General features: G+C 43.3%; 4 protein-coding genes and 1 pseudogene across 14 annotated transcripts in view; 1 reads left to right on the top strand and 4 right to left on the bottom strand.

Moving 5' to 3' along the window:
* The window catches only part of LOC108415093 (C-type mannose receptor 2-like), a 13,677-nt gene extending 12,687 nt beyond the window's left edge, over positions 1-990 (bottom strand). The window contains exons 1-2 of the mRNA XM_037531949.1: positions 926-990; positions 624-698 (exon numbers count right to left, since the gene is read on the bottom strand). Coding sequence (XP_037387846.1) covers positions 624-687 — 64 coding nt within the window. The 5' untranslated portion in view covers positions 688-698; positions 926-990. The remainder of the gene's footprint in view (positions 1-623; positions 699-925) is intronic.
* An 18,610-nt stretch (positions 991-19,600) lies between these two features.
* LOC108415506 lies at positions 19,601-20,316 on the top strand (annotated as a pseudogene).
* Positions 20,317-55,127: 34,811 nt separating this feature from the next.
* On the bottom strand, positions 55,128-74,392 carry LOC119261889. Of its 5 annotated transcripts, none has more exons than XM_037531931.1 (4): positions 74,141-74,392; positions 67,523-67,674; positions 56,882-57,072; positions 55,128-56,362 (listed from the first exon to the last, which is right to left on the bottom strand). In XM_037531931.1, the coding sequence occupies exon 4, from the start codon at positions 56,328-56,330 to the stop codon at positions 55,449-55,451; it is 882 nt and encodes a 293-aa protein (XP_037387828.1). In that variant the 5' UTR covers positions 56,331-56,362; positions 56,882-57,072; positions 67,523-67,674; positions 74,141-74,392; the 3' UTR covers positions 55,128-55,448. The 5 variants fall into 5 exon arrangements, 4 of the variants coding, with proteins under 4 accessions (XP_037387828.1, XP_037387825.1, XP_037387826.1 ...); XM_037531928.1 differs by having other exon boundaries at positions 55,128-56,359; XM_037531929.1 differs by having other exon boundaries at positions 55,128-56,359; positions 56,882-57,069.
* Positions 74,393-87,662: 13,270 nt separating this feature from the next.
* LOC119261888 lies at positions 87,663-116,435 on the bottom strand. Of its 6 annotated transcripts, XR_005129247.1 has the most exons (4): positions 116,258-116,344; positions 102,951-111,470; positions 101,017-101,133; positions 95,525-96,596 (listed from the first exon to the last, which is right to left on the bottom strand). XR_005129247.1 is itself a non-coding variant. In XM_037531927.1 (2 exons), the coding sequence occupies exon 2, from the start codon at positions 111,423-111,425 to the stop codon at positions 103,452-103,454; it is 7,974 nt and encodes a 2,657-aa protein (XP_037387824.1). In that variant the 5' UTR covers positions 111,426-111,470; positions 116,258-116,344; the 3' UTR covers positions 102,059-103,451. The 6 variants fall into 6 exon arrangements, 1 of the variants encoding a protein (XP_037387824.1); XR_005129248.1 differs by lacking the exons at positions 95,525-96,596; positions 101,017-101,133 and adding an exon at positions 87,663-89,064; XR_005129245.1 differs by lacking the exon at positions 95,525-96,596 and having other exon boundaries at positions 101,005-101,133; positions 116,313-116,435.
* Positions 116,436-139,466: 23,031 nt separating this feature from the next.
* Positions 139,467-141,366, bottom strand: LOC119261895. 2 transcript variants are annotated; one of them, XM_037531946.1, is made up of 2 exons: positions 141,212-141,366; positions 139,467-140,702 (listed from the first exon to the last, which is right to left on the bottom strand). In XM_037531946.1, the coding sequence occupies exon 2, from the start codon at positions 140,668-140,670 to the stop codon at positions 139,789-139,791; it is 882 nt and encodes a 293-aa protein (XP_037387843.1). In that variant the 5' UTR covers positions 140,671-140,702; positions 141,212-141,366; the 3' UTR covers positions 139,467-139,788. The 2 variants fall into 2 exon arrangements, with proteins under 2 accessions (XP_037387843.1, XP_037387842.1); XM_037531945.1 differs by having other exon boundaries at positions 139,467-140,699.
* Between the last annotated feature and the right edge of the window lie 2,813 nt (positions 141,367-144,179).

Genomic DNA, 144,179 nt, shown 5'->3' with positions numbered 1-144,179 from the left:
GTTTTTTGTTTCAATGTAAAATACGATGATTTTATATGTGTAAAACTGTTCAAAGCTGCATTTGTGAGCATTTTTGAATTTGGCTTAAAATGAGCTAAAATTGTCACTACTGAACCAGTGAATACTGAAACATCTGGTAAAGTCTGGGTCGAGTTACGCCTGTTGTTGTAGTGACAAAATGGAATGATCAATCATTTGTTTTAATGTAGTGAACATAATTAAGTTACAAGGTCAGTCAAAGGATTCTGGTCTAAACTCCAAAAACAAAAGTCCCAAATGTGTTTAGTTCAGACTTTGAAGCAGTTCAGTAGAATCACCCACTGACGGAAAAACACACAACACTCTTCCAGCTTTATTTGACTGATAAAAAACGCTGACTTCATCCAGTTTAGCCTGGCAGTGATCCCTTCATTTAAAATATACTTGTGATGAAGAACTAAAACAACTCTTTCACACCTGGGTATCAAGTTGTACGAGTCGGTGCGGATTAGTCGAACCTGAGCTGGAGCTGTTCCTGATTTCTCTCCGTCATATGAACTTTCAGAACCACACACTCTTTCACACACTGGCCTTAATCTGGAATGATGTGACTGCATATCAGTGGAATGGGTGTGTTTTCTCACCAGCCCGCTGGACACCGAAGAGACATACGATCCCCAGGAGCAAGACGGAGAACCGGATCGCCATGATGACAGAGACTGCAGAGAAGTTTCAGACACAGTAGATCAGTGATGGAGTTATAATGTTTCAGAGATTCTACCTTCACAATGTGCACAAACACAGTCAGACAGTTCAACTCATTCAGACGTTTGTCAGAGTAAATGTAGCTGTTAGATGTTTCATTTGAAATCATTTCAAAATGTCAAAAATATACAGAAGAACCTGATCAGAGAGGGAAGCTCTCTTGAGCTTTGAGAAGCTCTACCTTCAGATCTCCAGACAACCTCCGGTGAAGTTTTGAGCAGTCTTCTGAGATGAGCGCTTCTGATTGAAGGACGTGATGGAAATGGTGAAGGTTGGGTTCTTTTATAGTTTGAAGAAGGTGTGGCGTGATTAATATTTAGAAGAATTCCTAGAAAAGTTCATCAGCGTTTTTTCTCAAGAGTGGGTGGGGGGTGGGGGGGGGGTCATGGTGCTGGAATTCATTGCGTAACAGTACATGTTCACTTGCACTTTTAGTGGGTGTTTCCATGGTTTTATGGCATGAAGGAGTGATTTTGAACTTATACGGGGCAGTAAACTATCTGATGTGCTGTCTGCTCACAATGACACCAACGTATGCTTTAAAGCTTATTCATTTTCAAAATCAATCCGTCATCCACACAAACTGGAGCGCTCACTCTGTCAATCTCAATAGCTACCTGAGCAAGTGACCTTCAAGCTCTGTATGGTTTTAATTTCGCCTTAACGGTCAAACCAGCTGAATGTCTTTCCTCCAAACCCTCAGTGTCTACAGTTCTGTGTAAAAGCAGATGTTTTCATTATTATGTAAACTGTCATGGTTTGAGGGAAGACACTGAGAGCTGTAGTTTCCACTGTGACAGTCAGAGACAGTCATGTTTGCCATCTGTGATGAAGACCAGCCTGATTTGTTAAACTCATTGTGGTAGCCACATTGATTTGCATATAGCCCATAACTGCCTAAGGCTGAATAACACGTCAACAAGAGAACCAGAATTACAAAAGTATCACAATCCACTCCCATGTTTTTGTTGTGCAAGTATTCAAAAACAAAATAAAGCTTTTATTTCTGCTTTGCATGAATTTACATTCACCCATCCTGAGGCAATTTGGCTTCATTATAAGGTTTGATTTGATTTGTGGCTGCTCAGTTCTCAGCTATTGTATATTTGTGTATAATATTAGGCAAATAAAATATTATTATAGTGATTTCAGAAGCAAGATGATCCAACATGAACTTATTTTCACTTATAAAATCAATAAAGCATGTAATTTTTTGCGGGCCCAAACTGTACATTGGTCTAAAATATATGTTGTTGTGCACCTTAAATGCATGTAGGTCTACATCAATGAATCCTTAGTTTGACAAAAAGAGAATCTCACTTCATTCCATTTTCATTTCAGTTCAAGATTTATTCAGATGGTGTTTTCTCACATTGTCAGTTGTTGGCACAAAACAGCTTTACAGAAACCCAGATCTGGGTCCAAAAACTAAATGAGTGTCGCCAAGAGTGACAGTAGCAAGAAAAACTGTCTAAGAGTGGAACCACAACTCAAAAGGGTATTCGTCCTCTTCTGGTTGGCACCGGGCAGAAAAACTAAAGTGATGGCATAACACTGTTATGAGTAGGTTTCCCATAGCATGTAGAGTTCATAAGGCAGATGTAATATAAGGCTATATATAATATATAAGGCTATTTATGAACAATATCAGTTCTATGAATGATTTAAGGCCCTCAAACTAAAGTGGCAGAAAGTCATAACTCCTTCATCGAGCAGAATTCACTAGACGTGTGTGGGAAAATGTTCAAATGAAAATATAAACGCGACAAATGGAGTGCTACGACTTCATTTATAGCAAACCCACAAATGCTACGAATACAGCTCCAAATAACACCCTTAACCATATTACTGACTTCAAAAGGCATCTCAAAACACAAAGTGCCTTAGAAAACACAAATATAAACACCTTATACATTTTCTACCAGGTATATTTTTAGCCTTTGAAACAAAAAAAAGCAGAATCAGGCTCACAGCCCGTACCTTTTACTGGTTATAACACCTGATTTATTAAACATAAACACAACAGCAAGTGGAAAAGCTATAACCTTATTCATAAGTAGCACTCCAATGTAAAAACAACGTGTTGGTAGTTCAGTCAAGTCACATCCTGAACTGTATCAGAAGCTTTACGCTTTCACAGTCTAACAGTCTTCCGAAAGACATTATGCTTCAGAAAACACCAAATTATAGGATCCATTCTTCAAAAAAGCGGAATTACAAGCTTCACTGGGGGATAAAACCCTGCTTGTGAGAACTTGGGTAGCGTCCAGCATATTTGCATAATTCATACAGCAGTAAACAATCAATCAATCACTCAATCGTTCTTTATTTAGTCTCGAAGAACATGTCTGCACAGGTGCCGACAACCACTTGGCTTCTAGATAATGTGTATCAGTGAGTGCCTTGAGCTACTGGACCTCTTCCAGGACACGTTCGTACTCCTTCCCTCTAACACAAAAAAACTGCAAAATGCAGTTGACACTATATTTGTATCGATTGGCTTGAGTCAAGCTCAGGCCACTAGGCCCTTCCCAAACCTATTTTCTATTGCAGACCACTTTGTGGTCCAGTGCTTTGATCATGGCACTTTCCCTAACCATACACATTGATTCTCTTCCCAGTCTGACCCCCTGACCCGAGATATAGGCCTATGGATTGGCCTATATGACCTTGTTGACCTCTGGACTGCTGTGCTTTGGATTAATTGGTACCCTTTAAATGGAGTCTTGTGGGTTCTAGTGTGGCCTACTGCCAGGGTTCTCAACCCACTTTGGCACTCTCAGGCCACTTCGTTACTCTCAGGCCACTTCGTTACTCTCTGGCCACTTCATTACTCTCAGGACTCTTCGGTCCTCTCAGGCCACTTCGTTACTCTCAGGACTCTTCGGGCCTCTCAGGCCACTTCGTTACTCTAAGGCCACTTCGGTCCTCTCAGGCCACTTCTTTACGCTCAGGACTCTTTGTTACTCTCAGGCCACTTTGTTACTCTCAGGACTCTTCGTTACTCTCAGGCCACTTCGGTCCTCTCAGGTCACTTCGGCACTCTCAGGCCACTTTGGCAATCTCAGGCCACTTCGTTACTCTCAAAACTCTTCGTAACTCTCAGGCCACTTCGGTGCTCTACCCCAATCTTCCTGCTGTCCAATATATATATATGAATATACAGACTGCAGTGTCTAAAGGTGGGGGCATGAGGGAGTAGTAAGACAAGCCTGGACTTACGTACTAAACTAGCACAATACAAGTAATGATGGGCAAGTTTGTGTGTAATCAATAGTCAGAAGAAGTTGAGCGCTGATAGGTTGATCTGATGGAGTCCTGAATCCCAAGGTGCAGCGAGGGGGACAGCGTCAGCTGTAGTTCAAGCCATGCCAGAGGGAGATGTGATAATATTCTTAAACACGTTAAAGTGGATGATGGATGTGGTGTTTAAGAATGAAAATCATGGGATGTTTCATCTGAATCAGTAGGAGATTGCCTTCATTCCTAATATAATATATATTGATATCATATCATGTAATTAATAGAGTTCTATTAAAATGTTCAGCAGCCAAAATTAAATGACTATTATCTCTAATTCTAATTCATACTTTGACTGAATGGAATCACTATTTTCCTGGGAAAACTGAGCTTCAGTTTGTATTGCTGGTTTCATTTCAGGCTAAAACGGCCGACTAAACGCAGCAGGCGTGACTTACTTTAGTCTCTCCGTTTAGGCCTGTGTGATGTGGGTCGGACAAACCTGCCTCAGTCAGATTCTTCACTTTCAAACACGGGATGTGCAGCGCAGTCGTCTGCAGCTGTGCTTGGCCACATGGGTAAACCATGTCCTACGTTCATCGGCCAGCCTGACTGAATATCTGCTGTCCACTCAGCTCATTGAAGCAAAGCGTCTACGGTGGTCCACAGTGAAGTGTGTACAGGCTGCTCCTACCCATGAGCTCATAGCATGACTGATATTCTAGTAGTGAAGATGGTCACTTTAACTGGAGAAGCGCGTCAGACTTGAGCAAGTCAGGAGGAATCAGTGGTGAAAACGTACAGCCGACTCTCAGGATAGTGAGGCAGCTGAAACTGCTGGGTGGATTCCTGCTGCAAACGCCTGACTCGGCTTTCCTCTCACGTTTCCATGGTTTCCCCTGTTCAGACTGGCCTGATCTGAGGCCTGTGGACCTCAGCGTGGTGGTGTCTTCACTGCTTGACCTTTACCGAAATAAACGGCCTCTCACTGTTTGGTGATCGTGAGTCGTGATTGATCATCTCATTCAGCCTGTTCGGTTCTAGATTCCTGAGATGTTACAAGAACACAAACGTGTGTGAGAGAAGATTTCCATGCACCTGGGGCCGTATTACAAAATCCTTAATTCTCTGATTTCAACTGCTGACAAGCTGATATGACAAGTTGATGACAGCTTCAGTCAGAAATGAACACCTCCTCTTTAATCACGAGTTCTGGCCATTATTAGTGAATGTTTAATTAATATTTTACTATTATTACATAGTTGTAACAGTAGATCACTCTACTGTTCATTAACACTAGAGCAATACTTCATGTATGAATAGATACAGTAATTATATTGTAATATACACTCATTACACATTAGTAAATGTGCTTATTGCATGTTTTAGTATTGTTATATAGTTATAACAGTATATGACCTCAAAACAAACTCATGTGTGTAAATTGTGTTCATTGTGTTTGAGGGCATGTGCATTTGAATGTAGGTGTGGTCTGTCACCATCTCTGTCCACACTGGATTTGCACTGTCCCCTTCCTCTTCTCTGGACAGCAGTACAGGGTTGCAGATCCACCACCCTGCAGAGTTTAGATCCAGCCCTAGACTGATGCACCTGATCCAGGTAATGAAGGCCTTCAGGGGCGTTTGAATATCAGAACTGATAAGGGTGGTAGATCTACCAGGACCAGGACTGGACACCCCTGAGGTAGCACCGTCCCTGCTGTGGGTCTTTAAGGGTAGAGGTGTTGTTGAGTGGGGTCATCTCTACAGACCCACTAAAACTGACCTACCAGAATATCAACACTTCTCTTTTGAGGATCTGTGTCTGTGTGTTATTGTGTATGTATATAAATAAATTGTTACTAGTTCATCTAATGTTTGTATTTGCAGTGGACAGTCTCGTCACTGCCCTCAGCTGATTTGAAGTGAATTGTTATTGTCAGGACTCTGTGAATATTTCAATTCGTATTTCACTCGTTCAGAGCTAAATCTCTCTGGAGTGCAGTGTTGAAGCTCTGCATGGCTTCAGGAAAGCAGAAGAAGCTCTGATCTCATGATCTGTGGAAATGCAGGTGTGACCTCCTCAGTTCTGGGTGCGTGAGATGGTGTGGGAGTGTCCTTCATCCTCCATGTGGTAGAGGTTACACATGCGTGGGTGAGAGGGGATTTGCATAGAGCGTCTCTGTGGAGAACCAGAAATGCCAGTAAACCGTTAAAACAGCAGATACACCCTAAATACACCCAGATTCTGACTATTAAGCTGATTTATGGGATGCTGACCTGATTAGAGAGAAGAGAATAACCTTAGAAGAAGAAGTTTTATCTGTTCACTCGCAGTCACTCGTTAGTTTACACCCCCCTCCACTAAAGGAGGATCATCTCGGTGTGAAAGGACGGCTCTGAATCTGCAGCAGCTGTTCTCCTGCACTGGCACTGCTGTGGAGATGTGTATGAGAAGAACCGGCTGAGGTAATATCTGTCGTTATAAACTCGACTCTGCGGCCCAGATAAACACAGATAATCACGACTATTCGTTTATTAATCGTTTCAGTTCGTTCCGTCCTCGTCCACCTTAATGAACCTGCTTTATTCCCAACACACAGTAATGTTCCACTCAATTCTCTACTCAATGCAGCAGATAAAGGGGGAAAGGGACCCACGCAGTCGGCTCAGCAGATAATATGCATTTTATTTCATGTCTGATCTGGTTTATGAGCTCCTGGTCTGAAATGTATCACTCATCTGTGACTGTGTAAAAACTGATTCTGACTCAAAGCAAATTATACTTAAAATGTCATTAAAATTCACACAAAATAAACATGTTTACGCTGTTTCTAAATATTTTTATGCTTAATGAACCTATAGTTTGCAGTATAAACTAAACTCAACAAGCTCATCAAAATCTACTTAATTTTTCTAGACGCTTAGAGCAACATTGGTGAACTAGGTCGGGGCAACTTACTTTGGTTCAGTTTAAATCAAGGCAAGCTGCGAAACGGGCGCCATCGTAAACGTTTGATACACGGTAAGTTTCTTATCACCTCAAATATTAGCATATCATAACCTAATTTCTACATGTAAAATAACTCTGTAAGAGTGTATTTGCAGATTTCTGTGGGCATTAAAGCCGTAGCTGGCTTACTCTCGTTTGACTTTCTGTTGAAGCCCTTCTGCTCATATTGCAAGGTTGATACGCTCCTTAAATGCCGTGCTTTTTGGTGCTCGGATGCATAAACGTAATCAGAGGACTTAACCGATATCGATGTATATGAATATGCTTTTCTCTGGATAGAAGTATTTCGGTGAGTCCTGTTTCCAAGCTAGGTAGCTAAAGGCTAAACGCTAACTCGATAGGTGGGGCTGGATTTTCAGTCTGCTGAGGCCGTTTTGCTAGCGAGCTAAGTAGCTAAAGGCTAAACGCTAACTCGATAGGTGGGACTGGATTTTCAGTCTGCTGAGGCCGTTTTGCTAGCGAGCTAAGTAGCTAAATGCTAACCGCTAACTCGATAGGTGGGGCTGGATTTTCAGTCTGCTGAGGCCGTTTTGCTAGCGAGCTAAGTAGCTAAAGGCTAAACGCTAACTCGATAGGTGGGGCTGGATTTTCAGTCAGCTGAGGCCGTTTTCGTTAGCGAGCTAAATAGCTAAATGCTAGCGAGCTGACTTAACAGTATGTTTTGATTCATTGTCAATCTAGTTATTTTTGACTGTCACTTACAGCACAATGGATTTTTTTTCCTGTGCATTTACAGATCAAAGAGGAGTTCCAGCGCATAACACCTTTGCATCTAGAATCCAAATTCATGTTTCTCGTTGACCAGTAAACACCAAACGTGCTCTCTATCTTTACTGCCAAGGGAGGAGCAGCAGGAGGAAGGATGCCAGCCATAATGAATTGTTTGCACAAGGTATTCACTTTTTTCTTTTGTTGCAGAAGAACCACATTTGTTTCCCTTAAAACTTAAAATCTCATTTTGTAATTGATGTATGCGAAGAACCTATTTAAAGTTTGAAGAACCTCCACATTATGTTAAAAGTTCTTGGAAGAACATGGCAGTGGTCCTCAAACCTGTTCTCAGGGACACCCAGACAGTCCATGAGGACCAGTTTGAGAAAACTGGTTCTTGCATGGCTTTGCTCAAATAGGCCTTTGAAAGATTCTTTGACATTTCTTATCACCAGCTTTGCAAAATGGTTTTATGTTTTGCTTTGTTGTTTGAGTTATTCAGTTGAGACTTTTATCAAAGTAATTGCCTTGGCTTCACTATAATGGCTGTTAATGGAAATGATAACTTCTTTCCACAGAACTTTGCGAGTATTATGGTGAACACTTAATGTCAGACTCAAAATCTTTACATCGTTTTTTTTGTTGGATATTACTGCTCTGTTAATGCCATGTAACAACTGCTGAGAACTGTTCCTTCAGATGTATTGGGCGTAGTTCTGTTCTATTTAATAACTTTTTGGGGGAGGGAAAACATAGAAAACTTGTGCACTACACAGTGAATGGTAGTGACTTTCAGGACTGAGCACTATTTGATTATTATTTATTTTTCAGCAGTAGATTATGTCTGTTTTAAATTTAAAGATAAAGTATAGCTTAAATTTTAAAGATTGTATTTGCAAGCCTTTTGGTATTTGTTAATTGTTTTCAGGCATGTGGTGCTCTCCTGGGGTTCATATAATACCTTGAATTTGCTGTACCATAAACCACTGAGATACAATTTAAGTATTTTAGAAGCTCTTCCTGGAACTTCATGGTTTGAAACTTTCTCCAAAGGTGTTGTCTCTGAAAAACCGAGTTGTTAGCTTAACCTTTGCTGTCCTGTTCAGGGGAAACATGTAGCCTTGAGAGATTCTGTGGAATTTGTTACCACCAGCTTGGCAAAATGGTTTTGAGTTTTGCTTTGTTTGAGTTTGAGACTTTTATTGGTTAAGTACTCGGCTTGGCTTCATTACACCAGCTGCTAATTGAAGTGATAACCTGTATCCGAAAGGTATAACTTTTCAAGTATTATTGTGAAAACTTCATGCCAGACTCAAATCTTTGTTTACATTAACGTTTTGTTGGATATTACTGGTCTGTTCATGTCACATAACAAATGTAAATTCAGATATGTTGTATGTTGCTCTGCTGTTTTATTTAAGAACTGTTTTTAGAGGGAACAAAAACAAGAAAGCAGTTCTGCACAGCACAGTCAATGATGGTGACTTTCAGGTGACCAACATTTGTATATTATTATTTTTCAAAGCAACACATTTTATGTTTCATGTAAACAGAATTAAGGACTGGATATGCAAGTCCTTTTGCTGCATGTTTATTGTTTGCACTTTTAAAAAATGCAGATATATTTGATGTATGGAAATTGATTTATTTAAGTGGTTGTTAAGTGGGCTAATATTTTAAGAAACACAAAGGCAACAAAATTAAGGCAATAGTTTGCATGGATCTTTCTATGTTGGTAGAACTTTTAAAAAAATCAGGACAACTTGAATTTGTAGTGATTCATTTTGATTTGATTTAGTTGATTTTATTAGAAAACGTAAGTAGATTTAACTTAAATATTTTGTGTTGATTGGGGGGGGGGTTGAGTCAAAATAGTCATTTTAGTTATACTGTGATAATGTATTTATGTATATTTTAAGTGGCTTAGATAGGTTGCATTTACTTAATAGAACAGAAAGTTAATTCAACTCAGAAAGATCCATGCAAACGATTGCCTTAATTTTTTAAAGTAATTTTAAGGCCTCATTTTTTACAGTGTACAGCAACACAAAACAGAGCCGAGCAGCTGAAATAAGCGTCTGTGGTGTTTATTACAGAAATGTTGTATTTCTGAGCTTCTACACCAGTCAAAGCGTTTTCACCGCTCAGGGAGAACGTCAGTCTGGAGCGCCGGTCCTGCTGGGTTTCCCCCAAAATCCGCTCGGAAGGCCAGATGCTGTCGGTCATTCATCTCCTCTTCCTCGGCCCCTCAGAGAGCCGCTCCTCTTCCTCGGCACTTCGGACAGCAGCTCCTCTTCCTCAGCGCCTCAGACAGCCTCTCCGCTTCCTCAACGCCTTTAGACGGCCTCTCCTCTTCCTCAACGCCTCAGACGGCCTCTCCTCTTCCTCAACGCCTCAGACGGCCGCTCCTCTTCCTCGGCCCCTCAGACAGAGCCTCCTCTTCTTCAGCCTCCCCGCCACTGTAATGTTTGTTCTGAGGACAGAAGAAAATCCTTAAATACCGACGCTAAACGATAACGATAGATAAACACGACTAAACCGTGAACAGCCAGCATTTTAAACCGGACTCTCTCGTTTTGAAAACCCGGCGTGTTACACAGTTAATTGTCAGCAGGTGAAATCAGAGAATTAAGGATTTCGTAATACGGCCCCAGGTGCATGGAAATCTTCTCTCACACACGTTTGTGTTCTTGTAACTTCTCAGGAATCTAGAACCGAACAGGCTGAACGAGATGATCAATCACGACTCACGATCACCAAACAGTGAGAGGCCGTTTATTTCGGTAAAGGTCAAGCAGTGAAGACACCACCACACTGAGGTCCACAGGCCTCAGATCAGGCCAGTCTGAACAGGGGAAACCATGGAAACTTGAGAGGAAAGCCGAGTCAGGTGTTTGCAGCAGGAATCCACCCAGCAGTTAATTAGAATTAGAGATAATAGTCATTTAATTTTGGCTGCTGAACATTTTAATAGAACTCTATTAATTACATGATATGATATCAATATGTATTATATTAGGAATGAAGGCAATCTCCTACTGATTCAGATGAAACATCCCATGATTTTCATTCTTAAACACCACATCCATCATCCACTTTAACGTGTTTAGGAATGATTGGACACCTAGAACAAGTGTTTCGCATCACATTGGTATTTATTTATTATATCGTGTATCATATTCATCACACTGCTTTAACCCCTGATCATCTCTTGATGTGTCCATGTTTGTCAAATCAGAATATCTCTCTGAGAAAGATGAAAAGATTAAAAAAACAGCTGGACTTTAAGAAATAAATGGACAGAAAGTGAAAAAAACACATTTAAATGAGTTTCTCTAGAGCAGCGCTGACCTTCGCTGACCTTCGCTTAACGTCCTGCACTCCCGCAACATCCCGCCGGATTTCTCGGGTCATTTCTGTGTGTGAATAACGGTTCATCTCTACTTTCCCTTCACAGCGAACGGACAGCAGGATCTAAGGCCGAAGACTCTCAGCACGATGGCTTAGTTCAGTATTCCCAAATAGAAGCGGTTGATGCTGCGAGGTCTGAGTGACGTCTCCTTCATTTGCATGCATGTCCCGGGCTGCAGGCCGTGTCCTGAAATGGTTCTGGGTATAGACGTTTATTTCATTATTCCTTATTGTTATTATAAATGTACTCAGATCACCCTGAACAATATCTTTGTGCCCTGTTTCAGTGTTTCAGTGTTTAGCTTCACACAGCGCTGTGTGCTCAGTGTCTTCTCTCTGGAACAGCCGACACCCCTTCCAGATCGCTGTTCTTCAGGATTCGGGTCGCTGGGTTTGGTCCGAAGGCTTTTCACTTCGCTAAATGGTCCCCAGGCCAGCCAGATGGCTCTGGACGCTGAAGACCAACTACAGTGGATTATGGGTCTCCTTCCTCTAATTATGGGTTTCCTCACGCTCATCTCACTGAGAAATGGTCCCAGCGCAGTCCTTTTAACATCATATTTATGATATTTATCTACATTTATTATAGCATAATGCGTCCATTACCCTCTTTTCCACCTCTGTGCTTTGTAATCGTCGTTATAATTCAGTGGAATATTATTTTTATTATAATATTATTAATAATGTGGGCAGTCGTGGGCTGGAGTCAGGGAACCAGCCTCGTGACCGGAAGGTCGCCGGTTCGATCCCCAGAGCCGACAGTCCATGACTGAGGTGTCCTTGAGCAAGACACCTGACCCCCAACTGCTCCCTGGGCGCTGTGGATAGGGCTGCCCACCGCTCCGGGCAAGTGTGCTCACTGCCCCCTAGTGTGTGTGTGTGTGTGCTCACTAGTGTGTGTGTGTGTGTGTGCTCACTAGTGTGTGTGTAGTGTTTCACTTCACGGATGGGTTAAATGCGGAGGTGAAATTTCCCCGCTGTGGGATTAATAAGGGTCAATTAATCTTAATCTCAATCTTATCTTAATTTTATTATTATTAGTTCATATTTCATGGCACTGATCATGTAGGAGGCTGGGATGATCGGGCTTGCAGTGAGAAGTCCTTGGAAATGGTGCGTTTTCCCTATTTCTGCATTGCACAGCATGTCACAGAAATTTGTCACGGACGTTCTTTTATTACAACAGATTATATGCCTGTTATACGCAAATACTGATCCTGATCCTGATCCAGACCTTTAGCGATGATCAGGCGTCGCTGGACTGGGTGAGAAAGAATAGCAGTGCTATTAAAGTAATAAAATAATAATAATAATAATAATAGAAACACAATGTGTGTGTGAGTCTGTGTGTGTGTCTGAGTGTGTGTGTGTGTATGTGAGTGTGTGTGTTGTGAGTGTTTCAGTGGTGTGTGTGTGTGTGTGGTGTGTGCATGCGTGTGTGTGTGGGGTTTTGTGAGTGTGTGTGTGAGTATGTGTGTGTGTGTGTGTGTGAGTGCGTGTGTGTGTGTGTATGTGTGTGCGTTTTTTTTTCTTCTGGTTCTCTGTCTCTCTCGTGTTTTTTTTTTTTTTTAACCTTTATTTTACCAGGTAAAATGTTTCAGAACCAGTTCATGGCCGAAGGCCCCAATAAAAATAGGTCCACGGCACATAAAAAGAGATACATACAAAAGCAAGTATACATACCAAAAGTAAAACATAACAAAACAAACAAAAAAATACAGATTTACATAAAACAAACCAAAAAATATGAAAAAAGCAGAAGTAAGGATAGAGAAAAATGAGTATGTATATGTGCATTAATTTTATCCATGATTATTAACAAGAGCAACAGTCTACTACTGTATGTTTAATTGTAAGCTTGAAAGTGGTAAGAGGTGTTAAAATTGCAAGTCTAAGGGTGGTTTGTAAAGTATTCCAATCATTTGCTGCTGAAAAACGAAAGGAATTGCAGCCAAAGGTACTGCAGGTTTTGGGAATGGTGAGCTTGATGTATTCACTTGACCTTGTGCGATATTTATTATTGGCTACGTGAAGAAGAGACGACAGATATGGTGGTGTTATGGCCAAGATCGTCTTGTAGATGAAGTGAAACCAATGATGGAGCCGCCGAGTATGAAGTGAGGGCAAGCCCACCAGTTTATAGAGATCACAGTGATGAGTATTGAAAGGTGCATTAGTGGTAAAGCGGATGGCAGTCAAGCATCCATGACCAGCACGAAAACCAGACTGAACGTCAGATAGGATATCATTTGAATCAAGAAAATGGGTTAGCTGTTTATAAACCAACCTCTCCAAGATTTTCGCTAAGCATGGTAAAATAGAAATTTCTCTGGCTTTCTCCTGTTCTCGGTCTCTCTCTGGTTCTCTGTCTCTCTCTGGTTCTCTGTCTCGCTCGTGTTTTCTGGCTCTCTCGTGTTCTCGGTCTCTCTCTGGTTCTCCGGCTCTTTCTGGTTCCATGTCTGTCTCTCTGGCCGTCTCCCTGGTCTGAGGTGTTTGTTAGCGCCGTTCAGGAAGAATCCCGTCCTCCAGTCCGTGAGGTTGAACGGCACTACGTTACATGCCTCACGCATGAATTCCGACAGCCAGCTGTGATCAACAGCACGGCTCTTTATGGATTCCTGCCACCACTGGAGTCTTTCTGGTGCTGTTCTCTCCTGCTATAAACACATTTTTTTTAAAAATATGTGAATATCTGTTCATGAGGGAATTGTTTTGAGAACTTTTTTTTCTTCAGTTGAATTTTTCCTTTGAGTACAGAAAAACGAATGTGTCATAAAACAGTTATCTCTACGGCAAAATAATGATCTATATAACATTCAAAACAATTTCTGGCATATATAATCAACTAGATGTTTCCATAAATATCTGAATGGGTTATAGAAATCATTCAAACATCCTGAAAACAGATAATATAGTAAAACAAACTTGCTTTTGCAATGGTCATTGAAGAAGTTCCTTATTTTGTACTTCTGAGATGAGGAAAGCAGTTGTTTTTGTGTAATCAGGCCCCTGGATTGTAAGATGAAATTTTTATTTGCAGTAAATAAAATTGCAATCCTCATTATGAATATCCAGACCGGTGTCTAAATGAACATCAGGACAGTAGATCACTGTACTTTTCCTGGTACTTCTTTGCCAAACACCTCGTCAGGTGTGAATATTCCAGAAAAAATGTAACACAAATTGACACGAATTGAAAGTTTCCGCTTTGATCAACTGTTAATCGTATTGCAAGCAAGCAAGCAAAATTTATTTATAGCGCTTTTCACAACAGGTGTTGTCACAAAGCAGCTTTACAAAACAATCAGTATTACAGAGAGAAGAAAAAAGAAGAAAGAAAATCCGGGTCCGAGCCCCCATGAGCGTCACCAGTGGCGACGGCGGCAAGGAAAAACTCCCTAAAAGAGGAAGAAACCTTGAGAGGAACCAAGACACAGAAGGGGAACCCATCCTCCTCTGGTCGACACCGGATAGCAAACATTATTAGTATGAAGTTTTATAGTAAAGTGGGAAAGAGAAGATCTGAGGGTGAGGACTGCACAGCGCTGTACAGCAAGAAGCTCAGTGGTGGTCAAACCGGTCCAGAAGGCTGGTGAGCAGCGGCACCAATCAAGGCAGAAGAGGCAACAGCATCAGACGCACAGAATGGGCAGCTGATCAGCTCGGCAGAGAAAGGAAAGAAAAAACAGTTCTGTAAAGAGTGGCTGACCACAGAGTCAGTTCTGTAAAGAGTGGCTGACCACAGAGTCAGTTCTGTAAAGAGTGGCTGACTACAGAGTCAGTTCTGTAAAGAGTGGCTGACTACAGAGTCAGTTCTGTAAAGAGTGGCTGACCACAGAGTCAGTTCTGTAAAGAGTGGCTGACTACAGAGTCAGTTCTGTACAGAGTGGCTGACCACAGAGTCAGTTCTGTAAAGAGTGGCTGACCACAGAGTCAGTTCGGTAAAGAGTGGCTGACCACAGATTACAGTAAAACAGAGCAGCAGAGACTCCAGCAGGTCTAGACCTGACAGGGAGACTAATCACCAAAGGCTGCTTGACTATACAAGTAAGTTTTTAGCCTAGACTTAAAAACTGAGTCTGAGCATTAACAACATTAACAGGAAGATTATTCCAGGACTCCAAGAAAGAACACCAGGAGAGCTTCCCATGGGAAGCGAGGCTCCTCTTCAACAGAAAAGACATATCCAGGCCTCATCTGTACAGATTGTAGGCCTCCACTTGGAGATCTTCATCAGCACTTGACACCTGGGAGAACATGGGTGATTTCTTGGCTATTGCATCCCTCCCTCTTTCTTTGATCTCCAGTTTTTCGACAGCCTCGCTGATGTTTTGATGAAAGTAACCCAACATGCTGCACCTGGCTGTCAACTGTTTAAATTGTCTTTAAATTAAGTTGTCTAAATTATATACATTTATTTTATAGAGATTTAACTGGCTAATGTTATTGCTGATCACTGGATGCTCATTTGGGGTTCTAACAACCCAGATAGCAGCAAATATCGGTCTACTGTCTTGATTAGGTCGGCACCCCACCGACTGTTTGCTATTGCTGGTGCCCCTCGGACCACCCGGATTACTGTCCTCCATAGAAACTCTAACTAGTTTTTAATCTCCTAAAAGAGATTTTAAATGCACAGAGACTTTTATTTTAGAAAATAAACTAAGAAAAATATTACAAACAACTTACAGAGAAAAAGTTAATGACTTAATATAAAATGGTGACTTAATATAAAATGGTGAAAGTGTGATGCTGAGCTGGATCAAAATTATTTACTAAACTAGTTTACAAAGGCCCTGTGATGGACTGGTGACCTGTCCAGGGTGTATCCTGTCTTCCGCCCGATGACAGCTGGGATAGGCCCCAGCTCCTTTTCCTGGCTACGAAGTCAGACTGCTAAGGGCTCTATCACCAAAGAGAAAAGCAGGGGTGGTAGAGGGCATCCTTGGTGTGTCACATGGGAGAGAGGAAGAGGTGGTGACTGCATACTGTTGGTATAAATGGCACCGGTTGGGTCAGTGAACTGGAGACAAATCCAACAAATAAAATTGGAATAAAGACCAAATATGACTAGAATGATGAACAGAAAGCCCAGTTCCACCCTATCAAAGGCTTTTCAGCATCCAGGGACACTACAACTCCAGGAGAATTAGACGAAGGGGAGTAAAGAACATTGAGTCTCCCGGCGTTAAAGAATGAATGTCTGCCCTGTATGAAGCCTGTTTGGTCAGAAGCACTGAGGTCTGGCATCATCAGCTGGAGGTGATAACATAGAACTTTGGTCAGAATTTTGAAATCTACGTTTAAGAGCGATACAGATGTATAACTAATACAAAGGGTAGGGTCTTTGTCCTTTTTGAGCAACAGAGAAATAGTCACTGCAGAGAAGGTTGGTGGAAGTCTGCCTTTCCTAAAGGAGTTGTTGTATAAATTGTCAAAATCAGGAGAAGCTGTGCAGAAAAAAGCTTTATAGAATTCCACTGTGAAAACATGAGGCCCAGGGGATTTTCCTTTAGGCTTAGTTGGAGCCCCCAGATGAGCTACTTATTGTTGTCAATCTACAAGCCAAACCATAAAAAACTTTTGTCTTCAAGCTTTTTCACCTCAGTGTCCGTAGCAGCCCTCTAAGGGCATCCGGCGTAAAACTTGTGCCAAAACTATCGTGCGGATCACAAATATGTTTGTATCGTTTGGCTAAACAGAGAGATAGAGCTGGAAAGGATGTACAGCAGGTTAGGCTGATAAAGGATAGAGAGAGAAATGTACTAGTGAGTGAACAGAGAGTGATGAGTAGATGGAAGGAGGACTTTGAAGAACTAATGAATGAGGAAAAATGGAGAGAGAGAGGAGGACAACGGGGAGAGAGATAGTGGATCAGGAAGTGCTGTATCAACATACTCAACCCAACAGAAACACTCAAAAGATGTAAAAATTCATTTGAAAATGAAAATTTTTACTAGAAAACACGCTGAATGAGGCATTTTAAAGATTGTAAATGTAAAGCTTTAATGCCTTGCACTCACTGCTCCACTTCAAACTCTGCCTCCAAGCGCAGCCATTGGCTGACGAGCCACTGAGTGCTGTCGTGTTACTGGCTCCTTAAATTAGAATTAGGGTCATTATTTAATAACTGAAGAAACTCATAGATGGTCTTCATGTAAACATTCACTGACTGTCCACTTCATTATGTCCACCTCCTTGTTTCTCCACTTACTATATAGAACAAGGTGTAGACAGTGGGCAGGTAACAGGAGACTGTGGCCTGAGGTGAGCTCTATCAATACACATCTAATTTTTTGTTACAGAAACATCAGCGTAAACGTCTATGAGGTCTCAGCAGCGTGACATGCTGAGTTGTACTGACGTAAAAGTCGCATGATGTCCAGTTTGGCTGTTCACTCTGAGTCGCATTGCCGCAGATCGGATACGGATCAGATTTCAGTTCCACATCTGAAAGCATCTCAAATCGGAATTGAAAATGTCAGACTCAGCGTGTTAAACTGTTCACACGGACACACGGACACATATCTGTGTCACATATGAGGAAAAAGACTGGATTTTGGCCAATTTTACTTGCTGTGTAAACGTAGCCTTAATGACTGAAAACAGGTGTTGCGTTCAGGCCAATTGCCACAGGTGTATACAATCAAGCACCTAGCAGTGCAGTCGCCTTTACACACATTTGTGAAAAATCAGTGTTAAGATGGGACTCACGACAGTTCAGGTGGTTTATCTGCTTTAGTGCTGCCGTGTTACTGAACTGATGAAGGGAATCTGATGAGAACTACTGAACAATATTCAGCACCGTAGGTTATCCAATAATGCCATCACGATACAACACATTACAGATATTAATGTCTGCTATAGGGGCGGCACGGTGGCGTGGTGGGTAGCGCTATCGCCTCACAGTGAGGAGGGCCTGGGTTCGATTCCCCAGCCGGGTGACCGTGGTCCTCTCTGTGTGGAGTTTGCATGTTCTCCCCGTGTCTGCGTGGGTTTCCTCCAGGTTCTTCGGTTTCCTCCTACAGTCCAAAGACATGCAGTCAGGCCAATTGGACGTGCTAAACTGCCCCTGGGTGTGAGTGACTGTTTGTGTCTGTCTGTCTGCCCTGCGATGGACTGGCGACCTGTCCAGGGTGTATCCTGCCTTCCGCCCGAAGACTGCTGGGATAGGCTCCAGCACCCCCCCGCGACCCTGACGGAGAAGCGGATTAGAAAATGGATGGATGAATGTGCTCAGTCATATGAGAACTGTATTCATGTTGGTTTCATATGTTTTTGAATAACTTTGAGACCACTGTCATCACAGGATTCATAGGATTAAAGAAGATATTCAATATCAATTAACCAAGAACAAATTTCAAGAACAAATATTTCATATTTTTTAATGATTAGGAATAATTTGGGGGGGATTTTATAAACATTTGTTGCATGTTCCATTTTCTTCTCATTTTTTCCTTGAATAAAAAGAGTTATATTAATAAGACAAAGATAAGATGATGCTTTATTAGTCCCACAGCAGGGAAATTCTCAGTACCCCATCAGTGAAAGCAGAGCAAGGCACTCAAGAAAATTCTAACAAAAAGAGTATAAACAAATAACATTTACAGCATTTGGCTGACGCTCTTATCCAGAGCGACCTACAGTTTGATCATTTTACACAGGGAGGTGAAGGTGGTGTTAGGAGTCTTGCCCAAGGACCCTTATTGGTATAGTGTAGGGTGGTTACCCAGGCAGGGGCTTGAACCCCAGTCTACAGCGTAGAAGGCAGAGGTGTTACCCACTACACTAACCCACCACTAAATAACCTGATTGTTTACATAAAATGGTTTCATTCTTTAAGGATTAAAGCTGGAAAAGCTGGAATATTGAATAGTTCTCATAGCTCCTCTGCAAGCAGAGACAATCTGCTCAACTATCAATTGATGACAGCGCTGCTTTACATTTTATCTGATAAAGGTTATTACTGTGATAATACATTTATTTTGTAGAAAAAAGGGAAAACAAATGGAAAAACCTTCATAAGAGCAAAGCTGGCATCGTATAAAATGAATTTTAAATGGTATATGATGAGCTTTTCATGATTCATGATTTACCTGTGCCTTTAATGGGGGAGTTGGTCTAATAATAACTTTGTAGCTTTGTAGAAAATGGAAACTCACTATTAATTTACCAGCGTTCTAGTATTAGGGGTTAAATCAAAAGTAAATTTGGGTGATGGTAATGAGGTCATATTATAGCCTAAGAAAGATCTAACAGTTGTTGTCTTTCACTAGAACTGCTTTGATGTAACACACTTTACGCAATCGTTTGTCACACTTGTGCCATGCAGTTTTGGTGTGGTGTATGACCGCTGACCCTCCCACTGCAGACCAGCCCAAGGCAGCTATATATACAGAGGGAATCTGGCTCACAGCTCACAGACTCACAAGCTCATCTCCTCCTACACAGCCTTCAGGCACACAAGACTCCTCTGGACACCATGAACAAGATCATTGTCTACGAGCATGTTGACTTCAGGGGCTGAGTTCAGAGTTCACCTCCGATGTCTCCAACTTAATTGATCATAATTTCAACGACTGCATCTCTTCTCTGAAAGTGATTGGCAACCCCTGGGTGGCATACAGGGATGTCCATTTCTCTGGCCCACAATCAGTCTTTGAGGAAGGAGAATATGCCAGACTGGAAAACCACGAGAACGACACCTTTTCTTCTCTGCAGTTGGTGACTGAGGACTTGTCAAACCCTCAGATCACACTGTATGAGCATGTCAACTACCAGGGCAGAAGCCTTGTGATCAACTGTGAGACCAACCTCTGCAGTCACTCTTTTAATGACATAACATCTTCTCACAAAGTGCAGAGGGGGGCATGGGTCCTCTATGAGCATGCAAACAAAACTGGACGCATAATGGTGGCCAGAGCTCATCGTGATGTGCCCGTCTACGGGCCGTTCAATGACCTTCTGACTTATCTGCGTCCCCTGAAGCCAGGAAAACCCAAAGTTACAGCGGTTCTCCTCTGGGACAAGAAGCAAGAAGAGGCAAGGTCAGTCACCATTGATTCCATCTGTGGCCACAACGCCACTGACCAACGGCAAATCTTATGTGCAGATCTGTATCGAACGTATGAAGTCTTCACGACTGAGAGGTTCAACTTCTGCAGTTCACCTGAAAACATATTTACTCTTCTGAACTAAGCAACTGTATCGTTTCTGAGGAATACACACTCATTCCCAGTCTGTTCCAAAAGGCCTGCTGGGACCGGAGCTTGGGCGCCTTTACTTTCCGAAAGTGCTGCGTGAAAGAAGGAGCGGTATTGTTATTGTTATTCACAGTAACCGCTCCTTCTTGTTTCTCTTCTACACGTCTTTTCTCTTTCTTGGAGTTCTTCTCATCCTTACGTTCTGTCTGGTCAGCGTATTATTTGGGTGGTATATTGGACACAGCGATGCTGCTGGAGTCCACTCACTGTTCACTCTATCAGATGCTCTGACCTTGCTGGTCCTCAAGGATTCAAGGATTCAAGGAGATTTTATTGTCATTCGCATCACATGGTACATGAGGTGGAACGAAATTAAGATCTCATGGTCCAGTTTACACCCAAGAGCTGTTATTAAAATAGATAATATAAGGTAAATGACACAAGAGAGGGAGAGTAGGAGAGTAGGCAGTTAGCAGCAATATGAAGTCCAGAGTGCAAGTTTGCTATAGCAGCATGATATTGACTTAGAGCAGTGGATAAAGTGTCTAGATAAAGTGTCTCAGTGCGGTTTAAAGTGACAGTGTTTGTAACAGTAATTGTTCTTGTAAGTGTCAGTGCAGTGTGTTCAGTTGGAATTTAAGAGCCTTACAGCTTCTGGTATGAAGCTGTTTCTGAGTCTGGTTGTTTTGCACTTGATGCTCCGAAGCCTCCTTCCTGAGGGGAGCGGGACAAAAAGTGCGTGTGCTGGGTGGGTGGGATCCTTCCTGATGCAGGTAGCCCTTTTCCTGCATCTGGAGGTGTAAATGTCTGTGGTGCTGGGGAGGCTGACTCCAGCAATCCTCTGTGCAGCCTTCACCACCCTCTGCAGTGCTTTCCTATCTGCAGCAGAGCAGCTTCCATGCCACACGTTGATGCTGGAGCACACGACGCTCTCCACCACACATTTGTAGAAGGAGGTGAGGACTGCCCTCCCGAGTCCAGCTCGTCTCAGCCTCCTGAGGAAGTAGAGCCGCTGATGTGCCTTCCTGACCAGAGTGGAAGTGTTGTTGCTCCAGGTGAGGTTGCTGCTCAGGTGCACACCCAAGTACCTGTAGCTGTCGACCACTTCCACCTCAGAACCTCCAATGTGCAGAGGGAGGTGGTCATGATGGCCCCTTCTGAAGTCCACAAACATCTCCTTCGTCTTCTTTACGTTGATGCAGAGGTTGTTTTCTCTGCACCAACCCTCCAGGTGTTCCACCACCTGCCTGTAGTTGGACTCATCTCTGTTTGTGATGCATCCAACCACTGCTGTGTCGTCCGCAAACTTCACAATATGACCGCCTCGATGGATAGGTGAGCAGTCATATGTAAGCAGAGTAAACAGGAGGGGGCTCAACACACAGACCTGAGGGGAGCCAGTGCTGAGGATTATGGTGGAGGAGGAGATGTTGTGGATCCTCACAGACTGCGGCCTGTTTGTCAGGAAGTCTAGGACCCAGTTGCACATGGAAGAGCTCAGTCCAAGTGAGGAGAGTTTTGTTATCAGGGTCTGAGGAGTCATGGTGTTGAAAGCAGATGTGAAGTCCACAAAGAACATACGAACATAGGAATCCTTCTGCTCCAGGTGGGTGAGGGCAGCGTGGACCACAGAGGAGATGGCATCCTCTGTGGATCGATTCCTCCTGTATGCATACTGGTGTGGATCCACAGTGACGTTGATGGTGGCTTTGATGTGGGTCTGAACCAGTCTTTCAAAGCACTTTGTTACTATCGGCGTGAGGGCCACTGGCCGGTAGTCATTCAGACCCGTCACTGCAGAGCTCTTGGGGACCGGGATGATGGTGGCAGTCTTCATGCAAGAGGGGACTGCTGCCTGGATGAGGGAGGCGTTAAAGATGTCCGCCAGGACGTCCGAGAGCTGGTCGGCGCAGTCTCTTAGCACCCTTCCGGGGATGTTGTCCGGGCCAGCAGCTTTCCGGGGGTTGATCCTCCTCAGCGTCCTCCTTACTTCTGCTGGTGTCACGCTGAGGGGCTCCTCTCCTGGTGAGTGTGTGAGTCTGGTGCTGGGGGGGTGTCAGGATTCTCAAAGCGGGCGTAGAACTTGTTGAGAGCCTCAGGCAGGGATGGGTCTTTGGAGCTTTGTGCAACGTTGGATTTGTAGTCCGTGATGCACTTGATGCTCCTCCACATACTCTGTAGATCCTGGGAGGAAAAGTGTCCCTGGATTTTCAGAGCATATGCAGGTTTTGCCCTCTTGACTCCAACAGTCAGCTCTCTTCTAGCCCTCCTGAGTTCACCTGAGTCCCCAGACCTGAAGGCAGCATCCCTGGCTTTCAGCAGAGAACGCACCTCTGCGTTCAGCCAGGGCTTCTGGTTCGGGTAGCAAGTCACAGTCTTGGTGGTAGTGACACAGTAACGGTCACATCAACTACATTTTCTTTCTTTGTTCAACAAAAGAATAAAAATGAGTAGCCCTCCTATTTCTTTATTTGTTAAACAAAAAAACATGAAAGTCAAATCAAAGAGCTTTGCTCGAGAGTAGTTGTGCTTCTTTATACACCAAATATTCTCATCTCAGCTCAACTAAATGTTTCTTTAGCGTTAACGAAGAAATGTCAGTCAGTATCACAAAGAATTCAGAGAAGTTGAGTGGACAAGAAAAAAACTGGGGAAATTCGATACCACGTTTTTTTTGTTGTTGTTGTGCAAGCAAACTTTTTTTACAGTGCACTTATTTTAAGATGTTTAATGAAGTAAAATCATCTCACTGTGTTAGTAGATGATCGTGCTTGTGAAAAAGTATTTGCCCCTCAGCCAGTTCCTTCTGTTTTATATTATAAATGACGAATTCTGTAAATCTTTCAGATCATCCAAGTAACTTTATTATAAGATAAACACACCAAGAGTAAAATGCAGCTTTTAAATGCTCATTCCATTAATTGAAGATTTCTACAAAATCTCTATCACCAATGTGAAAAAATAATTGTTCCCTAACCCTAATAGCTGGTTGTGCCGCCCTCAGCAGCACCAACTTCAATCAAACGTTTGTAATAACTTGTGCTGAGTCTTTTACATCCCTGTGGAGGAATTCTGGCCCCACTCTTCTTTACTGAGTTCTTTAAATTCAGCTGCAATTCAACTGCCCGTTTATGTCGCCACAGCATCTCAAATTTATTCCTCCTAATAAACAGCCACCCGTTCAGCTCCGCCTTCTCATTATTCACCATTGTCACTGTAATACTCCATCATCTACATTAACACAGTAAGGTGATCAGAGGGGCGGTGGAGTTCGAGTCGGCAGCGTCTGAGATGTTTAAAACGAGTTAGAAAAGAAAAACATCTCCCAGCGACTGCCTGCAACCATCCTCCTCCTTCAGCTTCCACCATCTAATCTTTGGCTCTGTCTTCACTCTCTTCCTCTTCTTTGTTTCTAATCTCATTCTACAGACAACCACCCTATGCTGCCTTGCTACACTTTCCCCTGGCACCACTTTACAATCTCCGATCTCCTTTAGCTGGCATCTCCTGCTAAGGATATAATCCACCTGTGTGCACCTCCCTCCACTCTTGTATGTCACCCTGTGTTCTTCCCTCTTCTGAGGGACGTGTTCACCACAGCCATTTCCATTCTCTTTGCAAAATCTACAACCATCTGACCTTCCGCATTTCTGTCTTTCACACCATACATTCCCAGCACCTCTTCATCCCCTCTGTTCCCTTCACCAACATGTCCATTGAAGTCTGCACCAATCACCAATCTCTCCTCTCTAGGGACACCATCTACCACTTCATCCATCTTACTCCAAAATTCCTCTTTCTCCTCTAACTGACAACCAACCTGTGGTGCATATGAACTGACCACATTCAGAATTATACCATCAACCTCCAACTTCAGGCTCATGATCCTGTCTGACACTCTCTTTACATCCAGAACACTTTTCCCAAGCTGTTCCTTTAGGATTATCCCTACTCCATTTCTCTTCCTCTCTACACCATGATAGAACAGTTTGAATCCACCTCCAATGTTCCTGGCCTTGCTTCCTTTCCATCTGGTCTCCTGGACACACAGAATATCTACCTTCCTTCTCTCCATCATGTCTGCAAGCTCTCTGCCTTTACCAGTCATTGTCCCTATGTTCAGAGTCCCTACTCTAACCTTCACACTCCTGCCTTTCCTTCTCTCTCGCTGCCTTCCAACCTGCCTTCCTCCTCTCCTCTTTGATGGTCTTCGACCTACAGTTGTCCAATTTCCACCGGCACCCTGCTGGTCAACAGCACCGGAGGCGGTCGTTGTTAACCTTTAACCGTTAACCCTTGTTACTTTGTGTCCCTCCCAGATAATATTTATTGTTCATCCGTAGAACTCATGAATAAGACTTGACGAATTACTGATACACCAATTTCTCTCTACTTGTTTTAATGTGGCCTTGAGTAAAGTAGAAAATATACACACTATCAGTAAACGTTTAAATGGACCTCCACCATAAACTAATTTACATTGTTTTTATGACATTAAAACAAGTCCTTCATACCTGCACATCTTATCCAATGGCAGCTTGTTTAGGGATCCTGGTGAGGTTTCCATGCCATCACCCCAAAAAGACCCCTTTTGGCACCAAATTTCAGATATGAGGACAGCAGCATGACAGATATTGTGAGCATGTGCATATTTCATTCTGTTGCTTATCAGAGGAACTGCCTGCATGTGTCTCTGAATGAGTAGCCAGTGTTTTAGGCCTAACCAGTACGCCCACTCACGTTTCACAGTGGGTTGTGTACAGGCTGCTCTTAATCATGAATTTATAGTGTAATTAGTGTGTAAGAGGTGAAGACCGGCCCTTTACTTGTAGGGACACAAAGTGCTAATTAATGGTTCAGCAATATGTACTAAGGAGTAATTAATGGTGAAAATGTGAAGTGAAGCAGCTGAATATGGGGAGGAGGATGAAAGTGTCCAGTAAAGGCAAAGGACTGTGTTCCACACAACACTGCACAGTGGAGGAAAATGTGATCAGGAGATAAATTAACAGGACTGAGTTTATCATTTTATGGCATTTAGCAGACGCTCTCATCCAGGAGGGCCAAGGTAGTGTTAGGAGTCTTGCCCAAGGACTCTTATAATAGGTATAGTATAGGCTGCTTGTCTTGTAGAAGGCATTATTTATTTATATGATTGAACACATACCTCTTCATTTGCAGTGCAATAACCAGCAGTTAATTCATATAGAAATATCAAATATTTGGTTCTCTTTTGTGTATAATTATTATGAAATTTGTGACCTGTCATGTAAAGTGTAACCGAACTTTTCTAATTGAAAAAGTATCCAAATTCACATAATCACAGACTCAGAAAACGGCAACAGGCTTTTATGGTGCTTTAATCAGAGAAAGGACAGAAATCCAGAGATGGATCTGAACACAGCGTTGGATTATACAATCTTTAGATTATCCATTAAAACAGATACAATCTTTAAACATGGCGTTTGCTGATAATAAATCTCTGTATGATTGTGATTTTTATAAATCAGTACAAGATTCTCTCAATTTAGATCTTTAATAAAGGCTGGACAGTCAGCACAGACGCTGATCAGCCTTTCAGGATATCTCATTAACTGCTACAGTGAGAGCATCTAAAGCAAAGGATGAAGACTTGATTACTGAGGGTGATACAGAGCCTGAGGCTCAGGCTCTCACTTATAGGCCACATAAAGATGAACTCCATTATTGCCATTATTCAGGTTTTTCTCCACAACCTTGCAGGTTTTAGCACTTTTATAAGCCTGCAGCGCATCATCACCGACTAACACGGTGAGGAACTGGATGGCAGGATTTTCGCTGTGCTTGTACCATGGATACACAGAGTCTCCATTGGTGCCAGCATTGAGGTCTTTATTGACCTTCGAGTAGCCCTTCTTCGGCAGGCTGCTCTCTTGTTCTTCACTGATAGAAACATCGATGTCAGTGATGCAAACGTCTGGATAATTGCAACGGCGGTACCAGAGAAACACTGGCAAACTTGGGCTCGCTCCACGGTTGGTGTCTTCATCCACACAGATGTATCCATGGTCAAAGAGGTTTTTATCTTCAGAGAAACTCAGCGAGGCTGTAATGCTGTTGATGTAGGTCGTGGTAGCTCTCTTCACCCAGAGGTAAACTGGATTTCCACCAGTGTTGCGGTTCAGATCGAGACCCAGGCGCTCCCAGCCAGCGCTGAACTGTCTCGGCTCCTCTGCCAGTAGTGTGGTCACCTTCAGATCCATGATGGCGATGTCAGACGTGGTGTTGCCAGTCATGTACCACAGGAATATGGCATCACCTTCGGTGCCTATATTGACGTTCTCCTTTATCTTTTGGAAACCAGCAGCACCAAGACCATCATTCATCTCATTCCTGTAGGAGCACTGGATTCTGGTGACAGGTTTCACGTCCCCTTTTTTGTACCACAGGAACACCTCAGGCCCTGTAGTACCAGTGTTGAGGTTACCATCAACTTTGGTGAAACCTTGTTTTTTAAGATCTTCTTCTTTCTTCATGTTGGTAGAGACGTCAAGTTCAGTGATAGCTTGAGTCATTTTGAGCTTTAGTGGTTTGAGTGAAATATCTGCTGGTTAGAGAAAATTAAATATATTTACCCCTGATTTAAGCAGTAAGGTATTAAATTAGGTGATCACAACTGAGTTTCTTCTCAATAATAAATAAAGTGTTGTACACACACACACACACACACACACACACACACACACACACACACACACATATAGATAGGTAGGTAGGTAGATACAGTTGGCTCCAAAGGTGTGAAAAACTCTGAAAATGCTTCCAATTTAATAGAAAATGCTGATTTACAAATTCTATTATTAGCATAACAAAAATAGTTTCTTTAAAATGTGAATAGTTTCTTTAAATGTAAATAGATGTAATAATAATAATAATAATAATAAATAATAATAATAATTAAATGTACTATTTTCTTTAAACATAAATAGTTTCTTTTAAATTATATATATATATATATGTGTGTGTGTGTGTGTGTGTGTGTGTGTCAAAGAATTTGTACTTGTTTGAAAGGTGTTGAAAAGATGCTGGATTTGATTACCTGTAAAGAATATGTCGTTCTTGTCCTCTGGTGGATGATCTTGTGGAGGGGTTCTCCTGCTGAGGTGGTGAAGAACTCTGTGGAGATCTTCTCTGGCTGAAGGTAAGGCTGGACTGATGGATCACCTCCTTATATACAGCAGAAGAGAAGCTGGAGGAATGTTCAAAACACTCTGGTCCAATTAGCACTGCTGGAGGAGGGTGTGAACAAAGATATAATGTTCACTGAGACAAAGATTAACAAAGATTTCATTTACAATCGAGGATCAAAAGACAACATACTGCAAAATATTTAACCCTGGTTTGGTTTTGGTGTGTGTGTTACTGGGTGGTCTAGTAACCCACCACATTATTGTTTATTCAAATCAATACAGCCACAACAATTAATGTACAAATACCAGATGTGTAAATATCACCAGTGTCCAGCATAGGGATCTCCTTTAGCAGCTGTAGCCAGTCAGCAGCCTGTCCATGTTGTCCACACACACACACACACAACAGGGACAGCGGAAGAGACAAAGACAGTAGAAACATCAGCAGCAGAGATGGTAACGGGGACTACAGAAGAGACATAGACAGTAGAAACATCAGGAGCAGAGACGGTAACAGGGACTACAGAAGAGACAGAGACAGTAGAAACATCAGGAGCAGAGACAGTAACAGGGACAGCAGAAGAGACAGAGACAGTAGAAACATCAGGAGCAGAGACGGTAACAGGGACAGCAGAAGAGACAGAGACAGTAGAAACATCAGGAGCAGAAACGGTAACAGGGACAGCAGAAGAGACAGTAGGAACATCAGGAGCAGAGACGGTAACAGGGACAGCAGAAGAGACAGAGACAGTAGGAACATCAGGAGCAGAGACGGTAACAGGGACTACAGAAGAGACAGAGACAGTAGAAACATCAGGAGCAGAGATGGTAACAGGGACAGCGGAAGAGATAGAGACAGTAGAAACATCAGGAGCAGAGATGGTAACAGGGACAGCAGAAGAGACAGAGACAGTAGAAACATCAGGAGCAGAGACGGTAACAGGGACAGCAGAAGAGACAGAGACAGTAGAAACATCAGGAGCAGAGACGGTAACAGGGACTACAGAAGAGACAGAGACAGTAGGAACATCAGGAGCAGAGACGGTAACAGGGACTACAGAAGAGACAGAGACAGTAGAAACATCAGGAGCAGAGACGGTAACAGGGACAGCAGAAGAGACAGAGACAGTAGAAACATCAGGAGCAGAGACGGTAACAGGGACTACAGAAGAGACAGAGACAGTAGAAACATCAGGAGCAGAGACGGTAACAGGGACAGCAGAAGAGACAGAGACAGTAGAAACATCAGGAGCAGAGACGGTAATGGGGACAGCGGAAGTTTCCTTGTCTGGTCTGTTCACTCTGTTACATGTCATCCGTGTTTGCACTCAAAAACACAAATTCCTTGTATGTATAACAAAATAAAGCGACTCTGTTTGTGATTCTGAGTTTCCCTCTTTCAAGTCCAGTTTTTCTGCCCAGTTCAGCTGACCCCAGTAACAGCCCATGTCCAGACCCACTGAGAGCCCCACTCACTTTACACCACACTGTTGTGAAAGTTGAATTGCTTTTGCCTTTATCGTTACTGATTATTCCTTTCTTTATTCACCCAACAAAGTAAAGCAACAACCTCATTCAGCCTGACTGAGGAAAGGTAAGTTGATCATGTTGTGCAAATATTTGAGCCCTTCGCGTTCCTGATAGCTGAGATAATTCATTAGATTTCATCAAAGGAGCGTAACAAAGCTTTTCCCAGGAACTTGGACACGGTCCACGGTGAGTTCCAGAGAATGTTTCAAAGCACCACATTCAGCATGACTCACATTGATGATCTAAGCTGAAAGTTTTGCAAGTGAAAGTTAGAAATGATATAATCCTAAAATAAAATTGTTTTATGAAGCGGATGCTGCTTATAGTCGTAGTGAGAAACCTGCATTTAGATGTACTTGTGAAATTACTGAGTCTGATTCATCTGTATTTACAATGGACAGTAGTGGACATCAGAGTCGTGAAATGCACATACGGAGTTGTTTTTGTTTGTCTGTCTTCCAGTTTTACCAACACAAAGTCACTGGCAAAATTAAACAAAATGAAACATTTCACATCTTATTTATTTGTGAAGATAAGTTAACACATCCTCTACAGAGAACACCTGTACATGTAGCATGTTCTGGTCATTTTAGTGCAGGGTTTTTATTTGAGTTTAACATTTTAAATAAAAATCTAATCTTTAATGTACTATAAACTTCGCATGGGCATTTATGTTTTCATGTTCCCCAATATTGTACATTTATTAAAAAGTGCAGAATTCTATGTTATTTTCAATGTAAAAGGTTTTTATATAATTATAAAGTATCTATGGCATTAAAATGTGATTCAACTCTGTTGTAGCACAAAACACACTAACACACAATATAACACATCTGCAGTAAGCAATATACATCACAATATACAGCACATAACGGTAATGCTTTCTCTGAACGCCATGTTTGTAAGTATCTATAAACACATTTATAACATGTTATAAGATATACATCAGGGATTATAACCATGTTTATTAGACATTATGAATTGTTAATACAATGCATTGTAAGTGGTGTTAATAACACATTATACTGTCAGTGTCTAAGAGGTCAGTCCCAGCTTGGAGAGTTTAATGTAAAGACAAATGTAAAGTTTATAAAAAGGTAATTTAATTAAGAGTGGACTGTCCTTTAGGGTGGAACTTAGTTGGAATTTCTCTGTCTCCACATCCAGGTTCCACTGAAGTGTTATCTCTCTTTTTATGAGGTGCTTAAGATAAGAGCCCTGAATGAACTCAGCTCCCTTCGGCTATCTCATTAGCCGAGATAAGATGAAAGCGTATTTGCATTTTGTGCATTTTGTGTCCGTTTGATGTTTCGTTCTGTTTTTTAATGTAAAATCCTTGTTTTTTTTTTTTTTCTTGACCCATTTCTAAATAACTTAAGAAAATAACTGGTGGGGGGGGGGGGTCCACGGTTTCAAGCCAGATCAAGCCAGACCTTTATCTTCATTTAGATTTAGTATGTTCATAGATTTCATAATTTCCCATATTACTAATTATCTTCAGTGCTTTAGAAATGTGTTTACATCACTAGAAGGTAAAGATTCAGTCTGAAGTGATTTATAGTTTCTATCTTTCATGTTTTTAACCACTGGATAACACCAACAAGAAACACCTGGGAGTGATTACTGGACAGGATCACACACACGACAAGGGTGTGGCTAAAGGGCAGAGCAAAGGAGAAGCAGGAGAGCCAAAATACACGAGTGCACTTTTCCAACAACATGAGTGCTCAGAAAACGTAAAGCTGGTTGTTCTACATGTTAAGAAAACAAATAGGGTGAAAACAATGAAATCAAAAGGTCCAGTCCCATTTCTCCTTTTTACCCCGACCCCTTGTTTTCAAGTGTTGCCCCTTGTTCCTGAGCTACAGGGCAGTGGTTGAGATCTTCCTCTGAAATGAGACCCTCTAATAAAAGAGCATCACTTCATTAACAGCTACTAGCGCCGCTCTGTAGGCGACCCTGCCCGTCTGCAGGGACAGCAGAGGAGGGGAAAGTTCAGCTCCTCACTGCTGGGCTTTAGTTACATTTAGGGATCATACGCCTTCAAAGAGGGGGGCAATTATTTATTATCACCCCCCCTAATTCTTCAGTGATATGAAGCTGAAGTCAGAGATTCTCCAGGTTCTTGTTCGAATTTTCCCGTTCCACCTTAAATGGAGCAGCAGGTACATTCTGGCGCTTTAGGTGTCAGAATTGCTGGACTATTTAAGGTGGAACGGGAAAGTTAGCTAGCTAGCTAGTGAGACTTTAGCATGCTGTTAGCGACGTTTTGTACTTGTTATGAAGAAAAACGACCAAAATCCACTGAAACCACATTAAACTAAGATCATATGATGGTTATTGTAGTTTTTAAGGAAATACTTCCATTCGTGGGTTTCTTTGGTCTCTTGTTCTCCATATCGCCGTTTTTTCTTTATTTCTCGTATCTCTGTTTGGAGTCTCTGAAAATCCTTTGTTTGGAGGGTCATGTAGCCCCAACACTTTACCCCACCGCTCTATCTCAACAAGACCCGGGACCCCCACTCCTAGACATGAATGTGCAAAACAGAGGGCGGAGGGCTCAGTGGTAGGACGAGGGGTGAAATGGGACTGGGCCTAAGTTTCTGTCACATCTCCCTCTGGTCACTAACACTCAGGACTCTGATCCTCTCCTACTCCCAGAATCCTCTGGGAGAGAATGTGACTCTCATGCTACCAGCATCGGCCAGTCATCGGCCATTCTCCAGATCCCTGTCACCTGAATTCTAACCACCCCCGCCTGAATGTCATCGAATCTGCCCGATAAAGGCTGTTTGACCTTATTCACTCCTCCTGAAGGTCCCAGGTCATTCCAGTGCAGACCGATCATTCTTTCCTCTACTGCTACTCTCTTTCACCTGTTTTAGGAACTGGTGACCTTCCGGTCCTGAGGCTGGATCCCTAACCTCCAGCCCACGACTGCCCCTTTTTGCAGATACACTGTCAGACGAAAAGGTATAATCAGTGTAAATGTATCCTCTGCAAGTTTCCCTGGATGGTCCGCTGTAGATGCTCTACAGATACTTAAACCTTCTGGTGACGTTCAGTTGACTTTCAACAACATCATGGTTAGCGTTAGAGCAGTAGGCGTAGGTTTTGTCTTGACATTAGGGTTAGGCTTAGGATCAGGGATAGGTTTAATAAACTCTTTCATACTGAACTTGAAGTTCAGTTGCCTTTAATGGAAATTTAGGTGAATGTTAGGGAAAGACAGACTGAGCATTTACAAAACATCTACAGTGGACCGTCCAAATAAAGTGGTACTGTTTCAACTGTATACCTTAAATACATTTTCCCAGTATGCAGGAGAAACTGTCACACTGATGTGTTTAATAGAGCCACATGGGCTCATAAGTGCTTCAGAAAACCGCGGCCTGCTGCTGCATCAAGAAATGCAGCTTTAAACTCCGCCATGTAAGGAGAAATACATCATACATCAATTCTATGCAGAAACACCGCCGAGTTCTCTGGGCCTGAGCTCATCTCAGAAGGTCTGAAAGACAGTGGAACTGTGTGCTGAGGACCGATGAGTCCACATCTCAGCTTGTTTCTGGGACAAATGGACAAATGGAGTTCTCCCTGCATCCCTGTGTGAAGGTTAACACACTTGTAGTGCCTGTGGTTGACCTGTCTGCGGTCCAGATCTGTCTCCTGTTGAAAATGCGTGGCGCATCATGGAGAGGAGAATCGGGTGACGACGACCACGGAGAGCTGACCGAGACATTCCACTTGCAGAACTGCAACAATCAGTGTCCTCATTTCCCAAACACTCGGTGTCATTTAAACGTGATGTAACAGCAATAAACAGGCCTCTGTGGAGAAATGCACTGCTCTGTAAAGTGTTTAGTGCTGTGTTACGTCATTATATTCAGTATTGTGTTCTGCTCTGTGACTGTGTTTAGAACATTCTTCCGTCTGTTCCTGTTTACCCCTACATGGTCACGTCTGTCACGCCTGTCACTTGTCATGTGTAGGCTGAGCCTAATCTCGGCTTCAGCCCAGAGTCTTACGGGCTGGCTGGGCGTCTGGTACCTGCGCGCAAACACATAAACTTCACTGCTCCAGACATACGGCTGGTTAAGTCGGGGTTTGGATTCTTCATCTGTCACTTTTTGTGAATGTGTTCCCGGCGTCAAATTCTAATTTGTTTATATATGTACGAAACACAAAGTTGGTCAGTGAAATGTCCCACTTTTCCAAATATGGTGTAGTTTTGTTTAGTTAAGGTAAATTTTCCTTCAGTGTAGATAATCTCTCAATCTTTCTCTCTCTTTCTCTCAGTCTCAATCTTTAAGACTAGGCTGAAAACTCACTTGTTCAGTTTAGCTTTTGGTAGCTAATGTTCCCCCTTAGATAAAGGCAGCAGATCCAGGGGTCCATGGACACAGGGAATTATAGTAAACTGAGACGCTGGTGCCGTCGCCCCGCTGCTCGCACGCGGTCACTCAGGTTTGTGGACGGTGGAGCGGAGGGATGTCAGACTGTCTCAGAGTGCTGCCGTGTCTGTGTGTCCTTCTGGTTCTCTCCTGTTAGTTAAGCTGTCATAGTCAGATTTGCCGGAGTCGTTAGCCACACTCTGGAAATGTTCACATTCCCTGTTTATGTACAAACGGATAGAACAAAACTAATTCCATCTCCCTGCTTTCTTTCCGAGTATACAAATCACCCATATGACCGGCTGGACACTGAAGGACGACTGACTGCCGAGCCCCCCTGCTACCCACTTCAGACCAGCTGCCCATGTCCCAGCTACCACCAACTACCTTGGATGAGCTGCCCACCCTACACTGATGTTCTCATAGACTCCTAGATATTCCTAATACCAATATTACTGCTGTTAATATTAGTAGTATAATCACTTGTAGGTAGTTTGACCAGAGGAGGATGGGTCCCCCCTGGTGAGCCTGGTTCCTCCCAAGGTTTCTTCCTCAGTTCTGAGGGAAGTTCTCCTGGCCACTGTTGCCCCTGGCTTGCCCACCGGGGGGTTTCTGTACATTCTTACAGTCCTGTTGAAACTTTGTCTTTTCTGAAATTCTGTAAAGCTGCTTTGTGACAACATCCGTTGTAAAAAGCGCTATACAAATAAATTTGATTTGATATGATTTGATGATCTCTGTTCAAAAGCCATTATGAGTATATAAAGCAATACATTTACACTTGATTAGTGAAGGTCAGTCAGAGCCTGAGGCTATTACTCTTACGTGCACCATAAAGGGGAACTTCAAAACATCCATTATTCAGGTTTTCCTCCACAACTTCAAAGTTAACATTTCCATAGATGTGCTGAGCTTCATCACCAAAACAACCAGGACCTGGGATGGGCTATACATGAAGCACAGGTCCACAGCACCTTAGATTAAAAGACCCTTATCAGTCCCACAACGGGGAAATTTCACTTCTGCATTTAATCCATCACCACAGACAAACACCACACACACACTAGGGGGCAGTGAGCACTCCTGCCCAGAGCGGTGGGCGGCCCTATCCACAGCACCCAGGTTAGGTGTCTTGCTCAAAGGCCCTTCAGTCATGGAGCGTTGGCTCGGGATCAAACCAGCGACCTTCCGGTTCGGTTCCCTAACCTCCAGCCCACCACTGTCCCACTTGAAGTTGAGATCTTTCTCCTGATCTTCATTGAGAGAATCATCTATGTCAGTGATGCCGTGACCCTCAGCCTTGGAACGGTGGTACCAGAGAGACACTGCAGAATTTCAGAGACGTGGCTTAGTTCACTCCACTTCACCAGGCATACACTGCACCTCCTCCAGCACTGAGGTACAGACTGCAGCCCAGACGCTCCCAGCCAGAGCCAAACTCCTGGTTCCTCCATCTTGGTGGTCACTTCCAGGTCCAGAATGAGGAAGGTAAATTCAGTGGAGCCATTCAGACGATCTGATCTGGGTGAAGCCACACCGAACGTGTAGTGTTTGGTACGAAGAAATGAAGAAAAGAAAGCAGAGTCTGATTATTTCTCTCTTTATTGTCTGCTACTGTACAGACTACATGTTGTTAGTGTATCAGAGTATACAGAGCTCAGAAAGCATGAGGCTTCACTAGGTCTCTCTCTCTCCCTCTCTCTCTCTCACATACATCCATTCTGCTGCTCAGCTCTTAATCCGTGAAACATCCAGTTACTGTGTATCTGCACGATGACGCTCATGCACAGAAAGGCAACCATGTTAGTGTTCGATTATAAGATTGTACAAACCATAAAATACACGCTTCCTCTCCGAGATATACTCTCATCTGAGGAGCTCCATGCAGGAGTGAAGAAGCAAAGCTAACAGAATGGTGGTAAATATTTACTGCGGCTGCATATTTACACCGACGCTACAGTTCATGCTTTGTAGTGTGTCAGTTGAAGCCATGACTGTGACAATGTTACCGACAGAGCTTTTCAATCCGTTTGGTTAAAGCTGATCGCGTCTGGGCTGTTTACACAAGCGTGTGAGTAGGCGTGACGGTCTGATTGTGTAATACAGTTAGTACGAGCCCCCCTGCTGTATTCGCTAAGCTTGATTTTGTTCCTTAATGAACCTGCATTAGAGTCTGTTTCTGCTCCACAACCACCCCCGATTCACTATACAGTGCAGTGTGTAAACCAATACACTCTCGACGTAGTGCACTTTTTCATCCGTGATAGTACACTTTTCACTGTATAGTGCACTATTCTGTTAAAAACATTAAGCAAGGTCATACTCTATACTGTAGGCAGTAGTGATTACGAATCATTTCTTATCCCTAATAACTTTGCTCCTGTTCATTTTGCTCGTTTGCTCTTTATTGTGATTTGTACTGCAGCAATAGAAGAATTTCCCTCTGGGGTTAATAAAGTGATCCCTCCATCTCGCACTCAAATGTACTGAATAACGATTAGGGGTCATTCTGAACACAGCGTGTGACCCTGTATCTGAGGTGGTCATACAGAGCCCAGTCTGTGCTGACTGCGCTCCGCGACTCCAGCTTTTCCAAACTCCAGGCAGTGTTGATGTGGTTGATCTCCAAGCTTTAAAAGCCTCTTTCTATTCAGAGCGACTCACTCTCCGTCAATTCACAGTTAGATCTGAACCCGGCAGCGGGGCTGTGAAGCTGGGATCCCGAGTCAGCAAGACAAACGTTTGAAAAATGTCAGTTTGTCCATTCGTCCATTTGTTTCAGAGCGATTAGAAACATGACGCTAGCTTGCGACCCAAGCAGCCAGTTTCACAGCTTCCTGCTCAGGCTGCGCTAAAAATACAGACACATAAAAAAACACATAAAAAGTTCATACAAAAATAATACAGATTCATAGGCAAATGCAAAAAAAAAGGAAAAGTGCTAAAATATCAAAAAAGTAACCGTGTACTGTCTAAAAATAAAACTTCTCCCAGTAGTATCGTTAAAGCTCCAGCAACTAAGCTGAGTTTCCAGACCTTCCTTTTCTCGTCCTGCTGCTTCTGCTGTGGGCAATTTTCAGGCTTCATGACTCTTGTGTGATGCTCTATAACCCTCATAATCATCTCCGGTGTGGTGTGAGTCAACGTACACAATTAAATCTCTCTCTCGTGGCCAAACAGGGCTGTTTAGAGCATCGGTATGATACTAATACAGGCAGGAACAGCAGATCACAGCATAAAAGCCCTTCACAGTAGTGTCAATAGCTCCATGTCTGTGCATAATGCCCCTTCATTAGCATTAGTGTTAGTATATACAGGGCCAAACGTTATGAATGTTCGGAGAGCAGTTCTGAATATGTTCCTGATTAAACACTTTTTCTGTATTCATTTTTGGTCAAATTGTGCAGCAATGAATGAATGTGTACTCAGAATGGGCGTGGTTATTTGATTATTTTTCAAAATTCCTACTTAATTAACTGGTCCAGATGTAAACAGAGCGGTTCAGAGCAGTTCTCTGTTCTAGATAAACTGAGTCAGAGCTGCTCACAGTGGTGGTGATGGGAACCAGACGTCCCCCTCTAAAAGCTCCTCACAGTGGTGGTGATGGGAACCAGACGTCCCCCTCTAAAAGCTCCTCACAGAAAATTCCTACATGAGCTGGTCCTGAATTCACTGCCTGATGACTGAGACGCTGTTTTATGAGAGTTTAGAGAACTTCAACTCCATTCATGGTGGAGGGAGACATGCAGGGCGCTGTGCGGCAAAATAGTCCCCAAAATAAAACTCATTATTCCAGATTTTCCACTATTTTCCATCATCAACATTCCATATGAACTCAGAAGAAGAACTGTGGAGTTTATACACCTGAGTGCAGCCTATCAGAGTAAAGTGGGTGGAGTTTATATACCTGAGCGCAGTTCAGTGGAGTGATCATGAGGAACATGTTTGGTGTCCGAAGCCTTTTTTTAGTTTTAGCACTGGAGCTACAAAGCTAATGTAGCTAAAAAGTAATGGAAGCTGGTGTACACCAATTAGCACAGTGCCCAGTCTCCAACGGCCTTACGTGGTTTCTTCTATTAACATGGACTGAAGTACGTTAGCATGACTAAAGCCTGAAAAGCTCCAGACACCAGGCCAGATTCAGGGCTGGAACTACAGACACGAGCTCCAGACACCAGGCCAGATTCAGGGCTGAAACTACAGACACGACCTCCAGACACCAGGCCAGATTCAGGGCTGAAACTACAGACACAAGCTCCAGACACCAGGCCAGATTCAGGGCTGAAACTACAGACACGAGCTCCAGACACCAAGCCAGATTCAGGGCTGAAACTACAGACACAAGCTCCAGACACCAAGCCAGATTCAGGGCTGAAACTACAGACACGAGCTCCAGACACCAAGCCAGATTCAAGGCTGAAACTACAGACACGAGCTCCAGACACCAAGCCAGATTCAGGGCTGAAACTACCGACACGAACTCCAGACACCAGGACAGATTCAGGGCTGACACTACAGACACGAGCTCCAGACACCAGGCAGGATTCAGGGCTGAAACTACAGACACAACCTCCAGACACCAAGCCAGATTCAGCGCTGAAACTACAGACACGAGCTCCAGACACCAGGCCAGATTCAGGGCTGAAACTGCAGACACAAGCTCCAGACACCAAGCCAGATTCAGGGCTGAAACTACAGACACGAGCTCCAGACACCAGGCCAGATTCAGGGCTGAAACTACAGACACAAGCTCCAGACACCAAGCCAGATTCAGGGCTGAAACTACAGACACGAGCTCCAGACACCAGGCCAGATTCAGGGCTGAAACTACAGACACAAGCTCCAGACACCAAGCCAGATTCAGGGCTGAAACTACAGACACAAGCTCCAGACACCAAGCCAGATTCAGGGCTGAAACTACAGACACGAGCTCCAGACACCAGGCCAGATTCAGGGCTGAAACTACAGACACGAGCTCCAGACACCAGGCCAGATTCAGCGCTGAAACTACAGACACGAGCTCCAGACACCAGGCCAGATTCAGGGCTGAAACTACAGACATGAGCTCCAGACACCAGGCCAGATTCAGGGCTGAAACTACAGACACAAGCTCCAGACACCAGACCAGATTCAGGGCTGAAACTGCAGACACAAGCTCCAGACACCAAGCCAGATTCAGGGCTGAAACTACAGACACGAGCTCCAGACACCAGGCCAGATTCAGGGCTGAAACTACAGACACGAGCTCCAGACACCAAGCCAGATTCAGGGCTGAAACTACAGACACAAGCTCCAGACACCAAGCCAGATTCAGGGCTGAAACTACAGACACAAGCTCCAGACACCAGGCCAGATTCAGGGCTGAAACTACAGACACAAGCTCCAGACACCAAGCCATATTCAGGGCTGAAACTACAGACACGAGCTCCAGACACCAAGCCAGATTCAGGGCTGAAACTACAGACACGAGCTCCAGACACCAGGCCAGATTCAGGGCTGAAACTACAGACACGAGCTCCAGACACTAAGCCAGATTCAGGGCTGAAACTACAGACACAAGCTCCAGACACCAAGCCAGATTCAGGGCTGAAACTACAGACACGAGCTCCAGACACCAGGCCAGATTCAGGGCTGAAACTACAGACACAAGCTCCAGACACCAGACCAGATTCAGGGCTGAAACTACAGACACAAGCTCCAGACACCAAGCCAGATTCAGCGCTGAAACTACAGACACAAGCTCCAGACACCAAGCCAGATTCAGCGCTGAAACTACAGACGCGAGCTCCAGACACCAGGCCAGATTCAGCGCTGTCAGTAGAGAGACATGGTTGAACAATGTCTGCACTGACACTGTTAAAGCCAGGTAAAGAAGACCTTTAAATGGGAGTGGTGACCACTGCTGGGCAGGGAGTGACCAGAGACATCTGAAATGTAAAACAATGAAATTATGGAATGATGGACAGAAACAAAAGATGAAAACAATGTTGATCCTGTAGAATAACACTTCAAAGGCCTGTCAGCTCCAGCACTGGACTGTAAATGACCACATTACTCGGACATCAGTGGTAGGAACACAGTGCATTACTGATGGCCAAGGAACCCAAACATTGTAGGATACGGGTTCTCAGCTGCCTCACTATCCTGAGAGTCGGCTGTACGTTTTCACCACTGATTCCTCCTGACTTGCTCAAGTCTGACGCGCTTCTCCAGTTAAAGTGACCATCTTCACTACTAGAATATCAGTCATGCTATGAGCTCATGGGTAGGAGCAGCCTGTACACACTTCACTGTGGACCACCGTAGACGCTTTGCTTCAATGAGCTGAGTGGACAGCAGATATTCAGTCAGGCTGGCCGATGAACGCAGGACATGGTTTACCCATGTGCCCAAGCACAGCTGCAGACGACTGCGCTGCACATCCCGTGTTTGAAAGTGAAGAATCTGACCGAGGCAGGTTTGTCCGACCCCACATCACACAGGCCTAAACGGAGAGACTAAAGAAAGTCACGCCTCCTGCGATTGGTCGGCCGTTTTAGCCTGAAATGAAACCAGCAATACAAACTGTAGCTCAGTTTTCCCAGGAAATTAGTGATTCCATTCAGTCAAAGTATGAATTAGAATTAGAGATAACAGTCATTTAATTTTGGCTGCTGAACATTTTAATAGAACTCTATTAATTACATGATATGATATTAATATGTATTATATTAGGAATGAAGGCAATCTCCTACTGATTCAGATGAAACATCCCATGATTTTCATTCTTAAACACCACATCCATCGTCCACTTTAACGTGTTTAGGAATGATTGGACACCTAGAACAAGTGTTTCGCATCACATTGGCATTTATTTATTATATCGTGTATCATATTCATCACACTGCTTTAACCCCTGATCATCTCTTGATGTGTCCATGTTTGTCAAATCAGAATATCTCTCTGAGAAAGATGAAAAGATTAAAAAAACAGCTGGACTTTAAGAAATAAATGGATAGAAAGTGAAAAAAAAAACACATTTAAATGAGTTTCTCTAGAGCAGCACTGACCTTCGCTGACCTTTGATTTACGTCCTGCACTCCCGCAACGTCCCGCCGGATTTCTCGGGTCATTTCTGTGTGTGAATAACGGTTCATCTCTACTTTCCCTTCACAGCGAACGGACAGCAGGATCTAAGGCCGAAGACTCTCAGCGCGATGGGATAGTTCAATATTCCCAAATAGAAGCGGTTGACGCTGCGAGGTCTGAGTGACGTCTCCTTCATTTGCATGCATGTCCCGGGCTGCAGGCCGTGTCCTGAAATGGTTCTGGGTATAGACGTTTATTTCATTATTCCTTATTGTTATTATAAATGTACTCAGATCACCCTGAACAATATCTTTGTGCCCTGTCTCAGTGTTTCAGTGTTTAGCTTCACACAGCACTGTGTGCTCAGTGTCTTCTCTCTGGAACAGCCGACACCCGTTCCAGATCGCTGTTCTTCAGGATTCGGGTCGCTGGGTTTGGTCCGATGGCTTTTCACTTCGCTAAATGGCCCCCAGGCCAACTGGATGGCTCTGGACGCTGTCTGCAGACCAACTACAGTGGTTACGGGATTATGGGTCTCCTTCCTCTAATTATGGGTTTCCTCACGCTCATCTCACTGAGAAATGGTCCCAGCGCAGTCCTTTTAGCATCATATTTATGATATTTATCTACATTTATTATAGCATAATGCGTCCATTACCCTCTTTTCCACCTCTGTGCTTTGTAATCGTTGTTATAATTCAGTGGAATATTATTTTTATTATAATATTATTAATAATGTGGGCAGTCATGGGCTGGAGGTCAGGGAACCAGCCTCGTGACCGGAAGGTCGCCGGTTCGATCGCCAGAGCCGACAGTCCATGACTGAGGTGTCCTTGAGCAAGACACCTAACCCCCAACTGCTCCCCGGGTGCCGTGGATAGGGCTGCCCACTGCTCCGGGCAAGTGTGCTCACTGCCCCCTAGTGTGTGTGTGTGTGCTCACTGCCCCCTAGTGTGTGTGTGTGTGTTCACTAGTGTGTGTGTGGTGTTTCACTTCACGGATGGGTTAAATGCGGAGGTGAAATTTCCCCGTTGTGGGACTAATAAGGGTCAATTAATATTAATCTAATCTTAATTTTATTATTATTAGTTCATATTTCATGGCACTGATCGTGTAGGAGGCTGGGATGATCGGGCTTGCAGTGAGAAGTCCTTGGAAATGGTGCATTTTCCATATTTCTGCATTGCACAGCACGTCACAGAAATTTGTCACGGACATTCTTTTATTACAACAGGTTATATGCCTGTTATACGCAAATACTGATCCTGATCCTGATCCAGACCTTTAGCAGTAAACAGGCTGGGTTCTAGCAACCACATCCAGCCCCCTCCTTCCATCATTCCATGCGGCATGTGGGCTGTAAGTAAATGCCGGGCTTCAGTGACCTTCAGATCACTGTCATCTGTGTGTGTGTCAGTGCAGTTATCTAGAGCTTTGGGTTCTAGATAAACTCTTATAAGTAACTGGCTTAAATAGTGAAACTGCAACACTGTAAAGACCATGAGATCAGTGTGTAATTATGGGTGCTCCTGTCACTAGTTATTGTCTACTGCCACCTGGTGGACATTTACAAGCATGACACTTCTTATGCATTTGTAGGAACTTGCACACAGCAGCACTGAGACACTGAGACATTTGTGTGTCTTAAAGGTGAGGCCTGATTAAGTTACCTGTTGTTTGTCCTGATTTCACTGAGATATTTGTTTTGTTCACGAATATAATAAAAATACAGCGAAGGGCTCATGAAATGGTCACCACTTCTCTCAGTTTGGTTGCCCTTGAGCAACTGTTAATGTTGACCTCTCGATAGTGCCGCTCAGGATTTCGCCACATTTCTGTTTTAGACGTATTTCACAGGCACAACTTTCTACGAGTCTGGTGTTTGTTCCAGAGACTTTAGCTGCTTCACTCTCAGCCTGTTAGTCCAACCTGGTTCAGGGACTGAGTGGCCAAAGGCTGCTTAAGCACAGTTTGACCATTTGGCCCAGAGTAGAGGATGAAAGGCAAACTACCGCTCTATAATACAGCAAGACAGTTCTTCTATAGCTTGTCCAGCCCAACTGATCAGCCAGCTACCTGAACACTCACATTTATTTGCTTTTTGGTTGTGAAACTAATCCCAGTCATGTGTTGTGGTAACAGTCCTCTCTGTTTGGAAATGTTAATGAGCAGATTCACCATGAGTGCACTATAGATTTCATGCAAATAAAGCATATTTAAATTTTATCGTACTGATATTTGCTTTCCTACCTTGTGTGTATGTATTTGGGTTGGAGGGCTCGTCTGGTTTGAACAGAGGATTCTATTGAATTAACTATGAGGGCTCTTTTGATCTTTTGACCCTTTTTGAATATGATTGTGCTTTTATGTACGATGTAAAAAAAATGTTTACAATGACAACATTTGTTATTCAACATCACCTATAAGACCTGATGATGATGATGATGATAATAATAATAATTATTATTACTATTGCTATTTTTAAAATAACCTGCTGTATCAACATACTCAACCCAACAGAAACACTCAAAAGATGTAAAAAGTCATTTGAAAATGAAAATTTTTACTAGAAAATGCAAACACGCTGAATGAGGCATTTTAAAGATTGTAAAGGTAAAGCTTTAATGATAAAATTGAGTTATTATATTATATTGCATGTCGCTGTTGTTAGAAGGAAACCTTGTATCTCCAAAATGGTAACTTTACAGGAGAAGGAAAAAATATACTCTACTTTTAATGTAAGTCAATGGAACCAGACGTCTTTCTAAGTCATTTATAGGTAATTTCTTTCTGTCCAATCATCACGATATTTGCAAACAATGTAAAGAACAAAATGTGCTTTTAAATTATGTCAAAAACCAGAAAACAAAAATAATGTATGATTTTAAAATGTCTGTTACCCTTTACATAGTATCTCTCTCTCTCTCTCTCTCTCTCTCTTATATATATATATATACACACCCCCCAGACACACACACATATATATTAGAGTGAAAAGCAGGTTTGATCATAGGCACTTCTTGTCTTTTTATCTATGCAGCACTGACACAGGGGGGCTACATCACAGGACTGCATGGAGTGACGTTCCTTTTCTGTCATTTTTTCTGTAGCTGTGATGTCACAGATGTAGGTTCGTTCTCTCCTCTTCACCTAGACATAAACCAGATGTCCACTGTTGTTGTTGCGGTTCAGATCACAGCCCAGACGCTCCCAGTGTTCGCTGAACAGTGCCGGCTCCTCCTGCAGGCTGGTGGTGACCCTCAGGTCCACGATGGGGAAGTCAAACTCACTGGTGCCTGTGGGAATGTTATGGGGATTTCTTCCATTTTGGTAGTGTTGGCATGAGCATGGGCTTCACCTTACAAAAATCGGATCAGACTCCAAGAGCTAGGCGCACACTTGAGCACTTTTATTTTCAAGTAGAGATGATACAAATAAAAAAAGCAAAAACAAACACTGAGCAAAAAAGAAAATAAATAAACCAAATAAATTCAGAACTGATCGGCCTGCGCCAATCCGTGCAGTTCTGGCTGGTCTCCACCGGCATCCAGCAGCCAGCTCGTGTCGGTGGCCGCAAGGCCACATAGACATGACCATTGTCCTCCACCCAAAGGAAAGAAAAAAAAACTAAGAAAGAGAAACCCCCCTTATAAACCTCTAGCCCCACCCCAAACATTAGCATGATCCATTCCCAGGCTAGCAGGGGTTACAACGTACAAAACACACACAACATAACACGATGGCCATTTTACACAAATAACAATAACAACAACACTACACAATCATGATCTAGTGATGAATCTTAATTTCTACACCTTATAACCATTCTGTCCTCCCTCCCCCCTTTATGTTCCCGGATTACGCCTCCCCCCCTCTACACACGGCTGTGGGCTTTACCAGCCAGTATAAGGGAAGCCCCAGAAGGCGCCCGCGCTCCCCTAAGGAACAGGACAGAAGAGATCACAGGTAAGTATCACATACATCAATTGTTTAATTTAAAAACAGGTGCTTAAATGTCTTTTATAAAACTGGTGATGGGGTAGACCTACTGACCCCATCACACACCCCCCCCTCCTTAGACTAAGTCACTCACTAGAGGGACGTGAGAGGAAATCAGCAGTCACATCATGCGCCCGCTTCCGGTAACGCACCTGGAACTTAAAAGATTGCAATGAAAGATACCACCTCGTTATTCGAGCGTTGCTATCCTTCATCCTCTGCATCCATTGCAACACCCGATGGTCGGTCTCCAGGATGAAGTCAGCGCCAGTCAGGTAGTATCTAAGGGAATCAAGAGCCCACTTCACAGCAAGGGCCTCTTTCTCTATTGTAGAATAGTTCATCTCTCGTGGAAACATCTTCCTACTGATGTACAGGACTGGCTGCAGCGCATCTGCTTCTCCCTGAAGCAACACAGCCGCTAACCCGCACCCTGAAGCATCAATCTGGACCACAAACTGCTTCTCAAAGTCAGGGCTGCGCAGGACCGGTTCCGTACACAGAGTCTGTTTCAGATCTTTGAATGCCGCCTCACACTCCGGCGTCCACTTAACGCGCTGAGGCATGCCCTTTTTAGCCAAGTTAGTCAATGGTGCCGCTCGGTCCGAGAAGTTCGGAACAAACCTCCGGTACCAGCCGACCAGGCCCAGAAAGGATCTTACTCGCCTCTTTGTGGTTGGCACTGGCATGCGCCTGACCACCTCCACTTTATCCACTTGCGGGCGTATCAGACCCCTGCCTAGGATATAGCCCAGGTAGGACACGGAGCTTTTGGCTAGATGGCACTTGGCTGGGTTGGCAGACAAACCTGCCTGTGCAATCTTCTGCAGGACCACCTTCAAGTGTCGTACATGCTCATCCCAGCTCATACTATAGACCACCACGTCATCGATAAACGCAGCCGCAAAGCCCTCTGTCCCCTTCAACACTTCGTCCATAAGTCTCTGGAATGTTGCACCCGCTCCATGCAGGCCAAAGGGCATGACCGCAAAATGGTACAGCCCAGATGGAACACAAAAAGCAGTCAACTCACGAGCTGCTGGGCAGAGCGGCACCTGCCAATACCCCTTGCACAGATCCAGGGTGCTGAGGTACTTCACCTTCCCAAGTCGCTCGATCAACTCATCTGCTCTAGGCATGGGGTATGGGTCAAAAGCAGAGACCGAATTGAGTTTAGAAAAGTCAATGCAAAATCTTAGGCCACCGTCCTTCTTAGGCACTAAGACCACCGGACTACACCACTCGCTCTTTGATGGCTCGATCACTCCCAGCTCTAGCATAGTTTGCACCTCCTTTTTCAAGTCTGGAATCAGGCGTGCCGGCACTCTGCAGTTCGTCTGTCTGATTGGATCCGATTTCAGCAGACGGATGTTATGCTGCATGATGCTGGTCTTGCCAGGCTCATCCCTGAAAAGGTTTGGAGGAAACACGCTGACAAGGTCCTTCTGTTGCTGTGTGCTGAGATGTGACAGCTCGAGTGGGACATTATGTCCTATTGTACCTGGTAAGTATTGCTCTTTAGATTCTTCCTCTTCTTCAACTGCTCTTATCCACAGCTGTTCCGAAGTGCCCTGCTTGGGCTCTCTCCACAGTCTCAGCATGTCGATATGGAAAGTTCTGTGTTGTTTCCTCCTATCGGGAAGCAACAGTTCATATGTGGTCTTGTTAACTCTACGCAGCACTTCGTATGGGCCCTGCCACTTTGCCAGCAACCCAGTGTCTGAAGTGGGGAGAAGAATGAGAGCGCTATCTCCTGGCTGCAGCTCTCTGTCCTTTGCAAGCTTGTCATAGCCGCATTTTTGGCGATGCTGTGCATCCTCCATGTTGCTCCTGACCAACTCCACCAACTGAGCCATCTTGTCCCTCATCTTGAGCACGTATGACAGAACATTGCTCTTTTGCTCCTTACCTTGCCCCTCCCAGGTTTCCTTCAAAAGGACCTCTCACTTCTCTGCCATACAGGAGGTGGAAGGGTGAGAATCCTGTAGATGCTTGGGGCACTTCCCTGTAGGCGAAGAGCAGGTATGGCAGCCATGTGTCCCAATCAGCACCAGTCTCTGAAACAAACTTCTTAAGCATACATTTCAGAGTTTTGTTAAAGCGCTCTACGAGCCCGTCAGTCTGAGGATGGAATGGAGTGGAATTCAAGCCTTTTATGCCTAGCAGTGAGAAGACCTCTCTAAGCTGTTTAGACGTAAAATTGGTGCCCAGATCCGTTAATACCTCCCGCGGTATCCCCACCCTAGAAATTAGCTGAATCAAAGCGTTGGCTATTTGCCGCGTTTTCACTTTCCTAAGTGCGAACGCCTCTGGATATCTAGTGGCATAATCACTAATCACAAGAATGTAACGGTTACCAGTCCTACTTCTAGGAAGAGGACCAACTACATCCATAGCAATACGAGAAAATGGAACGTCAATTATGGGCATGTTAATCATGGGGACCCTGTCAGACTTCTTCTGAGGAGCTGTCAATTGACACTGAGGGCATGTTCTACAAAACTCTATTACGTCCAAATGTAAACGTGGCCAGAAAAATCTGGTGGCTATTCTATTCAGAGTTTTATCCTGTCCCAAATGACCTGCCCACGGCTCCGAATGACCCATTTTTAGCACGTTCTGTCGCATACAGGTAGGTACTACAAGCTGCTCAACATTTTTCACTCTGTATAAAATGTTGTTTCTCACAACGAACTGCATGTCACATTTACTCAAACTGTTGCCTTGGCTGCACTTTAAAAACAAGGGTTTTAGAGACTCATCTTGTTCCTGTAGCTCTCTGATGTTACCTGGGATGTCTCCCGTGCTACCTTCAGGCTCAATTAGCTGCTCTACCATAACCGTGCCTCTAACTCTATCCTCCTCTCTTTACAAGACTTTTTGGATTTGGGGGTTTCATTAAAGGGCAGTTCTTGCATTATCGAAGAATTTTCAATCTGACTCTGTTTAGCCTGTCCACGAGTGACCACATAAGCCTCTGCTGTATTACATGTAGCAGCTAACAAATCAATTAGAATGGGCAGATCTCTACCCAGAATAACTGCATATGGTGTTTTCTCCAAAACACCTACGTCCAGCAGGTAAGTTTGACCATCAATTTCAATGTTCACGTCAGCAGTTGGGTAAATTTGCTCATCCCCGTGAATACATTTGACTCTCAGCTGAGATTCATGTTTCAATTGGACATTTGGTACACATTTTGCTGCCACTAACGTCTGACTGGCTCCCGTGTCTATCAATGCTTTAACCATTTTGTTGTCTATTTTTACATTGATTACAGTCTCTTTATTGTCTACTGCAGGTGTAAAGCTATTCTCTTTCACTGGTGAATAACACAGACGAGCTGAGCTATTTTGTGACGCAGGGCATGCACTCATTTTGTGTCCAAATTGGTTACAATTAAAACATTTAAAAACTTTTTCAGAGCGATTTTTACCAAAAGCTGAATCCCTGCTTGTTTGTCTATTCGCGTTACGCCAGCTCCCCTGTGTGGCTGTATTGCTAAATTGCGGCTTAGTTCCACCCCAGACCACGCCCCCAGACCCACCTGATTCATGGTGATAACGTGGTTTGTTTACATTCTTCCCCAGCGTGAATGCTCCATCCGCTAGCCTCGCAGCTACAAACGCCTCTGCCATGTCTACTGCTTCCTCAGCCGTGGATGGATTTCGCTCGATGATCCAGCGCCTCAGCCCAGGGCTTACCATGCTCAGGTACTGCTCCATGATGATCGTGGCTCCGATCTCCTCCTTACTTTTTGCCTGCGGAGTCATCCACTTTTCATAGAGGGATTTGAGCCTAGTGAACAGCTCTCTTGGGGTCTCGCCCTCTTGTATTGCGCAGTCTCTGAATCTTTTGCGGTAAGTCTCTTTATTGATCTCATACTTGCGCAGGATAGCGCCCTTGATTTTGCTGTAATCTCCCGTCTCTTCTCCTTCCATGGCTACATAGGCGGCTCGTGCTTTGCCGTCTAGGGACAAGGTGTACTGCCCAGTTCTCAACTGGCCATACGCTCGAACATAGTCAAATACTGCTCAGTGTCATCTGACTCTTTGAGCATTGGCATTCTTGGCGACGGCCACGTCGCATTTGTTGCAAACTGCTGTTGGGGTGGACTTGCGGCGTTACTCCGCTGTATACCACTGGTTGTGTGAGTGCTTCGCAGGATCTGACTCTGAGCCGGTTCGTTCGGCTCCTCGCCCACCTCATTCTCTTGACTCACTTGATTCTTTTCCACGTCGCGTCTGTGCACTTCTCCTTGCAGCAAGCTGAACTGGTGCTGCATTGTCCGCCATCTTTGCTCATTTTTAGCTGCTTCTTTTCGCATGAGGTCCTCTTTCCCTCTCTGCTCCTTCATGAAGTCTTGCAGCATACCGCATACTTGCTCGAGATTACATACCGAACTGCTCGGTGTCGGCTCTGTGGGTTGATTACTTGACTTGTCTTCTTCCGCTCTCTGCTCACCTTGTTGTGAACTCTGTGTGGCCAGCTGTTTCTTTGGAGCCATTTTCCGTTAAGACTTGTCTTGAGTTCTAGCTGGCTTCACCTCGCGTCGCTTCCTTGTGTCTGCCTTCAAGACTGTTCCGCTGCCACCATTTGTGGGAATGTTATGGGGATTTCTTCCATTTTGGTAGTGTTGGCGTGAGCATGGGTTTCCTTCAAAAAAATCGGATCAGACTCCAAGAGCTAGGCGCACACGTGAGCACTTTTATTTTCAAGTAGAGATGATACAAGTAGAAAAAGCAAAATATATATAATATATTTAATATATAATATATATAATAAATAAACCAAATAAATTCAGAACTGCCTGAGTGCCTCTCATGTACCACAGATGAATGGGATAATCTGGGGCACCTTCATTTATCCTTTGAGGGATGTGAGTGAAACCAGAATTCTGAAGACCATGAATCATCTCTTCTCTCTTCTGAATGAACACTGGATTCTGGAACACTGGATTCTGATCGGGTTTTCACTTCCCCTTTTGTACCACAGGAACACAGGCTTTTCTTCAGTATTCAGGTCTTTGTCAAGTTGGGAGAACTGCTCTTGTCTTAGACAACCCACTTTCATAGTGAAGGAGAAAGTCAAACTGAACAACAGGAGTTTCCAAAACTGGAATTTAAAGCTGATTCAAAGCTCCAGAGAAAAGGTGTCTCCTACCAACCACCTGGAAGAGCTGTTTGACCCCAAAAATGCCCCATCAGAAATAACAGCACTGAAAGCTTTGATCTCTGAGAGAGAGGAGAAGATCAAGCTGCTTCAGATCTGAAAACATCCACAGGTGTTTCTGTCCATCCTTCCACTGTGAGAAGACCACTCAGCGCTGTGGGTCTGAAAGGACGTGTAGCTGATCAAGAAGAACCTCACTGAGAAAAGGAGACGGTCACATCAAACAAAGAAGCTGGACGATGGACTGACCGCCCCAGAGTCCAGACCTCAGCACCACTGAATGGGTTTGATCACTTCAGACATGACTTTTCTGTTAAATTGAACTTTTCTGCTTTTTCATAACAAAGATTAAAAAAAACTTCAGACTGGAAACTATAAAAGAAAAAGTGGTCCTCAGTACAAAAAGATGATGATGCTGATTTTTACAGACAGGTGATGAAGTTTAACAGTAACAGAATAAACTGAGAATTACTGTAAATTCATATCAGTCAATAACTGATGAGCTCAGATTAGAGAGATAAAGTCCATTTTTACATGCACTCTGATAAACAAACGCTGCATCTATTCTCTGTTTCATCTAAAGACACATTACACTGTGATTCTGTGTTATATGAATGACTCCGCCCACAAAATAAACAACACAACACAGCTCGAGTCCTGCACTGCAGTTTTACTGCCTTTACATATGATATTTTAATAAAATAATCACAGTCGCATCATTTTACCGTCTTAAAAAGGTTCAATTCAGTGGTTGGAATATAAAGACTATACAGTTTGGCCAGTAGAGGGAGCTCTGCACTCACTGCTCCACTTCAAACTCTGCCTCCAAGCGCAGCCATTGGCTGACGAGCCACTGAGTGCTGTCGTGTTATTGGCTCCTTAAATTAGAACTAAAAAAAGAAGAACTGAAGAAACTCATAGATGGTCTTCATGTAAACATTCACTGACTGTCCACTTCATTAAGTCCACCTCCTCATTTCTACGCTCACTGTCCACTTTATCAGCTCCACTTACTGTATAGGACAAGGTGTAGACAGTGGGCAGGTGACAGGAGACTGTGGCCTGAGGTCAGCTCTATCAATACAGTGAACTATTTTGACCTCTTCAAAGGTGTAGACAGTGAAGAGCTCCAGGAAAGCTCAGAGTCATCAAACTTCCTCTAATGAAGGTTTAGCACAGCAAACACAGAATTAAGGATTAGATTTGGTGATTGATTCAGAAATGAGAGCAGATTCAACAGGAGAATGAAGAGACAGGGGTTAGACAGCTGAGATAAGAGGGGTGTTACTACAGAGAGATGGTGAGGAGGTTGAGGGAACTGTTGGTAGATTTGACTATTTTTGTCTGTGAGAAATCTCTGAAAGACACTGAACTGGTAAACAGTGTGGGGAGAAGATTATTAGTAGTATAGAAAAGTATTTGGGGCTTAGTTCCAGTACTTTCAGTGACAGATGACCTACACAGTGTAAGAGCAGCATTTAAAGCAGCTCTATATCTAAGCATATGGTCTGACTAAGCCAGTTCCAGTAACCGAGGATCAGAATGCCATGGCTCACGCCTTCGGACACTGCCTGATCCACAAAGCATCAAACCCCTACTACTGACCCTCCCATCAGTGGTGGGTCAATGGACAGTTTGTCCTTCACAAACACTATGTTTGAACACAAGGATGTCCAACATGGCACCAGGACACCCTAGGCCGCAGTTCAATGATTGACTTTGTAGTCGTGTCATCAGACTTGCGGCCATGTGTTTTGGACACTCAGGTAAAGAGAGGAGCTGAACTGTCAGCTGATCACCACCTGGTGGTGAGTTGGATCAGGTGGTGGGGGAAGATGCTGGTCGGACCAGGCAAACCCAAACTTATAGTGAGGGTTTGCTGGGAACGTCTGGCAGAAGAACCTGTCAGATTGATCTTCAACTCACAGGTCCGTCAGAACTTTGTCCAGACATCGGGGGAGGTGAGTGACATTGACTCAGAATGGGCCGTGTTCCGTTCCTCCATTGTTGAGGCGGCTGACTGTAGCTGTGGCCACAGGGTGCTTGGTGCCTGTCGGGGCGGCAATCCTCGAGCCCGGTGGTGGACACCCCAGGTGAGAGATGCTGTCAAGCTGAAGAAGGAGTATTACCGGGCATGGTTGGCCTGTGGGACACTGGCAGCTGGCAGGTATTGACAGGCCAAGCATTCTGCGGCTTCAGTCGTCACCAAGGCAAAAACCCAGGTGTGGGAGGAGTTTGGTGAGGCCTTGGAAAATGACTTTAAGTCGGCTCTGAAAAGATTCTGCCAAACCGTCAGGCGACTCAGAAGGGGAAAGCAGTGTGCCACTAGCATTGTATATAGTGGAGATGGTGTGCTGCTGACTTCGACTGAAGACGTCATTGGGCTTAATGTCCAGCATTATCTTCTTAGAAGTGTGGCGGATTACTGACGGCTCAGCTGTGATCACCTGTGTTTTACTACCACTTCTATTTCTTTACACGTTCACAGTTTCACTGTAGAGCTCGACTCCAGCTGTGTTCTTTACGTTTAACAGCACAACTTAACATTCCTTAGTGCTGATTTCCAACTTCAGAGAGCTTTGTTTAGTGACGGTCAGTAACGGTCACATCAACTACATTTTCTTTCTTTGTTCAACAAAGGAATAAAAATGAGTACCCCTCCTATTTCTTTATTTGTTAAACAAAAAAACATGAAAGTCAACTCAAAGAGCTTTGCTCGAGAGTAGTTGTGCTTCTTTGTACAACAAATATTCTCATCTCAGCTCAACTAAATGTTTCTTTAGCGTTAACGAAGAAATGTCAGTCAGTATCGCAAAGAATTCAGAGAAGTTGAGTGAACAAGAAAAAAACTGGGGAAATTCGGTACCAGGTCTTTTTTGTTGTTGTTGTGCAAGCAAACTTTTTTTACAGTGCACTTATTTTAAGATGTTTAATGAAGTAAAATCATCTCACTGTATTAGTAGATGATTGTGCTTGTGAAAAAGTATTTGCCCCTCAGCCAGTTCCTTCTGTTTTATATTATAAATGACGAATTCTGCAAATCTTTCAGATCATCCAAGTAACTTTATTATAAGATAAACACAACAAGAGTAAAATGCAGCTTTTAAATGCTCATTCCATTAATTGAAGATTTCTACAAAATGTATTCCTCCTAATAAACAGCCACCCGTACATCTCCCAGCGACTGCCTGCAACCATCCTCTTCCTTCAGCTTCCACCATCTAATCTTTGGCTCTGTCTTCACTCTCTTCCTCTTCTTTGTTTCTAACCTCATTCTACAGACAACCACCCTATGCTGCCTTGCTACACTTTCCCCTGGCACCACTTTACAATCTCCAATCTCCTTTAGGTGGCGTCTCCTGCTAAGGATATAATCCACCTGTGTGCATCTCCCTCCACTCTTGTATGTCACCCTGTGTTCTTCCCTCTTCTGAAAATACGTGTTCACCACAGCCATTTCCATTCTCTTTGCAAAATCTACAACCATCTGACCTTCCGCATTTCTGTCTTTCACACCATACATACCCAGCACCTCTTCATCCCCTCTGTTCCCTTCACCAACATGTCCATTGAAGTCTGCACCAATCACCAATCTCTCCTCTCTAGGGACACCATCTACCACTTCATCCATCTTACTCCAAAATTCCTCTTCTCCTCTAACTGACAACCAACCTGTGGTGCATATGAACTGACCACATTCAAAATCACATCATCAACCTCCAACTTCAGGCTCATGATCCTGTCTGACACTCTCTTTACATCCAGAACACTTTTCCCAAGCTGTTCCTTTAGGATTATCCCTACTCCATTTCTCTTCCTCTCTACACCATGATAGAACAGTTTGAATCCACCTCCAATGTTCCTGGCCTTGCTTCCTTTCCATCTGGTCTCCTGAACACACAGAATATCTACCTTACTTCTCTCCATCATGTCTGCAAGCTCTCTGCCTTTACCAGTCATTGTCCCTACGTTCAGAGTCCCTACTCTAACCTCCACACTCCTGCCTTTCCTTCTCTCTCGCTGCCTTCTAACCCGCCTTCCTCCTCTCCTCTCTGATGGTCTTTGACCTACAGTAGTCCAATTTCCACCGGCACCCTGCTGGTCAACAGCACCAGAGGCAGTCGTTGTTAACCCGGGCCTCGACCGATCCGGTATGGATATCATATTTGTGATCCGCATGATAGTTTTGGCACAAGTTTTACGCCAGATGCCCTTCCTGACGCAACCCTCACCATTTATCCAGGCTTGGGACCGGCACCAGAAGTACACTAAGTACACCCCAAATGGCTGGTTTACACCCTTGTTTTCACTACTATTGTTTATTTCCAATGTTTCAAAAGCACTTGGCTCAATTGTGCAGTCACTGTCTTCGTTATTACCACGTTTAATTCCTGTGTTTACTGTGTGGAATTACTACTTTGTGTCCCTCCCAGTAAAGGGATAATATTTATTGTTCATCCTTAGAACTCATGAATAAGCCTTGACGAATTACTGATACCCTAATTTCTCTCTACTTGTTTTAATGTGGCCTTGAGTAAAGTAGAAAATATACACACACTATCACTAAACGTTTAAATGGACCTCCACCATAAACTGATTTACATTGTGTTTATTAAATTAAAACAAGTCCTTCATACCTGCACATCTCATCCAATGGCAGTTTGTTTAGGGATCCTGGTGAGGTTTCCATGCCATCACCCCAAAAAGACCCCTTTTGGCACCAAATTTCAGATATGAGGACAGCAGCATGACAGATATTGTGAGCATGTGCATATTTCATTCTGTTGCTTATCAGAGGAACTGCCCGCATGTGTCTCTGAATGAGTAGCCAGTGTTTTAGGCCTAACCAGTACGCCCACTCACGTTTCACAGTGGGTTGTGTACAGGCTGCTCTTAATCATGAAGTTATAGGGTAATTAGTGTGTAAGAGGTGAAGACCGGCACTTTACTTGTAGGGACACAAAGTGCTAATTAATGGTTCAGCAATATGAACTAAGGAGTAATTAATGGTGAAAATGTGAAGTGAAGCAGCTGAATATGGGGAGGAGGATGAAAGTGTCCAGTAAAGGCAAAGGACTGTGTTCCACACAACACTGCACAGTGGAGGAAAATGTGATCAGGAGATAAATTAACAGGACTGAGTTTATCATTTTATGGCATTTAGCAGACGCTCTCATCCAGGTGGGCCAAGGTAGTGTTAGGAGTCTTGCCCAAGGACTCTTATAATAGGTATAGTATAGGCTGCTTGTCTTGTAGAAGGCATTATTTATTTATATGATTGAACACTTACCTCTTCATTTGCAGTGCAATAACCAGCAGTTAATTCATATATAAATATCAAATATTTGGTTCTCTTTTGTGTATAATTATTATGAAATTTGTGACCTGTCATGTAAAGTGTAACCGAACTTTTCTAGTTGAAAAAATATCCAAATTCACATAATCACAGACTCAGAAAACGGCAACAGGCTTTTATGGTGCTTTAATCAGAGAAAGGACAGAAATCCAGAGATGGAGCCGAACACAGCGTTGGATTATACAATCTTTAGATTATCCATTAAAACAGATACAATCTTTAAACATGGCGTTTGCTGATAATAAATCTCTGTATGATTGTGATTTTATTAAATCAGTACAAGATTCTCTCAATTTAGATCTTTAATAAAGGCTGGACAGTCAGCACAGACGCTGATCAGCCTTTCAGGATATCTCATTAACTGCTACAGTGAGAGCATCTAAAGCAAAGGATAAAGACTTGATTACTGAGGGTGATACAGAGCCTGAGGCTCGGGCTCTCACTTATAGGCCACATAAAGAGGAACTCCATTATTGCCATTATTCAGGTTTTTCTCCACAACCTTGCAGGTTTTAGCACTTTTATAAGCCTGCAGAGCATCATTACCGACTAACACGGTGAGGAACTGGATGGCAGGATTTTCGCTGTGCTTGTACCACAGATACACAGAGTCTCCATTGGTGCCAGCATTGAGGTCTTTATTGACCTTCAAGTAGCCCTTCTTCAGCAGGCTGCCCTCCTGTTCTTCACTGATAGAAACATCGATGTCAGTGATGGAAACGTCTGGATACTTGCAACGGCGGTACCAGAGAAACACGGCCAAACTTGGGCTTGCTCCACGGTTGGTGTCTTCATCCACACGGATGTATCCATGGTCAAAGAGGGTTTTATCTTCAGAGAAACTCAGCGAGGCTGTAATGTTGCTGATGTAGGTCGTGGTATCTCTCTTCACCCAGAGGTAAACTGGATTTCCACCAGTGTTGTGGTTCAGATCGAGACCCAGGCGCTCCCAGCCAGCGCTGAACTGTCTCGGCTCCTCTGCCAGTAGTGTGGTCACCTTCAGATCCATGATGGCGATGTCAGACGTGGTGGTGCCAGTCATGTACCACAGGAATATGGCATCACCTTCGGTGCCTATATTGATGTTCTCCTTTATCTTTTGGAAACCAGCAGCACCAAGACCATCATTCATCTCATTCCTGTAGGAGCACTGGATTCTGGTGACAGATTTCACGCCCCCTTTTTTGTACCACAGGAACACCTCAGGCCCTGTAGTACCACTGTTGAGGTTACCATCAACTTTGGTGAAACCTTGTTTTTTAAGATCTTCTTCTTTCTTCATGTTGGTAGAGACTTGAAGTTCAGTGATAGCTTGAGTCATTTTGAGCTTTAGTGGTTTGAGTGAAATATCTGCTGGTTAGAGGAAATGAAATATATTTACCCCTGATTTAAGCAGTAAGGTATTAAATTAGGTGATCACAACTGAGTTTCTTCTCAATAATAAATAAAGTGTTGTACACACACACACACACACACACACACACATATAGATAGATAGGTAGGTAGGTAGATACAGTTGGCTCCAAAGGTCTGAAAACTGAAAATGCTTCCAATTTAATAGAAAATGCTGATTTACAAATTATATTGTCAGCATAACAATAAAATAGTGCAGAATTTTGAACTTACTCTTCATTTAACATCTTTAACTTGTTTTAAATGAAATGTTATGTTTATTGTGAAGTTTAAATTAAATAAATCCATATTTAGTAGTCTATGACTCCAAGAACCCACTGTATATATATATATATATATATATATATATATATATATATATATATATATATGTATATGTATATAAAATGTGTGTGTGTGTGTGTGTCAAAGAATTTGTACTTGTTTGAAAGGTGTTGAAAAGATGCTGGATTTGATTACCTGTAAAGAATATGTCGTTCTTGTCCTCTGGTGGATGATCTTGTGGAGGGGTTCTCCTGCTGAGGTGGTGAAGAACTCTGTGGAGATCTTCTCTGGCTGAAGGTAAGGCTGGACTGATGGATCACCTCCTTATATACAGCAGAAGAGAAGGTGGAGGAAATGTTCAAGACACTCTGGTCCAAATAGCACTGCTGGAGGAGGGTGTGAACAAAGATATAATGTTCACTGAGACAAAGATTAACAAAGATTTCATTTACAATCGAGGATCAAAAGACAACAGACTGCAAAATATTTAACCCTGGTGTGGTGTTGGTGTGTGTGTTACTGGGTGGTCTAGTAACCCACCACATTATTGTTTATTTAAATCAATACAGCCACAACAATTAATGTACAAATACTTATGTGATATGTTTAAATATCACCAGTGTCCAGCGTAGGGATCTCCTTTAGCAGCTGTAGCCAGTCAGCAGCCTGTCCATGTTGTCCACCCTCACACACACACACACTCACACACACACACATACTGACAGCAGGCCATGTAGGAGGAGAACAGAGTGAAGGACACAGCACCTCCACACTTTTACTCCCCGTGGGTTCAGCCCAGCACCACATGTGTAATATAAAATGTGTGGGGGGGTGAACAGAGTGAAGCTCTGAAAATGGGTTATTTTATATGTTCTACACAGAAAATGAGCAAAGGCCACGAATTCGAGGTTGAAATAATAATAAATTACAATATTATATATAATGTTTATTAGACATTATGAATTGTTAATACAATGCATTGTAAGTAGTGTTAATAACACATTATACTGTCAGTGTCTAAGAGGTCAGTCCCAGCTTGGAGAGTTTAATGTAAAGACAAATGTAAAGTTTATTTACTGAGATTTCCAGTCTCTCGGCGCTCAGAAAAGGTAGAGCTGGTTGTTCTAAATGTTAAGAAAACAAATAGGGTGAAAACTCTGAAAAGAAATCAAAAGGTCCAGTCCCATTTCTCCTTTTTACCCCTACCCCTTGTTTTGGAGTGTTGCCCCTTGTTCCTGAGCTACAGGGCAGTGGTTGAGATCTTCCCTCTGAAATGAGACCCGCTAATAAAAGAGCATCACTTCATTATCAGCTACTAGCGCCGCTCTGTAGGCGACCCTGCCCGTCTGCAGGGACAGCAGGAGGGGAAAGTTCAGCTCCTCACTGCTGGGCTTTAGTTACATTTAGGGATCAGACGCCTTCAAAGAGGGGGGCAATTATTTATTATCACCCCCCCTAATTCTTCAGTGATATGAAGCTGAAGTCAGAGATTCTCCAGATTCTTGTTTGAATTTTCCCGTTCCACCTTAAATGGAGCAGCAGGTACATTATATATAATGTTTATTAGACATTATGAATTGTTAATACAATGCATTGTAAGTAGTGTTAATAACACATTATACTGTCAGTGTCTAAGAGGTCAGTCCCAGCTTGGAGAGTTTAATGTAAAGACAAATGTAAAGTTTATTTACTGAGATTTCCAGTCTCTCGGCGCTGGAGCTGTTAGAGCTGCATCTTCAGGGCTTCAGTCCTGAATATTCAGACGCTCCAAACTGGCCGTCCAGCCTAGAATCACTGCTACAGTGAGCTTTTCTGACCCAGCGTCCCACTTTAAATGCTACACTACATTACATCACAGCAAACCGAGTACCCATCAGCCCCTCCCCTGAAGCCCCTCTGACATCACACTGAGCGTGAAGTCAGTAGAGATAGTAGAGTGCTGTCATTGTAATTTGTTCCCTAACTGGTTCTAACACCAAGCTCTAGAACCTTTCACTCTGTAACCCTACAGTACAGTACAGTACAGTAGTGCTGATTTCTGCTGGCGTTCTTTTGGATATGCAGTGTTAAATTAGAGCCAGGCTAACGGTGGTGAACATCCACAGAGAGTGCAGAGTATAAATAGAATCAACTGAAAGACGTGATATTCCAGTTGCGTCTGGCAGCTGTCTTTACAGACAATGTGCCCTACAATGTGTTAAATATCTATAAGTTTAAATATCTATATTTCCATATCAAAGTGTAACAGATGATGGGAGAACACTTGTGATAGTGCACAAATAAGATCCAACCAACAGATATTTTTTTTAAATGATCTCAAAAAGAACAGCCTTTGGTGAGATTTTTAAATGATATAATCAGAATATTCCACTTCATCCATTTTCCATCCATTTTCCAAACCGCTTCTCCGTCAGGGTCGCGGGGGGGGGGGGGGGGGGGGGTGCTGGAGCCTATCCCAGCAGTCTTCGGGCGAAAGGCAGGATACACCCTGGACAGGTCGCCAGTCCATCGCAGATATTCCACTTCAGAGAATCAGTAATGTGAATTCTGAAACATTTGAAAGATTTGACAGCCGGTCCCGAAACCTGCACTAGAGTTCTTACATTCTGTTTCTTCCTGTAATCCATAACAGTTTACAGTTTTTGATGTATTAAGCTGGAGGTCATTGATATGTTGGATGCCATATATGGTGCTATAGACTGCATATTTCACAATTTTGACTGATTCATTGTGAGATACCAGTGGGTGGAGCTCTTTTGTAGGCTCTTTTCAAATTGTCAAAACAGCTTCAATTTGTTGAGTCCGCATCATCGTCTGATATGGACAGAGGCCGTAGACAGAGCTTTGTAGTTGGTCATCAGATTTAGGTTTTCCCAGATTATTAATTCTCACCTTCTGCTCAATCACTTTGCGTCGTTTGTCTTTGCTTTCCTTTTTGCAAAACACAGTTGGCATTTTGCACCTCATGTTGATCTAAGTTATTTCAATATGCAAATGTTTTTGAATAAGTATTCTTAGCTTTTTAGTACTCCATGGTTTTGTATTGCTTATAATGTCACCCTTTGACGCAGAAGACACAGTTATTCACAAATGTTAATATTGGCAATTATTCAGCATCTCAACATTACATTCATCACAAGATTCATAAGCAGATCTGCTTATATGGGCTCTTAAGAATGCATGGTATGCACCATGAATAATGCGTTAACAATGGTTCAATATTTGACCATTTCTGGTTGAACATGTGACCCGATGATGGAAATAAGGAGAGACACAGGAAAGGTTTGTGTGGTTGAAGAGTCTGGATACATGCTTTCCGAAAAAGAGACTTGCCTCGCAAGTTCACTTCCCACCACATGCATTGGGAGAACATATGCACCTACTAGAACAAGTGATGTAATCTCTCTCGGAAGATAAATGGCCTGCAGTTGATACTAAAGTACCGTCATGATTGGCTCCTCCCACTCATTCATGTGCTTTTTGTTTACTTTTGATCGTCCATGTGCTTCTTTGTTTTGGTTTTCAGTCCTGCCCCCTTGTTTTGTGACTCGGCCCCTGATTGTTGCCACCTGTTTTCCACCTGTCCCTCGTTATCCCTGTGTTTGCCCTGGTCTGTGCTGGTCTTTGTTTGACTTGCTAGTCTTTGTGTGTTTTGACGTGCTGTTTGATGTCTGGATGTTTGATTTGTTTGGTGTGTTTCTCCGTTGTGTCTTTCAGTCTACGTTTCTTTCGTCAAATCTGAACCCTAATCTCTCTGTGTTGGCTACATGACCCTGGACCGTCTTGACCCAGATTTTGGATTTGCCCAAAATAAAACTCGCTTCATTCAGCACGTGCGTCCACCTTATCGGTCCCCACCGTTACAAGTACTTAATGGTGCGAGAACAAACCTGGCTTGCCACACTACCATTGGTCGAACATGAAACATAGAACAAATTAGATAATATCACAATTTTAATTTAACCTCAAGTGATCAAATAAACATTGCAGTGCTTCTTTTTGATTTAATTTCACCGGACTGCATCTAAAACGTCTGCTAAAATGAAATATTAACAGAGGCTTATAGTTTGCTAAAAGAAAAGTAATTTTATTAAGACTGGACTGTCCTTTAGGGTGGAACTTAGTTGGAATTTCTCTGTCTCCACATCCAGGTTCCACTGAAGTGTTATCTCTCTTTTGATGAGGTGCTTAAGATAAGAGCCCTGAATGAACTCGGCTCCCTTCGGTTTTCTATGTTAGTTTCATTAGCAGAGATAAGATGAAAGCGTATTTACAATGCATTTTATGTCCGTTTGATGTTTCATTCTGTTTTTTTTTTTCTTGACCCATTTCTAAATAACTTAAGAAAATAACTGGTGGGGTGGGGGGGGTCCACGGTTTCAAGCCAGATCAAGCCAGACCTATATCTTCATTTAGATTTTATATGTTCATAGATTTCATAATTTCCCATGTTACTAATTATCTTCAGTGCTTTAGAAATGTGTTTATGTCACTAGAAGATAAAGATTCAGTCTGAAGTGATTTATAGTTTCTATGTTTCATGTTTTTAACCACTGGATAACACCAACAAGAAACACCTGGGAGTGATTACTGGACAGGATCACACACACGACACAAGGATGTGGCTAAAGAGCAGAGCAAAGGAGAAGCAGGAGAGCCAAAATACACAAGTGCACTTTTCCAACAACATGAGTGCTCAGAAAACGTAGAGCTGGTTGTTCTACATGTTAAGAAAACAAATAGGGTGAAAACTCTGAAAAGAAATCAAAAGGTCCAGTCCCATTTCTCCTTTTTACCCCTACCCCTTGTTTTGGAGTGTTGCCCCTTGTTCCTGAGCTACAGGGCAGTGGTTGAGATCTTCCCTCTGAAATGAGACCCGCTAATAAAAGAGCATCACTTCATTATCAGCTACTAGCGCTCTGTAGGCGACCCTGCCCGTCTGCAGGGACAGCAGGAGGGGAAAGTTCAGCTCCTCACTGCTGGGCTTTAGTTACATTTAGGGATCAGACGCCTTCAAAGAGGGGGGCAATTATTTATTATCACCCCCCCTAATTCTTCAGTGATATGAAGCTGAAGTCAGAGATTCTCCAGATTCTTGTTTGAATTTTCCCGTTCCACCTTAAATGGAGCAGCAGGTACATTCTGGCGCTTTAGGTGTCAGAACTGCTGGACTATTTAAGGTGGAACGGGAAAGTTAGCTAGCTACTGAGACATTAGCATGCTGTTAGCAACTTTTTGTACTTGTTATGAAGAAAAACAACCAAAATCCACTGAAACCACATTAAACTAAGATCATATGATGGTTATTGTAGTTTTTAAGGAAATACTTCCATTCATGGGTTTCTTTGGTCTCTTGTTCTCCATATCACCAGTTTTTCTTTATTTCTCGTATCTCTCTGTTTGGAGTCTCCGTCATCGGCCAGTCTCCAGATCCCTGTCACCTGAATTCTAACCACCCTCGCCTGAATGTCATCGAATCTGCCCGATAAAGGCTGTTTGACCTTATTCACTCCTTCTGAAGGTCTCAGGTCATGCCAGTGCAGACCGATCATTCTTTCCTCTACTGCTACTCTCTTTCACCTGTCTTGGTTTTACCTGTTTTATTGGCTCCTTACCTCTTTGACTTTGTCTGTCCTGTGCATTTTGCCTCTCTGTTTTGATTAATATTATTATTAAGTATTAAGTGACACTTATTAATCCCACAACAGGGAAATTTCACCTCCGCATTTAACCGATCCGTGAAGTGAAACACCACATACACACTAGTGAACACACACACACTAGGGGGCAGTGAGCACACTTGCCCGGAGTGGTGGGCAGCCCTATCCACAGCACCCGGGGAGCAGTTGGGGGTTAGGTGTCTTGCTCAAGGACACCTCAAGTCATGTGCTGTCGGCTCTGGGGATCGAACCGGTGGTTTCCTAACCTCCAGCCCACGACTGCCCCTTTTTGCAGATACACTGTCAGACAAAAAGGTATAATCAGTGTAAATGTATCTGCAAGTTTCCCTGGATGGTCCGCTGTAAATGCTCTACAGATACTTAAACCTTCTGGTGACGTTCAGTTGACTTTCACCAACATCGTGGTTATCGTTAGAGCAGTATGCGTAGGTTTTGTCTTGACATTAGGGTTAGGCTTAGGCTTAGGGTCAGGGATAGGTTTAATAAACTCTTTCATACTGAACTTGAAGTTCAGTTGCCTTTAATGGAAATTTAGGTGAATGTTAGGGAAAGACAGACTGAGCATTTACAAAACATCTAGAGTGGACCGTCCAAATAAAGTGGTACTGTTTCAACTGTATACCTTAAATACATTTTCCCAGTATGCAGGAGAAACTGTCACGCTGATGTGTTTAATAGAGCCACATGGGCTCATAAGTGCTTCAGAAAACCGCGGCCTGCTGCTGCATCAAGAAATGCAGCTTTAAACTCCGCCATGTAAGGAGAAATACATCATACATCAATTCTATGCAGAAACACCTGAGCTCATCTCAGAAGGTCTGAAAGACAGTGGAACTGTGTGCTGAGGACAAATGAGTCCACATCTCAGCTTGTTTCTGGGACAAATGGACATTGAGTTCTCCCTGCATCCCTGTGTGAAGGTTCACACACTGTTGACCTGTCTGCAGTCCAGATCTGTCTCCTGTTGAAAATGCGTGGCGCATCATGAAGAGGAGAATCGGGTGACGACGACCACGGAGAGCTGACGGAGACATTCCACTTGCAGAACTGCAACAATCAGTGTCCTCATTTCCCAAACACTCGGTGTCATTTAAACGTGATGTAACAGCAATAAACAGGCCTCTGTGGAGAAATGCACTGCTCTGTAAAGTGTTTAGTGCTTTGTTACGTCATTATATTCAGTATTGTGTTCTGCTCTGTGACTGCGTTTAGAACATTCTTCCGTCTGTTCCTGTTTACCCCTACATGGTCACGTCCGTCACGCCTGTCACTTGTCATGTATAGGCTGAGCCTAATCTCGGCTTCAGCCCAGAGCCTTACGGGCTAGCTGGGCGTCTGGTACCTGCGCACAAACACAAACTTCACTGCTCCAGACATACGGCTGGTTAAGTCGGGGTTTGGATTCTTCATCTGTCACTTTTTGTGAATGTGTTCCCGGCGTCAAATTCTAATTTGTTTATATATGTACGAAACACAAAGTTGGTCAGTGAAATGTCCCACTTTTCCAAATATGGTGTAGCTCTGTTTAGTTAAGGTTCTCTCAATTTTCCTTCAGTGTAGATAATCCTGCTTAAAGAATATTTCATTAAGAGCCATTATGAGTATATAAAGCAATACATTTACACTTGATTAGTGAAGGTCAGTCAGAGCCTGAGGCTACTACTCTTACGTGCACCATAAAGGGGAACTTCAAAACATCCATTATTCAGGTTTTTTCTCCACAAATTCAAAGTTAACATTTCCATAGATGTGCTGAGCTTCATCATGAACACAACCAGGACCTGGGATGGGCTACACATGAAACACAGATCCACAGATCCCAAGAGATCCTTATCAGTCCCACAACGGGGAAATTTCACTTCTGCATTTAACCCATCAGTGCAGACAAACACCACACACACACTAGGGGCAGTGAGCACTCCTGCCCAGAGCGGTGGGCGGCCCTATCCACAGCACCCAGGTTTGGTGTCTTGCTCAAGGGCACTTCAGTCATGGAGCGTCGGCTCGGGATCAAACCAGCGACCTTCAGGTTAGGTTCCCTAACCTCCAGCCCACGACTGTCCCACTTGAAGTTGAGATCTTTCTCCTGATCTTCATTGAGAGAATCATCTACGTCAGTGATGCCGTGACCCTCAGCCTTGGAACGGTGGTACCAGAGAGACACTGCAGAATTTCAGAGACGTGGCTTAGTTCACTCCACTTCACCAGGCATACACTGCACCTCCTCCAGCACTGAGGTACAGACTGCAGCCCCAGCCAGAGCCAAACTCCTGGTTCCTCCATCTTGGTGGTCACTTCCAGGTCCAGAATGAGGAAGGTAAATTCAGTGGAGCCATTCAGACGATCTGATCTGGGTGAAGCCACACCGAACGTGTAGTGTTTGGTACGAAGAAATGAAGAAAAGAAAGCAGAGTCTGATTATTTCTCTCTTTATTGTCTGCTACTGTACAGACTACATGTTGTTAGTGTATCAGAGTATACAGAGCTCAGAAAGCATGAGGCTTCACTAGGCCTCTCTCTCTCTCTCTCTCTCCCCCTCTCTCTCTCTCTCTCTCTCTCCCTCTCACATACATCCATTCTGCTGCTCAGCTCTTAATCCGTGAAACATCCAGTTACTGTGTATCTGCACGATGACGCTCATGCACAGAAAGGCAACCATGTTAGTGTTCGATTATAAGATTGTACAAACCGTAAAATACACGCTTCCTCTCCGAGATATACTCTCATCTGAGGAGCTCCATGCAGGAGTGAAGAAGCAAAGCTAACAGAATGGTGGTAAATATTTACTGCGGCTGCATATTTACACCGACGCTACAGTTCATGCTTTGTAGTGTGTCAGTTGAAGCCATGACTGTGACAATGTTACCGACAGAGCTTTTCTATCCGTTTGGTTAAAGCTGATCGCGTCTGGGCTGTTTACACAAGCGTGTGAGTAGGCGTGACGGTCTGATTGTGTAATACAGTTAGTACGAGCCCCCCTGCTGTATTCGCTAAGCTTGATTTTGTTCGTTAATGAACCTGTGTTAGAGTCTGTTTCTGCGTCCACAACATTTACATTTACATTTACATTTATGGCATTTAGCAGACGCTCTTATCCAGAGCGACTTACAAAAGTGCTTGTCATTACTTCAGAATATCTCATGTTAATAAAGGTCGACATAATTTTAAAGAGCTTTGCTCTAAATTGCTACCTGAAGTTATCTGTGCATTGAGACCTAAAACAAATACAACAAGTAGAAAAATACCTACAACTCAACACAGAGTCTACACAACACTAAACCTGCTGAAAAAAAGTTTGTAATAAAATACAGTGAACAATAAAAGAGGTGAAGATCTTTAATAGACAGTGTTAGTGATTAGATGAGTGTAGTGTAAAGAGATGGTCTTCAGACCTCGTTTAAAGACAGCAAGTGATTCTGCTGTTTGGACACTTAGGGGAAGATCATTCCACCACCTTGGTGCCAGGACAGAGAACAGTCTGGAGGCATGTTTTCCTTGTGATCTGCAAGATGGAGGGTCAAGTCGAGCCGTACTTGAAGCACGAAGGTCTCTGGGTACGGATCTAGCTTTCACCATTGATCTCAAGTAGGAAGGAGCTGGACCATTTTTGGCTTTGTAGGCCAACATCAGGGTTTTATATCTGATGCGAGCTGCTACAGGAAGCCAATGAAGGGAACGCAGCAGTGGAGTGACATGGCTGAACTTAGGAAGGTTGAAGACAAGTCGAGCTGCAGCATTCTGGATCAGTTGCAGGGGCCTGATGGTACGCATTGGAAGACCAGCCAGAAGGGAGTTACAGTAATCTAGTCTAGAGATGACTAAAGACTGAACGAGTACCTGTGTGGCCTCTCTAGAGAGAAAAGGTCGAATTCTCCGGATGTTGTAAAGGAGAAATCTGCATGACCGAGTCAGGTTAGCAACATGAGCCGAGAAAGAGAGCTGGTCATCTACAACTACCCCAAGACTACGAGCTTCTGTAGATGGAGTAATCAGGGTGTTCTCAAAGGGAATAGAGAGATCACACCGAATACCAGAAGATCCCGGGATGTAAAGCATCTCCGTCTTGCTTGGGTTCAGCTTGAGGTGGTGGGTTGTCATCCACGATGCAACGTCTGCCAGACATGCTGTGATCCGAGTCGAGACCTGTGTGTCATTAGGGGGAAAAGAAAGGATGAGTTGTGTGTCATCAGCATAGCAGTGATATGAAAAGCCATGAGAAGAAATAACATGTCCGAGTGAGCGGGTATAGAGAGAAAATAGGAGAGGACCCAGAATTGAACCTTGAGGAACACCAGTGGAGAGGTTGCATGGAGTGGATGTTGAGCCCCTCCATGTTACCTGGTAGGAGCGCCCCTCTAGGTAGGACTCAAACCACTTCCATGCTGTTCCTGAAATGCCAAGGCCAGAAAGGATAGACAGAAGAATCTTGTGATTGACAGTGTCAAAGGCTGCAGAGAGGTCGAGAAGAATCAGAACTGATGACAGTCCAGCTGACCTTGCTGCATGGAGTTTCTCTGAAACTGCGTTGAGTGCAGTTTCAGTAGAGTGGGCTGGTTTGAACCCGGATTGGTTGGGGTCCTGTAGCTGGTTTTCAGAGAGAAAGACAGATAGTTGGTTGTAAACAGCACGTTCGAGAATTTTAGAAAGGAAGGAAAGGAGAGATACCGGTCGGTAATTGTTGATGTCGGTGCCATCGAGACTCGGCTTCTTTAGGATGGGGACCACCCTAGCTGCCTTGAAAGAAGATGGAACCATTCCAGATGACAGGGAGCTGTTGATGATGGAGGAGATGAAGGGAAGAAGTTCATGAGAGACACTGGAGCAGTGTAGATGGGATGGGATCCAGAGGACAGGTGGTAGGGTTACAAGATGTTAGTAGTTTATGTACTTCCTCATTTGAAAGAGAAGAAAAGCAGGTAAGAGTTTTAGGAGAGAGTGAGTAGTGGCATACAGTGGTTGGAGTCAGAGAAAAGGAGTCACAGATCTTATTTACCTTTTCTTTAAAGAAAGAAGCAAAGTCATTAGCAGTAAGAGAGATGGGAGAAGGAGGAGGGGGAGGGTTAAGGAGGGAAGAAAAGATGCTAAAAAGTTTACGTGGATTTGCTGCAGATGCCTCAAGCTTCTCTCTGTAGAAAGAAGATTTAGCAGCAGTCACCTCTTTAGAGAACTTGGACAGAAGAGTTTGATAGGAAAGAAGGTCGGCAGTGAGTCTTGACTTCTTCCATCGTTTCTCAGCCAGTCTGAGAGCCCGTCGGTTGCTACGTAGAGCCTCAGTCAGCCAGGGAGCAGGTGGAGATGATCAACGGTCTGGAAGAGACAGGACATAGATGATCACAAGAAGATGATATGGAAGACAGAAGTGTATCTGTGGCCGATTCCACTGAGAGGGAAGAGAAGGAGTCAGGGGATGGCAGAGTTGAGGTGATACAAGAGGCGAGGTTTGAGGGAGAGATGGAATGCAGGTTGCGACGTGTTGCGGTGTCCACAACCACCCCCGATTCACTATACAGTGCAGTGTTTAAACCAATACACTCTCGACGTAGTGCACTTTTTCATCCGTGATAGTACTCTTTTCACTGTATAGTGCACTATTTGATCAAACATTATGCACTATTTACTGTATAGTGCACTATTTGATCAAACATTATGCACTATTTACTGTATAGTGCACTATTTGATCAAACATTATGCACTATTTACTGTATAGTGCACTATTCTGTTAAAAACATTAAGCAAGGTCATACTCTATACTGTAGGCAGTAGTGATTACGGATCATTTCTTATCCCTGGTAACTTTGCTCCTGTTCATTTTGCTCGTTTGCTCTTTATTGTGATTTGTACTGCAGCAATAGAAGAATTTCCCTCTGGGGTTAATAAAGTGATCTCTCCATCTCGCACTCAAATGTACTGAATAACGATTAGGGGTCATTCTGAACACAGCGTGTGACCCTGTATCTGAGGTTGTCATACAGAGCCCAGTCTGTGCCGACTGCGCTCCGTGACTCCAGCTTTTCCAAACTCCAGGCAGTGTTGATGTGGTTGATCTCCAAGCTTTAAAAGCCTCTTTCTATTCAGAGCGACTCGCTCTCCGTCAATTCACAGTTAGATCTGAACCCGGCAGCGGGGCTGTGAAGCTGGGATCCCGAGTCAGCAAGACAAACGTTTGAAAAATGTCAGTTTGTCCATTCGTCCATTTGTTTCAGAGCGATGAGAAACATGACGCTAGCTTGCGACCCAAGGAGCCAGTTTCACAGCTTCCTGCTCAGGCTGCGCTAAAAATACAGACACACATAAAAAACACATAAAAAGTTCATACAAAAATAATACAGATTCATAGGCAAACGCAAAAAAAAAAAAAAAAAAAAAGGAAAAGTGCTAAAATATCGAAAAAAGTAACCGTGTACTGTCTAAAAATAAAACTTCTCCCAGTAGTATCGTTAAAGCTCCAGCAACTAAGCCGAGTTTCCAGACCTTCCTTTTCTCGTCCTGCTGCTTCTGCTGTGGGCAATTTTCAGGCTTCATGACTCTTGTGTGATGCTATAACCCTCATAATCATCTCCGGTGTGGTGTGAGTCAACGTACACAATTAAATCTCTCTCTCGTGGCCAAACAGGGCTGTTTAGAGCATCGGTATGATACTAATACAGGCAGGAACAGCAGATCACGGCATAAAAGCCCTTCACAGTAGTGTCAATAGCTCCGTGTCTGTGCATAATGCCCCTTCATTAGCATTAGTGTTAGTATAAACAGGGCCAAACGTTATGAATGTTCGGAGAGCAGTTCTGAATATGTTCCTGATAACTGAAAGAATGCACAGTTTCATAATTAAACACTTTTTCTGTGTTCATTTTTGGTCAAATTGTGCAGCAATGAAGACTGTGTACTCGGAATGGGCGTGGTTATACGATTATTTTTCAAAATTCCTACTTAATTAACTGGTCCAGATGTAAACAGAGCGGTTCAGAGCGGTTCTCTGTTCTAGATAAACTGAGTCAGAGCTGTTCACAGTGGTGGTGATGGGAACCAGACGTCCCCCTCTAAAAGCTCCTCACAGTGGTGGTGATGGGAACCAGACGTCCCCCTCTAAAAGCTCCTCAGAGAAAGTTCCTACATGAACTGGTTCTGAATTCACTGCCTGATGACTGAGACGCTGTTTTATGAGAGTTTAGAGAACTTCAACTCCATTCATGGTGGAGGGAGACATGCAGGGCGCTGTGCGGCAAAATAGTCCCCAAAGAAAACTCATTATTCCAGATATTCCAACATTCCATATGAACTGTGGAGTTTATACACCTGACTTCAGCCTGTCAGAGTAAAGTGGGTGGAGTTTATATACCTGAGTGCAGCCTATCAGAGTAAAGTGGGTGGGGTTTATACACCTGAGTGCAGCCTATCAGAGTAAAGTGGGTGGAGTTTATATACCTGAGCGCAGTTCAGTGGAGTGCTCATGAGGAACATGTTTGGTGTCCGAAGCCTTTTTTTAGTTTTAGCACTGGAGCTACAAAGCTAATGTAGCTAAAAAGTAATGGAAGCTGGTGTACACCAATTAGCACAGCGCCCAGTCTCCAACGGCCTTACGTGGTTTCTTCTATTAACATGGACTGAAGTACGTTAGCATGACTAAAGCCTGAATTCTGTCTGTTCTTCTGTCCTACACACATTAGCACCATGCTAACTGTCTGAAGACCGTTCATTAGCTACATCAGCCTCGCAGCTCCAGGGCTGAAACTACAGACACGAGCTCCAGACACCAGGCCAGATTCAGGGCTGAAACTACAGACACGAGTTCCAGACACCAAGCCAGATTCAAGGCTGAAACTACAGACACGAGCTCCAGACACCAGGCCAGATTCAGCGCTGAAACTACAGACACGAGCTCCAGACACCAGGCCAGATTCAGCGCTGAAACTACAGACACGAGCTCCAGACACCAGGCCAGATTCAGCGCTGAAACTACAGACACGAGCTCCAGACACCAGGCCAGATTCAGCGCTGAAACTACAGACACGAGCTCCAGACACCAGGCCAGATTCAGGGCTGAAACTACCGACACGAGCTCCAGACACCAGGCCAGAAACTACCGACACGAGCTCCAGACACCAGGCCAGATTCAGGGCTGAAACTACAGACACGAGCTCCAGACACCAGGCCAGATTCAGGGCTGAAACTACAGACACGAGCTCCAGACACCAAGCCAGATTCAGGGCTGAAACTACAGACACGAGCTCCAGACACCAGGCCAGATTCAGGGCTGAAACTACAGACACGAGCTCCAGACACCAGGCCAGATTCAGGGCTGAAACTACAGACACGAGCTCCAGACACCAGGCCAGATTCAGGGCTGAAACTACAGACACGAGCTCCAGACACCAGGCAGGATTCAGCGCTGAAACTACAGACACGAGCTCCAGACACCAGGCCGGATTCAGGGCTGAAACTACAGACACGAGCTCCAGACACCAGGCCAGATTCAGGGCTGAAACTACAGACACAAGCTCCAGACACCAGGCCAGATTCAGGGCTGAAACTACAGACACGAGCTCCAGACAGCAGGGACTATAAAATCCATAGATTAGGGACCAAGACCACTGTGGATTATACAGCACCTTCGATGCCATCTCAGCGACTTGGACTTGGATTTTCTGTAAAGCTGCTTTGTGACGACACCTGTTATAAGAACTGCTTTAGAAATAAAGTAAAGAGATACGTCAGTGTTAGAGAATGAAGTGGTCATGATTTTACTGGCAGAAATGCCAGCCTCCAGTCCCTGAGCTGGGTGGCACTGTGCGATGGTGTAAGTCCCACCCAGCAGGGAAGTTGTTGTAAGGGTCTGTTTTTTCTGCTAGTGGTGGTCGGTTGTGGCAGAGCTGGTTTAAAGGTGGCTGAGATGCGGCTCTCTAATGCAGTAAACAGGCTGGGTTCTAGCAACCACATCCAGCCCCCTCCTTCCATCATTCCATGCGGCATGTGGGCTGTAAGTAAATGCCGGGCTTCAGTGACCTTCAGATCACTGTCATCTTTGTGTGTGTCAGTGCAGGTATCTAGAGCTTTGGGTTCTAGATAAACTCTTCTAACTAACTGGCTTAAATAGTGAAACTGCAACACTGTAAAGACCACGAGATCAGTGTGTAATTATGGGTGCTCCTGTCACTAGTTATTCTCTACTGCCACCTGGTGGACATTTACAAGCATGACACTTCTTATGCATTTGTAGTAACTTGCACACAGCAGCACTGAGACATTATTTTGTGTGTCTTAAAGGTGAGGCCTGATTAAGTTACCTGTTGTTTGTCCTGATTTCACTGAGATATTTGTTTTGTTCACGAATATAATAAAAATACAGCGAAGGGCTCATGAAATGGTCACCACTTCTCTCAGTTTGGTTGCCCTTGAGCAACTGTTAATGTTGACCTCTCGATAGTGTTGCTCAGCATTTTGCCACATTTCTGTTTTAGACGTATTTCACAGGCACAAATTTCTACGAGTCTGGTGTTTGTTCCAGAGGCTTTAGCTGCTTCACTCTCAGCCTGTTAGTCCAACCTGGTTCAGGGACTGAGTGGCCAAAGGCTGCTTAAGCACAGTTTGACCATTTGGCCCAGAGTAGAGGATGAAAGGCAAACTACCGCTCTATAATACAGCAAGACAGTTCTTCTACAGCTTGTCCAGCCCAACTGATCAGCCAGCTACCTGAACACTCACATTTATTTGCTTTTTGGTTGTGAAACTAATCCCAGTCATGTGTTGTGGTAACAGCACTTACCTTATTCAGTGCAGCAGAGGCAGGAGTGGAGCAGGGCACCGCAGTTTATGTGTAATTTACTAAATCAGTTACACATTTAAACTCATTGAAAGTGAACAATCTAAAGTTTCATGTACAACAAGAGTAAAAAAGTAGAGGTTATGAACACACCTGACTGCTCAGGTGAGTCTCAGAATACTCTGCTTTTCCATCTCCCCCGTGCCCAGGTGAGTTGATGGTAATAGGCGGATTCTAATCAATGACCAAACAGAGTTTTGTGTGGGATCACAAGACGGGCGCTCTACGTTTTGGACAGAGTGGGCGAGTTTCTGAAATCTTTATTTATGCAGCACCTTTGAATCAATGCTTTACAAACAAGGACATACAAAGATCATTCAAATTCAGTTTTAAAAAGAAATGAATCATTAAACTGAATGTCAAATTAAAGATGAAATAAGATTTAATTAGGATAACAATAGCGTTAGAGAACTGCTAAACATACAGTAGAGCTAACAGGGTTCAATCTGAGCTGAAAGCAGGATCGTTTTCAGGCTGGTTTAAAGTGTCCAGAGTCGGCTCTTCTAACACTCTCTGTCCACTGGGTCCATTTAAGAGCAGCACATTATCTAAACGCTGCGTTTAGTCTCCACCTTCGGCAGGACTGGCTGACGGTTCCTAATGATCTGAGGGTTCTGCTCGGCTCATATCGCGGCAGCAGGTCAGATAAATGCGCTGCTTCTGACCATTAAGACGTTATAGAGCAGGAACAGATTCTTAAAGTCTGTTCTGAACAGGCTGTGATGTACAAAACCACACAATTGGTAGAATTACCAAAGCCAGCGGTGTCAGTCTGTTGAATCTACAGTTCAGTTTAGTCCTGACAAGTTCTAAAACGAGCATTCCTTCATAAACACATTTTTATTATTTTTTTTAATATGTGAATATCTGTTCATGAGGGAATTGTCTTGAGAATTTTTTTTTTGCTTCAGTTGAATTTTTCCTTTGAGTACAGAAAAAAACGAATGTGTCATAAAACAGTTATCTCTACGGCACAAAAATGATCTATATGTGACCCGAGGGCTACCTGATTCCAAATTGTGACCCGAGGGCTACCTGATTCGATTATTATTCGGTAACCAACCCAAAGAATTACCTAAATAAGGCACGCAGAGACGTTAAGAGGCTGGTATATTAACAGGTTTATTAAGGATAGAAAATTTGACAGCTGCACACATCATAGCGATCAGACCCACTTCTAAAATCACATCACCCTAGCACAATCTGGGCCTCGATGGGTTATTAATTACTAATGGTAAAATAACCACGCATAAAAAAAAGGAAGGAACCACAATACCAGCCTAGGTTCAACCCCCCATACTAAATTACACACTGTGATTAAATAAAATCAGTAGACAATGAAAAGAGATTACATAAATATACTTCCAGTCACCCACACTAATCAAATCAAAAATAAACCAAACGTGACACAGCAACCGTCAATATAGGTGGGACAGAAACCCGGCTTAAATGAGCTGAATATCCTCTACCTTTCAGCGTGTGCCTCCTAACCGTCCTTCCTAAATTAAAAAGGCACCAGATTAACCAGGGGTAAAATATATTAGGGGCTGCCCTGGGTCAAAAAGCCTCCCAATAATATACTAAAATATTCCTTTATTAACTATTTAAAAATGATGTAATGCAGAGGTATTAAAAAAGGGGAAGAAGAAAAAGCAGTGGCTATTGTTGCTGACCGTACAGACCGGTTAACTGTAGCAGGTGGAATGCACAGCGCAACTTCACTTTGTAGTACTTCAGATATCCCCAGGGGCTCACACAATATCTGCCACGCCACACTGCTGATTCAGAAAGCCCCCCACTCTCCCTTTAAAATAAATAAACAAACCATCATTAAGACACTAAACTGGGACCTCCTGTGGTTATTATTAATAAAAACCACCAATACCTGACAATACTACGACAGTAATACATATCGTAACTGCCAGCATTTACAAAGCATTTAAACAGCAACCGTACCTGTGTAAATGTGGGCTTCTCGCACACACACGGCGCCAGCAGGCTCAGTCACGTTCCTATGGTCTTCCCCAAAAGTTTAACATGCACATTAGCAACATACAGCTTCACGGATCTTCCCGACGCCGAGCTCAGATTTGCCCCCACGAGATCAAACGATACTTCGTTCTCCCTGCGCGAGACTATATAGCGGGTGAAGCCGAGATCAATCAAAACACCAGTGTCAAAATAAAAGCCCCCTCTATGCTTCTACCCATCACATATATAACATTCAAAACAATTTCTGGCATATATAATCAACTAGATGTTTCCATAAATATCTGAATGGGTTACAGAAATCATTCAAACATCCTGAAAACAGATAATATAGTAAAACAAACTTGCTTTTGCAATGGTCATTGAAGATAGTTCCTTATTTTGTGCTTCTGAGATGAGGAAAGCAGTTGTTTTTGTGTAATGAGGCCCCTGGATTGTAAGATGAAATTTTTATTTGCAGTAAACAAAATTGCAATCCTCATTATGAATATCCAGACCGGTGTCTAAATGAACATCAGGACAGTAGATCACTGTACTTTTCCTGGTACTTCTTTGCCAAACACCTCGTCAGGTGTGAATATTCCAGAAAAAATGTAACACAAATTGGCACGAATTGAAAGTTTCCGCTTTGATCAACTGTTAATCGTATTGCAGACCATTCAGTGAAAGTCATCTCTCATTTGGATGTGTACATTTTACTGAATATATAATCTGTCAATATTGTCAGTGCTAATGGCAACGGCTACGTGCTTCCTGAAGGAATCTGATGTGGTACTGAGAAACTCACCATGTATTTCTTTTGGCACATAAACAGTTGGAAGTTCACGGCCATGAGAGTTTTGCACATTAGGAATCAGATTGGTGTCCAGAGGAGATGAGTCTTTTGCCACTTCAAGCATGGCTTCAGCTAATTTGCTATTCTGGTTTAATTTCCTGGCTTCCAACATACTACTCACTGGTGGGTGGTGATCTGCATTGATGATTTGCCCAATACCGGAATTTTTAATTGCATATTTTTGCCAATCCTTGTAGAGTTCTACTTTTCCAACCTCTTTACTGAGCACCTCTTTGTTCTCTACAATCTTTTTCACCATGACTTTTTGGTGCAGCTCCCTCTGCCATGTACCAGTCCCCTCCTCTGATGGCTTCTGTCCACTTTTTGCGCTTGACAAAAGGCTCCCATTGGCCTGAGTGTCTCAGGATGGCGTCGGCCTCCACAGATCGGAGGCGATTTGCTTCCAAAGCGACCTCCTCTTCACTGGCCTCTGGTTTCAAGCCTCTCGCTAAAGCATGAAACAGGCAGCTCTTGTTTTGGCTGGTTACGCTGTTCGATTATTGATGAGCACGTCGTAATGGCCGTCTGGGTATTGGTCACTCTTTGGTCTGTAGATCAATGTCACAGTTTTGACTGACAGGCGTAGTGACTGGGTTTCCCTGCATTTTGGTAAGCTTGCCATGGCTGTCCTCTGTCAGGATGATCACCTTGGTGCCAGTGGTTTCTGACAAGACTCTGATATCCAGAATGGTACGTGCCTTTGTGGGGTTCCTGATCTTCTCGGCATGTGACTGAGTGTTTACCAGACTCTCCTGCAAGTTTGTATTCAGAATTCAGGTCTCCTGGCATGTGTGCAATGTACCTGTTATTTTGTCCAGCTCCAGAGTTTTTCCTCTGTTCTGTCAGTCTTTAGGCCCGTCTTTACATAATGGCCAATGATGCCATTTACTTTGCCTTGGACATGTGAAGCAATGTGCCTGTAGAACTTCTGGTGGAATACTTCTACTAACGTATCAGCTAATAATGCACTGATAGTTTCAGCTAAATCCCTTTAGAATTCCTTCAGCATCTCGATTTGTGAAGCAGGCAGCTCATTTTGCTTCACTTTCCCTGAGAAACCTTTTTCTTCTCTAAACGCTTTCAGTTGTTCATGAAGGTTTGAGAAAAACTTGTTTGAGAGGCTGGCCACTGAACTGATGGCATCTGCTGCCAGTGTCACCATATGGATGGTTTGGATGGCTGTCAGAATTCCATGTGTTGTGCCTTTGGGCTCAGATTTAGCACTGTCAATCACTGTGGAGATAGATGAGTTAAGCTTGTTCTGCCAGCTGAGATCTGCAAGGAATGGCTGTAATGCAGTGTTGCTCAACTCTCTGAAAATGGAGAGAAGTTTGCTCTTTCTGTTCTTGTCCTGCAGGAGGTCAGACAATTGTTGTTTATCCTCAAGGTGTGAAAGTATAATGGAGCCTACTAATGTAGCCAAGGGCTCTTTGTCCAGGTTATGGTTCACATTGCTAACAATCTACTTTTTAACTTTTTCTCTAGCCCATGATTCCCAACTGAATTCTGCTGTCACCATGGACTCGATGCCAAAGATGCAGTCTGATATTCCTTCAGTGATCAGCCCCATGCCTACTTGGGCAAATGTTCCAAAGGTAAATGCAGTGAGCAGTGCCCCTCCAATAATCTGCAAAACTCCAAGAAAGAACACCAGCAGAGCTTCCCATGGGAAACGAGGCTCCTCTTCAACAGAAAAGACATATCCAGGCCTCATCTGTACAGATTGTAGGCCTCCACTTGGAGATCTTCATCAGCACTTGACACCTGGGAGAACATGGGTGATTTCTTGGCTATTGCATCCCTCCCTCTTCCTTTGATCTCCAGCTTCTCGACAGCCTCACTGATGTTTTGATCAAAGTAACCCAACATGCTGCACCTGGTTGTCAACTGTTTTTCAAGGCTGGTTGATAGATAGATAGATAGATAGATAGATAGATAGATAGATAGATAGATAGATAGATAGATAGATAGATAGATACTTTATTGATCCCGAAGGAAATTTAGGCATCCAGCAGCAACAACACAATACAGTAAGAAACATATTCAACATCTATTAAACACAGAAGATTAGAAAATATATAAGCGTATAAAAACTTTCTGTACAAGGTAAAGAACTTTCTGTAGATGGAGCAGTGCAGTAGATTTTTCTAACAGCCAATAAATAAATTCACAGAGCAAAGTGCAAACGACATTGGTTATAAAAGTTATAAAAGTGACTGATGTGCCATACAATTATTAATATGTACATGTAAAAACAAAGTTCTGTAAAGTCAATATGTGAATATATGAATGCCACACCCTGAGTAAATGTGCTCGAGTGTAAGAGCGGTTGGGGAAGTGTAATTGTGAATAAATAATTAAGCGGTTGAGTAGTTGAATAATGTCCATGTAGTGTGACTGGTTTAAACTCAGTCAGCAGCAGCCTCCCGTCCCCGATGGGAAGAATTGAAGAGTCTGATGGCTCTTAGAATGAATGATCTTCTGAGTCTGTCCGTTGTGCAGCTCTGTGACAGCAGTCTGCCACTGAACACGCTCCTCTGCTTCATGATGATGGTGTGAAGTGGGTGACTATCATTGTTCATGATAGAAAGCAGTTTATCCAAAGTCCTCCTATCTGCTATTGTAACCAGAGAGTCCAGCTCCACTCCCACCACTGCCCCGGCCCTCCTGACCAGCTTGTCCAGCCTTGATGCATCTCTTCTCTTCATGTTGCCTCCCCAGCAAACCACAGCATAGAAGAGAATGCTGGCCACGACTGAGTGGTAGAACATCTGCAGAAGCTTCTTACAGATGTTAAAGGACCGCAGTCTCCTCAGGAAATAGAGCCGACTCTGTCCTTTCCTGTACAGGGTGTCCGTGTTTGTTGACCAGTCCAGTTTGTTGTCCAGATGCAGACCGAGGTACTTGTAGGTCTTGACCGTCTCCACATCAACCCCCTCAATGGAGACTGGCTGCAGGGGTAGACCAGACCTACGGAAGTCCACCACCAACTCCTTGGTCTTGGATATGTTCAACTGCAGTTGGTTCAGTCGACACCAAGCAACAAATTCCTCCACCTGTCTCCTGTACTCCTCCTCCTGACCACCCTTGACACATCCAACGATGGCAGTGTCATCCGAGAATTTCTGCAGATGGCACATCTCAGAGTTGTACTGGAAGTCTGATGTGTAGAGAGTGAAGAGGAAGGGGGAGAGGACAGTCCCCTGTGGTGCTCCAGTACTGCTGACAACAGTCTCGGATGTACCATCAGTCAGCCTCACGTACTGTGGTCTGCAGGTGAGATAGTCCATGATCCAATGCACCAGGTGAGGATCCACCTGCATCTTCACCAGCTTGTCTCTGAGAAGTGGGGGCTGGATGGTATTAAAAGCACTGGAGAAATCAAAAAACATGATTCTCACAGCACTATTCCCTTTGTCCAGATGAGAGTAGGTTCGGTAGAGGAGGTAGGTGATGGCGTCCTCGACACCAATCCTCTCCCGATAGGCAAACTGGAGAGGGTCCAGTGCATGCTGTACCTGGGGTCTGAGAAGAGGGAGAAGCAGTCGCTCCATGGTCTTCATAATGTGGGACGTCAACGCAACTGGCCTGTAGTCGTTGAGCTCACTGGGGTGAGGTTTCTTGGGAACAGGGACCAGGCATGAGGTTTTCCACAGCGTGGGAACCCTCCCCAGCTGCAGGCTCATGTTGAAGATGTTCAACAAGGGTAACCCAAGTTCAGAGGCGCAAGCCTTCTGTTGGCTGAGTCACCAGAAGACATTTTTACAAAACTGCAGGCAGGCCATGCATTCCTTGGCAAGGTATGTCAGAGACTCCTGTGCTTTCCTGAGATCATCTATGGCCGTAGTGAGGTAATCTCCCTTCTGCTGCTTTATAGTGCAGTACGCATGACTAAAAAGTTATGGTTGCCCAAATTTTATCTAGTTTTATAGCTTTTTCAAATAGCTTGGTACTGATATCCAGTACTGTCAAATTGGAGGATGACTGATGGCAATGGCTGCACAAGCAGTCTAAATTATATACATTTATTTTATAGAGATTTAACTGGCTAATGTTATTGCTGATCAATGGATGCTCATTTGGGGTTCTAACAACCCAGATAGCAGCAAATATCAGTCGACTTTCTTGATAAGGTCGGCACCCCACCGACTGTTTGCCATTGCTGGTGCCCCTCGGACCACCCGGATTACTGTCCTCCATAGAAACTCTAACTAGTTTTTAATCTCCTAAAAGAGATTTTAAATGCACAGAGACTTTTATTTTAGAAAATAAACTAAGAAAAATATTACAAACAACTGACAGAGAAAAAGTTAATGACTTAATATAAAATGGTGACTTAATATAAAATGGTGAAAGTGTGACGCTGAGCTGGATCAAAATTATTTACTAAACTAATTTACAAAGGCCCTGCGATGGACTGGCGACCTGTCCAGGGTGTATCCTGTCTTCGGCCCGATGACAGCTGGGATAGGCCCCAGCTCCTTTTCCTGGCTATGAAGTCAGACTGCTAAGGGCTCTATAACTAAAGAGAAAAGCAGGGGTGATAGGGTTAGGGTTAGGGCATCCTTGGCGTGTCCCATGGTAGAGAGGAAGAGGTGGTGACTGCATACAGTTGGTATAAATGGCACCGGTTGGGTCAGTGAACTGGAGACAAATCCAACAAAAAAAATTGGAGTAAAGACCAAATTTGACTAGAATGATGAACAGAAAGCCCCGTTCGACCCTATCAAAGGCTTTTTCAGCATCAAGGGACACTACAACTTCAGAATTAGACGAAGGGGAAGAAGAACATTGAGTCTCTTGGTGTTAAAGAATGAATGTCTGCCCTGTATGAAGCCTGTTTGGTCAGAAGCACTGAGGTCTGGCATCATCAGCTGGAGGTGATAACATAGAACTTTGGTCAGAATTTTGAAATCTACGTTTAAGAGCGATACAGGTGTATAACTAATACAAAGGGTAGGGTCTTTGTCCTCTTTGAGCAACAGAGAAATAGTCACTGCAGATAAGGTTGGTGGAAGTCTGCCTTTGCTAAAGGAGTTGTTGTATAACCTTGTCAAAATCAGGAGAAGCTGTGCAGAAAAAAGCTTTATAGAATTCCAGTGTGAAAACATGAGGCCCAGGGGATTTTCCTTTAGGCTTAGTTGGAGCCCCCAGATGAGCTACTTATTGTTGTCAATCTACAAGCCAAACCACAAAAAACTTTCATCTTCAAGCTTTTTCACCTCAGTGTCTGTAGCAGCCCTCTGTCTTGAGGAATAACACACAGAGAGTCTCTAACAGGTGCTTCATTTTTTTAGCTTCATAATTTTTGTCCAGTTTTTGGACTTCAGGTATTGCCAGTTGCACCGTGAGAGTTCTCAGAAGAACCTCAGACAAGTCCAGATTCTGGGGTCGCACTACAGAAACTTCCTCTCTTTCTGTTTTGGTTAAGATCTGAGAGGTCAAGAAAATATTTCTCACATATTCATATCACAGATTCAAATGTGATCCTAAATTTAGGAATCTTATCTTCCAGCATCTCCAGTTAAGAAACCATAACCTACTTGATCAAAGTCAACAGTGCTGAGTATCAGTGCTGACTGCAGGTCATTCACCCTGTAGGAGACTGAAGACTGAGGCTTTACTGAGATTTTATATTTATTTCTCTCCATCTTAACCCACTTTATAGTTACTTTCGATTTCCCTTCAGGAAGTGAAGTTAAAAGTACAGCTGGGCGGATCCTTCACAACTTAAACCATCACAATTCATACATGTATCAACAAAGTGCTCTGTTTACTCAGTAATATCAACATTTGTGCTCAGAAAGTGAATGCAGATACTGAAATAGTGAAAATCTCTTAAATCACTGCTGTAACTGCACAGGAACTACTTCAGGCAGAACATTCTGACCACCTCCTTGTTTCTACACTCACTGTCCACTTTATCAGCTCCACTTACTGTATAGCTGCACTCTGTAGTTCTACAGTTACAGACTGTAGTCCATCTGTTTCTCTGATACTCTGTTACCCTGTTCTTCAGTGGTCAGGACCCCCATGGACCCCCACAGAGCAGGTACAACCCCAATTCCAGTCAAGCTGGGACGTTGTGTAAGACATAAATAAAAACAGAATATGATGATTTGCAAATCCTTTTCAATCTATATTCAGTTGAATACACTACAAAGACGAGATATTTAATGTTCAAACGGATAAACTTTATTGTTTTTTGCAAATATTCGCTCATTTTGAATTTGATGCCTGCAGCACGTTCCAAAGAAGTTGGGACAGGAGCAACAAAAGACTGGGAAAGTTGAGGAATGCTCAAAAAACACCTGTTTGGAACGTTCCACAGGTGAACAGGTTAACTGGAAACAGGTGAGTGTCATGATTGGGTATAAAGGGATCGTCCCTGAAAGGCTCAGTCGTTCACAAGCAAGGACGGGCGAGGTTCAATAAGATGCTCAATAATGCGAAGGATTTTCCTTCATTCCACAAAAACTCAGCTGAAGTGTTTTTCATTCCTTTTTATCCTGTTTCATTTTCATAAATGATCTTTGATTCTTTTCATTCTTTTTGAAGACTTTAGATGACAGACAGTTATTAGAGCAATAGTATAGACAATATTAGAGTTACTGTTAAATGTCCAGGCCCTTGGAGACTCTCTTGGCTGCAACAAGTCGTTCACTCTTCATTGTCTGTAGTGTGTGTCCAAAACTGCATCCTATCATATTAAACTGCATGTCAAAAACAGTATGACACCAACAAAGTCCAGTCGTTAGGGTAGTGTGTGTAGTATAGGCGTGTGTTTTCGGACACAGCCCATGTGCAGAATTAGCCTTGCTTAGTGTAGCTGAAAGTGAAACTTGAAGGCAAGTGTCCTATGATAATTACGACTGTGTTGGATCTTGTCCTTTTTAGCTAATTAACATTGAATGATTGTAACATTTCCTTTCCTGGTCCTTGGGGAACGAAAAGGAAGAAAGACATTTCCCAACAGCACTTGAGCAGTTCATTACTGAACATTGGTGAGGCATTTTGCATTCTTGAAATGAGGCTGGAATGACTTCAACAAGTAAGTTAGCGGCTAAGTTACTTAGCGTTAGCTACTGTATAATACTACAAAATATTATAATTGTGTTAACATGTTTTGTAGAACATTGATTCTGGTAGATATATCAGTGAGCTATCACACTCTGAATTAATAAGTCTTTCTTTCTTTACTGTAATAATGTGCAAAGGTAATCCCATTAAATACTAACATAGCATTAGCTGGCCGGCACATTAACTGCCACCCATAGTTACCACCAAACAAAGTTGTTGTGTTGTAACTAGCCGTAACTCCAGCATCAGCTTGCCAACCAATCAGAACTCAGTAAGTAGTGATCAGTAGCAGTTGATACGTTTCTTACATTCAGTAGATTTTTTGTTTGTACGTTTCTTACATTCAGTAGATGTTTTGTTGACATTACTTACATTAAGTAGATGTTTTGTTCATATGTTTCTTACATTCAGATGTTTTGTTGACATTACTTACATTCAGTAGATGTTTTGTTGACATTACTTACATTGAATAGATGTTTTGTTGACATTACTTACATTAAGCAGATGTTCATACGTTTCTTACATTCAGATGTTTTTTGACTGCTTATATTAAGCAGATGTTTTGTTCACACGTTTCTTACATTAGGTAGATATTTTGTTGATATATTTTTTACATTCAATGGATGTTTTATTGACATTATTTAGGCCTAAAAGCAGTGAAACTCCTCCTACTCCATCCACATACATTTCTGAAGCATGAAACTTTGAGTCTGAAGGTTCTGGAGAGGTTCTGCATGAGGAATGGTCTAGATCCTTTGCCATGATCTCCCGACTAATGAAGCATTATAGGAGAAAGCTCAGAGGCTGTACAAAGTGTTAAAAGACAGGGCGCCTACAGTCGTGACAAACAGATTAGAGAAAAATATTTATTTCATGATCAGATTCAGCACTTTTCATTTAATCACTGTACTTCAAAAAAGGTACATTTTATTCATATTTGAGTGAAAGATGAAAAGAATAAACAATAACGAGTGTTTTTTAAAGATCACTTTAAAGATCACTTTTGTGGAGGATACTGTACGTCAGTGTGTTTTTTTAACTATTTCCTTCCATCCATCCATCCATCCATCCTCAACCGCTTATCCGGGTCGGGGTCGCAGGGGCAGCAGACTAAGCAAAGAGGCCCAGGTTCCCAAGACAGTCGAGAGCTATAATCCCTCCAACGTGTCCTGGGTCTTCCCTGGGGTCTCCTCCCCGTCGAACATGCCTGGAACACCTCCCTAGGGCGGCGTCCAGAGGCCATCCTTGCCAGACGCCCGAACCACCTCAACTGGCTTCTCTCAACATGGAGGAGCAGCGGCTTTACTCGGAGCCTCTCCCAAATCGCCGAGCTTCTCACCCTATCTTTAAAGGAGAGCCCGGCGACCCTGCAGAGAATGCTCATTTCGGCCACTTGTATCCGCGATCTCATTCTTTCGGTCACTACCCAAAGCTTGTGACCATAGGTGAGAGTCAGAACGTAGATTTGCCTTCCGGCTCAGCTCTCTCTTCACCATGAAGGACCGGTATAGGGTCCGCATTACGCTGCACCAATCCGCCTGTCAACCTCTCGCTCCATCCTTCCTTCACTCGTGAACAAAAATATCCCAAGATATTTACACTTCTCCACTTAGGGCAAGGATTCGACCTGGACAGAGCATTCCACCCTTTTCCAACTGAGGACCATGGTCTCAGATTTAGAGGTTCTGATTTTCATCCCAGCCGCTTCACACTTGGCTGCAAACTGGTCCAGAGAGTGCTGGAGGTCCCAGCCTGATGACACTAACAGGACCACATCATCCGCAAAAGGCAGACATGAAATCCTGAGGCCACCATACTGGACACCCTCCACCACTTGGCTGTTCCGAGAAATTCTGTCCATAAAAGTTATGAACAGAACCGGTGACAATGGACAGCCCTGGCGGAGTCCAACCCTGACTGGAAACCAATCCAACTTACTGCTGGCTATACGAACCAAGCTCCTGTTCTGTTTGTACAGGGACTGAATGGCCCATAACAATGAGCCCCTCACCCCGTACTCCCGGAGCACTCCCCACAGGATCCCCGAGGGACACGGTCGAATGCCTTCTCCAAATCCACAAAACACATGTGGATTGGTTGGGTGAACTCCCACGCACCCTCCAGGACCCTGGTGAGAATAAAAAGCTGGGCAAAACCCGCATTGTTCCTCCTGTAGCTGAGATTTAACTATCGGTCGGACTCTCTTCTCCAGTACCCCTGCATAGACCTTACCGGGTAGGTTGAGATGTGTGATCCCCCGTTAGTTGGAACACACCCTCTGGTCCCCTTTCTTAAATAGCAGGACCACCACCCTGGTCTGCCATTCCAGGGGGACCGCCACAGATGTCCATGCGATGTTGCAAAGGTGTGTCAGCCAAGACAGCCCTACAACATCCAGAGCCCTCAGGAATTCCAGGCGGATCTCATCCACCCCCAGTGCTCTGCCCACACGGAGATTTCCAACCACCTTGGCTACTTCAACCCGAGTGATAGATGGCCCCTCACTTGACCCTCTGGGGAAGGATCATTGGTGGGATTGAAATGATCCTTGAAGTATTCCTTCCACCGTCCAATGACGTCCCCAGTCGAAGTCAGCAGCCCCCCAACCCCACTGTATACAGTGTTGGTCAGGAACCACTTTCCTCTCCTGAGGTGCCTGATGATTTGCTAAAACCTTCTCTGTGCCTGTCGATAGTCTTTCTCCATAACCTCGCCAAACTCCCACACCCGAGTTTTTGCCTCAGCAACCGCTGAAGCCACGGTCCGCTTGGCCCTTCAGTACCCATGTTTTGCCTCCAGAGTCCCACAAGCCAACCAGGCCCAGTAGGACTCTTTCTTCAGCTTGATGGCTTCCTTTATCCGAGGTGTCCAACAGCAGGTTCGGAGATTGCCACCACGACAGGCACCTACGACCTTGCGGCCACAGCTCTGATCCGCTGCATCGACAATGGAGGCATGGAACAGGGCCCATACGGGCTCAATGTCACCGGCCTCCCTCGGTATGCGGTCGAACCTCTGTCGGATGTGGGAAGATCTTTCTGGTAGGTTCCTCTGCCAGACGTTCCCAGCAAACCCTCACAACTCGTTTGGGTCTGCCAGGTCTGCCCGGTATTTTCACCCGCCATCTGATCCAACTCACCACTAGGTGGTGATCGGATGACAGCTCCGTTCCTCTCTTCACTCGGGTGTCCAAAACACATGGTCGCAAATCCCATGACACAACTACGAAGTAAATCAACAAACTGCAGCCTAAGGTGTCCTGATGCCATGTGCACTTATGCACACCTTTGTGTTCGAACATGGTGTTTGTTATGACTGTGGCAAGTACGGAACTCCAATAACAAAACACCACTCGGGTTCAGATCGAGGAGGCCTTTCCTCCCAATCATGCCCTTCCAGGTCTCACTGTCATTGCCCACATGAGCATTGAAGTCACCCAGCAAGACAATGGAGTCCCCACAGGGGGCACTTAACAGTACCCCCTCCAGGGTCTCCAAGAAGGCTGGGTACTCTGAACTGCCGTTCGGTGCATAAGCACAGAGAACAGTCAGAGCCCGTTCCCCGACCCGAAGGCGCAGGGAAATAACCCTCTCGTCCATTGGAGAAAAGCCCAATGTACAAGCGCTGAGCAGGGGAGGTATGAGTAAGCCCACTCCTGCCTGACGCCTCTCACCCTGGACAACTCCAGAGTGAAATAAAGTTCAACCCCTCTCGAGAGAGTCTGTTCCAGAGCCCCTGCCATGTGTTGAGGTGAGCCCAACTATATCTAATTGGTATCTCTCAGCCTCATATACTAGCTCGGGCTCTTTACCTGCCAGAGAGGTCACATTCCATGTTCCGAGAGCCAGTTTCAGTAGCTGGATTTTTTTAGGATCGGAATGCCAAGGCCCCCGCTTTCAGCCGCCACCCAATCCACATTGCACCAGACTCCCATAAGCACCTCTCCCTCGGGTGGTGGGTCCATGGGTGGTGGTCCCATGTAACTCTTTTGGGCTGAGCCCGGCCGGGACCCATGGGTAAAGACCCAGCCACCAGGCGCTTGCCAAGAAGCCCCTCCCCCAGGCCTGGCTCCAGGTGAGGCCCCGGTAACCCTGATCCGGGCAAGGGAAACTGGGTCCTGTTCTTTATCATCATGGGGGTTTTTGGATCACCCTTTTTCTGGCCCATTACCTAGGACCTGTTTGCCTTGGGAGACCCTACCAGGAGCTTTTGCCCCTGACAACATAGGTCCTAGGGTCATGTAGGCACGCAAACCTCTCCACCACGGTAAGGTGGTGATCCAAGGAAAGAACTTTTTCCTGCCTAGTAATATTTATATTTCTCATAAAACGCCCACTTTATCTAATCAGTGTTTCATTAACTAAATCAGAAGCTTCTGATGGAATTTGATTATTCCATGTGATGCTGGAAGCATCCCGGAAACAGACTTTGCTCTCCAAACTATGTAGATGTCAACCTCTATTAAAAAAGTATATGTTGTCACTTTTGACTGGGCTGTCTATGCTAATGATAAACGTATGTATGTCTTGTGTTCTACAGTGTAAAAGTTCTGTATATTGATATGTCATTAAACACTCCCAGACAAAAAGGTACAACACTCTCACTGGAGCAGTACCCCTCGTGTCACTGTGGTGGCACCCTCAGGGGTACATCCCAGTACCTTTAGTCAGGGAACATAACTGTACCAGAATCCATTGAAATGATATTTTCTAAGTTATATCGACTCCACACCCCGCCTCGCCTCCAGGCTTTTTATTTTAATGTTCTGATTTAAAACATTTGGTTATGAAAAGGTACAAATATCTACTTTTCCGCTTGGAAAAACTCATGTAAGGTACATTATTGGACCTTAAAACCACTCTTGTGCCTTTGAGGGAGCACTTACATTGTTTGTACTTTGATGAATGAATCATGTACCTGCAGGGTCCCTTTATTTCTAACAGTGTACAAACAATCAAATAAAAGCTTTGCTGGCTGAAGTTGTGGCTTCTCCTGTCTGGAACAATCTGTGCATGTTTATGTTCAGCATTATCGTTTATAGGGTTCATTCATGTCGTGGAAATTCAAAAGTGTGACCCAACGAGACAATGAAGATGAAATAAAGAAGATTTATTGAGAGCCTTAGAGAAAGTAGTGTCTGTCTGCGCAGAGGAACCGGAAGACTCTGAGCCTCACATCACCCCCCCTCCCTCCTATAGCTGAGCCAAGTAGCTACCAACACAGCAGCCTTGGTCCTCTCAGCCGGACGTTGGTTGTGTGCTGCAGTTTGCTTATTCAACCATTTACTGAGTGAGGCTCGGGTGCCTCCTTATCTAGAACACCCTGCCCTTTTAACACACAAAGATAACAGGAATCATCTGCTGTTTCTCACACACAAGAGTTTATGTATGACACAAGAATAGAGAACAAATCACACAGAAAGGCATAATACCATATTTTCCCTGACAGTCATTCAGTTTTTTCTGTCAATTAAATATGATTAAGATTCTCCTTTGCCCCGCCCTCCAGATCTAACACCAAAGACCACCTGCTTATCCATTATACACTAAATTATTACAAAGTAGCCAAACACCGTATTAGCAAAGGTCTTTAATTATTCAGTCTTTTTCCTTCCACAGTGACTCATAATTACTGACCTAAACATCAAGGCTTTATTTCCTCAAACAATAACAAAAAATCTCCCACTGCAAATCAAGATCAAAGGCAAGATCAAAGAACTGATTCAGAGTGAAAGAATATCTGCATCTTAGTAAACAAGATGAAGAGACAGAAGAAGAGTTTTATTGATCATTTTATGGTTTTACATTCACTTTCTCTCCACAGCACAACTGAACATCAAACCTCAGCAGAAGTCAGAGTTAGGCTTTTCTTTCTTCTTTCCTCATTGTGTTTAAATCATATAAACGTATTCAGTTTACAGCATAAGTAAGAAAGGAGTATACAATTTGAATCATTTCACTGATCTCAAACATCATTTCACTGATTTTGAGCACAGAACTGAACTCTGTCCCCCCCAAACAATGATTCTTTTTCTGGTACAAACATGTAGAAGTGATTACACACCATTCATGAGACTCACACTATACTGAGGATCAGACAGTGAGGAACATTTTCAGGTGTGGTGATTTACACCTTTTTAAGCAGGATGCCGTAAGGACGGATGGAGCTCTCCACAATCCTCACCTCCTCCGCTTCTGAGGTTCCCTTGGGAATCGGGATCAGCCAGTAGTCCTTTCGCGCTGTGATTTTCCTCTTCTCGGGGTAGATCCTGTTCTGCATGACGACGTCATAAGTCTTTCCAGACTTGGATGTGAACTTTTTCACGTACTGCTCTGCAATATGAATATCAGGAGTTGAGTAGATCCCTCGGCCATAAGCTTGACCGCTTCCAGGTTTGTAATGGGTCTCAGCGATGCCTTCAGCTCCCTCAATGCTGGTTCCATGGAAGGAAACTGGCCACTCGCCGGACGCAGACTCGCTCCTCCATCCACCCGGGCCCAGCCAGGTGTTTCCATCAGGATACTTATTCAGAACCTTCAATGCGAAGCGGTACCACCCCCAGGGCCGCTTGTACGGTTCTCCACCGCGGGAGCACTTGGAAGAGTCGGAGCCACGTCTGAAATCGTAATCAAACTGCGGGTCAAAGAACTTCTCCAAATCCACAAACAGCTCTGTCTCTTTTGCTGCAGTCAAGCTGTTCGCAGCCAGGTCCCCAAATAATGCTAATGGACTGCGTACAGTACCAAAGACAATATGGAGATAATTGCGAGTGGTCAGTTCCACAGGGCCTCCTCCTCCTCCTACTCCTCCTGCTACAGCATTAAATGCATTGAATCTTCTTTCAGTGTGAGGCTTTACTCTGACCCCAATGAGGGCCGAGAGAGCCTCCAGAAGAACTTCTCTGTTGATCTCAGACATGGTTCACTCAGACTGACGCTAGACGAGCTCCGCAGGTCTCTTTATACAGTCACACAGTCTGAAAGTGAAAGAAAGTGGTGCTGGTTATTTGCATAAGCATGTTGAAACACATCAAAGACGGAAGATGATCTTTTACTTTCACTTTCCTGATGAAGGAACCGAGTACATAAGTTCTTATTTACTGCATTTTAAAATCAACATTTAAATCATCTAAAGTCTATAATGTATAAAATATTTGTCCTTCTCATTCCAAACGTCCAGAACATTCTGGCCCTGAGGACGAAGGCTTCTCACCACAGTCATGTTCATGCGTTCAACTCAGTCTTGGTAAACAAACACAGCAGCTGGCAGAATCAATGCTCAGCGTCTCCGAGACCAAATCAAACCCTGTGTCTGAATGTTCCTGTAATCATTTCTGAAAGCTGTTTGTATGGAAGTCCTTCTAGAAGGTTCCTGTTGTCAATGATCAAAAAGGAATAATAATTTCTACAAACACTCATCGAGATACAGCCTATATAATGTTTTCTGACATTTGTACATTTTAGATATCATAATGCAAATCAGTGGTCAAACTGGAGGTCATGCAGAGCTCCAACTTTTTCATGTGACTGTATATACAGTAAACACAGAAATGCTCAATGTCGTGTTGGTGATTTATAAAAATGTTAACTTTTTAAAAACTCTCACCTTTCAAGTCCAAATGTCCAGTGTAGTGGACACTGAGTATTAAATGTTTCCCAATAAACAAGCAAATATATGCACATATGTTGTTCAGCACACAGCAGAAGAGCACTGTTAGTTTTTAGAGTGTCCAATCTGGGGACTGAGGAGGTTATAAACACGTCTGGGAGTGCAGATCACAGCTTGAAGGGAAGGGAAATGATGAGAGGAAGTCAGACTGTGAGCAAACTGGGCTGGAGTTCTGAGTGACCTCTGCTGATTGCCAGAAGGATGAGCCCCCCTGTTCCTTACATTTTCTTCTCTGCTTTCCTCGAGTGATTGAAGGATAAACACTAACACTCCTAACATTTCCATCATCTAAATCACCTCATGTGAACCACAGTAAATTCCCATAAGGTGATTTTCTGTTTGTCTGGCGTTTCTTTTCATACACGCCCTATATTTTGTAGCGGACACCCCCAATCTAGGTGAGCCAGAATCACACTGCTTAGGAGGATTCCACATTCCTGAACTTTGAGCTCAGGAGTTTTTCAAAGGTCAAGCAGATGTCATCAAACAGGATTAGCGTACCAACAAGTTTTACGACTTTAAAGGATCCTATCTTGGGAATATGGACACAGTGGGAGGCCTACAACCCCCTTTGCTCCATATGGCATACCATACCAGGCCATAAATTCTGGCCTGGAATCCAGCTGCAGATCTTCCCAAACTTTAACTAAGCTATGAATTAACAGAAATCATTCTATAGACTGCACCAATACGGAATTTCCACCATTCAATCCAGAGATATCAAGAAATGGGTTGCTATGAGTATCTATAACAAAGCTAGCCTTTTCAGATTTCATTGACAATTTAGATATGGAACCACAACACCCCAAGTGGTGAAAATGAGGTACATCACACCACCACTATGTGCTTATGAAGAATCCAAGGGACTTGGATGTTATCTGCTTTGAATATAAACATTTATATAATCTATAAGCAAGACTACTTGTTTATTAGTATCATGTTTATTATCCAAATATTACTTATATCTCTTATTACTATTGAGTGCTAGAAATACGGAGTGTCAACTTTAATAACCAACAGCAACAACCATCTAATTGCAACGAGTTAGACCAGTGACCAATATGTATCCTGAAATTGGTTTTCTTTTATTTCCTTTGGTCCTTTCCTTTCATGGTCAATTGTATTTCTTCAACATTTATACAGTCTATAGTATAGGACAAGCATTACCCATGTTCTTTAACATGTGTTGTGTATCAGGTACCGAGGGTTAAACTCTCCCTTATAAACATATCTGAATATTCTGTTCATTGATTCTGAAAGTTTAACCAATTTGATGATATAAAAATGTTCCTTTGGTTAAACCAACTGAAACAAACTGGGGAAGGCATTCCTAAAGTTATGCACAACCAATCAGGGTTGGAAACAATGAATAGCTAATTAAGTGTTAGGTTAGGAAAACCTATCAGCACTCTAATTCCACCCCAAGGGGAAGGGTCAGCAGTTGGAGCAAAACCCCAGGGCACGGACCTTTTGTTAGACAGAGAGACAGAGAGACAGAAAAAGAGACAGAGACACAGAGTGAGCAGGAGTCAGTATTCTCAACCAGAAGATAGCTGAACCCCTAAGTTTGTGCCGGCCTTAGTCAGAGAGGCACGAGACGCCACCCTCAGACGGCCACGAGACGCCTTCACCAATCCCTGACGGGAAGGCGTGTGCCCGCACGGCGACACAGCATCTGTGACCAGTGAGGAGACAAAGCAACGCGTGAGCTCCGGCCTCAAAGACGGCCCTTTGGAAGTCAGCTGATTCCCACATAAGCCGGTTCCATCAATTGACAGTCAGGACTGTGACGCCAATTTATTTAATAAGACAGCGTTTGACAGGTACATCTAACTCAGCCATATGTAGTTACTCCCGTCCATGCTTAGGTTAGTTCTTTACAGAGACTCTTTCAAGTTTAAGTTCCCACGTCTTCCCGAGAACCACCCTGTCTCATATCATTTTACTGAACCACTTCACGCGAGCTGTGTTGTCCCTTTAACTTTTATCCTTTTTGTTGTGTTTTGTTCTATTTTCTTTCATCTATTGTTGAATGTAGTTCAAGGTAGTTTAATATTTAGCCAATAAACTCCATTTTATCGAAGCATCCTTAGTGTGAGCGTCTCTCTCTCTTGCCCTGGTCTGTGGACTTTGCATAAATCTAGGTTACCTCACACCCTCATCTAAAGGTTTTAGCAATAATAAAATTAATACTGCATAGACCGCAACAATTTTTTCTAACGTTTCAGTGTTCAGTGTGCTTATGACTTCAGTGTAGTATTTCTACAAAATATCAATTTGAGTTATTTATTTAATGTCCTCTTTACATGCGGGCTGTGTATGTATCATTTTTCATTCATCCTGTTTTTTCTGGGTTTAAGACGTCAGGGTGACATAGAGGAAGCCTAGTTTCATTAAATTCAATAAAGAGTCCTTGGGCAAGACTCCTAACACCATCTTCACCTACTACGCTGTAGACTGGGGTTCAGTCCCCCACCTGGCTCAGCACCCTACACTACACCAATAAGAGTCCTTGGGCAAGACTCCTAACACCATCTTCACCTACTACGCTGTAGACTGGGGTTCAGTCCCCCACCTGGCTCAGCACCCTACACTACACCAATAAGAGTCCTTGGGCAAGACTCCTAACACCACCTTCACCTACTACACTGTAGACTGGGGTTCAGTCCCCCACCTGGGTAAACACCCTACACTACACCAATAAGAGTCCTTGGGCAAGACTCCTAACACCACCTTCACCTCCCTGTGTAAAATGATCAAACTGTAAGTCGCTCTGGATAAGAGCGTCAGCCAAATGCCGTGAATGTAAATGTAAACACAGAGGACGTGATACCGGACATAGCGGCTTAATGTCCAGCATTATCTTCTTAGAAGTGTGGCGGATTATTGACGGCTCAGCTGTGATCACCTGTGTTTTACTACCTCTTCTATTTCTTTACACGTTCACAGTTTTACTGTAGAGCTCGACTCCAGCTGTGTTCTTTACGTTTAACAGCACAACTTAACATTCCTTAGTGCTGATTTCCAACTTCAGAGAGCTTTGTTTAGTGACGGTCAGTAACGGTCACATCAACTACATTTTCTTTCTTTGTTCAACAAAGGAATAAAAATGAGTACCCCTCCTATTTCTTTATTTGTTAAACAAAAACACATGAAAGTCAACTCAAAGAGCTTTGCTCGAGAGTAGTTGTGCTTCTTTGTACAACAAATATTCTCATCTCAGCTCAACTAAATGTTTCTTTAGCATTAACGAAGAAATGTCAGTCAGTGTCTCAAGAATTCAGAGAAGTTGAGTGAACAAGAAAAAAACTGGGGAAATTCGGTACCAGGTTTTTTTGTTGTTGTTGTGCAAGCAAACTTTTTTTACAGTGCACTAATTTTAAGATGTTTAATGAAGTAAAATCATCTCACTGTGTTAGTAGATGATTGTGCTTGTGAAAAAGTATTCGCCCCTCAGCCAGTTCCTTCTGTTTTATATTATAAATGACAAATTCTGCAAATCTTTCAGATCATCCAAGTAACTTTATTATAAGATAAACACAACAAGAGTAAAATGCAGCTTTTAAATGCTCATTCCATTAATTGAAGATTTCTACAAAATCTCTGTCACCAATGTGAAAAAGTCATTGTTCCCTAACCCTAATAACTGGTTGTGCCGCCCTCAGCAGCACCAACTTCAATCAAACGTTTGTAATAACTTGAGTCTTTTACATCCCTGTGGAGGAATTCTGGCCCCACTCTTCTTTAATGAGTTGTTTAAATTCAGCGACATTGGACAGTTTTTTAGCACAGGAATCTAGAACCGAACAGGCTGAACGAGATGATCAGTCATGCCTCATGATCACCAAACAGTGAGAGGCCGTTTATTTCAGTAAAAGTCAAGCAGTGAAGACCCCACCACGCTGAGGTCCACAGGCCTCAGATCAGGCCAGTCTGAACAGGGGAAACCATGGAAACGTGAGAGAGACGGTGTGACCCTGATCCTGTGGATGACCCGCAGGGGGAGAAACACACCTCACTGGTCTAGAAGGACATACTGAAGGATCACAGTGAGATTTCAAAAACACGGCACTCGCCGCTTTCCAGCTGAAAGAATTCAGGAGAGAGACACAGACTAAAGAAGCAGATCATCCTCAGGGGGTGAAGTCTGATGTTAGATAATATCGGCTGATTCAGAGGAATCTTCCTCTAACAGCCTCCGATTTCCATCATTAAATATCACTAAGTTCAGGCGTGTGTACGGACGCATGTTTAGACAATCTCAGGGGATTGTAAATACAGATTAGAAGAGCAACACCTGAAGGACTTTCTCTAGAGCAGCGCTGCACCTTCTCTGACCTTCCTCTGCTGATGATGTCCTGCACTCACTGATCTCACAGTTTCTGGACATCATAATATATTCCTCAACACAACAAACACAATGTGTTCCCCTTATTTCTGGATCTTTGGTGAACGTACTGAGTTTTGTTTTGTTTATTTATGTTGTGCATATAGTTAAACAGCTCTTGAACCAATAAAGGAGTCATAGCCCACCTGTAATTTTCACATCACAGTCATATTCATTCATCATATATAACAGTTATATGTCATGGAAAGTGTGTGAAGGAAATGAAATTAGTCTTTTGTTTGGGTTAAAGTAATTGTGAGATTGTGTTAAAATAGTTATTGTGTTCTATTGTTTTAATGTGTGATTATTATTATTATTATTATTATTATTATTATTATTAAAGACTGAATCTGGTGGAATGCAGTGTTGGCTTTAAGCCAAATCTAACAGGACCAATGTTGTCTGAAAAGCTCATCAACAGTCCACAGGATCTAATTCCCAAAGTCCCTCGGACGTCCAGTGTCTTTCTTATTGTGGAATCGTGAACCTTGACCTCAGCTGATGAGTATGGCTAGTGAAGTTGAACCCAGCAGTCGGTTGAATTTGGTTAACTGGTTGATTTAGTAGCTAAGGGGGCAGTTACTTTTTCACATAGGGCCGGGTAAGGCTGGCATTGTTCTTCATTTGAACATTTTGTGTTCGCTTGTTTTCTAATATCAAAATTGGTTTGATGACCTGAAACATTTACATGTGACACGCATGCAAAAAGACAGAAAATGGGCAAATATTTTTTCACAGCATCTTACGTGATAAAATGACTTACAAATAAAAAATCACTAGAAATAAATTTCAGAATTTCAAAATATTCCTGCCACCGCCTCACGGTGTGAAACATTATATGAGCACTGAGTGAAGATGAGTCCACAGGAGAAGGTTCCATTTCAGTCAGGACCACTTCATCAAATTAACATTTCATTTCCACTTACAGCGGCTATATTTGGGGGGATGGTTCTGTTCGGGGACCTCCCTGCCCTTCCACACAGAAAGCCCAAGGCAGAGCAGCAGAAAGACCCCCAAGCGTGAGGCTTAAATCAACAGACTGACAGATCTGACTGATCGTTTGTGTACGAGGTGATCAGCTGAGCCGGCAACCAAAGTGCACTGGGCAAGCGGAGGGCTTCACGGTCATCACTAACCTCTGCCTCAGTATGTCTGTGACTCCAATACGCTTTAAAAAGACCACCACTGTTCCAGTCTCTAAGAGACCTGAGACTCGAGACTCAGAGTCTTACCTCACTGACTCGATACTCAACTCAGATTCTCGATAATCGACCCAGACTCTCAACTCAGAGACTCGATAATCGACTCAGACTCTTGTGGTTTCTTTAGTAGCGATGCTGTGAAGGTGTAGGAACAAACTCTTCGGTGACACCTGTCTCTTGCATAAAAAGATGTTTATTAGCATTGAGAGGTCGAAGTCACAAACAAGCCTTTGCGAAACAGCTTGGAGAGAACAGCCAATAGTTTCTGACACGTACATTTCAGCTCCTGGTTTTATACCTGCTGTGGACGTATAGCCCACATCTGGTTTCTGTTAAGATAGCCTCAGTTCGATGTATGGCTCCTCTCAAGCCAAATTAGGTATAAACATACATTCTTCTCCAGAATGGCCCTGGTCGTCTAACCCCCATATATAGCATTGTTATCATTCAGGGGGCCCCTTTCCTGTCCAGATGCCTCCTGCATCAGCTCGACTGAGACCCTGTGGTCCTACAGAATAAACTCAACCAGGACCAATACGATAGAAATTAATGTTACGACTATAGAATTAATAAGATCAAATTCACCACAGTTCCCCCCTTTTTTGGGACATTTACGTCTCAAAAAACCAAGAAAGGGCTCTTACTTGCATACTGTAAGTACATGGAGTGTGAGAACGAAAAACCTGTCAGGCAGCTTTCTTTCTTAAATGTCCATCAAACAATCTAGACAGGAAAAAGTCTCTCGCGGTCCTCCTGCCCTGAGCAACCACCTATTGTACTCCATGTTAATCTTAAAAGGATAACAACAAATCACTTAAAATGTAATTGGCAAATACATTTGAAACCTCAGAAAATAAAATAAAAAAATGTCCACCTTCCAGCTGGTCAACCCATCGGACTTTCCAGCAGACCTATCCCTGCCTAACAACCATATCCCTAGCCATCGAAAAAGAAAAAAACATCTGAGGTTCCAATGTACTTACCCCATAACAGAAACATCATTCTTCAAACAGGTACAATAAACAGAATAACACCAATTATAACATAATGGAACACAAACAAATACTTGTACAGGTACATAAACATAAGAATGTGTCACACTGAAGCTCCTCCTTGACTCTGGACAGTCCATCACAGCATCGTGGTGTCCATGATGTCGTGAATAGGAACATCCTCCAGTCCATTTTATTTTCTCGGTCGGGACAAGTTCCTTCAGCATTCCCAGTGGCCTTTCCCCCCTTTTCTCTCATACTAGAGGAAAGAAAGAAAGCACCAGCCAGTATCTTTTTACAAAACCACAGACATACAGTAATACATTGATTAATACATTAGTTAATATAAATCAAATAAATGGAAATTAAGTATCCCATTACATAATGACAAAAGACAAGAATAAATGTCAAGATTATATTAAGCTCAATACTCAAATTGGATACTTATCCATCAGTTTAGGCGTTATCACTTCTTCCTCTTCTATATCAGTCATCTGTAAGACTGACAACTGACCTTTTTCCCCTGGCATCACAACTCCTACCCATTTCAATATCTTGGCTTTCGCACAGGTCAATATCAGCGTACAAAAACAAAACATTGCACACAATGATATAACCACTGCTATCAAAACCTGGACTATAGCTGACCCCAACGGACCCAACTTCTCTAACAACCAAGCATTAGCTGACCATCCAGCTCCCTCAGAAGGACCAAATGCATCTCTTATATGTTTCAATGCATCTATAACATTAGTTATGTTATCAGTGCTATCAGGAATTAAAGTATAACAGTCGTCTCCTGTCAAATTCAAAGCCACACAAAGACCTCCTTGTTTAGCTAAAATGTAATCAAGCGCCATATCATGTTTCAACAATGTCAATCTATGACTCTTTTGAGTATTGGACAAATATTCAAAACCTTTTATTGTCTCATTTGCAAAACCTTGTAATGTATAAGTAATATTATCAATATGATCAGCCAAAAACGTCACACCATACCATGGAAATATTCCAATTCCCCACTTCTCTCCAAGACTTATTCTCCAATGATAGGCTTCCAAGTCATGAAATTTTGCCATCTCTCTTTTCCTCCTACTTCCCAAACGACCACTTGATGAGTTCCCACGAGGATCTTGTCCTATCCCTACAGTAAAAACTTCATACGGTAGCTTTAATGTTGCCATATAACAACAACCTGTCCATCCATATGGCAAAAATATATAAGCTTTATCATCACAAACCCACCAAATGTCCTTAAAATTCCCAATAGTTACATTTCCTGGTGAGATTTGATTCCTCACCTTTAAAGTTACACTCGACTTTCGCTTTGGTAAATGAAAAACCACTTCGTACAAGTTTTCCCAAGGATACTTTGTACGATTACCCAAAGTCATCATATAAGTCTCACACTCTAATATTCCCATAAACACCCCTGGACCTCCACGAGTGTTATTTGAGCAAAAACACTTGTCAGCCTGCACTGGTTTCACCTCTATTGCATCAGGAATCGCCGTCATCACATCCTCATGCTGATCAAGTAAATTTATGTATGGCAAGTTACTTAACCAAGCACATTCTAACTGAGGTCTAAACAAATTTGATGATATAGCCATCCATCTATTTTGTGGCGAGCGTTGATGGTATAACAACCACGATACTACATAATATTGACATTTGATAGCTAATGGTTCCGGCACCGCTTCTAAAATTAAAGACCATGAACCTGGTGCTGGGATCTTCACTATACATGGACCATCCACTTTACTCACTGATCTCACAGAATGAGTCAACTGCTGAAACCATAAATTTCTCCCTGCAAATGGGTCTGCTATTTTCATTGCTGAGGAATCAAATCCATATGCTTTCCACTTAGCTTCTCTCTTCTGTAATGCATGATAATGGTCAATCGTATCTTCTGATATCCAATCAGGATCAAAAAACTCATCATCCACCATTGGTTCTCTGATTTCAAAAGTCTCATTACTAGTCTGCACACTAGACTCTATCTTTAGCATAGACTTCTGAGTTACATTTACCCCCTCTTTAAATTTTAATGATGTCATATCAAATGTCTGGGTCACATTTACAGAGTTCATAGGCATCAAAGATGTTGTCTCTGTTTCATTAGCCAAAATTAGCCTTGTCCTAACTTCACTTGTAATGTTTCCTGAAGTGACAATAGTAGAGGCTGTCACCATTGCTGTAGTAACTTGCAACCCCTTCAGAGACAAAGCTAAAGTAGTAGCCTGTATTGATGTATTAACACTCTTAGTTATTTCCAGAGCTAAAGTAGTGACCCTCATCTGTGTATTATTCACCCTTGGAGTGGTTGCTGTAAGTAACTCCCCCTGAATACTCTTCACAGCTGTAAGTGCTCCAGTAGGACTCACATCTTTTAACACAACTACCACCTTACGAGTTATGTAGCCTTCTCTCCACCCCTTACTAGATGGCACAAACTTAAACTGTTGCTTGAAATAAGTACATGTATATTCTCCCTGATCTTCCCATGTGACATTACGCACAAAAAGCGAACAATCATTCTTAACTTTGAACCACCCCATGGCATTATATAAAAGATACTTCCTCTTATCATGAGGAACTGCATCAACGTCAGGTCCCTCTAACAACACATCTTCACCACGACTATTTCTCCACCGAGGAGGGTTATTACCTCCAACATTAAATCTCTCACATCGACAGGGAAGATAAACCCCTCTTCCTATTTTAGCTCTAACTACCGTCTTTAAAGGATCTGGTGTTGTCAAAATGATCTGAGAAGCTGCTGTAGTTGAATATGACTCATTTAGCAGAGTTATGTTATCTAAAATCCTTTCTCCCTCAATTCTCGTACCGTTTGGGTCTAACTCTTTTCCGAACTGGCCTTGGGCTCCTCCTTCTAACTGAACCCCCTGATGCTCCTGTAGCTGAGTTACTGCCCTTTGTGGCCTTTAACGCTTCACACTCCACTGAAATAGGTTCTGCTGGTTCTGGGACATATTGGAAGTCAATGTCACCAAACCTTCTTTCCTGTCCATTAACTGCAGAGTCACTTCTGGCATCATCAGAAATGTACACAACATCATCAACATCTTCCACCCCAGGGACAATCTCACCTTCTGAAATTTGACTCTGGAAATCTTTATGCATTTCGACTTCTTCACATCGTTCTGCATTCTCTTCTGACTGTCTTGAACCCTCATCATGACTCTGAACAATTCTATACTACTCATAAAACAGGAGCCTAGCACACCTCATGCACCCACAGTTTCTCATGCACATCACTTCCACACTGCCCCTCTTTCCAAACTCTCAAGAACAAAACTTTTCACGCAACCCTAATAATTCTCAAATCTCCTCTTTTAACCCTTAAGGTATATTTTAAACTTTTGGAACTCGTACAAAGGTCTGTCCACTCTCGCATCCACACCTGAAAAGCCACACAGCACAGCACCCCAGAATAGAAAAAGCCCATGAAGAGATGACCAGGCACGAACACAGACAACAGACCGACCCAGCCGACAACCGACAACAGACCGACCCAGCACCAGTCCAATACTATTTTCACCTATATTAGCAAATACTCTCCTACTAACCAGCAAACAAACATATATACCCTATTTTAAATAGTCTTTCTCAGGGGCTTATAGAGATCACTTAACTTACGTGTCCTTTCAAAAAGGGTCATTTTCTATCAAATCCCCCTTGAAAGCTCATGGTTTTTATTCCTAATTTATTAACAAATACTCTCCTCATTTACCTTAAACAATAAAGGTCCTCCTTAGGGCTCATGAAAACTCCTAATACGTCCTTTGTGGGGCTTATAACCTTCAATCTCACTATGTCCTCCTTATAAGAGGCTCATAGATTTATTTCTATCAAATCCCCCACAAAGGCTCATAGATTTATTCATATTCATAAAGTACACATTAACAAATTCTAAACTGTCCCCTTGGAGGCTCATAAAGTTCTTTCAACAATACAAGCAGAATTCCTTTTCTTCATTAATACACAGCTTTCATACATTCACTCTTCATCCACACAGCAGATCTGCATCTTAGAAACTGACACACTCAGAAAACTTAACCACACACGCATATTCAACCAACGCACACACACATAGCTGCGCAGACACAACCAACGCACACACATAGCTGCGCAGACACAGAAGCTGCTTCGCACACACTGAGAAAGAAGCTAAGGAGGAGGGGCGCTCAGCTCACACACAGACACACACAGGTTAACTGGCCCCCCTTTTTTCGCAGACAGAGAGAGAGAGAGAGAGAATGACTAGTTTTTTCACAACACACACAGACTATTTCATCAAAACACACAAATTCCACATAAAAATTCTCTCACACAGGGATTGATCATTTCCATTCATTCATACCACCTAGAAGCATATGCTTTATGGCCGCATTCCCTTTATTTTCCATATCCTTTAAAAACTCTATTCTACACTTTACTTCTACTTTTCCTTTACTATTTCCTTTTTCCCTTTATTCTACCATACTCCCCCCTGTTGCGGCGTATTACAACGCAACAAAACAAAATTTAGAACGAAGAGGCAAACCCACAACCAAAACAGCAGGGCACACTCACACAAAGCTCTTTAACGGTGCGACCAAACAGCACAACAGAACAGCACAGCCTCACCGAATGGTCTGGTCTTTTTTTACCTTGTCTGCCGGCAATAGGAGCGGATGTAGATGCGTCAAGGCGGTCGTCTGCACCGCAGGCCACAGCACGTCCGAGGTTCGTGACGCCAAATTCTTGTGGTTTCTTTAGTAGCGATGCTGTGAAGGTGTAGGAACAAACTCTTCGGTGACATCCGTCTCTTGCATATAAAGATGTTTATTAGCCTTGAGAGGTCGAAGTCACAAACAAGCCTTTGCGAAACAGCTTGGAGAGAACAGCCAATAGTCTCTGACACGTACATTTCAGCTCCTGGTTTTATACCGGTGTGGACGTATAGCCCACATCTGGTTTCTATTAAGACAGCCTCAGTTCGATGTATGGCTCCTCTCAAGCCATATTAGGTATTTAACATACATTTTCTCCAGAATGGCCCTGGTCGCCTAACCCCATATATAGCATTGTTATCATTCAGGGGACCCCTTTCCTGTCCAGATGCCTCCTGCATCAGCTCCCACTACCATTTCAGTCAGAGGCCCACAGAATAAACTCAACCAGGATCTACACAGTATAATAACCAATATAATAGAAATTAATGTTACGACTATAGAATTAATAAGATCAAATTCACCACAGCGTTCTGGACTAGCTGAAGCTTGTTGAGGTTTTTGCTCAGACGTTCAGACAGCAGGACATTACAGTGTCCAGCCTTGAAGTAATAAAAGCATGAACTAGCTTTTCTACGTCCTGTAGAGATCACGCATTTCTTAATTTAGCAATATTGTGGAGATGCAGGACGGCTGTTCTAGTGATATTAGTTATAAGTGCGTTGAAGGACAGATCAGCGTCCAAAACGACACCCAGATTTTTAACAGATGAGCGCGATGCAGCTGAGAAATTGTTAAGTTTAAGTTAGACAGTTTGTTTCTAGCTGCTTTTGGACCAAGAAGCAGGACCTCTGATTTATCTGAGTTAAGTAGCAGAAAGTTACGCGACATCCAGTCTTTTATGTCTTTTATACAGTCCTCAGTCTGGCTAAGTTTAATTTTATCATCCGGTTTGCTTGATATATATAACTGAGTGTCATCGGCGTAGCAGTGGAAATTTATGCTGTGTTTACTGATAATGGTGCCTAATGGTAGCATATATAGCATATATAATATAGGCCCTAAAACAGAGCCTTGTGGAACACCATACTTTACAAGGACAGATAATTCACCCTTTAAATTAATGAACTGATAGCCATCAGTGAGGTAGGACCTGAACCAGGAAAGAGCTGTTCCTGTTACCCCTACAAGGTTTTCCAGTCTACGTAGTAAAACAGCGTGGTCTATTGCAGTCAAGTAGGACTAGCAATGACACATTTGCTTGGACAGAAAATAATAATTTTTACTAGTGCTGTTTCTGTACGATCATGTGGCCTAAAACCAGACAGAATTTTTTCATGTCGATGATTCCTATACAGATAGGAGCTTAATTGTTTTGCTACCACTTTTTTTCCAAGATCTCAGATATAAAGTGAAGACTCAACATAGGTCTATAGTTTGATAGTTCACAGGGATCGAGGTTAGCTTTCTTGATCAGCGGTCTAATTACTGCAAGTTTAAGAGTTTTTGGGATGTATCCAAGGCTAAGAGAGGGGTTTATTATTGGCAGAATAGGCTTGGTTATTTCTGGCTAAATTTCCTTGAGTAAACCTGTAGCCCTTAGATCTAATGTACAAGTAGAAGATTTTGTGGAAGAAACAATTGTAACTAGTTCATTTTGTTGAAGTAAACACACAACAATTCCAGCCTCTCTGTAATGATTATAATATTATCAAGATTTAGACTGGCATTATAAGACAGCAGGTTTGTAGAGTTTAACTGTGTGTTCAGAATTTTCTGTCTAATTTTGTGGAAGATTATGAGGATCAGTGATGCAGAAACAGTACAGCTAACCGTCTCTGCAGGGCAGTTTACAGTGCATAAAATGTTACCTTTCCATTATAGGAGATTGGAGACTTGGTTCCTGTGTGGATCGTTTTGATTCTTGTAGTCCTGGTTCCTGATCCAGTCAGTAAGGGTGTTGACATGGTCATCGTTGATGACATCTTTGCCGTGAAGCAGTTTGTACCATTTCTTTACCATCTTTATAGAGTGGTGCTCCAAACTTTTTCTATAAACGTTAAGCCTGGTTTTACTCATTTTGGGCTTCTGAAAGTCTTTGAAAGTCTTGTTATTGTCACTATTTAACATGAATCTGGGCATTGCACTTAGGATGGTCAGTTTGAAGGTGGCCACAACATCGTCTTTCTGTATAGCATCAGCTATGTGCTTCCTTACGGCACCCTGCTGGTCAACAGCACCGGAGGCGGTCGTTGTTAATTGTATACAAAAACTCTATTCTTCAAAAATTAACAATATCAAGAATTATAAATGAAAAGAAAATATTTGCAGTGTTTGCAGGATATTATATTGAATGTCATGTTAGCTTTCCATTATAGGAGATTGGAGACTTGGTTCCTGTGTGGATCGTTTTGATTCTCGTAGCCCTTGTTGTTGATCCAGTCAGTAAGGGTGTTGACATCAGTATTGTTCATGACACCTTTGCCTTGAAGCAGTTTGTACCATTTCTTTACCATCGTTAGAGAATGTTCCTGAAAACTATTTTCAAAACTTTCCAGCCTGGTTTTACTCACTGGGTTGTCCTGAAAGTCTTTGAAAGTCCTGTTGTTGTTACTATTTAACCTGAATCTGGGCATTGCACTTAAGATGGTCAGTTTGAAGGTGGCCACAACATCATCTTTCTGTATAGCATCAGCTATGGCGTTCCTTACAGAAACTGTTTTTGTACTGGGAAACTCACGATGTATTTCTTGTGGCACATAAACCGTTGGAAGTTTAAGGCCATGACGCTCTTTAACTTTAGGAATCAGATTGGTGTCCAGAGGAAATGAGTCTGTTGCCACTTCAAGCATGGCTGTGGCTAATTTGCTATTCTGGTTTAACTTCCAGGCTTTCAATATACTACTCACTGGTGGTTGGTGATCTGCATTGATGAATTCTCCAAGACCGGAATGTTTCATTGTATATTTTTTCAATTTTTTGTACCTTTTTACTTTTCCAACCTCTTTACTGAGCACCTCTTTGTTTTCTACCTGCTTTTTCTTTTTCACCAGGCTTTTTGGTGCAGCTCCCTCTGCCATGTACCAGTCCCCTCCTCTGATGGCTTCTGTCCACTCTTTGCGCTTGACGAAAGGCTCCCATTGGCCCGAGTGTCTCAGGAGGGCGTCGGCCTCCACAGATCGGAGGCGATTTGCTTCCAAAGTGACCTCCTCTTCACTGGCCTCTGGTTTCAAGCCTCTCGCTAAAGCATGAAACAGGCAGCTCTTGTTTTGGCTGGTTAAACTAACTGTTTGATTATTGATGAGCACGTCGTAATGGCCGTCTGGGTATTGGTCACTCTTTGGTCTGTAAATCAGTGTCACAGTTTGACTGACAGGCTTAGTGTTCGGGTTCAGCTCCTGCATTTTGGTAAGCTTGCCATGACTGTCCTCTGTCAGGATGACCACCTTGGTGCCAGTGGTTTCTGACAAGACTCTGATATCCAGAATGGTACCTGCCTTTGTGGGGTTCCTGATCTTCTCGGCATGTGACTGTGAGTGTTTACCAGACTCCCCTGCAAGTTTGTGTTTAGAATTCATGTCTCCTGGCATGTATGCAATGTACCTGTTATTTTGTCCAGCTCTGAGTTTTTCCTCTGTTCTGTCCATCTTTAGGCCCCTATTTACATAGTGGCCAATGATGCCATTTAGTTTGCCTTGGACATGTGAAGCAATGTGCCTGGAGAACTTCTGGTGGAATACCTCTACTAAAGTATCAGCTAATAATGCACTGATATTGTCAACTAAATCTTGCTTGAATTCCTTCAGCATCTCGATTTGTGAAGCAGACAGCTCATTTTGCTTCACTTCCCCTGAGAAACCTTTTACTTCTCTAAACGCTTTCAGTTGTTCATGAAGGTTTGAGAAAAACTTGTTTGAGAGGCTGGCCACTGAACTGGTGGCATCTGCTGCCAGTGTTGACATATGGATGGTTTGGATGACTGTCAGAATTCCATGTGTTTTGCCTTTGGCCTCAGATTTAGCCCTCTCAAACACTTTGTAGATGGATGAGTTAAGCTTGTTCTGCCAGCTGAGATCTGCAAGGAATGGTTGTAATGCAGTGTTGCTCAACTCTCTGAAAATGGAGAGAAGATTGCTCTTTCTGTTCTTGTCCTGCAGGAGGTCAGACAATTGTTGTTTATCCTCAAGGTGTGAAAGTATAATGGAGTCTATTAATGTAGCCAAGGGCTCTGTGTGCAGGTTATGGTTCACATTATCAACAATCTTCTTTTTAACTTCATCTTTAATGATATTAAGTATTTTTGTCAGTAATTCTTCTTCTGCCTTGCTAAATCCATAGATAATAGTTTCCTGTACTATTTTTTTTGCAGTGTGTTTCACTGCATTCTTCATGTTTGTTTTTGCAACAACACTGAGGCCATCTTTAGCCTGTCTGGAGAGAAACTTTGGCATTGACTTCAATTGTTTGCCGAATCCCTTAACTGCCAGCTTAGAAGCTTTGAAGCCCTTTGCAATCAGCTTTCCAACTCCAAACCCAATTAGAGATACACCAATAGAAATGGCTTTTTCTGTAGCCCATGATTTCCAACTGAATTCTCCTGTCGCCATGGACTCGATGCCAAAGATGCAGTCTGATATTCCTTCGGTGATCAGCCCGATGCCAACTTGGGCAAATGTTCCAAAGGTAAATGCAGTGAGCAGTGCCCCTCCAATAATCTGCAAAACTCCGAGACAGAACACCAGCAGAGCTTCCCATGGGAAACGAGGCTCCTCTTCAACAGAAAAGACATATTTCAGACCTTGACTGTACAGATTGTAGGCCTCCACTTGGAGATCTTCATCAGCACTTGAGACCAGGGAGAACATGGGTGATTTCTTGACTATTGCATCCCTCCCTCTTTCTTTGATCTCCTGAAGCTTCTTAACAGCGTCACTGATGTTTTGACCAAAGTAACCCAACATGCTGCACCTGGTTGTCAACTGTTTTTCAAGGCTGGTTGGGTTACTGTTGGCTGAGTCGGCAGAAGACATTTTTACAAACTGCAGGCAGGCCATGCATTCCTCGGCAAGGTATTTCAGAGACTCCTGTGCTTTCCTGAGATCATCTATGGCCGTAGTGAGGTAATCTCCCTTCTGTTGCTTTATAGTGCAGAATGAATGACTGTAAAAAGCTATAGAAGCCCAGCTTTCATCTTGTTTTATAGCTTTTTCAAATAGCTTGGCACTTATATCCCATCGTTTTCTATCCAGTGCGATATTCCCAAACTTGATGTAGTGGTAAATGCTAGAACATGGTGAAGTCTGATTTTGAGACTGACTTTTTGCCAGAGATAAATCAGTTGTTAAGCTTTTCAGCAATTCATTTCTTTTCAACTGGTCAATTTCTTCTGATTTGGTTTGCAACCAAATTCCCCAGAACTCATTTAAGATGGCAACAACAGCTCTTTTTTCATCTTCGTCTGTGTTCCTGTGAATATCCTGAAGGGTTTTACAGTACTTTGAAAACAGGTCCTCCCGCAGTTTCATCTCAGTGACATCATTCATCATGTGGGGAATCTTTTCTGCTTCAAGTCTATCCCTTCTTTTCTTTGCCTCCTCCAGAGAAGACACTGTCCTGAAGGCCTCCTGCAGATGATCAGTGGTCATGATTACCTGAGCAGAGCCAGGATCACCTTTGCGTGCAGTTCGGCCAAAAGCCTGGAGTTCCACTCTTGTGTTCTCAGAAAGGAAAGAGAGGATAACAAATAATCCTCCATTTTTGTTTACCTCTTTGGAGACTTTTATGTCTGTTCCACGGCCAGCAAGGTTTGTGGCAATGATGACATCACCAGGAAGCAGTTTTTTCCCCAAACTCTCTTTGTCACTGCGGCAGTAGAGAATAATATTACCTGGGATGATGCCTCTCAGCTCTTCACAGATGTCTTCAGCTGTGTTGATAGTTTCACAGATTACCAAGGCTGCTCTTCCACCTCTGTATGAATTTGGGGTAATTTCAGCCATAACTGCATGTTTTAGTTCAGATTTCCACTCTTCCGTGGAGGTCTTCAGAGTACCTTTAACCTCAAATAATTTCTTACGGTTGAAAGCTGGTATTTTGCAGGCTGAGAGATTTGGATACAGGTCCTGCAAAAACAGCATTTCTGTCTCACTCCCAAGTGTCCCTGTTGTTCCATATATTTGTCCATGGTATTTTTCAAAAAAGCAAATGTTAGAAATGTAGTTGGTCACTGTTGAAATTGTGCTCAGTTTGATTTGGTGTTTGATCTCAACAAACTGTTGTAGACCATCACCCCATTTCTTACTCAGTTCTACAATACCAGTGGATGTGAAGTCCACTGGACAGACGCTGTCATTTTCTACAACATATTCCCGTCCCTCCCTCAGTCTCTTTGCTAGAAAGGCATTCTGAACCCACACTGGCAATTTCTTCTCTATGAGTTTTCTCAGGAATCCAGGGATGCTGATCTTGTTTTTCTCATTTGTACATGGGGTGTACTGAATCTTCTCTGAGATTAATTCTGCAATGGGCTTGCTGAGAATTTCTTCAGAATCATACAGAGTACAACACAAGCCTTCCTCCAAAACGAGAAATGTAAGGTCTGGAATGTCCTGGTTGTTGTACGTGTTGGGCTTTGTGAGACAGAGCAATCCTTTCTCATCTAAAGTGTATACAGTAAATCCATAGGGGACATAGTCTTCGATTTTTTGGAAAAAATCTACCATTTTATCCTGACTCACAGTTTTCAGTTTTTTGAGAAATTCATCTTGTTCACATTTGAAGAGATCCTCCGTAAATCCTTGTGGCACAATCTTTAATTCTTCAGCAATGTATAAAATATCCATTGGGTCATTAATTTCAGTTTCTTCTGTGTCAATGGAGTCAAATATGGCCTTGAAGAATGAAGCAGGGGGACCCTGTACAAATGTCTGTTGTCCTGTTGACAGGAAGCCATACTGGCTGACAAGGCCCCAGATCATGGCCAGAATAATGTTCAGGTGCTGCATGGAGACCATGGGGCTGGAAAGGTAGGTTAGCTGCACTCCCTGATCCAGCAGCAGTGAGTCCACTTCATCGATTATGATACACTGATAGCTGCGATCGGGCCTCACATCCTTCATCTCAAATATCTGACGTAGGTGATCTGCAGCAAAGGCTTCGATTGTTCCGTAGACCACGTCTTTCTGGTAGCAGTCTTTTCTAGCTTTGTCTTCAGTTTTGTCTGTGTTTGTGTCAGCTGTGATGCCAAAGTATGAGTAGAAGCTGTTCCATTCTTGTGCATCTCTTTGACATAACACAGAAGAGCTGGACAACACGTCTACTTTTTCACCCCTAAGTGCACGCAGCGCTGCAAACATTGCTATGACGCAAGACTTCCCTTCTCCAGTTCCCATCCCCAGGAGCTTTCCAGTGTCAGACAAGGCCAGGAGGCACCAGCTAATCAATTGAGTGGCTCTGGGCCACCACTTCCCTTTAGCATTACACTGGTGTACAGCATTGCATAATACTGCCAGGACTTCCTGAAGGTCTAGTGTGTCTGTGCTATGACTCAGATTCCTAGCTTGATGTACGCCTGTGTGGTTTTTGATCTCCCCAGATTTAATCATGTTTGTAACATTCTTTACTATACAGTATGATTTCTCCAGCATTTGTTCATCAATGTTTTTCATCTGCCGTATTTCATTAAAAAGACACTCAATGTTTTTTTCTTTTTCATTTCTGAAGCTCTTTTTTAAATACTGAATCAATTTTTCAGTTTTTGATGAGTTCAAGAGCTGAAGGAGAGACTGGTTCTTCTCATCTGTCCACCCAGAAGATACCTGATATGTTTCCATCAGATGTAGAATCTTCATAATGGAAATACAGTCTTCATTGAGATGGTGGTCAGTTAATGCTACAAGGAGGTTTAAGGCTTCTACTGGTGACCAAAGTTCGTGTGCCACAAGATTTGACACCTTCTGGAAGACTTCTTTAGCTTGTTCATTTGGGGCTTGGAATTGCACTGCACAGGCAAATAAAACCTCCAAACACAATTTTCCTGCCAGAGATGCCCTGTCTTTCTCTCTTTCTATTTCTCCAGCAAACACTTGAAAGATATTCTCAAGAAAGGTCAGAATGTACACCTCATTAGAAGGCAGTTCTTTTCTGGTACATTTTTGCAAGATGGCTGGGATTTTATTGTCAGCATCTGTGCATTTGGTTAGATTAGTGTGGAGTACCTGAAAAAGAGCCTTAATAAAAATGTGTCTCAGTTCAATATTCTCACTTTGAAAATTATCCATGAGGCTTTGCAGGGTCTCTCTAGCAGACACCAGGGCATCAATTTCCTGGAGCTTTGAAAGTTCCAGATTGTAGGAGGTGCTGAGACTTCTTTCAGCAATGATAAATCCTCGGCTAAGGTGAGGATACACGGTTTCCATCATCTCTAATCCATACTGAAAGTAGTCTGAGACAAAGTCATCCATGGTACCATACACAATGTCAGCTTCATAGATTTCCCTCTGTGACACACTGCTTTTATTCATGTTTGTGTTAAGAGAAATTCCAAGGTGCTTGTAGAAGTCAGCCCACTCCTTAATTTGCTCATGTGAGTGAACGTCAGAGCTTAGCACAATGTCCAGTTTGTTTCCCATGCAGACTTGTGTGGCCACAAACATGGCTGTGACACACGGATCCTCATCCACACCAACCAGTTCTGATGCCTGGCTCTTCTCGGTCAGCACCAACACACACCATCTCAGCATGTGTTGCACTGTGGGCCACCAGCACTTTGTGTCAAAAACTGCTTTGCAGAGCTGAGACAGAAAGTTTTTGATATCATCTGCATTGAGGTTTGCAAATTCAAAGGAATCTTTCATGAATGGTTCATCTTTTGGTGCATTTTCTGAATATTGCAAGACACCAGTGATAATGTTATTTATCATATCAATCACAGAATCGTCTAAATTCCTGAGTGTTTTCAATTCTGCTAAAGCTGAATCTAGACTACTCTTATCTTGCTTTCTGAGAGTCCTTTGGAAATGCTGTGGGAATCTCTCAGGGCCAACAGAATCCAGAGCCTGGATGAGAGAGTGTCTGGAGTCATCCGTCCATCCTGGTGATGCATCATTCATTTGTACCAATGTGAGCACTTCAGTGACTGGGGCATCCTCTGCATATTTCTCTAATAACACTTTGAGTAGAGTCACTGCCTCTACTGGAGTCCATTGGTTTGTTTTCACAAGTCTGAGAAGCACCTCGGTGGATTCTGAGTGGCTTTTCTTGCCATTTAGATGTGTGAGTGTGAAGAGCAGATGCTCCAAACATTGGATTTCCATCTTTAAAATGAACACGGAGGCTCTTCCAACCACATGCTGTAGTGACAATGTGAGGGTGCCCAGGAATTCTATAAGACAAAGATCTTGAGTGGAAAGGTCCTCCCCAGCCCATCGTTTGGCTATGAGAGCAGCATCCGTGTCAAAGCTGCCGTGGTCAGAGATGAAGTGCATGAGGTTTAGGTACAGGGCTTGAGTCAGCAGGAAACTCTCAGAAATGTTACATGCTGATTGGCTGATGGACTCCACCAGGCACTGCACCTGATTGAAGATGCTTTGCAGGGAAGGTCCCTCAGCTCTTTCCAGAGACAGGGCACACAGTTCTGTGATGAACACCTGAGCATGCTGCAGAGTGCTAAGGGATGGAGGAGCACTGACCCATTCGTCAAACAGGAGTTTGTCCAGGGCTGACAGGATGTTCTCCAGCTGATCAGCACTCAGCTGATCGAGAGTGAGGTTTGGAACCGGGATGCTGCATTTTGATGAGAGGATTTCTAGGAGCTCATCACCGTCACGGCCTGATTCACAGTTTGTCTCAAACTCACCCAGACGGCTTTTTAGAACTTGATGCTTGGACTCTTCTTCCTCTGAAAAGTGGCTGCTCAGTTGTTTCTCGTGCTGAGTTTGAGCTTGCTGGTGTGACTCTTCAAGTCTTTGATTCAGTTCTTCTTCTCGTCTCTTCTTCTCTTCAGCCTCTCTCCTCTTCTCCTCTTCTCTCCGTCTCTCCTCTTCTCTCCTCCTCTCTTCTTCTCTCCGTCTCTCCTCTTCTCTCCTCCTCTCTTCTTCTCTCCGTCTCTCGTCTTCTCTTCTTCTTTCTTCATCCCTGATTGGCTGATTAAAGCAGTGTTCACACTCGTATGCATTATCAACGCCAACTGGTCTGTAATATACTCCTCCATTGTAAACATACACAAATCGCCCGTGAATAGTATTTTTGTCATAATCTGAGAAGTTGTAGCATGGAGGCAAGACTTTACCACACTTGCAGCATCTCAGCCGGTTGCCCATGTCACTTTCTGATGGGGCATTCCCCATTTTGAATAGATTCTTCAGTAGCCAAGCAGTGATGTCATATATAACCTGTGTTTTTCAGAAACATGAAGTAAAAAGCAAAAGATAAAATTGGTAACAACATATTAACATAATGAAACAAAACGACATCAAATTAACAATATAGCAATTATTTTTTTAGATAAAAATATAAATGTTAGTAATGTTATTTAGTAACAGTCAATGTATATTAAACACTACATTTAGCAGAGACTCTTATCCAGAGCAGCTTACATGACTTGAATTTCTTCCCCCTTTTTATTAACACAGCTGTCTATTCACTGAAGTAATTGGGCATACGTCCCATAATGAATAGCAGAAACTGATTCAGCTACCTTGCAGTTTTATGTCCAAATGTTTTACCATTACACCTCATTGACAACAACTTTTGCTGCTGTTTTGATTGCAGAAAGGGTCACTAGCCCTATCTTGCACTAGCTATGTCTTGTTTTAATCATCACACCTTTCTTAAACTTTCTTTGGTAAGATTTTCATTCTAGTCGGCATGAAGTTAAGAGTAATACTTTTAAAAGGTTCGCATATGACTTGGATATGTGGGAAAAGTACATAAAAATCTTGGACGGGTCACCATTTTAATCAAGCTGATGCAGCCTGTAAATGATAATGGAAGACAGGCCCAACCCCAACTATGTCTAATGTAAATTTGTCCAGCAGATGCTAAAAACATTTTTTGGAGAAACGCTCATTAGACGCGTTGGTGAAGAACACTCCCAAATACTTGAATCCCTCTGATGTTATCTTGTAGGGAAAGACTGGCTGAGGAAGAGACTAAACCAAGGAGTTAACAAAAATTAGCTTCCTTTTCCCAAATTCAAACTGTACCAGAGGTTTGTGTAACAGAATGGACTGTGTTCAGGGTGGGTGTAATGACTGAGTTGGGACAATAGGGGAGCTGTGGCGCTGAGTGACAGGAAGTGCCCAGTCTGAAATGATGGCTCCCCTTTAAAAGCAGGAAGTTGGAGGTGCTGAGGGCTTTTGTTTGTTAAGTCTCTTTTGTGCAGGGGGTAAGGTTGGTGGCGTGCAGGTTTATTTCCTTTGGAGTGTCTGTGTTGGGTGTATGAGATATTGAGTGTGTGTATGTGTTGAGGCTGTGTAACTTATCTGTGACTTGCCTGATCTCCTGTAGTTGGGTTTCGCTGATATTTGGGAGAGTGTATGGGTGAGTGCAGTTTCAACCTGTGATTTGGTGCATGTTTGTGTGTGTGTGTGTGTGTGTGTGTGTGTGTGTGTGTGTGTGTGTGTGTGTGTGTGTGTGTGTGAGATCACTTAATTTGGTTTTGTTTGTCTCAGACAGGGTGGCCAACCTGTCCTGGGACACTGTGCGCCACCAATTACTCTAACCAGCGGCCCAGTCTAGGCAGTAGTCTGGATTTGGTAATGTGTGTTGGGTTCATGCTTTTAGATACTGTTTGTTAAGGTTAATAAAGATGATTTTATTTTAATTGGTCGGGTTTTAAGCTTGTACTTTGTGGGTCACTGGCTGGGGTGAGGAGTCTCGCTGTTCACTACAGGCTTATTTCAGGTTTTGTAGTGGCTTCATCTTGATGAGCTTGTAATGCTTTTAACCCTTTTCACACCACACTTGTGGTTTTGTAGTGGGCTTTGTAGTTGGTTTGTATGATTGCTGTGTTCCCTGTTTGCAGTGTTACCCCTGTAGGTGAGCAGCTACCCCTCCAATCCCCCCATGTGTCTTGTTATTTGCTTTAATAAACCCTCAATTATGTTGATCTGTCTTATTGCTCTTCTGTGGTGTTGACAACCTACTGGTGTCTGAACCTTGTTACATTTGAATAGACTGATCCAAGGTTTCCAGTATTGGGGGGGAAGGGAAGAAAAGAAATGTAAAGATCATCTGCATAGAGGAAAAGTTAATGGATTGTGCTAAAACGAGTAATGCCCTCACATCTTATCTGGCTACGAAGTCAGACTGCTAAAGGCTCTATCACCAAAGAGAAAAGCAGGTGTGATAGAGGGCATCCTTGGCGTGTCCCATGGTAGAGAGGAAGAGGTGGTGACTGCATGCTGTTGGTATAAATGGCACCGGTTGGGTCAGTGTACTGGAGACAAATCCAACAAATAAAATTGGAGTAAAGACCAAATGTGACTAGAATGATTAACAGAAAGCCCCGTTCCACCCTATCAAAGGCTTTTTCAGCATCCAGGGACACTACAACTCCGGGAGAATTAGACAAAGGGGAGTAAAGAACATTGAGTCTCCTGGCCTGAACTGGACCATGAGCGCTTCGAGTACAGTTTGGCTTGACCCGTCATCCTTCAAGGTGCGTGGAAGACCAGCGTCGAGACTGTCCTCTGTACTGGAACCCAGGTGGTGGAATGAACTCCGAATGGTGTCCGAACAGCGGAGTCTCTTGCTGTCTTCAAATGCAGACTGAAGACAGTCTCTTTACACAGCACTTAAATCAGCATTGAATTAGGTATTTTTTGCAATATATTGTGCTGCATGTATATTTTATTGTATTGCACTGTGTAGTTTAGTGTGTTGTAGTGTAGTTTAATGTATTGTGGTGTATTGCACTGTTCTGTGCTCAGCTCTGTTCCTTCTCTCTCTGTATCAGTGACTGTTTCTATCAGTATCTGAGCTCAGGACCGTCTCTCTCTAACCTACTGGTAACTAGTAGAGAGACTTTCTCTAGACAGACGAAGCTCTTCTTGTAAGTCGCTCTGGATAAGAGCGTCTGCTAAATGCTGTAAATGTAAATGTCTTCCCCACATGTACAGTCATCTTTCCCACATGGTCGGTCATTTTTTTTTTTCAGTCTATCACAAAGTAATTTGAATTGTGTTTATTGTATATATTTGGCCATATAAACCGCCCTTTTGATTGAAGCAGCCTTCATGTGAGCATGTTTTCTTACTTCTTGTGGTCGGTTGAGAGAGATGACTCTGGTTACGTTCGACTCTTATTTGAGGTCTCCCTGAGGGATTGAGGAAGAGAATTCCAGAGTTGGGGGGCCGTGGCACTGAAGGACCTCCCTCCCAAGGTGCAAAGTCCAGTGCGTGGAACAGCAAGTAAGTCATTGCTAGAAGACCTGAGAGAGCGAGAGGGAGTGTAGGAGGTCAGCAGTTCTCTGAGGGAGGGGGAGCAGGTTATGTAAAGCTTTGAAAGTGAGAAGTAAGATTGTAAACTTTATACGGGACGAGACCGGCAGCCAGTGTAGCTGAGAGAGAACGGGGGTGATATGAGCTGAACGCTTAGTGTGGGTGAGAACTCCAGCTGCTGAGCTCTGAATGTCCTGTAGCTTTAGGACGGACTTTACAGGGAGACCAACAAAGAGGAAGCAGACGAACGCAGATCGGAGATCAGCGTAGTAAACAAATGACACGATGATCGAAAGACAAAGAGCGACACAAAAATCGTGATCCCAGTCAGAGTGAAGTTCAAATAGGCAAATATCCAAAACAACCAATACAGAGTATCCGAAAAGGGCTGGGCACAAAACGAAAGTCAGCGTATCAATACTAAAGTCCAAACACGAGAAACAAACGGCACAATCCAAAACGCTCAGTAGGGTTCGGCAGAACAATACTTCGCATTGTCTTAGTGCTCAGTCAGGACTTAGATAGCCCAACCTTAGGGTCTCATGATAAAGTTCAGGTGGACGTCCTTAATAATCAGGAGACTTGGATCTCTGCCAGGAGCGGGGTGGGGAGTATGAAGTCAAGTGAGACTCCAAAGGATTCTGGGAATTGGAGTCCCTGCCTTGCGAGGCTGAATCCGAGCGCATGCCACAGTAGTCAATGTGGGACATAATGAAGGCCTGAACCAGAATTTCTGCATCTTTATCAGACAGGAACGGCCGGAGATGAGCAATGTTACGTAAATGGCACTGGATATAAAGCAGACTGGCCAGAAGAAGCACTGAGCTTCACAGAGAAGCTCCGGACTTCAGTGAACGCCTCCACGATCTGCACATAAACAGATCAACAAGGCAGCCATTTTGACTCTCCTAACTCCTGCTACCCCTATCCTGCTAGAGACGGTCCTGAGCTCAGATACTGATAGGAACACAGTCACTGCAGGCACCAAGAGAAAAAGAACCAGAGTTGAACGCAGAACTCTGTGCCGTTCAATGCAATACAATACAATAAACTACAATACAATAAACTACAATAACAAGATACAATACAATAAACTACAATAACAAACTACAATACAATAAACTACAATAACAAGATACAATACAATAAACTACAATACAATAAACTACAATAACAATAAACTACAATAACAATAAGATACAATACAATAAGATACAATAAGATACAATACAATAAACTACAATAACAAACTACAATACAATAAACTACAATAACAAGATACAATACAATAAACTACAATAACAATTAACTACAATACAATAAACTACAATAACAATAAACTACAATAACAATTAACTACAATACAATAAACTACAATACAATAAACTACAATAACAATAAGATACAATACAATAAACTACAATAACAAACTACAATACAATGAACTACAATAACAATAAGATACAATACAATAAACTACAATACAGAGTGCAGGACAATAAAATAAGTGCAGCTTATAATTCAATGCTCATTTAAGTGCTGTGTAAAGAGATGAGTCTTCAGTCTACGTTTGAAGACCGCGAGAGACTCTGCTGTTCGGACAGCCAGTGGGAGTTCATTCCACCACCTGGGTGCCAGTACAGAGAACATTCTCCACGCTGGTCTTCCACAGTAAGGGTCCGGATCCGGACCTGCAGTGGACGCAGCGCGGTGTGTTGACCTTAAACAGAGTTTACCTGCTGTCGAATCGGCGCCAGCGCGGAGAGGCAGTGCTGCCTGGAGATCACTCACCCTGCAGGAGGATAAACCCGCTTATCTCCGCTCTTCTGCTCGCTCTGAAACTGCGTCACGCCGGAGAGTTACTTTCGGTTTCCCTTCAGGAAGTGAAGCACAGAGCGAAGTCCAGCTGGGCGGATCCTTCACCACACACACCCCACAGATCATAAAACTACTGATCCTGTGCTTTATGTAAATGGCTATTTCAGTGATTAAGCTCAGAAAGTGAATGCAGGTACTGGAAAAGTGAAAAACTCTGAAATTACTGCTGTAGCTGTAGACGAACTACTTTTCCTTCCGCTCCTCACGAACACACTTCATCTCACAGTGAGACGCACTTCCTCCCTGCCCAGTAGATGGAGACAGTTAGTGAGTCTGACTGTGTCGTTTTCATCAAACAGCACGAGAGGAGCTGAACACACAGTGTGTTTGTCTACAAGTTACCAGTGTTTATGTTTATATGTTCAGGTATTATGTGTAATTTTATGTTAATGCCTGTGAAACAGGGCTGTAAATGAGAGCTTTATCAGTGTAAATGTGGTTAATGTTCATGTCTGAAAGCAGCTTTATGGTCAGTACATGCTCAATAACAGTGCTGTAAAATCAGAGGATGACTGATGGCAATGGCTACACAAGCAGTCTAAATTATATACATTTATTTTATAGACATTTAACTGGCAAATGTTATTGCTGATCACTGGATGCTCATTTGGGGTTCTAACAACCCAAATAGTAGTAGATATCGGTCCACTGTCTTGATAAGGTCGGCACCCCACAGACTACTACACCCCCTCAGACCACCCAGATTACTGTCCTCCATACAAACTTTAACTAGTTTTTAATCTCCTAAAAGAGATTTTAAATGCATAGACATTGTGCAATATGCTAAGTGAAATACAGATTCCTATGCAACTCTTATTTTATTTTATTTTATTATCCTTATTTTCCTGTAAATAGTCGAGATTTAGCTTGAATTTTTATTATTTGTAATGCTGATAAGGTTTATACTGTTTCCCGTTTCTATTACTGAGTGCCTTACTCCTGTTACTCTGCTGCTGCTGTAATACTGTGAATTTCCCCGCTGTTGGACTAATAAAGGATTATCTTATCTTATCTTATATTATTTTAGAAAATAAACTAAGAAAAAGTAAATGACTTAATATAAAATGATTTTGTAGAAAATGTGATGCTGAGCTGGACCAAAATTATTTACTGAACTAATATAAAAAGTAAAACTAAAGGAAGGAAAATATCAGTAAATTGGGCTGTGAGGGAAAATGCATGATGATAAGTGTAATTTTGCCTAAAACTCTGCTTAAACACTGGTTGGCAGCCCAGAAACACTGAGTAAAATGACAGTGGATAATCAGCTGTGCCATTACTGGGCCAACAGTGGTCCACTGTCCTCTGACCATCAGGGAAGTTAGTTAATAATTATAAATATTTTTATTTTTACACCACATGTGTAATATAAAAGTTATTGGGGGTGAACAGAGTGAAGACACTGAAAATGGGTTATTTTATATGTTCTTCACAGAAAATGAGGAAAGGCCAAGAATCTGAGGTTGAAATAATAATAAATAACATTTTTTGTAAACATTGAAATTGAGTCCCACAGACCCCAATACCACACAAGGGTTAAATGTCTACAAGGAATAACATAGTTATCAGCTTATAGCAGGTGGAACAATAAATTTAACAAAAAACAAAATAAATTTGTTTGTTGTGGGGTTTTTTTTGGTCTTTTTTTATGAAACTTTTAAAATGCTTGACCAATGTGCTGCACAGAAAGATAAATATATCAAATACAAATATCTAAAGAAGATAGAAGAAAGACCAGAAAACTAATAATGAAAAAATAATAATGAAATGGAATAAAATAAAGTAAATAATCAAAAAGAAAGTACCAGTATTAATACAATTTCTAACTGCAAGTGTAAAAAAGTACTTCTATTCTCATTTGTAAATGCTGCCACTGCTGTAAAGTTCTAAATGCAGAAGTGTGAAAAGTACAAGCATCAATATATTCTTAAAGTACCTAAAGTAAAATTACTCATTATTCAGAATGGCCTATGTCAGTATGTCAGTACAGTGTATATTATATTACTGCATTGTAATTATATATGCATTAATGTGTTAATATTTCATTATTGATTATTGATGCATTAATGCTTTTAGTTTTCAACAGTACTTTCTTGGCTGGATATTTTTGCAGGGTGAACCAGCGGTTCTTGGTTGGACATGTATGGGCCAGTGAAAGAGAAAGAGACATCAGGGAGAAAGACGGTAACAGGGACAGTGAAAGAGAAAGACAACAGAAAGATCAGGAAAAGAGACATGATGGACAGAGACAGTAATAGGGACAGCAGAAGAGACAGACATAGTAGAGTAGAAACATCAGGAGCAGAGATGGTAACAGGGACAGTGGAAGAGACAGAGACAGTAGAAACATCAGGAGCAGAGACGGTAACAGGGACAGCGGAAGAGACAGAGACAGTAGAAACATCAGGGACAGAGACAGTAGAAACATCAGGAGCAGAGACGGTAACAAGGACAGCGGAAGAGACAGAGACAGTAGAAACATCAGGAGCAGAGACAGTAACAGGGACAGCGGAAGAGACAGAGACAGTGGAAACATCAGGAGCAGAGACAGTAGAAACATCAGAAGCAGAGATGGTAACAGGGACAGTGGAAGAGACAGAGACAGTAGAAACATCAGGAGCAGAGATGGTAACAGGGACAGCGGAAGAGACAGAGACAGTAGAAACATCAGGAGCAGAGATGGTAACAGGGACAGCGGAAGAGACAGAGACAGTAGAAACATCAGGAGCAGAGACGGTAACAGGGACAGCGGAAGAGACAGAGACAGAAGAAACATCAGGAGCAGAGACAGTAACAGGGACAGTGGAAGAGACAGAGACAGTAGAAACATCAGGAGCAGAGACAGTAGAAACATCAGAAGCAGAGACGGTAACAAGGACAGCGGAAGAGACAGAGACAGTAGAAACATCAGGAGCAGAGACAGTAACGGACAGCGGAAGAGACAGAGACAGTAGAAACATCAGGAGCAGAGACGGTAACAGGGACAGCAGAAGAGACAGAGACAGTAGAAAGATCAGGAACAAAGACAGTAACGGACAGTGGAAGAGACAGAGACAGTAGAAACATCAGGAGCAGAGACAGTAACAGGGACACTTGGAAGAGACAGAGACAGTAGAAACATCAGGAGCAGAGACGGTAACAGGGACAGCGGAAGAGACAGAGACAGTAGAAACATCAGGAGCAGAGACAGTAACGGACAGCGGAAGAGACAGAGACAGTAGAAACATCAGGAGCAGAGACGGTAACAGGGACAGCAGAAGAGACAGAGACAGTAGAAAGATCAGGAACAAAGACAGTAACGGACAGTGGAAGAGACAGAGACAGTAGAAACATCAGGAGCAGAGACAGTAACAGGGACACTTGGAAGAGACAGAGACAGTAGAAACATCAGGAGCAGAGACGGTAACAGGGACAGCGGAAGAGACAGAGACAGTAGAAACATCAGGAAAAGAGACGCAACAGGGACATCGGAAGACACAGAGACAGAAGAAACATCAGGAGCAGAGAAGGTAACAGGGACAGCAGAAGAGCCAGAGACAGTAGAAACATCAGGAACAGAGATGCAACAGGGACAGCAGAAGACACAGAGACAGTAGAAACATCAAGAGCAGAGACGGTAACAGGGACAGCGGAAGAGACAGACAGTAGAAACATCAGGAGCAGAGACGGTAACAGGTACAGCGGAAAAGACATAGACAGTAGAAACATCAGGAGCAGAGACAGTAACAGGGACACATGGAAGAGACAGAGACAGTAGAAACATCAGGAGCAGAGATGGTAACAGCGACAGTGGAAGAGACCGAGACAGTAGAAACATCAGGAGCAGAGACATTAACAGGGACAGCAGAAGATACAGAGAGAGTAGAAACATCAGGAGCAGAGACGGTAACAGGGACAGCGGAAGAGACAGAACCACTAGAAACATCAGGAGCAGAGACAATAACAGGGACAGCGGAAGAGACATAGACAGTAGAAAGATCAGGATTGGATTGGATTGGATTCAATTTATTGTCATTGCTTAAGCCGAAACAAGCAATGAAATGGAGCAGAGACACTAACAGGGACGCCGGACGAGACAGAGACAGTTTAAACATCAGGAGCAGAGACGGTAACAGGGACAGCGGAAAAGACAGAAACAGTAGAAATATCAGGAGCAGAGACGGTAATGGGGACAGCGGAAGAGACAGAGCCAGAAGAAACATCAGGAGCAGAGACGGTAACAGGGACAGCAGAAGAGTCAGAGACAGTAGAAACATCAGGAGCAGAGATGATAACGGGCACAGCGGAAGAGACAAACACTAGAAACATCAGGAGCAGAGACGGTAACAGGCACAGCGGAAGAGACAAACACTAGAAACATCAGGAGCAGAGACGGTAACAGGGACAGCGCAAGAGACAGAGACTGTAGAAACATCAGGAGCAGAGACGGTAACAGGGACAGCGCAAGAGACAGAGACTGTAGAAACATCAGGAGCAGAGACAGTAACAGGGACACTTGGAAGAGACATAGACAGTAGAAACATCAGGAGCAGAGACATTAACAGGGACAGCAGAAGATACAGAGAGAGTTGAAACATCAGGAGCAGAGACGGTAACAGGGACAGCGGAAGAGACAGAGACAGTAGAAACATCAGGAGCAGAGACGGTAACAGGGACAGAGGAAGAGACATAGACAGTAGAAAGATCAGGAGCAGAGACACTAACAGGGACAGCGGAAGAGACAGAGACAGTTTAAACATCAGGAGCAGAGACGGTAACAGGGACAGCAGAAGAGACAGAGACAGTAGAAACATCAGGAACAGAGACGGTAACAGGGACAGCGGAAGAGACAGAGACAGTAGAAACATCAGGAGCAGAGAAAGTAACAGGGACAGCGGAAGAGACAGAGACAGTAGGAACATCGGGAGCAGAGACGGTAACAGGGACAGCAGAAGAGACAGAGACAGTAGAAACATCAGGAACAGAGACGGTAACAGGGACAGCAGAAGAGACAGAGACAGTAGAAACATCAGGAGCAGAGACGGTAACAGGGACAGCGGAAGAGACAGAGACAGTAGAAACATCAGGAGCAGAGAAAGTAACAGGGACAGCGGAAGAGACAGAGACAGTAGGAACATCAGGAGCAGAGACGGTAACAGGGACAGCAGAAGAGTCAGAGACAGTAGAAACATCAGGAGCAGAGAAAGTAACAGGGACAGCGGAAGAGACAGAGACAGTAGGAACATCAGGAGCAGAGACGGTAACAGGGACAGCAGAAGAGACAGAGACAGTAGAAACATCAGGAGCAGAGACGGTAACAGGGACAGCGGAAGAGACAGAGACAGTAGAAACATCAGGAGCAGAGAAAGTAACAGGGACAGCGGAAGAGACAGAGACAGTAGGAACATCAGGAGCAGAGACGGTAACAGGGACAGCAGAAGAGTCAGAGACAGTAGAAACATCAGGAGCAGAGATGATAACGGGCACAGCGGAAGAGACAAACACTAGAAACATCAGGAGCAGAGACGGTAACAGGCACAGCGGAAGAGACAAACACTAGAAACATCAGGAGCAGAGACGGTAACAGGGACAGCGCAAGAGACAGAGACTGTAGAAACATCAGGAGCAGAGACGGTAACAGGGACAGCGCAAGAGACAGAGACTGTAGAAACATCAGGAGCAGAGACAGTAACAGGGACACTTGGAAGAGACATAGACAGTAGAAACATCAGGAGCAGAGACATTAACAGGGACAGCAGAAGATACAGAGAGAGTTGAAACATCAGGAGCAGAGACGGTAACAGGGACAGCGGAAGAGACAGAGACAGTAGAAACATCAGGAGCAGAGACGGTAACAGGGACAGAGGAAGAGACATAGACAGTAGAAAGATCAGGAGCAGAGACACTAACAGGGACAGCGGAAGAGACAGAGACAGTTTAAACATCAGGAGCAGAGACGGTAACAGGGACAGCAGAAGAGACAGAGACAGTAGAAACATCAGGAACAGAGACGGTAACAGGGACAGCGGAAGAGACAGAGACAGTAGAAACATCAGGAGCAGAGAAAGTAACAGGGACAGCGGAAGAGACAGAGACAGTAGGAACATCGGGAGCAGAGACGGTAACAGGGACAGCAGAAGAGACAGAGACAGTAGAAACATCAGGAACAGAGACGGTAACAGGGACAGCAGAAGAGACAGAGACAGTAGAAACATCAGGAACAGAGACGGTAACAGGGACAGCAGAAGAGACAGAGACAGTAGGAACATCGGGAGCAGAGACGGTAACAGGGACAGCAGAAGAGACAGAGACAGTAGAAACATCAGGAACAGAGACGGTAACAGGGACAGCAGAAGAGACAGAGACAGTAGAAACATCAGGAGCAGAGACGGTAACAGGGACAGCGGAAGAGACAGAGACAGTAGAAACATCAGGAGCAGAGAAAGTAACAGGGACAGCGGAAGAGACAGAGACAGTAGGAACATCAGGAGCAGAGACGGTAACAGGGACAGCAGAAGAGACAGAGACAGTAGAATCATCAGGAGCAGAGACGGTAACAGGGACAGCAGAAGAGATAGAGACAGTAGAAACATCAGGAGCAGAGACGGCAACAGGGACAGCGGAAGAGACAGAGACAGTAGAAACATCAGGAGCAGAGACGGTAACAGGGACAGCGGAAGAGACAGAGACAGTAGGAACATCAGGAGCAGAGACGGTAACAGGGACAGCAGAAGAGACAGAGACAGTAGAAACATCAGGAGCAGAGAAAGTAACAGGGACAGCGGAAGAGACAGACACAATAGAAACATCAGGAGCAGAGACTTTAACAGGGACAGCAGAAGAGACAGAGACAGTAGGAACATCAGGAGCAGAGACGGTAACAGGGACAGCAGAAGAGACAGAGACAGTAGAAACATCAGGAGCAGAGACAGTAACAGGGACAGCAGAAGAGATAGAGACAGTAGAAACATCAGGAGCAGAGACGGCAACAGGGACAGCGGAAGAGACAGAGACAGTAGGAACATCAGGAGCAGAGACGGTAACAGGGACAGCAGAAGAGACAGAGACAGTAGAAACATCAGGAGCAGAGAAAGTAACAGGGACAGCGGAAGAGATAGACACAGTAGAAACATCAGGAGCAGAGACTTTAACAGGGACAGCAGAAGAGACAGAGACAGTAGAAACATCAGGAGCAGAGACGTAACAGGGACAGCAGAAGAGACAGAGGCAGTAGGAACATCAGGAGCAGAGACGGTAACAGGGACAGCGGAAGAGACAGACAGTAGAAACATCAGGAGCAGAGACGGTAACAGGCACAGCGGAAGAGACAGACACAATAGAAACATCAGGAACAGAGACGGTAACAGGGACAGCAGAAGAGACAGAGACAGTAGGAACATCAGGAGCAGAGACGGTAACAGGGACAGCGGAAGAGACAGACAGTAGAAACATCAGGACCAGAGACGGTAACGGGGACAGCGGAAGTTTCCTTGTCTGGTCAGTTCACTCTGTTACATGTCATCCGTGTTTGCACTCAAAAACACAAATTCCTTGTATGTATAACAAAATAAAGCGACTCTGTGATTCTGAGTTTCCCTCTTTCAAGTCCTATTTTTCTGCCCAGTTCAGCTGACCCCAGTAACAGCCCACGTCCAGACCCACTGAGAGCCCCACTCACTTTACACCACACTGTTGTGAAAGTTGAATTGCTTTTGCATTTATCGTTACTGATTATTCATTTCTTTATTCACCCAACAAAGGAAAGGTAAGTTGATCATGTTGTGATCCACAACATGTCCAGGGTGTATCCTGCCTTCCGCCCAATGACCGCTGGGATAGGCTCCAGCACCCCCCCGCGACCCTGACAGAGAAGCGGCTTAGAAAATGAATGGATGGATGGATGGATGATATTCATCTGTGTTTACAATGGACAGTAGTGGACATCAGAGTCGTGAAATGCACATACGGAGTTGTTTTTGTTCGTCTAATGTCTTCCAGTTTTAGTGCAGTGTTTTTATTTGAGTTTAACATTTTAAATAAAAATCTAATCTTTAATGTACTATAAACTTCACATGGGCATTTATGTTTTCATGTTTCCCAATATCTTACAGTTATTAAAAAGTGCAGAATTCTGTTATTTTCAATGTAAAACGTTTTTATATAATTATAAAGTATCTATTGCATTAAAATGTGATTCAACTCTGTTGTAGCACAAAACACACTAACACACAATATAACACATCTGCAGTAAGCAATATACATCACATTTCTATGATACGTTTGTAAGTATCTATAAACACATTTATAACATGTTATAAGATATACATCAGGGATTATAACCATGTTTATTAGACATTATGAATTGTTAATACAACGCATTGTAAGTAGTGTTAATAACACATTATACTGTCAGTGTCTAGGTCAGTCCCAGCTTGGAGAGTTTAATGTAAAGACAAATGTAAAGTTTATAAAAAGGTCATTTAATATTACGGCATTTGGCTGACGCTCTTATCCAGAGCGACTTACAATTTGATCATTTTTACAGAATTGGCCTGACTGCATGTCTTTGGACTGTGGGAGGAAACCGGAGAACCCAGAGGAAACCCACGCAGACACGGGGAGAACATGCAAACTCCACACAGAGAGGACCCCGGTCGCCCGGCCGGGGAATCGAACCCAGGCCCTCCTCGCTGTGAGGCAACAGCGCTCATTTAATTAAGACTGGACTGTCCTTTAGGGTGGAACTTAGTTGGAATTTCTCTGTCTCCACATCCAGGTTCCACTGAAGTGTTATCTCTCTTTTGATGAGGTGCTTAAGATAAGAGCCCTGAATGAACTCGGCTCCCTTCGGTTTTCTATGTTAGTTTCATTAGCAGAGATAAGATGAAAGCGTATTTACAATGCATTTTGTGTCCGTTTGATGTTTCATTCTGTTTTTTTTTTTCTTGACCCATTTCTAAATAACTTAAGAAAATAACTGGTGGGGGGGTCCACGGTTTCAAGCCAGATCAAGCCAGACCTATATCTTCATTTAGATTTTGTATGTTCATAGATTTCATAATTTCCCATGTTACTAATTATCTTCAGTGCTTTAGAAATGTGTTTACGTCACTAGAAGGTAAAGATTCAGTCTGAAGTGATTTATAGTTTCTATGTTTCATGTTTTTAACCACTGGATAACACCAACAAGAAACACCTGGGAGTGATTACTGGACAGGATCACACACACGACACAAGGATGTGGCTAAAGAGCAGAGCAAAGGAGAAGCAGGAGAGCCAAAATACACAAGTGCACTTTTCCAACAACATGAGCGCTCAGAAAACGTAGAGCTGGTTGTTCTACATGTTAAGAAAACAAATAGGGTGAAAACTCTGAAAAGAAATCAAAAGGTCCAGTTCCATTTCTCCTTTTTACCCCGACCCCTTGTTTTGGAGCGCTGCCCCTTGTTCCTGAGCTACAGGGCAGTGGTTGAGATCTTCCTCTGAAATGAGCCCCTCTAATAAAAGAGCATCACTTCATTATCAGCTACTAGCGCCGCTCTGTAGGCGACCCTGCCCGTCTGCAGGGCCAGCAGAGGAGGGGAAAGTTCAGCTCCTCACTGCTGGGCTTTAGTTACATTTAGGGATCAGACGCCTTCAAAGAGGGGGGCAATTATTTATTATCACCCCCCCTAATTCTTCAGTGATATGAAGCTGAAGTCAGAGATTCTCCAGATTCTTGTTTGAATTTTCCCGTCCCACCTTAAATGGAGCAGCAGTTACATTCTGGCGCTTTAGGTATCAGAACTGCTGGACCATTTAAGGTGGAACGGGACCTAATACTAATATTAATAGCAAGAATATTTTACTATCTAATACTGTTATAAAATACCTACTAATACAGCAACAGCTGGTTTTGTCATGCTAGCTAGCGGCGGATAAGCCTAAACACTGGAGCTGTCGGCGACAGCAAGTGTTATTTTATATATTTATTTTTTAATAGCTTTATTTATTTTATAATAGCTACTGATAAACGGCTGAACAGAAACGGCCTGAAGGTGAAGCTGTTTCACAACAACTGGTAATTATAAAATGACAACAATGCTGCAGCAGCTAGCTTTCAGAGGCTAACCGCTAAAGTCCAGATAAGGCTCTACAACAAACTGCCCCCTCTACTAGCTCGCACACGCTAACCCCTGTGAAGGAGACAGCGGGCTGGTATGCAGGCCGGGCAGGTCTAAGATAGTTTATGCTAGTCTGGTGCTGGTTTAGCTGATCACCCAGTACGGTCATGCTGGTTGACCAGCGCACCAGCATCCAAAACAGCGTATCATCACCGTCCAAAGAAAAACGAGCATCTCCTAACTGGCACCTTTACAGCAGAGCAAAAGCGCCGTTTCTCTTCAGAGCACACTAACGTAGAGAGCTCTTATTCGGGCGTTTCTACTGGTCCATCTTCACGAAGCTCCTTCACACAGTGTGCAGAGCAGCCGAGCTCCTCAAACGACGTAGGAACAAAATGTGAAAAAATGGAGATACATCCCAGCTGGCACACGACCGACCTTCAACGTTGAAATGTGCTTGAAATATGGTTGAAATAATGTCTGTTATTGTTTCAACGTTGAAACAATGTTAAAACAACATTTAATGTTAAATGATTGTACAAACGTTGAACTATTAACGTTGAATCAACATAATATCTTCAGCCTGCCTTTGTATTGCCATTTCAAGTAAAAAAAAACACAATTAAAAAAACGGCTGGATGCGAGGATGAAAAATGTACAAACAACTCTTTGGCGTTGGATTTTGAAAGAGGTATTTATTTTCATTATTATTATTATTATTATTATTATTCATTCATTCATCCATTCGTCCAAAACGTCGTCAAAAACAGGCAGGTAGTAACCAGGAGGATAACATCAGGCAGTGAAACCGCTCGGAATGTTTTGAGGCAGAAACAAAACTTCGCAATGAGAAATGAAGAAGTTTAAATAGAGCAGGAGTGAAATCGGGCATAGCGTCATGTGATCACGCGAGGGATTCTGGGAGTCGTCAGTGATGCCGGCGGAGGGCGTGAAATGTAAAGGTTTATTTATGTCCCTCTTTATTTTTCCTCTTACATAATCTGCGCGGTATTATAGCGCATCATATATTAATATCAGGGCATGTTCCTGTTCCACCAGACCCGGCGGCGAGGTAATCTCGCGAGACTTTACACAGCGACGCCTCTGGCTGCTTGGCGCCGTTTTATAACCGTTGGTGTGACGTCGCTGGGAGAGTTCGGCGTTTTCGCTCACTTGGCGTCTTTTAAAGTTTAGCTAAGGTGAGTAAAGTCAGAGTTCAGTCAAAACCCGAGGAGCATATTATTATAATATTATTAATTACACACAGAGTTATTAAACAGGCCGCCCCAGTGACGCTAGCTGGTTAGCCATCCCGGCTAGGTGTTGTGAGGACGCCTGACTAGCTAGCATGAGCAAAAATGAGAAACGAGTGGATGAAACTTCGATATTTTTACAGGTTTAGATGTTCGTTTGCCTTTCTGCGGTCGCTACTGCGGTTTCCTGAGTGTGTGCTGCTCATTTAACGCTACTAGTGTGTTATGAGGCCAGTTTATGTGTGAGATTTAGTTTAAGCTAGCTTTAGCTGCTAATGCGTCCCTGGACCGCGGACCTGTAGCGCTGACGTCAGTAACGCTGTGTTTTAGCTTTGGCTGCTAATGTAGTTTCTCACAGGAAGCCACAGTGGAGCACTACACTGTTTTTTTCATGTTTTTTTGTAGTCCATGTGTGTAGAAGCATATAATGGTGGTATTATAGCCGCTGCCGCCGTGTTTTAAACGCGTGGCACAGCGTGAGCAGAGAGGGGACAGATCATAGGCCTCATTCCGGGCTGGAGCGCAGCGTCGCCGCGGTGTTGGATGGGTCTCCTCACTGACGGCTCCACCAGACCAACTCAGAGAGCAGTAATGTTTACGGTTACTATAATCTGCGCAGTGTGGAAAGCAGATCGCGCGGGATTACCTTTCACAAGAAGACTGAACAGTAATGTCGGTTATTTTACCATTTACATTTACATTTATGGCATTTAGCAGACGCTCTTATCCAGAGCGACTTACAAAAGTGCTTGTCATTTATTAATAGTCTGCACCACATCTCAAAACTAACTACCCTGGAGTGTGTGTGTATATATAATGTATGTGTGTGTGTATGTCTGTGTATGTATGTATGTACAGGAGTGCAGCTACATACTTTCTGAGGTGTATGCAAATATTTTATCGCCAATAGGCTGTGTCGGTCTATGAGGCGTCTATTTGTATATGTCTATAGGATGGATGGCACTGAGGCTGGACAACTAGATGGTACATGAATTGAAAACGAGCAGTTATTTGCTGATTCAGTTGTTCAGTTGACTGAAATGAGTTAAACTGGTAAGTGCTGCTGTTTTGTGTGTGAAGTTATTGTACTTTTGCTTCATAGTTTGGGTGTGAAATATAAATGTATATGTATGTGTGGGGGAGCGAGGAGGCGGACGCACACGCTGAGATAAGCGAGATTTATTACGGGCAAATCCAGGGTCGTGGTCAGGACAGTCCAGGGTCAATGAGCCGACACGTACAGAGTTTGGGTAAGACATAACAAAGACTAGATCCAACACAAACAAGACCAGGTACAACGATACAAGGATACAAAGACTGGCAAACGGAAGGGGCAAACACAGGGCTTAAATACACGGAACAATGAGGGACAGGTGAGAACAATCAGGGGCAGAGCTACAAAACCAAAACATGAGCACATGGACAGGACTGGGAGGAGCCAACCGTGACAGTACCCCCCCCCCAAAGGCACGCACACCGGGGCGTGCCACATAGAACAAAACAAACCAACCCAACAAGAAACCCAGAAAAAAAAACAAACTAAACAGGCACAGACACCGAAGTCAGAGCAGAGGCAGAACAAGAAACCGGCACAGAGGCAGAACAAGAAACCGGCACAGAGGCAGAACAAGAAACGGCAGAAACGGGCACAGAGGCAGAAACGGGCACAGAGGAAGAACCACAAGAAACAGGAACAGACACAGACGGAGACACACCAGACACAGGAACAGACGAAACAGAACGAGGACAAAAAACGGAGGGAGGACGAGGAGGCACAACAAAAAACGACGCCGACCGAGAGACGACCGGAGACACAGGACGAGGAAAACAAGAACGAATAACAGACCACGCAAAAGACAGGGGAACAGGCACCAAGACAGACACAGGAACGGAAACGGGCACAGAAACAGAAACAGGAACAGAAACAAAAGGAGACACAGGAACGGGAACCACAACAGGAACGGGAACCGACACCGACACAACAGTAGGGAAAAGGACAAAACCAGGGACTGAACAAGGCAGAAACAAAGGAACGGAAACAGACACAGAAGGCACAGTAGGACCACGGGGAACAGAGACAGAAACGGAAGGCCCAGGGGGAACAGACACAGGCGAGGGCGGGACGGGTGGGAACAAAGAGGATGCAATGTCCACGGAGGCAGGCGGGCCTGCTGCGACGTCCACGGAGGCAGGCGGGCCTGCTGCGACGTCCACGGAGGCAGGCGGGCCTGCTGCGACGTCCATCTCTTGTACAGGAGACAGCAAACTACGCATCCAATGGAGAGTCTCTTGTAGTGTGAGACTGCTTTGATGCATGAAGGGAGGGTCTGGAGGCGCGGCGACTGGCGGCGGGTCCGGAGGCGCGGCGACTGGTGGCGGGTCCGGAGGCGCGGGCGTGCCGCGGGGTGGGCCACGGGATCAGGCGTGCCGCGGGGTGCGGCCACGGGATCAGAAGTGCCGCGGGGTGCGGCCACGGGATCAGAAGTGCCGCGGGGTGCGGCCACGGGATCAGAAGTGCCGCGGGGTGCGGCCACGGGATCAGGCTTTCGGGCTGGGGACCTCTGCTCCAACCTGGAGGAGCACACAGACACTGGACCCACTCAGCCGTTCCCAAAGCGCACTCGAGCGATAGGCAGCTCGCAGTGACGCTTGCGAACGAGCCGAGTCCCACAAAATGGGTCATCTGGATGCTCCTTCTGTCTGACCCCGTCTTGCACTGCAGGTCGCTCCTCCCTGCAGTGGCGCTCAAGACGGGCAGACCCAAGGCGCTTACCTGAGCTCTCGTCGCCCAGACACAAGGCGGGAAGGTCCTCCGCTTTCTTGCGGGACCGACGAGACGCTCGTGTTCCCTCAGCGCCAGGGGATTTGCTGTCTCCGGCTTGGTGGCGTTGGGACACGGCGAACTCGGGCTGCTTAGAAACAGCCAGAGTTTCGTCCCAACGGAACAACCACATGCCGGAGTCTCGCTTACCTGCTGCGTCCTGTGTTGGCCAGTCTTTCTGTAAGGGGGAGCGAGGAGGCGGACGCACACGCTGAGATAAGCGAGATTTATTACGGGCAAATCCAGGGTCGTGGTCAGGACAGTCTAGGGTCAATGAGCCGACACGTACAAAGTTTGGGTAAGACATAACAAAGACTAGATCCAACACAAACAAGACCAGGTACAACGATACAAGGATACAAAGACTGGCAAACGGAAGGGGCAAACACAGGGCTTAAATACACGGAACAATGAGGGACAGGTGAGAACAATCAGGGGCAGAGCTACAAAACCAAAACATGAGCACATGGACAGGACTGGGAGGAGCCAACCGTGACAGTATGTCCTTTTTAGTTTTTCTTCTTGCGCATATGTGCGGTATATCATCTATTAATATCAAGGCATTTTTTCTCTTTCACCAGACCCGGCGGTGAGAATCTCGCCAGACTGTACAGAGTGAGTGGAGCACGTCGGGAGAGTTAAAGTTCAGGTAAGTCGGTTACCTGAGGGGCATAATTTTATTAATTACACATGTTAGCCCAGTAACGTTAGCTGGTTAGCTATCCTGGCCAGGTGTTGTGAAGATAACTTATTATTTACTGCGCACATAACAGAGAGGAGCGTGCAGCTTAAAGCACCACAGAACAGTTATATTTTTATCTTTCAAGTCACTTAAATTTAAATTTGTATCGTGAGGAATGTGTTTATTTATTTATTAAACAGATATTTTTAAACACTGAAGCTGTGAGTGCATTGATGTATGTATACGTTCCGCACCAAGGACAGCGCGGCAGGGGTATGAAGTTAGCCTCATAGCTGCCGGCTTCCTTTTAATCTTCCAGCCCTTCTTAAGTCACGTAAAAGGCACAGGTTGCACCCGGTGCCAGAATATGACTCCAGCCTGATATTAAAAGATGAGCAGAGAGCTAAAGTCATTTTCTGGTTTTAGAAACACACTTTTGACGTGCAACTTATGATCTAAAAAAAGATCCTAATGGAATAACAATGTACAGTTTTTTTTAAAATGTTGGCACTGTACACAGGATGTACAGTATTTGACTATAAACTAACCTGCGGTTTGCTTTTCCTCTTTAGACACTTCTCAGCACACACAATCACACAACAGGAGGCGATGGACACGATGGCTAAATACCTCAGGTATGCACCGGAGAGGTTGGGGTGGTGGTGGCCGCAAGAAATAAGATTTATCTCTGACGTTCTTTATACTCAGCCTGATGCAAGTTCTTCGATACCCTGTAATTGCTGGACATTTTGTGTGTAGTCCTGCTGTTCCATGTTCTCAGAGAAGAACTTTACAGAGAGAATAAAAAACATAAAATTGTTCTTTTTTCATTAACGTGGCATACAGTTGTTTTTTTCCTCTCTCCAGTGCAATTTTGAGCATCATGAACGTGAGTTTTGTGGTTTATTCAAGGTTGAATGCATGACGTTGAAATAACGTTGGCATATCAACGTTGATTCACTTTTCAAAATCAACACCAAATCCAACGTTGATTCAACCATAACATTTGACGTTGATTCAACGTTTACTCAACGTTAAAATGCCAGCTGGGGAAGACCAGTTTTATTCATACTTTTCATTAGACTTCCTTCTGATGTTCCTGGACTATATAATCTGTTTTATCTCTAAAAACAGTCCTCTCTGTTTGGAAATGTTAATGAGCAGATTCACCATAAGTGCACTATAGATTTCATGCAAATAAAGCATATTTAAATTTTATCGTACTGATATTTGCTTTCCTACCTTGCGTGTATGTATTTGGGTTGGAGGGCTCGTCTGGTTTGAACAGAGGATTCTATTGAATTACCTCTGAGGGCTCTTTTGATCTTTTGACCCTTTTTGAATATGATTTTGCTTTTATGTACGATGTAAAAAAAAATGTTTACAATGACAACATTTGTTATTCAACATCACCTATAAGACATGATGATGATGATGATGATAATAATAATAATAATAATTATTATTATTATTGCTATTTTTAAAATAACCTGCTGTATCAACATACTCAACCCAACAGAAACACTCAAAAGATTAAAAAAATTATTATTACAAAAATGCAAACACGCTGAATGAGGCATTTTAAAGATTGTAAATGTAAAGCTTTAATGATAAAATTGAGTTATTATATTATATTGCATGTCGCTGTTGTTAGAAGGAAACCTTGTATCTCCAAAATGGTAACTTTACAGGAGAAGGAAAAAATATACTCTACTTTTAATGTAAGTCAATGGAACCAGACGTCTTTCTAAGTCATTTATGGGTAATTTCTTTCTGTCCAATCATCACGATATTTGCACACAATGTAAAGAACAACATGTGCTTTTAAATTATTGTAAAAACTGGAAAACAAAAATTATATATGATTTTAAAATATCTGTTACCCTTTACATAGTCTCTCTCCATCTCTCTCTCTCTCCATCTCTCTCTCTCTCTCTCTATATATATATATATATATATATATATATATATATATATATATACCCCCCAGACACAAGTGAAAAGCAGGTTTGATCATAGGCAATTCTTGTCTTTTTATCTATGCAGCACTGACACAGGGGGGCTACATCACAGGACTGCATGGAGTGACGTTCCTTTTCTGTCCTTTTTTCTGTAGCTGTGATGTCACAGATGTAGGTTCGTTCTCTCCTCTTCACCCAGACATAAACCAGATGTCCACCGTTGTTGTTGCGGTTCAGATCACTCAGACACTCCCAGTGTTCGCTGAACAGTGCCGGCTCCTCCTGCAGGCTGGTGGTGACCCTCAGGTCCACGATGGGGAAGTCAAACTCAGTGGTGCCTCTCATGTACCACAGATGAATGGGATAATCTGGGGCACCTTCATTTATCCTTTGAGGGATGTGAGTGAAACCAGAATTCTGAAGACCATGAATCATCTCTTCTCTCTTCTGAATGAAAACTGGATTCTGGTGATCGGGTTTTCACTTCCCCTTTTGTACCACAGGAACACAGGCTTTTCTTCAGTATTCAGGTTTTTGTCAAGTTGGGAGAACTGCTCTTGTCTTAGACAACCCACTTTCATAGTGAAGGAGAAAGTCAAACTGAACAACAGGAGTCTCCAAAACTGGAATTTAAAGCTGATTCAAAGCTCCAGAGAAAATGTGTCTCCTAACAACCACCTGGAAGAGCTGTTTGACCCCAAAACTGCCCCATCAGATAAACAGCACTGAAGGCTTTGATCTCTGAGAGAGAGGAGAAGATCAAGCTGCTTCAGATCTGAAAACATCCACAGGTGTTTCTGTCCATCCTTCCACTGTGAGAAGACCACTCAGCGCTGTGGGTCTGAAAGGACGTGTAGCTGATCAAGAAGAACCTCACTGAGAAAAGGAGACGGACACATCAAACAAAGAAGCTGGACGATGGACTGACCGCCCCAGAGTCCAGACCTCAGCACCACTGAATGGGTTTGATCACTTCAGACATGACTTTTCTGTTAAATTGAACTTTTCTGCTTTTTTATAACAAAGATTAAAAAAAACTTCAGACTGGAAACTATAAAAGAAAAAGTGGTCCTCAGTACAAAAAGATGATGATGCTGATTTTTACAGACAGGTGATGAAGTTTAACAGTAACAGAATAAACTGAGAATTACTGTAAATTCATTTCAGTCAATAACTGATAAGCTCAGATTAGAGATAAAGTCCATTATTACATGCACTCTGATAAACAAACGCTGCATCTATTCTCTGTTTCATCTAAAGACACATTACACTGTGATTCTGTGTTATATGAACGACTCCGCCCACAAAATAAACTACACAACACAGCTCGAGTCCTGCACTGCAGTTTTACTGCCTTTACATATGATATTTTAATAAAATAATCACAGTCGCATCATTTTACCGCATTAAAAAGGTTCAATTCAGTGGTTGGAATATAAAGACTATACAGTTTGACCAGTAGAGGGAGCTCTGCACTCACTGCTCCACTTCAAACTCTGCCTCCAAGCGCAGCCATTGGCTGACGAGCCACTGAGTGCTGTCGTGTTATTGGCTATTTAATTAGAATTAGGGTCATTATTTAATAACTGAAGAAACTCATAGATGGTCTTCATGTAAACATTCACTGACTGTCCACTTCATTAAGTCCACCTCCTCATTTCTACGCTCACTGTCCACTTTATCAGCTCCACTTACTCTATAGGACAAGGTGTAGACAGTGGGCAGGTAACAGGAGACTGTGGCCTGAGGTCAGCTCTATCAATACAGTGAACTATTTTGACCTCTTCAAAGGTGTAGACAGTGAAGAGCTCCAGGAAAGCTCAGAGTCATCAAACTTCCTCTAATGAAGGTTTAGCACAGCAAACACAGAATTAAGGATTAGATTTGGTGATTGATTCAGAAATGAGAGCAGATTCAACAGGAGAATGAAGAGACAGGGGTTAGACAGCTGAGATAAGAGGGGTGTTACTACAGAGAGATGGTGAGGAGGTTGAGGGAACTGTTGGTAGATTTGACTATTTTTGTCTGTGAGAAATCTCTGAAAGACACGGAACTGGTAAACAGTGTGGGGAGAAGATTATTAGTAGTATAGAAAAGTATTTGGGGCTTAGTTCCAGTACTTTCAGTGACAGATGACCTACACAGTGTAAGAGCAGCATTTAAAGCAGCTCTATATCTAAACATATGGTCTGACTAAGCCAGTTCCAGCAACCGAGGATCAGAATGCCAAGGCTCACGCCTTCGGACACTGCCTGATCCACAAAGCATCAAACCCCTACTACTGCCCCTCCCATCGGTGGTGGGTCAATGGACAGTTTGTCCATCACAAACACTATGTTTGAACACAAGGATGTCCAACATGGCACCAGGACACCCTAGGCCGCAGTTCAATGATTGACTTTGTAGTCGTGTCATCGGACTTGCGGCCATGTGTTTTGGACACTCAGGTAAAGAGAGGAGCTGAACTGTCAGCTGATCACCACCTGGTGGTGAGTTGGATCAGGTGGTGGGGGAAGATGCCGGTCGGACCAGGCAAACCCAAACTTATAGTGAGGGTTTGCTGGGAACGTCTGGCAGAAGAACCTGTCAGATTGATCTTCAACTCACAGCTCCGTCAGAACTTTGTCCAGATATTGGGGAAGGTGGGGGACATTGACTCAGAATGGGCCGTGTTCCGTTCCTCCATTGTTGAGGCGGCTGACTGTAGCTGTGGCCACAGGGTAGTTGGTGCCTGTCGGGGCGGTAATCCTCGAGCCCGGTGGTGGACACCCCAGGTGAGAGATGCTGTCAAGCTGAAGAAGGAGTATTACCGGGCATGGTTGGCCTGTGGGACACTGGCAGCTGGCAGGTATTGACAGGCCAAGCGTTCTGCAGCTTCAGTCGTCGCCAAGGCAAAAACCCAGGTGTGGGAGGAGTTTGGTGAGGCCTTGGAAAATGACTTTAAGTCGGCTCTGAAAAGATTCTGGCAAACCGTCAGGAGACTCAGAAGGGGAAAGCAGTGTGCCACTAGCATTGTATATAGTGGAGATGGTGTGCTGCTGACTTCGACTGAAGACGTCATTGGGCTTAATGTCCAGCATTATCTTCTTAGAAGTGTGGCGGATTACTGACGGCTCAGCTGTGATCACCTGTGCTTTACTACCTCTTCTATTTCTTTACACGTTCACAGTTTTACTGTAGAGCTCGACTCCAGCTGTGTTCTTTACGTTTAACAGCACAACTTAACATTCCTTAGTGCTGATTTCCAACTTCAGAGAGCTTTGTTTAGTGACGGTCAGTAACGGTCACATCAACTACATTTTCTTTCTTTGTTCAACAAAGGAATAAAAATGAGTACCCCTCCTATTTCTTTATTTGTTAAACAAAAACACATGAAAGTCAACTCAAAGAGCTTTGCTTGAGAGTAGTTGTGCTTCTTTGTACAACAAATATTCTCATCTCAGCTCAACTAAATGTTTCTTTAGCGTTAACGAAGAAATGTCAGTCAGTATCGCAAAGAATTCAGAGAAGTTGAGTGAACAAGAAAAAAACTGGGGAAATTCGGTACCAAGTTTTTTTTGTTGTTGCGCAAGCAAACTTTTTTTACAGTGCACTTATTTTAAGATGTTTAATGAAGTAAAATCATCTCACTGTGTTAGTAGATGATCGTGCTTGTGAAAAAGTATTTGCCCCTCAGCCAGTTCCTTCTGTTTTATATTATAAATTACAAATTCTTTCAGATCATCCAAGTAACTTTATTATAAGATAAACACAACAAGAGTAAAATGCAGCTTTTAAATGCTCATTCCATTAATTGAAGATTTCTACAAAATGTATTCCTCCTAATAAACAGACACTCGTTCAGCTCTGCCTCCTCATTATTCACCTCCATCACTGTAATACTCCATCATCTACATTAACACAGGAAGGTGATCAGAGGGGCGGTGGAGTTCTGAGATGTTTAAAACGCAGAGTTAGAAGAGAAAAACATCTCCCAGCGACTGCCTGCAAGCATCCTCCTCCTTCAGCTTCCACCATCTAATCTTTGGCTCTGTCTTCAATCTCTTCCTCTTCTTTGTTTCTAATCTCATTCTACAGACAACCACCCTATGCTGCCTTGCTACACTTTCCCCTGGCACCACTTTACAATCGCCAATCTCCTTTAGGTGGCATCTCCTGCTAAGGATATAATCCACCTGTGTGCACCTCCCTCCACTCTTGTATGTCACCCTGTGTTCTTCCCTCTTCTGAAAATACGTGGTCACCACAGCCATTTCCATTCTCTCTGCAAATTCTACAACCATCTGACCTTCTGCATTTCTGTCTTTCACACCATACATACCCAGCACCTCTTCATCCCCTCTGTTCCCTTCACCAACATGTCCATTGAAGTCTGCACCAATCACCAATCTCTCCTCTCCAGTGACACCATCTACCACTTCATCCATCTTACTCCAAAATTCCTCTTCTCCTCTAACTGACAGCCAACCTGTGGTGCATATGAACTGACCACATTCAAAATTACACCGTCAACCTCCAACTTCAGGCTCATGATCCTGTCTGACACTCTCTTTACATCCAGAACACTTTTCCCAAGCTGTTCCTTTAGGATTATCCCTACTCCATTTCTCTTCCTCTCTACACCATGATAGAACAGTTTGAATCCACCTCCAATGTTCCTGGCCTTGCTTCCTTTCCATCTGGTCTCCTGGACACACAGAATATCTACCTTCCTTCTCTCCATCATGTCTGCAAGCTCTCTGCCTTTACCAGTCATTCTCCCTATGTTCAGAGTCCCTACTCTAACCTCCACACTCCTGCCTTTCCTTCTCTCTCGCTGCTTTCTAACCCGCCTTCCTCCTCTCCTCTTTGATGGTCTTTGATCTACAGTAGTCCAATTTCCACCAGCACCCTGCTGGTCAACAGCACCAGAGGCGGTCGTTGTTAACCCGGGCCTCGACCGATCCGGTATGGCAATCATATCTGTGATCCGCATGATAGTATAGCACAAGTTTTACGCCGGATGCCCTTCCTGACGCAATCCTCACCATTTATCCGGGCTTAGGACCGGCACCAGAAGCACACAGAGTACACCCCTAATGGCTGGTTGACACCCTTGTTTTCACTACTATTATTTATTTCCAATGTTTCAAAAGCACTTGGCTCAATTGTGCAGTCACTGTCTTCGTTATTACCACGTTTAATTCCTGTGTTTACTGTGTGGAATTACTACTTTGTGTCCCTCCCAGTAAAGGGATAATATTTATTGTTCATCCTTAGAACTCATGAATAAGACTTGACGAATTACTGATACCTTAATTTCTCTCTACTTGTTTTAAAGTGGCCTTGAGTAAAGTAGAAAATATACACACACTATCAGTAAACGTTTAAATGGACCTACACCATAAACTGATTTACATTGTGTTTATTAAATTAAAACAAGTCCTTCATACTTGCACATCTCATCCAATGGCAGCTTGTTTAGGGATCCTGGTGAGGTTTCCATGCCATCACCCCAAAAAGACCCCTTTTGGCACCAAATTTCAGATATGAGGACAGCAGCATGACAGATATTGTGAGCATGTGCATATTTCATTCTTTTGCTTATCAGAGGAACTGCCCGCAAGTGTCTCTGAATGAGTAGCCAGTGTTTTAGGCCTAACCAGTACGCCCACTCACGTTTCACAGTGGGTTGTGTACAGGCTGCTCTTAATCATGAAGTTATAGGGTAATTAGTGTGTAAGAGGTGAAGACCGGCACTTTACTTGTAGGGACACAAAGTGCTAATTAATGGTTCAGCAATATGAACTAAGGAGTAATTAATGGTGAAAATGTGAAGTGAAGCAGCTGAATATGGGGAGGAGGATGAAAGTGTCCAGTAAAGGCAAAGGACTGTGTTCCACACAACACTGCACAGTGGAGGAAAATGTGATCAGGAGATAAATTAACCGGACTGAGTTTATCATTTTATGGCATTTAGCAGACGCTCTCATCCAGGTGGGCCAAGGTAGTGTTAGGAGTCTTGCCCAAGGACTCTTATAATAGGTATAGTATAGGCTGCTTGTCTTGTAGAAGGCATTATTTATTTATATGATTGAACACTTACCTCTTCATTTGCAGTGCAATAACCAGCAGTTAATTCATATAGAAATATCAAATATTTGGTTCTCTTTTGTGTATAATTATTATGAAATTTGTGACCTGTCATGTAAAGTGTAACCGAACTTTTCTAGTTGAAAAAGTATCCAAATTCACATAATCACAGACTCAGAAAACGGCAACAGGCTTTTATGGTGCTTTAATCAGAGAAAGGACAGAAATCCAGAGATGGAGCCGAACACAGCGTTGGATTATACAATCTTTAGGTTATCCATTAAAACAGATACAATCTTTAAACATGGCGTTTGCTGATAATAAATCTCTGTATGATTGTGATTTTATTAAATCAGTACAAGATTCTCTCAATTTAGATCTTTAATAAAGGCTGGACAGTCAGCACAGACGCTGATCAGCCTTTCAGGATATCTCATTAACTGCTACAGTGAGAGCATCTAAAGCAAAGGATGAAGACTTGATTACTGAGGGTGATACAGAGCCTGAGGCTCGGGCTCTCACTTATAGGCCACATAAAGAGGAACTCCATTATTGCCATTATTCAGGTTTTTCTCCACAACCTTGCAGGTTTTAGCACTTTTATAAGCCGGCAGAGCATCATTACCGACTAACACGGTGAGGAACTGGATGGCAGGATTTTCGCTGTGCTTGTACCACAGATACACAGAGTCTCCATTGGTGCCAGCATTGAGGTCTTTATTGACCTTCAAGTAGCCCTTCTTCAGCAGGCTGCCCTCCTGTTCTTCACTGATAGAAACATCGATGTCAGTGATGGAAACGTCTGGATACTTGCAACGGCGGTACCAGAGAAACACGGCCAAACTTGGGCTTGCTCCACGGTTGGTGTCTTCATCCACACGGATGTATCCCTGGTCAAAGAGGGTTTTATCTTCAGAGAAACTCAGCGAGGCTGTAATGTTGCTGATGTAGGTCGTGGTATCTCTCTTCACCCAGAGGTAAACTGGATTTCCACCAGTGTTGTGGTTCAGATCGAGACCCAGGCGCTCCCAGCCAGCGCTGAACTGTCTCGGCTCCTCTGCCAGTAGTGTGGTCACCTTCAGATCCATGATGGCGATGTCAGACGTGGTGGTGCCAGTCATGTACCACAGGAATATGGCATCACCTTCGGTGCCTATATTGATGTTCTCCTTTATCTTTTGGAAACCAGCAGCACCAAGACCATCATTCATCTCATTCCTGTAGGAGCACTGGATTCTGGTGACAGATTTCACGCCCCCTTTTTTGTACCACAGGAACACCTCAGGCCCTGTAGTACCACTGTTGAGGTTACCGTCAACTTTGGTGAAACCTTGTTTTTTAAGATCTTCTTCTTTCTTCATGTTGGTAGAGACTTGAAGTTCAGTGATAGCTTGAGTCATTTTGAGCTTTAGTGGTTTGAGTGAAATATCTGCTGGTTAGAGAAAATGAAATATATTTACCCCTGATTTAAGCAGTAAGGTATTAAATTAGGTGATCACAACACAGAGTTTCTTCTCAATAATAAATAAAGTGTTGTACACACACACACACACACACACACACACACATATAGATAGATAGGTAGGTAGGTAGGTAGATACAGTTGGCTCCAAAGGTCTGAAAACTGAAAATGCTTCCAATTTAATAGAAAATGCTGATTTACAAATTATATTGTCAGCATAACAATAAAATAGTGCAGAATTTTGAACTTACTCTTCATTTAACATCTTTAACTTGTTTTAAATGAAATGTTATGTTTATTGTGAAGTTTAAATGAAATAAATCCATATTTAGTAGTCTATGACTCCAAGAACCCACTGTATATATATATATATATATATATATATATATATATGTATATAAAATGTGTGTGTGTGTGTGTGTGTGTCAAAGAATTTGTACTTGTTTGAAAGGTGTTGAAAAGATGCTGGATTTGATTACCTGTAAAGAATATGTCGTTCTTGTCCTCTGGTGGATGATCTTGTGGAGGGGTTCTCCTGCTGAGGTGGTGAAGAACTCTGTGGAGATCTTCTCTGGCTGAAGGTAAGGCTGGACTGATGGATCACCTCCTTATATACAGCAGAAGAGAAGGTGGAGGAAATGTTCAAGACACTCTGGTCCAATTAGCAGTGCTGGAGGAGGGTGTGAACAAAGATATAATGTTCACTGAGACAAAGATTAACAAAGATTAACAAAGATTTCATTTACAATCGAGGATCAAAAGACAACAGACTGCAAAATATTTAACCCTGGTGTGGTGTTGGTGTGTGTGTTACTGGGTGGTCTAGTAACCCACCACATTATTGTTTATTTAAATCAATACAGCCACAACAATTAATGTACAAATACTTATGTGATATGTTTAAATATCACAAGTGTCCAGCGTAGGGATCTCCTTTAGCAGCTGTAGCCAGTCAGCAGCCTGTCCATGTTGTCCACCCTCACACACACACACACTCACACACACACACATACTGACAGCAGGCCATGTAGGAGGAGAACAGAGTGAAGGACACAGCACCTCCACACTTTTACTCCCCGTGGGTTCAGCCCAGCACCACATGTGTAATATAAAATGTGTGGGGGGGGTGAACAGAGTGAAGCTCTGAAAATGGGTTATTTTATATGTTCTACACAGAAAATGAGCAAAGGCCACGAATTCGAGGTTGAAATAATAATAAATTACAATATTATATATAATGTTTATTAGACATCATGAATTGTTAATACAATGCATTGTAAGTAGTGTTAATAACACATTATACTGTCAGTGTCTAAGAGGTCAGTCCCAGCTTGGAGAGTTTAATGTAAAGACAAATGTAAAGTTTATTTACTGAGATTTCCAGTCTCTCAGCGCTGGAGCTGTTAGAGCTGCATCTTCAGGGCTTCAGTCCTGAATATTCAGACGCTCCAAACTGGCCGTCCAGCCTAGAATCACTGCTACAGTGAGCTTTTCTGACCCAGCGTCCCACTTTAAATGCTACACTACATTACATCACAGCAAACCGAGTACCCATCAGCCCCTCCCCTGAAGCCCCTCTGACATCACACTGAGCGTTAAGTCAGTAGAGATAGTAGAGTGCTGTCATTGTAATTTGTTCCCTAACTGGTTCTAACACCAAGCTCTAGAACCTTTCACTCTGTAACCCTACAGTACAGTACAGTACAGTAGTGCTGATTTCTGCTGGCGTTCTTTTGGATATGCAGTGTTAAATTAGAGCCAGGCTAACGGTGGTGAACATCCACAGAGAGTGCAGAGTATAAATAGAATCAACTGAAAGACGTGATATTCCAGTTGCGTCTGGCAGCTGTCTTTACAGACAATGTGCCCTACAATGTGTTAAATATCTATAAGTTTAAATATCTATATTTCCATATCAAAGTGTAACAGATGATGGGAGAACACTTGTGATAGTGCACAAATAAGATCCAACCAACAGATATTTTTTTTAAATGATCTCAAAAAGAACAGCCTTTGGTGAGATTTTTAAATGATATAATCAGAATATTCCACTTCATCCATTTTCCATCCATTTTCCAAACCGCTTCTCCGTCAGGGTCGCGGGGGGGGGGGGGGGTGCTGGAGCCTATCCCAGCAGTCTTCGGGCGAAAGGCAGGATACACCCTGGACAGGTCGCCAGTCCATCGCAGATATTCCACTTCAGAGAATCAGTAATGTGAATTCTGAAACATTTGAAAGATTTGACAGCCGGTCCCGAAACCTGCACTAGAGTTCTTACATTCTGTTTCTTCCTGTAATCCATAACGGTCTACAGTTTTTGATGTATTAAGCTGGAGGTCATTGATATGTTGGATGCCATATATGGTGCTATAGACTGCATATTTCACAATTTTGACTGATTCATTGTGAGATACCAGTGGGTGGAGCTCTTTTGTAGGCTCTTTTCAAATTGTCAAAACAGCTTCAATTTGTTGAGTCCGCATCATCGTCTGATATGGACAGAGGCCGTAGACAGAGCTTTGTAGTTGGTCATCAGATTTAGGTTTTGCTAGATTATTAATTCTCACCTTCTGCTCAATCACTTTGCGTCGTTTGTCTTTGCAAAACACAGTTGGCATTTTGCACCTCATGTTGATGTAAGTTATTTCAATATGCAAATGTTTTTGAATAAGTATTCTTAGCTCTTTAGTACTCCATGGTTTTGTATTGCTTATAATGTCACCCTTTGACGCAGAAGACACAGTTATTCACAAATGTTAATATTGGCAATTATTCAGCATCTCAACATTACATTCATCACAAGATTCATAAGCAGATCTGCTCATATGGGCTCTTAAGAATGCATGGTATGCACCATGAATAATGCGTTAACAATGGTTCAATATTTGATCATTTCTGGTTGAACATGTGACCCGATGATGGAAATAAGGAGAGACACAGGAAAGGTTTGTGTGGTTGAAGAGTCTGGATACATGCTTTCCGAAAAAGAGACTTGCCTTGCAAGTTCACTTCCCACCACATGCATTGGGAGAACATATGCACCTACTAGAACAAGTGATGTAATCTCTCTCGGAAGATAAATGGCCTGCAGTTGATACTAAAGTACCGTCATGATTGGCTCCTCCCACTCATTCATGTGCTTTTTGTTTACTTTTGATCGTCCATGTGCTTCTTTGTTTTGGTTTTCAGTCCTGCCCCCTTGTTTTGTGACTCGGCCCCTGATTGTTGCCACCTGTTTTCCACCTGTCCCTCGTTATCCCTGTGTTTGCCCTGGTCTGTGTTGGTCTTTGTTTGACTTGCTAGTCTTTGTGTGTTTTGACGTGCTGTTTGATGTCTGGATCTTTGATTTGTTTGGTGTGTTTCTCCGTTGTGTCTTTCAGTCTACGTTTCTTTCATCAAATCTGAACCCTAATCTCTCTGTGTTGGCTACATGACCCTGGACCGTCT

This window comes from Pygocentrus nattereri, chromosome 20 (genome assembly GCF_015220715.1).
Source record: "Pygocentrus nattereri isolate fPygNat1 chromosome 20, fPygNat1.pri, whole genome shotgun sequence".
NCBI classification, from domain to species: Eukaryota; Metazoa; Chordata; class Actinopteri; order Characiformes; family Serrasalmidae; genus Pygocentrus; species Pygocentrus nattereri.
The sequence above is the reverse complement of the archived record's forward strand: the minus strand, read 5'-3'. Positions and strand labels throughout refer to the sequence as shown.

Bases quoted from the DNA above. Each gene is read 5' to 3' on its own strand.
- LOC119261889 (XM_037531931.1), bottom strand. From the start codon at position 56,330: ATGACTCAAGCTATCACTGAACTTCAAGTCTCTACCAACATGAAGAAA.
- LOC119261895 (XM_037531946.1), bottom strand. From the start codon at position 140,670: ATGACTCAAGCTATCACTGAACTTCAAGTCTCTACCAACATGAAGAAA.
- LOC119261888 (XM_037531927.1), bottom strand. From the start codon at position 111,425: ATGGGGAATGCCCCATCAGAAAGTGACATGGGCAACCGGCTGAGATGC.